Here is a 119,423-nt window from a genome sequence, read left to right on the forward strand (position 1 = left end):
TTGGCTGGGCCTCTGGCCTTCTCCTGAGGTTCTCATGACGTGTGTCCCTTTAATCAAACAAGGAGGCCATTAGACTGGAGGGGCTCTAACACCTTCGCAGCCTAAGTGAGCCAACCCAGCCCTAAGCCTCAAGCTATAGACCGGGAACCCTAAGGACAACTAGTCAGAGCCAGCTTCTCCAAATAAGGTGAACACCCAGCTGCAGCCCACCAGGTAATTTCCTTGCATTGCTTCCCGGTCTTCTCTGCAAAAGTCCTTCCCTGCCTCCTGTCCCTGGAGCGGGTGCCTAACCCCTTCTGGCGGGGTACTCCCCAGTGGCATTGGTTTTTGCTCAGACAAAACTTTAAACTGTTTAATATGCTTTCGTTTGTCTTTTAACACATGGCAGCTGGATTCATCCAGAGCCCCTGATGAGGGAGAGGATGAGAACCCAAGGTGGAAAGCGAAATCTTTTTATAACCCAATCTCAAAAGTGATGTTCTTTTAGTTCTGGTATATTCTGGTCCTTGCAGGGGACTTCCTGAGTCCAGCCTACACTCAGAACTGCCCCTCTTTGCTTTTCATAAGGAGCCCCTCTTGGGGCGCCTGGGTAGCTCAGGGGGTTAAAGCTTCTGCCTTCGGCTCGGGTCCTGATCTCAGGGTCCTGGGATCAAGCCCCGCATCGGACTCTCTGCTCAGTGGGGAGCCTGCTTCCTCCTCTCTCTCTGCCAGCCTCTCTGCCTACTTGTGATCTGTCTGTCAAATAAATAAATAAAATCTTAAAAAAAAAAAAAGTAGCCCCTCTTGATCACCCCTGAGTTTGTGCTAATGGAGTGACTTAGTGTGGGGTCCCTACATAGCCTTGGGATAGAGCTGGTCACCAGAAAGAGTGACCCCCCCCCCATCTCCAGGGAGTGTGTCTGTGAGCATGAGTGTGAGTGTGTGTTGGGGGAAAACTGCTGGAGACAAAAGCTCTTTAAGAACCATTATTTTCTTTCCCCAGTTTACTTTCCCATCTTCTTTTTCTTGTTTGAAAGATTTTATTTTTAAGAAATCTCTACACCCCACGTGGGGCTCAAACTCACGACCCTGAGATCAAGAGTTGCACTCTCCAAGGACTGAGCCAGCCAGGCGCCCCATTTCCTATTTTAACTTAAACGAATTTTACATCAGCTAGTTTTCCCTTTTAATTTTTTATTATTATTATTTTTCAAGTAGGCTCCATGCCCAGTATGAGGCTTGAACTCATGACTCTGAGATGAAGAGTCGCGTGCTCTTGCTGACTGAGCCGGCCAGGCGCTCCAATTTTCCCTTTTTATATTTTAATTTTTTAAAGAGATTTTATTCATTTATTTGACAGAGAGATAGAGATTACAAGTAAGCAGACAGAGGGAGAGGGAGAAGCAGGCTTCCTGCTGAGCAAGGAGCCCGGATGCGGGACTCGATCCCAGGACCCGGAGACCGTGACCTGAGGCGCTTAACGACTGAGCCACCCAGGCGCCCCATCCAGTTTTCCCTTTTTTTTTTTTTTTAAGATTTTATTTATTTATTTGACAGAGAGAGAGATCACAAGTAGGCAGAGAGGCAGGCAGAGAGAGGAGGAAGCAGGCTCCCTGCGGAGCAGAGAGCCCGATGCGGGACGCGGGGCTTGATCCCAGGACCCTGGGATCATGACCTGAGCCGAAGGCAGAGGCTTTAACCCACTGAGCCACCCAGGTGCCCCCAGTTTTCCCTTTTTAATCACAATGAACATACTTGAAAATTTTATACTGAGGATTTGGAAAAAGAAAGCCGACAGTAATCTCATGACTGAAATTATGAATTCATTTTCATTATCTGGGAGAAATGGGTAATTTCAATATTAGTAGAGCACTGTATGGAGTTTAAAATAGTAACAAAATTGGAGCGCCTGGCTGGCTCAGTCAGTCAGAGCACCTGACTCTTGAACTCGAGGTTGTGAGTTGGAGCCCCACCTTGGATGAAGGGATTATTTAGAAAATAAAAACTCTTAAAAAAAAGTAATGACATTTTCCTGTGGTTTTGGTTATTTTTAGCTGAAAGTTTAATTGTTCCTTTTCTATGGATCCGTAGGCGTATCTTCTGAAAGATTTCTATTTTGTTTGAAATATGGCCTGAGGCTGCCCTTGAAGCTTAACTTAAGTTTTGGAGGCTTCTCTTTCCCAAGGGGCAAGATGGTTTTGCCAAGCACTTTATTTCCCAGTGATGACGTGGGGCTCAATCCAGGGACCCTGGGATCGTGACCTGAGCTGAAGGCAGACGCTTAATGCACCGAGCCACTCAGGCACCCCTCTATTAAAACAAAATTCTTAAATGACAAGCTTTGATAGGCTTCAGGGTTGGTAAACCCATCTACCTTCTTGGACGGTGCCTCATCCCAGTTCGACAGGGGCAGAAGTGTCTGTGCTCAGGATCCTTCCAGAACGTTCTCTAGTACCTCTTAATCTCAGAGTTCATCTGGATCCTTTACAAAGTTTTTTAAAAAATACCCTCCTACCCAGTGTGGGGCTTGAACCCACAACCTTGAGATTAAGAGTCACATGCTCCATGTTGGGTGGAGAGATTACTTAAATAAAGAAAACTCAAAAATAAGTAACTAGGGGTGCCTGGGTGGTTCAGTCGTTAAGTGTCTGCCTTCTGCTCAGGTCATGATCCCAGGGCCCTGGGATCGAGTCCCGCATGGGGTTCCCTGCTCAGTAGGGAGCCTGCCTCTCTCTCTGCCTGTTACTTCCCTTGCTTGTGCTTTCTCTCTCTCTCTCTGACAAATAAATAAATAAGTAAAATATTTTTAAAAATTTAAAATGACTAAATAAGTTTGGTTTAAAAAAAGAATACATAAGAGCATTGTTTTTATAAGAACTGACAGGAATATTATATATAGGAAAACTATATTATAGTAATACACACAAGTATATAGAATATTTGTGAATACTGTATATAGAAAATATAGGAAGACTGGAGTTATAGAAATATACACAGAGGAATACTCCATACATGAAGTAGGAATATATATTTGAATACAGATATACGTACATAAAGTTTAGCAGTTAAGAGCATAACATGGCTTTTGGAGCCGCATGGCCTAGGTTCCAATCCCAGCTCTGCTCCTTAATATCCTGTGGCTTTGGGCAGGTGCCTGAACTGCTCTGTGACTCAGTTTTCCCATCTGTAAAATGGGGATAATTACAGACCCACATCATTGAGTTGTTATGGGGATAACACGCTTCCAAGAGGGCCTGGCATGTAGCTTAATAAACCAATACAGTGACACCTGACTGGTTTCTTGGGAGGAATGGGTGACTCTTGATTTCGGGCTTGCAGGTTCCAGCCCCACATTGGGTGTGGATATTACTAAAAATAAAATCTCTCTCTCTTTTTTAAGATTTTATTTATTTATTTGACAGACAGAGATCACAATTAAGCAGAGAGGCAGGCAGAGAGAGAGGAAGGGAAGGAAGGGAAGCAAGCTTCCTGCCAAGCAGAGAGCTCCAGGCAGGGCTCGATCCTAGGACCTGGAGATCATGACCTGAGCCGAAGGCAGAGGCTTTAATCCATTGAGCCACCCAGGCGCCCCTAAACATAAAATCTTCAGAAATAAATAAACCAATACACAACGGACTGTTTTTCCTTGGGGCTCACTCTACTCACAGCTCAGCATCTCCCTTCTCTGCTTTATGCGGTGGGAAATCCCTCTAAGACAGTGGTTTCATTCTGGCTGGCCCTTGGCTTTCCTTACGGGAGCTTTACAAAATACTGATCCCTTGGTTCCGGACGGGGGGGGTCTCTGGTTTGGCTGCTCTAGGGTGTGGCCTGAAGTTTGGAATTTTTAAACACTCCCTGGAGATACTCCTATGGAGCTAAAGTCCAGGAGCCCTGGAGGAAGCCCTCTAGAATGGATCCTGGCTTGCCTTTTGGGATGGCTGTCTGAAGCATTTATAAAGTGGAGGCGCCCGGGTGGCTCAGTCATTTAAGCCTCTGACACTTGGTTACAGCTCAGGTCGGGATCTTCGGGTCATGGTCTCCGGGTGGTGAGATCGAGCCCCGCAGTGGACTCCGTGCTCAGTGTGGAGTCTGCTAGAGGTTCTGTCTCCCTCTCCCTTCCTTCTGCCCCCACCCCTGCCCTTGGGGGCACACGCATGCGCCCCCCCCCAAATAAATGCACAAATAAAATCTTTTTTTTTTAAATTTATTTATTTGACAGAGAGAGATCACAAATAAGCAGAGAGGCAGGCAGATAGAGAAAGGAGGAAGCAGGCTCTCTGCAGAGAGCCCGATGTGGGGTTCGATCCCAGGACCCCGGGATTATGACCCGAGCCAAAGGCAGAGGCTTTAACCCACTGAGCCACCCAGGCGCCCCACAAATAAAATCTTAAAAAAGAAAAGAGTTCACGGGGCGCCTGGGTGGCTCAGTGGGTTAAAGCCTCTGCCTTCAGGTCGGGTCATGGTCCCAGGATCCTGGGATTGAGCCCCACATCGGGCTCTCTGCTCAGTGGGGAGCCTGCTTCCTCCTCTCTCTCTGCCTGCTTCTCTGCTTGCTTGTACTCTCTCTCTCTCTGTCTGTCAAATAAATAAATAAAATCTTAAAAAAGAAAAAAAAGAAAAAGAAAAGAGTTCACAAAGTAGATGAGTCACCACTTTTTCAACCCAAAGAAAGTTTTTCATCTCTGATTTCCAGCTTCTTGCTACTCCAGTCCCGCAGTGAGAACCTACCCATCCATGCCTTTAGTTCACCCTGGAGACTATTTCTAGGGGATGCAATAGGGTTGTGGAGTCAAGAGCAAAGATGCATTTCTTTCAATGGACATAGATTATAGATTGTGATAGATGCTGCCAGATTCCCTTTCAAAAAGGTTGTCGCAATTCTCATTGCCTTCAGTGATAGAGGAACGTGCCCTTTCCCATAGACCACACCCAGCAGCACGTGTACACCCCTCTGAAATTCGTACCATTTAGGGGGTGTAAAGGAAGGAGACTTCTCATATCTTTTCATATATGTTATTAGCCTGTTCGTTTTACCGCTCTGCAAATTATCTATTCAAACCCTTTGTCCATGTTTCTTCTGGAGTGTTTGTCTTATTGGTTTGCAAATACTTATTACTTATGTTAAACCTTTATACGTTGTCGGCATTGCAAGTAATCGCTCCCCATTTGTCATCTGCCTGTAGGCCTTGTTTATGTTTTGTTGTTTCCTTGCCACACAAATGTTTTTTGGTTTTAATGTCAAATATGTCTGTCTTTTCTATTAATGTCTGAGTTTCCCATCTTAAAATGTACTCCTCCTGCCCCCCCCCATAGTTGTAACCTGTATTTTCTTGTATGGTTTTACTGTTGCATTTTTAAAAATTTATTTATTAATTTTTAAAGATTTTATTTATTTGATATAGAGAGAGATCACAAGTAGGCAGAGAGGCAGGCAGAGAGAGGGGAGGAAGCAGACTCCCTACCACCGAGCAGAGAGCTTGCTGCGGGGCTCAATCCCAGGACCCTGAGATCATGACCTGAGCCAAAGGCAGAGGCTTTAATCCAGTGAGCCACCCAGGCGCCCCCCTACTGTTGCTTTTTTTTAAAAGATTTTATTTATTTATTTGTCAGAGAGATAGAGAGTGGGCACAAACAGGGGGAGGGGCAAAGGGAGAAGCAGGCTTCCCACCAAGGAAGTAGCCCAATACGTGACTTGATCCCAGGACACTGGGACCATGACCTGAGAGGAAGGCACATGCCCTACCAACTGAACCACCCAGGCGTCCCAACTCTTGGCAATTTTTATATTTACATCTTTGATTTTTCTGGAACCAAACGCTTTCTTTTTTAAGATTTATTTATTTATTTATTTATTTATTTATTTAAATATTTTATTTATTTATTTGACAGAGATCACAAGTAGGCAGAGAGGCGGGTAGGTGGGGGCGGGGGGAAGCAGTCTCCCCGCCAAGCAGAGAACCCGATGCAGGGCTCGATCCCAGGACCCTGAGACGATGACCTGAGCCAAAGGCAGAGGCTTAACCCACTGAGTCACTCAGACACTCCTGGATCCAATCTTTTTTTTTTTTTTTAATTTTTAAGAAATGTATTTATTTGACACAGAGAGAGATCACAAATAGGCAGAGAGGCAGGCAAAGGGAGAGGGGGAAGCAGGCTCCCTGCCGAGCAGAGAGTCCGATGTGGGGCTCGATCCCAGGACCCTGAGATCATGACCTGAGCTGAAGGCAGAGGCTTAAGCCCCTGAGCCACTCAGGTGTCCCTGGATCCAATCTTTTAAGGTCATGTGCAATAGGGGCATCTGGACAGCTCAGGTGGTGAGTGTCCGACTCTTGATTTCGACTCAGGTTTCGATCTCAGGGTTGTGAGATGGAGCCCTGAGTCAGGCTCTGCACCCAGTGCATGGTCTGCCTGTCCCTCTTCTTCTTCTCTTCCTACTCCTGCCTCACACTCTCTATCTCAAATAAATAAATAAAATCTTAAAAAGAAAAATGCCATGTGCAACAGAGGTACAATTCCCTTCACCTGTGTGTCAAAACCACTTGTTAAACTCTTGTTATCTCACTGCACAGATTTCCCACCTTTGCCATTGATTAAATTCCTGTGCAGCTGGGATTCACTCGTGGCCACTCAATTCTCTTTCCCCATCTTGTCCATTCCTTTGCTGGAACCCCACTGCTTTGATTATTATAGCTCTGCAGCTGGCTTTCCTATCTGGTAAATCCAGTCAGCCCTCATTCCTCTCTTTAGTAATGACCATTCTCAGACACCTGTCCATCTCCAGGAACTCCAGAATCGTCTGGTCCAATTCCAACATGAAATCCCACTAGAAGTAGATCGAACCATAATGAATAAACTTGGCTAAGCAGCTTTATTTTTTTGAGCCTTGGTTTGACCATCTGTAAAACAGGGTCTATGGGGGCACCTGGGTGGCTCCGTGGGCTAAGCTTCTGCCTTCAGCTTGGGTTATGATCCTAGGATCTGGGGATGGAGGCCCACATCAGGCTCTCTGCTCAAAGCGAGCCTACCTCACCCTTTCCTTGCTGCTCCCTGTTTGTACTCTCTCTCTCTCTGTGTCAAATAAATAAAATCTTAAAAAAAAAGAAAAAAGGAAATGTCAAATCCAACTTTAGATGTGCTGTAGGTACCGGATACACATTGGACTGTGATGACATGATATGAAAAAGAAAAAGAAGGCCAAATATCACCATAATTTCTATGTTGAATACATGTTGAATGATAACATTTTGGCTTAATGAGTACCTTAGTTCCTTACTGCTGCTGTAACAAATCCCGCCCAGCTCGGTGGTTCAACAGAAGACAAATTTGTTATCTTACAATTCCGGAGGTCTGAAATGAGTCTTATAGGGCTAGAATCCTATAAATCCTTATAGGGCTAAAATCAAGCCGTGTTCCTTCTGAATACTCTTGGGATAAATCTGTTGCCTTGCTTTTTCCAGCCTCCAGAAGCTGCTCACGTTCCTTGGTTCTTGACCCCCTTTGCCTCACGCCAACCTCTGCTGATGTCATCAGATCTCCCCCTCTCTCTGTTTTTCCTGCCTTCCCTTTCCCTTATTAGGACCCGTGATTACAGTAGACCCCTCCCCACCCCCAGGATGATCCAGGATAATCTTCCCATCTTGAGCTCACTGTAGCTGCATCTGTAGACTCCCTTGGTGTGTAAGTTAACATAGTCATGGGTCCAGAGAACTAAGATGTGGGCATCTTTGGGAGCCATTATTCTACCTACCTGGATTACCTTAGTAATATTATGAACGTTCATTTTGCCTATTTTTTTTTTTAAATGTGGCTACTAGAAAAGTAATGACCTATGGGGCTCCCGCTCTGTTTCTGTTGGACAGCACTGTTCTCTGTGTTCTGCTGGTCTATTCGTTATCTGCTCCCTCCTACGATGAGAATGCCTGCCCCAAGAAGACTGGGATTCCATTTCATTTACCACTATGCCCCTGGTGCTAGCACAGTCCCTGGCACTGAGTGGGCCCTCCGTAAATATTTGTTGAGAGAGCAAATATTGCAAATGTTTTTCCTGATGACTACAGACACCCCTACTTCCACTGCACACCCCCACCCCCATGGCTTCCTCCTCCTCTCCCCAGATCAGGGATCCAATGCTTAATGACTGAGCCCCCCAGGTGCCCCTTGGACGTTTCAAAATGCAGAGATGGCTGTTCCAGTGGGCTGGCTCCTCAGTGCCTTGACCTCTCCCCCTCCAGACCTTGCCTTCCAGCTGCCCTTCGTCCCTCCCTCTGTCCTGTGGCCAGAGCAGACACCTGTCACTACAGACAACCACATGCTTCCTCCACTGTTTCGAACTTCTAGCAGCCCACGCCAGCACCCCATTTGGACTTTTCCCTCTCATTGCGCCTGGTGTCCCAGCTCCTTCAGTCCCACCAGGACCTCCATTCCATTAGTCCAACTGCGTGATGCTGTCTTGGGCCCCTCATGACCACTCAGCCGTCACCCAGCTGAGAGCCTGTGTCCCCTGCCTTCGCCTCCCTTGCTCCCTCTCATTCACTGGTCTCCTAGGAAGACACCGAGCTGTTTGCCTCATCTGGGCTGCAACCGCTCTGCTGAGTGGCTGGAGAAAAATCTGGAACCACGAAGCCAGGTCTCATGTTAACTTCAGCACCTTGGACCTCAAGGTGGCACTAACGTTGTCTAGAAATTGGCTGGCTGAGCCCTAGCCCCTTTGCTCTTTCAAAACCCCAATTTTTTTTTTTTTTGGATCTTATTTATTTATTTGACAGAGATCACAAGTAGGCAGAGAGGCAGGCAGAGAGAGAGGAGGAAGCAGGCTCCCTGACGAGCAGAGAGCCCAATGTGGGGCTCGATCCCAGGATTCTGGGATCATGAGCCCCAAAAGCAGGGGCTTAACCCACTGAGCCACCCAGGTGCCCAGAGCATGCAACTTTTAATCTCCAGATCGTGAGTTCAAGCCCCATGTTGGGGACAGAACTTAAAAAAAAAAAAAAAAAGCATAACAAAATTATCATTTTAACCATTGAAAAGTGTTAAATTCAGTCTTTTTTTTTTTTTTTAAGATTTTATTTATTTACTTGACAGAGATCACAAGAAGTCAGAGAGAGGAGGTAGTAGGCTCCTCGCTGAGCAGAGAGCCCAATGCAGGGCTTGATCCCAGGACCCTGAGATCATGACCTGAGCCAAAGGCAGAGGCCCAACCCACTGAACCACCCAGGCGCCCCCAATTCAGTCTTTAAGCACGTTCAGCATGTTATGCAACTATCCCCACTATCTTTTGGTCTCTACTGATTTGTCTGTTCTGGATAGCTCATAGACATGGGACCCTACAATATTTATCCTCTGTGTCTCACTTCTTTCACTTAGCATAATGTTTTCCAGGTTCCTCCATGTCATAGTGTGGGTCAGAATTTCATTTCATTTTTTCCCCCATTGAGGTATTTTATTTGTATGTAAGTATTCCATGTCTAGGAAAAAGCTGCCAGAATCTTCCTTCCTGCGTGTTTTTGTTCTACTTCCTTTGGGTCCGCGATGCCAGCTGCGGTTATCAGTGCGATGAAACCAAACTAATGAGATGGGTCTGTAAGTTTTGCAGCAATTTCCGCAGCTCCATGATCACCAGTGATTTCCGTGTAATCAAGCTTCATCATCGCAATTAGAAACTGGAAAATGACTCTGGAGCATGGCCTAATAAGAACTTGGCAGGTGCCTCTCCTGATGACACTCTTCATGCTCCTGGACTCTGAGAGCATCCCCTGGGACATTCACACCAGCTTTATGGAGGCATGGAAGGATGAAGCCCGAAGAATGTTCCATTGTGTGGATATACCACAATTGGTTTATGCGTTCATTCGTGGATGGACTTGAGCTGTTTCCTAGACAATGCAAACTCCTACCTCTCCTCCCTTCTTGCCTACTCTCAGCGGGGACTCTTCTTCCTATGTCACTGAGAGAAGAGAACCCACTAGAAGAAAACTTCTGCAGACTCCTACTACCATCTACCTCTTTCCTCCTATTCCTTGGTATACCAGTTATCCACCACTGCTGCGTAACCAACAACCCCCAAGCTTAGCACCGTTCAACACCCCTGTATTCCATGGATTCTGTAGGGCAGACATTTGAATAAAGCACAGCAAGGACAGCTTGTCTCTGCTCCCTGATGTCTGGGGCCTCCACTGGTGAGAGTTGCAGAATGGGAGCCTCTGTGGGGGAGCGGGGAGGGGTGCGACTCCCATCTAGTAGCTGGAATCAGCTGGAGGAGTTGTCACTCCTGTTTAGCAGCTGGTGGTGGCAGTTGCTGGCTGGGACCTCAGCCAGAGTACCTTCATGGGACCTCTCTGGGTGGGCTACTTGGCCTGCCTCAGACCATGGTGGCTGGGTTCCAAGAGCGAATGCCCTAAAAGCAGGTGGGAAGTGCCTGGCACTTGACCATGAGCCTTGGCAGCCTCCCCTCCTCTGGGCTTCATGGGTTCACACAGCCGCAAGGTTTCGCCCAGGTTCAAGGGGGAGGGAACACACCCTCGCACAGAACACACTCGGGGGGGGGAACGTCAAGGTCACACTGTGAGAGCATACAGGATGGGAGAGATTGTTGTGGCTGCATGGGAAAACACACCTTTCTTGCTGGCGACGGGCTACACTCTTAAGCCTGGAGACCTTCCGGTCTTGCCTCAGGATGGACAACATTCCAGCCATTCTCATCTCTCTTCTCTGTTTCTCCTCTGACACCTAGGACTCTTGTGTGTACCAGCACACAAGACAGCTGTTTGATCTTCTTTGACCTTCCTATAAAACATACTGAGTCTCTCCAGCCCCCTCCATCACTCACCCTTATAGCCTTAGTCCTTACAACCGTGCCTGGCACATAGTAGGTGCCTAGTGAATATTTTTTTTAAACAAGTATCTCAAGTGAGCAGCACCTGGGTGGCTCAGTGGGTTAAAGCCTCTGCCTTCGGCTCAGGTCATGGTCCCAGGGTCCTGGGATGGAGCCCCGCATCGGGCTTCTGCTCAGCAAGGAGCCTGCTTCCCCCCCAACCCTCTGCCTGCCTCTCTGCCTGCTTGTGATCTCTGTCTGTCAAATAAATAAATAAAATCTTTAAAAAACAAATATCTCAAATGAAACTGGTAATAAGAGCTGCCTTCAGGAGGAGGAACTGGGTGGGTAGCAGAAACACATTGTTTAAAAATGGGAGCTACCCACACCCAACATGACAGGTGCTGTCTTCAACCCTTTGAAAATTGTAAAATAGAGGGGCATCTGGGTGGCTCAGTTGGTTAAGAGTCCGACACTTGATTGCAGCTCAGGTTATGATCTCAGGGTCATGAGATCGAGTCCCCCACTGGGCTCCGCACTCAGCCGGGAATCTGCTTGAGATTCTCTCTCCCTCCCTCTGCCTTTCCCCCACTCTCAAATAAATAAATCTGTAAAAACAAAACTGCAAAATAGAAATACTTATTTTCCCTACAGGCCTTTTGAGTCTTCTGATTCATGCATTCTGACTACATCTTACCCACTTAAATTAATACATTGTATTATTATTATTATTATTAGTTTTAAGATTTTATTTATTTGACAGACAGAGATCACAAATAGGCAGAGAGGCAGGCAGAGAGAGAGGAGGAAGCAGGCTCCCCGCCGAGCAGAGAGCCCAGTTCGGGGCTGGATCCCAGGACCCTGGGATCATGACCTGAGCCTAAGGCGGAGGCTTTAACCCACTGAGCCACCCAGGTGCCCCAATACATTACATTATTTTTAAAGATTAGCCTGGGGCGCCTGGGTGGCTCAATTGTTAAGTGTCTGTCTTTAGCTCCGGTCATGATCCCAGGGTCCTGGGATGGAGCCCCATGTTGGGCTCCCCGCTCTGCAGGAAGCCTGCTTCTCCCTCTCCCCCTCCCTCTGCTTGTGTTCCCTCTCTTGCTGTCTATCTGTCAAATAAATTAAAAAATAAAAAATAAAAAAAGATTAGCCCAGCATCTGGCACAAAATGAATGAGCAACTGACAGTCATGTCATGATGATGGAGGCGTGCCCTGCCCATCCCCCCTTCCTTCTCCTCCCTCGGAACACCCACGCCTGGGAACCTCCCTCTCCTCTGAGCCTCCCCACGCTGGCCCGGCCCAAGCCCAGCCCTGGAAGTGTTTGATCTGACCACTTCAGAGCCTTCACCTCTGGGCCTGCAGCATGAGAGGGACTGGAGCTGGGAATCCTCCCCAGCGGAGCTTTTGAGGATGGGATGAAAGAAAGTAGCCATATGGAGAGCTCAGGAATGCAGGGCAGAGTCAGGAAGGGGTGAGGCTGAGGGGAGTCAGGGAGGCAGAGAAGAAGAGCTTTCTAAGGCATGTACCAAGTATCTGCTGTGTACCCGGCCATGTGCTGGGCAGTGTTGGGGACACAGTGGTGACCGGCCGGCCCTGTCCTCACAGGGCATTGCGGGAGTTGGGCCAGTGACTAGAGAGTGACAACCCTAGAGTGAACAGGGTTAGGAGGGGAGGCACTTGAGGCAGTCAAAGAGGGCTTCCTGGAGGAGGGGGTACCAAGCTCCTTACAGTCTACAACACACAGACACTTATCTTTTCGGCAGCATCTGATGACACCTTCCCTCATCCCCTTAAATCCTGCTGTGCTGGCCTTCTTTCTGATTCTCGAATTCTTGGAGCTCATTTCCAAGCCTCTGAGCCATTGTACTTGCTGTTCCTTCTGCCTGATTTTCTCTTCTCCCTTCCTCACCTGGAGGGCTCCTTCTCAGTCAGACCATAGGCCAGTTATTCTTGCAGCATTGAACTTAAAAAAAAAAAAAAAAAAAAAGTCCCATTTGTACTTTCTGTTGTCTCCTTTATTTTCTGCCTGGTCACCTAGGATGCCCCCTGTCCTCAGTTCTGGCTCCCTAATCCCTGGCAGGCACCCTCGTCAGCCCCTCAAAATTGATGGATGTCAAACCTTTGTCATGTGAAGGAAGGAGCCAATATCTCCGGAATAAATCTCAGTCTGGTGAAGAGGTGGGAGAAGGGAGAGGGAACAGCATGAGCAGAGAGGAAGCTGGTGTTTCAGAGGCCCCCGGGGGGGTGGGGGTTGTTTGTGGCTGGAAGAAAGAGCAGAGGACTGAGGAGGGAGGGAAGTTAGAGAGGGAGCTATACAGGGGAGGGGGGAGGGAGGTGAGTCTGCTCCTAACCTTCTAGACTGGGTAGGAAGCATCCAGAGCTTTGGTTCGCTGCACAGCCCGAGGTGGCCAGACCATATAATGACCCTTTTGTGTAGGGCTGGAGGTGGCCAAAGGTGCCTTTTTGGGAGACCCCGTGGGTGGCTGGGTGAGACCAGGCCAGAGGGCTGGGTCTGAGGGACAGGCCTCGCCTCCCAGAGCCTCTAAGGGCTTCGTGCAGAACATTCCATGGCGGGACCTTCTGGAACCGGCTACGATGGCTTGGCAGCCCTGGCCAGTCCTTGCTCTCGGGTCACTGCCTCAGCCTCCTCCAGCCCTGCTCCCCACAGCAGCCCTGGGCAGTCCTTTTTATAGAACACTTGAAAAATGTTAATAGGTAATTAAGGGCACATGGCAGAGATTTCTAAAAGTACAGGAGAGGACTCAGTGAGAGCCTTCCCTTCTCCCGTCCCCCTGTCCTCCCCAGGGCCCCACCAGTTTCTTGGGTTTTCTCCAGAGATAGTCTGTCACATGTAAGCGCAGATGGCAAAGTGCTTTTCAGGTTTGTACCTTTTTCTTCTTTCTTTCTTTCTTTTTTTTTTTCCAATTTAAGTACAGTTAGGGACGCCTGGTCGACTCAGCCCGTGGAGCGTGCAACTCTTGATCTCAGGATTGTGAGTTCAAGCCCCACATTGGGTGTAAAGCCTACTTAAAAAAAAAAAAAAGAGTACATTCATTTATTCAACACATGTTTATTGAGCACTTACTGTGGTTGGGCACTGTTCTGGGCACTGGGGGATACAGCAGCAAAGAAAATAGACAAAATTCTCAGCCTTCTTGGAGATGACATTCTAGTGGGGGGAGACAGTAGATAAATGAACTAAGTACATTTTGACCTTATACAGTAGGTGAGATGGCACAGTAAGTGCTTTTGATAAGACATAAAGCAGGTGGGATGTCTGGGTGGCTTAGTTGGTTAAGCGTCTGCCTTTGGCTTGGGTCATGATCCCAGGGTCCTGGGATCAAGTCCCACATCGGACTCCTTGCTCAGTGGGAAGCCTGCTTCTCTCTCTGCCTGCTGCTCTCCCTGCTTGTGCTCTCTATCTCTCTGATAATAAATTTTAAGAAATCGTAAAAACAATAACAAAAAATAAGGCAGGCAAAGAAGGCAGAATATTGGGGAAGCAGGTTTCTATTTTTTTTTTTTACAAAACAGTCAGAGAAGGCTCCAGTAAAGGGGAATGTTTGAGCAAAGGCCCAAAGAAGGTAAGGAAGTGAGTCACATGGCTGTCTGGGAACATGGGTGCAAACAGCAGGCGGAATAGCAAGTGCAAAGGCCCTGAGGTCAGAGTGAGTCTGAAGTGTTCTAGATCCAGGAAGGAGCTGCAAAGCGGAAGAGGAATGCAAGAGACAAGCGGGGCCAAGATTTGCTCTCAGAGGACGTGTCCTCAAGTTGACTTTTGCTTTCTCCTCTGGGAAATGTCTCTGAGATGTCTCAGTGGTGTGCTGGGACCGGCGTGTAGTGATTCGGGAGAGCCGATGGCTAAACTTTCGGGAATTTTGCAAGCCAGTTGTCACACACAGCTATTACCAAAAATTAAATTATATACATTTACAGAGAAATAAATGGTATGAAACACAAAGATAATAAGTAGTCAATATTTACCACTTCCTAATGATTGTACTACATTTTAACTGCTGTCTCTGCTCCAGGGGCTCCCTACACCTACCTACTGTGTCTACCTGGTAGAAACACAACCTACCAGTGGGCTGTTTCTTTTCTTTTCTTTTCTTTTTTTTTCTGAATTCTGCATTCAACGATGTCACAATTCAGCAATGTCAACCAGTGGCTTGAAATGTGCAATGGTGGGAGTAGGTAACCCATCGACCCTGACAACTCAGGGCTGTTTCTTCCCACAAAGAGCTGGTGGTGAAGCATTCACCAACATGGTTGTAATGCATAGAGATTTGGCTCCCCTCCCCCCTAAAGCTGGGTAGGGTTCCCTTGCGTGGATGGGATGGTAGGTATTCTACTGTCCTCCTCCTAATGGAGAAAAGCAGGTTTCCCGTATTTTGCTGGCACAAACAACATCAGTGATTTCCAGCATGTGACCACAGCCGTGTAATAAAACCCCAAAGAACTTCTGTGTTCTTTGAACAAAGCAAAAGGTGTGGGAGTCATAACCTTAATGATTGTTGCCTAAGTTCTCTCCACGAAGGCTGTGCCCATTTCCACACCCACTGGCAAATGGGTCAGAGTGCAAAGACTTCCTGTAAGGACCATAACCTTGGGGTCGCCTGGGCGGCTCAGGTGGTTGAGTGTCTGTCTTCAGCTGGGGTCATGGTAGGAGAGAGGGGGCCCTGGGATCAAGGCCCACGTGGGGCTCCCTGCTCCCCCTGCTTGTGCTCCCTCTCTGTGTCAAATAAATAAATAAATTCTTTAAAATAAATAAATAAAAACCGTGAACTTGGCTGTGTCATTCTGCCACTTAAACTCTTTGATGCCCCCCATCATCCCCCCCCACCTCCCGCTGATTCTCCAGAGGTCCAGGTCCTTCAAAGTCAGGTCATCCCTTTGTCTGGAGACTGGGAGGTTGAGTCATGGCCCTAACCTGACCCCTTGATAATCTGCTGTCTGTCCCCTGAAATGGGCCTTGTCCCTGCCCACTCTTGCTTCCTCCTACTTTTCCCTTCTTGGGGAAATTACTCCCAGAGCCTGACCGCCAGACTAACTCCCACTGGATCACTTTGGCTCCTTTTCTTTCTTTCTTTCTTTTTTTTTTTTTTTTTAAGATTTTATTTATTTATTTATTTATTTATTTGATAGACAGAGATCACAAGTAGGCTGAGAGGCAGGCAGAGAGAAAGAGAGAAAGGAAGAAGCAGGCTGCCCGCTGAGCAGAGATCCCGATGTGGGGCTCGATCCTAGAACCCCGGGATCATGACCTGAGCCAAAGGCAGGGGCTTTAACCCACTAAGCCACCCAGGCACCCCAGTTCGGCTCCGAAATCCTTCCTTTAGCCGTCTCCAGCAACATTGGAATTGATGAGTTCATCAGAGTGAAAAACCATCCAGTTGGCTGCCTTCAGGCAGAGCTGGGTCTAGGAGTTTGAACAATGCCACGAGGCCCATCAGCTCCATTCTCTTTCATGCAGGCACCCTCTGGCAGACTTGGCCTTTAGAGACTCTCTCTGCATCCTCCCCTGGTCACGGGAGGCAATAAGCTGGAGGGGGAGGTAAGGTTCCAGGTGGAGAAAGAGCCTGCCGCAGTGCGGGTGGGAACCTGAGCTAGAACCCAGATCCTGGAGGGGCCTGGTAAACAGCCCAGTAGTTACGTAACACTCTGCAGGCCAAACTGTGAAGAAAGGGACAAGTCCTTGCCACTTGCTGAATTCCTCTGTTGAGAGGCAGAGTGGGAAAAGCTGCTTCGGCTCCAGAGGTAGAAAATCTGTGTTCAAATCCTGCCTCTGGGCTTTGGCACGATGAAAACATGTTTGAAACTAGGTAGTGCTGATAGTCAGTGTGAATGTCTTCAATGTCCCTGGATCGCACTCTTTAGAATGATTAAAATAGGGGTGCCTGGGTGACTCAGTTGATATAAGCATCTGCCTTGAACTCAGGTCAGGATCCCAGGATCCTGGGATTGAGCCCCGTACTGGTCTCCCTGATTGGTGGGAAGCCTGCTTCTCCCTCTGCTTCTCTCCCTGCTTGTGCTCTCTTTGGCTCTCTCTCTCAAATAAGTAAATTAACCTAAAAAGGATGATTAAAATAAGGGAGCCTGGGTGGTGCAGTCGGTCAAGCATCTGACTCTTGGTTTCAGCTCAGGTAGTGATCTCAGGGTCCTAGGCTGGAGCCCTGCCTCTGGCTCTGAGCTCAGCATAGGGCAACTGCTTGAGATTTTCCCTCTTCATTTGCCCCTCCCCCACTACGCTCTCTAAAATAAATAAATAAAATCTTTAAAAATTTTTTAAAAATATGGGGCGCCTAAGTGTCTCAGTTGGTTGGGGGACTGCCTTCCCCTCAGGTCATGATCCTGGAGTCTCAGGATTGAGTTCAGCATCTGGTTCCCTGCGCAGTAGGGAGTCTGCTTCTCTCTGACCTTTCCCCTCTCGTGCTTTCTCTCTCAAATGAAAAAATAGAATCTTTTAAAAAAATTAAATGAAAAAAAATTTTAAATTCAAAAAATAAATAAAATGATTAAAATGGCCAACATCTTGGGGTGCCTGGGTGGCTCAGTGGATTAAGCCTCTGCCTTCGGCTCAGGTCATGATCTCAGGGTCCTGGGATCAAGCCCCACAACGGGCTCTCTGCTCAGCAAGAAGTCTGCTTCCCCCTCCCTCTCTGCCTACCTGTGATCTCTCTCTCTGTGTGTCAAATAAATAAAATCTTAAAAAAAAAAAAAATGGTCAACATCCTGAGATGTATATTTTAACCACAGCATGAAGTAGTGAAGCTGAAGATGCTAAAAATACAATAAAATCAAATCTAAATTAAGAGAGGCGCCTGGGTGGCTCAGGTCATGAGCCCTGAGTTGGGCTCTCTGCTTGGCAGGGCGCCTGCTTCCCCCTCCTCTCTCTCTCTGCCTGCCTCTCGGCCTACTTGTGATCTCTGTCTGTCAAATAAATGAGTAAAATCTTAAAAAAAAAAAAAAAAATACACACACACACACACACACACACACACACACACAAATTAAGGAAGAAAGAAAAAGAAATCCTGGCTCTTCTGGTTGCTTACCAGCTGTGTGACCTGGGTCTGGCTACCTCTCTGAACCTCTGTTCCCCGGACTGAGAAATGATGGTGGTAACAGGAGAGTCGCAGGCTTGTGGAGAACCTCAAACGAGTCCAGACTTGTGTATCGAGCTGGAAGCAGCAATCAGGATTTGGTAAGTGTTCAATATTTGGCCTAATTACATCAAAATACGAGGTGATTGCTAATGGAAAGAAATCAAATGCAAGAGGTCATCGTCCTGGTCTCTTGGATTGCCAAATCCGTATTCCTTGCAGTGCTGGGGGCTGGACGTGGGAGATCAGGGGGTCAGCCCCGCAGGACTTGTACCCTGGCAAGGTGGGAGGAGTGAGGGCGCTCTCTGGAGCCTTTTACAAGGGCACTGATACCAATCCCGAGGGCTCCACCCTGTGATTGACTCTCCTCCCAAAGGCCCCACCTCCTAATAGCACTACCTGGTAGGGGGTAGATTTCAACATATAAATTTTGGGGAGGGGAGACACAAGCACTCAAACCACGGCAATCCCGTACGTAATGTGGGATTCCATTGACACGAACTGTGTCTAGTAGAGACAAATCCATAGACTGAAAGCTCATTTGTGGTGGCCGGCCCCTGGGGGAGGGGATGGGAGTCCCAGCTTTAATGCGCACGGGGTTTCTTTCCTTGGGATGGGGGGTGGTGATAAAAATGTTTTGGAACTAGACAGACGTGGTGGTCACATGGCATTGTACAAAAGGCCACTGATTTAAGATGTTTTAAAAGGATTCATTTTCATGTTATGTCAATTTCATCTCAAACATGATTTTTTAAAATGCAATTTCGGGGGCTCCTGGGGGGCTCAAGTTGGTTGAGCGGCTACCTTCAGCTCAGGTCGTGATCCCAGGGTCCTGGTGTTGGGGTTTTGGAATATAGGGGAGGTTTTGGGGGGGCGGTGAGGTCCAAAGCTGATGACCAAGAAAGAATTCTTGAGACGTTTTTGGTGCAAAATGGTGGTTTTTATTAAAGGGCAGGGGACAGGATCCCTGGGCAGAGGAGCTGCTGCACCGGGGACAGGAGGAGGGGCCCATTATAGGCTTGGGGGTTGGGGGAAGTAAGGACATGGAAGGTTTCAAAAGAATTTTCATATGTTAAAGAGGACCTACAAGATACCTAGAGGCCCGGCCTTGGCCATTGTCAAGTTAGGGTTGTTTTCCTCTTTAGCAAGGCATTACCATTAAGACAGCTGGGGGCTTCCTGGAAGAATGTCACACACAGCCCACCCAGGAGTGGGGAGGGGGAAGGGGAGGGGAGGTTGCAGGGGGTCAACTTCTGCTTTGTCCTCGCTTGCCTTCTGCTCCCTCATCTCTTGGGCTCAAGTCCCAAGCTCTCCCCCCAACCCCAATCAGGCACCCTGCTCAGCAGGAAGCCTGCTTCTCCTGTCTCTGTTGCCCGTCACTCCCCCTGCTTGTGCCTGCCCTCTCTCTCTCTCTCTGTCAAATAAATAAATAAAATCTTTTTTTTTTTAAAGTTAAAAAATGTACTTTGGGGGAAAAATGGATGGAATGTGTCTTTTTTTTCTTTTTAAGATTTTATTTATTTATTTGACAGAGAGAAATCACAAGTAGATGGAGAGGTAGGCAGAGAGAGAGAGAGAGGGAAGCAGGCTCCCTGCTGAACAGAGAGCCCAATGCGGGACTCGATCCCAGGACCCTGAGATCATGACCTGAGCCGAAAGCAGCAGCTTAACCCACTGAGCCACACAGGCGCCCCTGGAATGTGTCTTGACGTCCTTCTCTGGCTTCTCTTTTTCTGAGTGCTCTCCCCTCTTCCTGGCCTCATACCCCATCCCCATCCCCACTCACAGCTTCTCCTCTGGTTCCTTCAGTGAGTTGCTGTGGAAACTCGTGCCTCGGTTTCCTCATCTGTAACAAGAGTGGGTCGGACCCAAGGGTCTCTGACGCACCCTCCAGTGTGTTCCCAAGTATTACTTGAGCCCCAGGTGGCAACTTCCCCCGTGCTCTTCCAGCTGCACCCCCACAGCAGCTGCCCCCTCTCCGCAGTCTCCCCAGAGGGACTTTGCCCAGGGTCTGTTAATCAGCACTCAGATTAACTCAGATGCCCGGTCATCTCAGGCTCAAATGCACATCCTCACCCCCCTCCAAGCCAGGTCGCTGGCCTCACACTCCCCTCAGAAGCAAAGGGTGGCTCTTGGGACATTTCTCCTGGGATCCAGCGGGCTCCACAGGTGTGGGTGGTGTGGGGGAGGGGATGACTTGACACTCAAGGGCTTCCCTAGCCTCAGATGGCCTGGGGGCTGCAGTTTCTCCAGATTCACAGTGCTCGGGTCCTTCAGGTTGGTGGCCTTCAGAGGCGATGCCCACACAGTCACCCTAAGCAGCCCGTGTGATCATTTACCCTCTGAACGGGCTCCTAACAAGGCCGGGTGCCTTTGGAGCCCCACCCCCCTACCCCTACACACACACCCCTGGTATGACCGGGAAAGTTAATACTCATGGTAATACTCACCCCCCATATACTCATCTTTTTTTTTTTTTTAATTTTTTAAAAAAAATTTATTTATTTATTTGAGAGAGAGAGAGCACAAGCTGGGGGAGAGGCAGAGGGAAAAAGAAGCAGGCTTCCTGCTGAGCTGGGACCCCCCCCATCCCAGGACCCCGAGATCATAACCTGAGCCAAAGGCAGATTGCTTAACCGACTGATCCACCCAGGCGTCCCAACTTGTCTCTTGTGACATTGCCAAGATCCCTGCCTTGCAGGGCCTTCTGTCCCAGGTTTTATTGAATTCTCCTGCCATCTGGGGGTGGGTAAAAGGTCAACTAAGAAAAGGGAGGGCGCATCTCTCTGCTCCTACTCCCCAGCACCCTTGACCATTACTCTATCCTGACTCCCTAGACGCATCAAATGTCCTTTACCCAGGTCCCCCAGGCCCTGAGGCAGCTGTGGGGTCTGCAGAGCAGGGCCTGGAGTGGTGGCTGCGCAGGGCAGGGGTGGGGGGTGGAAAGGGCTCCCAGGATCTTGAAGGCATCTGGGGAGAGTGGGGGAGGACAGCGCCTGACACCCCTGCTCTGGGCCTCAAGGCCCAGAAACCCGAGTTACTCCTGTACCACAAGCCTTAGGGACCTGATGTCCTACAGCTGAGGGAGGTGAAGCTGAGCAGCCCAGACAAGCCAGCCCTTAAATAAATAATTAGAAAGATTGGAAGGGAAGGTCTGGGCCCTTCTCCAAGGCCCCAGGTGGCAGCTTCCCAGCAGATCTCAATGCCTGAAGCCCCCCCCCCCCCCCCCCCGGGGGCTTTTGGCTCTGACATACCCAAGTGTCCTGTGTCCTCCTCTCCTTCCTGCTTTGGAAGGAATCAATGTGCATTCCCAGAGTCCCTACTGGGCCAGGTACAGGGCAACACTGGGGACTCAGCGGGGGTCAAGACGACCCCCCCCAACCCCCAGCCCAATGGAGGGGAACAGACCCATCCCCAGACAGTGACCAGCCAGGGTGGGCGGGAGCTGGAGGAGCCTTAGAGGGACACCTGACCCAGCCTGGATAGTTCTAGAAGACTCAGGGGATCCCTGAGTCAGAATCTGAAAATGGGTTAAGCAAAGAGAGGGTTATATGAGAAAAAGATGGGGGGAGGGACCAGCTGCAAAGGTCAGGGAGCAGCAGACCGGGTAGGGCTCCACAGACCAGTGTTTTCCAAAGGGTATCAAATTTAAGACGCTCGATGGGTAACAGAAGGCGGGTTTGATTTGCAACACAGCGTGTGTCTGTACAGGTGTGCACACACAGATAAAGCAAAAAGCCACGAAACAATAATCACAAGACCTGAGCCAAGATTAAACGCTGGGTGCTTACCTTGCTGAGCCACCTAGATGCCCCTGAAGATTTTTATTTTTATGTAATCGCTACACCCAACATGGGGCTCGAACTCGACCCCAAGATCAAGAGTCGTGTGCTCTTCCCATGTATCGCTCCAGCTTCCTTCCTTTCTTTCTTTTCTTTTCTTTTTTTTTTTTTTTTTTAAGATTTTATTTATTTATTTGGCAGAGAGAGTGATCACAAGTAGGCGAAGGGGCAGGCAGAGGGCGGGGGGAGCAGGCTCCCTGCTGAAAAGAGAGCCCAATGCAGGGCTCAATCCCAGGACCCTGAGATCATGACCTAAGACAAGGCAGAGGCTTAACCCACTGAGACACCCAGGCACCCCCAGCTTCATTTCCTGGTACTTTCCAGTTTGAACTTCTTCCTCTCACCAACGGAGCCACTCTTGGTTTCACAAATTCCGTATGTCCAGATTTTTGCCCTTACTGCATCCTCCGTCCATGTCCAGGTCCTTTTTCGCTTCGCTGGTTAGCTCTGACAACCTTCAAAACTCAGCTCAGATGTCCCCTTTCCCAGGAAACCTTCCTCAGCTCCCCTTCCCAGGCTAGGCTTCTCCCCTGGGCTCCTCTTTTCCTAGCACTTGGGGGTTGTCACAGTCTGTCTCCCCCACTGGACTATGAGCTCAGGAGGACAGGAGCTACGCCTGTCTCTGTCACTGCCGGGACCCCCGTGCCCCTCAGTAAAGGCCAGGGACCCCGTAGGTGCTCAGAAAAAGTTTGTGGAACACATGAAGGCAAATCTGAGGGAGGAGCAGAGGCTGCGTCCTCTGGGAGCTCCTGATCACAGGTCTGATGGAGAAGGCTTGATGCCCTGAAGTTAACTCAGTTCCTCCTGCTCTCCAATACCCGGTCCTCTCATGGAGGATACCATTCCAAACAATACCCATTTCACAGATGGCAAAGTGATGTCAAGAGGGTTCTCTGTGCTCTGTGCAGTCCAGATTCCACACTGCTCAGCCCAACCACCTCCTGGCCCCTCTCACCTCCTTCCAAGAGCCCCAGGCCTTTTCTTTTCCAACGATGAAATTCGAATCTGGGTAGGAGGTTTGGCTGAGCAGGAGGAATGACAGCTGAGACTAGTTGGTATACTTTGCTCTCAAAGCCAAAGCTGGAGGAGGGAAGGGGGTGGGACGCTACTGGCCAATCCTGGACCGGACCCTCAAACCTTCCCGTCTTGGCCCAGACCCACCCCACACTTCCCGAAAGTTCTGGGCTCCCCTAAGTCTCAGAGACTCCTCCCTCCAACTTGTCTTCCCATCTGGCACACTTGCACTTGAAATGTGAGAGCGGCAGCCATGTGAAGGCTGCCCTAGGCCGGTGTTGCCCAACAAGCCTGGGCCACTTCTCCATACCCAAGGCCCTGATTATGGGGAGGGGGGGGGGCTGCTGCTAGAAACTTCCCTGCCCCCAGCCTCTCCACCTGCTGGCAGGGCACCTGAAACCCAGCTGTCCGGTCCCACCTGCTGCCTCTCAAGGCTCCCTTCTCCCAGAGGCCCCAAAGCATGAACACTTCTGGGGGGAGGGGCGAGGGGAATAGAGAGAGGGAAGGAGCACCAGCCTGTGGGTCTGCATCTTTGTCTTTTTAACTTACACCTTAGATAAAATGTTGATCTCAAGAAGCCTTCACGGCTTCAAATACCATGAGGCTGCAGTTCGCTAGCTACCAACCAAAGCACTTCATACCCGTGAACTTGGTTCATCCCCCCGCCCGCCCCACAAGAGGAACTCTGAGTCCAGACACTATCATCTCTGCCTCACAGCTGAGCAAACCACGGGGCTCTCGTTGAACCTCAAAGCCACGCTTTTCTTTCTGAAAGCCACCACTTCGAGCACCTCCTATAGATTTTTTTTTTTTTAAAGATTTTATTTATTTATTTGACAGAGAGAAATCACAAGTAGATGGAGAGGCAGGCAGAGAGAGAGAGAGGGAAGCAGGCTCCCTACTGAGCAGAGAGCCCAATGCGGGACTCGATCCCAGGACCCTGAGATCATGACCCGAGCCGAAGGCAGCGGCTTAACCCACTGAGCCACCCAGGCGCCCTAGATTTTTTTTTTTAATTTAAGATTTTTATTTATTTATTTGAGAGAGACAGAGAGAGAGAGCTCTTCTGTGGATTCTTACAGAGAGAGTCTGATAGAGAGGCTGGTCCGTATCTGTTTCCCCGCAGATTACAGGGTGTGCTGTGCTGCTTCTCGCCTCCTGTACCTTGTGTGTTCCCCTTTAACAATATTTCTTGACACCTGCTTTGTTACTGAAACCTGCCCTCCACCCAGTTCCACATCCGTCTCATTCTATTGGACGTGTCTCTGTGTTGTCTTCCGTGGACATGGTTTGTTGACTGATTGAAGGAAGGAGTTACTGGATAGACAGATGCCCAGCTGAAGAATTTGGACTTTATCCCCAAGGAAGCCATTTAGAGGGCGGGGTGACCAAGTTAGATCCATGCTTGGGCACGTTCTGGGCTCTTCTCAGCTCTGGGGCTTTGCATGTACAGGTCCCTTTGCCTGAAATACTCCCTCCCTGGGCTTGGTGCAACCTTTTGCTATCCCAGTTGAGATGTCCCCTCCTCCAGGAAGCCCTCCCTGACCTCCAGGTCTCTGCTCCTGACCTCCCTGCTCTGCTCACTCTGTGTCATCCCCTTCTGGGGATGGGTAGTCTCCCTCATTGTACCCTGAGTCCTGAGTCCGCAGAGGAAAGGGCCAGGAATGTATCCGTCCCCCGGTACCGCCCATCACAGGGTCAAACACTGAGTTCAGAAGAGATGCTGGTCCCTTGAAAGAAATGCCTCTGTTTGGGAAGGAGCCAACTGCAGGGGTAGCCGTGGCTTCCAATAGGGGTGGAGGGCACAGGCTGGGGTCCGAGACACCTGAGTTTGAATTCCTTGCCCAGGTAGAGGGTTGGGGCCACAACACATCTTGTGTCCCCAGCTGCTTCCAAATCGGGGAAAGCAGAGTGTGAAGTCTCAAGGATTAGTGGAGATAAGATAACGTCTTGACAGCATTTCAGACAAGGTGGAAGCCTCTTCTCCGGCCGCCTCAGGGCTTTGCACCTGCCCTTTCTTTACCCTAGAATGTTCTTTCCATAGTGAAGACTCCTTCTTGTCTTACAGGTCCTGCTGCAAATGTCACTGCCTCAGAGTGGCCCATCCTGACCACTCCATCTCTCTGCCATACAGTGTTTCATCTTTTTCCAGAACTTACCCTCTGGTAGATGAAGTTTATTTCCCTGTCTTCTCTCGATAGAATGCTGACAAGGAGTTTGCCTTCCTTCCTTCCTTCCTTTTTCCTTTTCTTTTTTTCCTCACTGCTGAATCCCTACACAATGAACAGCCCTTGGCCCTGAGGAAAGATCTCAAGGAATATTGGTAGAGCAAATCAAGTGCTCAGGAACTGGCCCCTCAGGTTTTGTATCGACCGTCACTGTGTGCACGCTCGAATTTATGCTTAACGTTGGCTTCGGGACAAATGAGAAAACCGATACTCAGCTGGTAAGTGGTGGAGTCAGGATTCGAACCTGTGTCCATGTAGCTTTAGTGCCCACACTCTCTAGCCCACAACCAAGCACAGGAGAGCTGGGTGGGAGTTTGGTAAATGAATAAGACTCAGCTTACAAGGGCGAGATGAGGGCGGGGGCTTCCTGAAGTAAGTAGTTGAGGAGGGAGGACTTGGGAGGGGAGAGTGTGGGAGAGACACCCGGAGGAGGACCACACCACATTCCGGTGTGTATGGGTGACTCGTCTTCAGAGCTTGGGCAAACTCAGGTTGCCTGGTGTCAATGCCTGAGATCCTCCAGGATGTCACCAAAAGTTCTCCAGGCTCCTTTCCATGTGCCTCTGGGGCTGGGGCTGGCAGTGACCAGGACAGAGAGCTCACTACCAGGACCCAGCAGTCCCCAGAGCTGGTCCGAGCCCAAACCATGTTCTCCAATAATAATAATAACAGTGATTACAGGAATAGTACTGGGTAAATTTTTACTTATTTTTTAAAAAATATTTTATTTATTTATATGAGAGAGAGAGAAAGAGCACGTAGGAGTCGGGGGAGATAGGGAGAAACAGGTTTCCGACTGAGCAGAGAGCCCAATGTGGGGCTCGATCCCAGGACCCGGAGATCATGACCTGAGCCGAAGGCAGAGGCTTAACCAATTAAGCCACCTGGGTGCCCCCTGGGTAACCTTTTAAAGGGCTGACCTGCACTGTCTAAATGCTCTAAACATATGATCTCTGATCCTCACAACACCCTGGAAGTTGGGATCTGCTCTTCTTCTTCCCATTTTACAGGGGTAGAGACAGAGGCTCACAGAGGTTGTGACTTGCCTGAGGCCCCAGCAGCTGCTGTAGGAGGAAGCTTCTGAGGTTATCAGTATCTACCAACTTTGAGCAAATGCTGATGTCTGAAATGTCTTCCGAGAACAGAGCAGCTGGGGGAGGATTTGGGATTTCTTTTTTTCTCTTTTTTAAGATTTATTTACTTATTTTAAAGAGAGGGAGATGGAGCATGAGTGGGAGGACCAGAGGGAGAGAGAATCTTGAGCAGACTCCGCACAGAGTGTAGAGCCGGAGGTGCGGCTCAATCTCACGACCCCGAGATCATGACCCGAGTGGAAACCAAGAGTCAGATGCTCAGCCGGCTGTGCCACCCAGTCCCCGCAAAGAATAAGGATTTCAATCCCTCCGGGAGGAGGAGTAGGGAATGGTGACTGATTCACTGGAAAGGACTCAATGACAAAGAAGGAATTTAGGGAGGCAACCCAGTAGGGTGGGTTAGGAACTTGGGAGGCAAGCATGCAACTTCCAGCCTCCTCAAGTGTGGCCTCAAGGCACGTGACTTCCTCAGACTCTGATCCCCAGTTTTACTCATTGGAAGAATGGGTATAATAGTGGGACCCACCTCACCAAGGAGTTATGAAGATTCCCGTATGTGCATTTTACCTTAAGAGGAAAATAAAAACCGGGGCGCTTGGGTGGCTGAGCCCGTTAAGCGACAGACTCTTGATCTCAGCTCAGGTCTGGATCTCAGAGTCCTGAGTTCAAGTCTTGCATTGGACTCCATGCTGGGTGCGGCACCCACTTTAAAACATCCCTATGGGGAAATACTTGGGGAAAGCATTTGTAAAATCATTAGAACAGTTCTTACACCGAATTCTAATTTTTAACTTGGTGAATTGTGAATGACATACCAACTGGTAAGTGGATTACAATCCCCATCCAAGAACTGCTGTTATTGATGTGTCGGGTTCTGAACTGAAACATTTATTTTTTTAAAATTGTTTTTATTATTTATTTATTTCATTTTATTTTAACTTTTTAAGATTTTATTTACTTATTTGACAGATCACAGGTAAGCAGAGAGGCAGGCAGGGGGGTGGGTAGCAGGCTCCCTGCTGAGCAGAGAGCCTGATGACAGGCTCCATCCCAGAACCCTGGGATCACCGGATCTGAAGGCAGAGGCTTTAACCCATTGAGCCACCCAGACGCCCCTATTTACTTATTTTAAAAATATTTTATTTGTTTATTTGAGGAAGAGAGCGAGTGAGCAAGGAATAGCTAGGCAAGGGGCAGAAGGAGAAGTAGGCTCTCCACTGAGCAGGGAGCCCCGTGCAGGCGGGATCCTGGAACTCCGGCATCATGACCTGAGTGAGCTAAAGGCAAGTGTTTAGCCGACTGAGCCACCCAGGCACCCCTAGATTTTATCTTTAAGTAATTTCTACAACCAACATGGGCTTCAACCTACAACTCCGAGATCAAGAGTCACACTCTCCACAGACTGAGCCAGCCAGACGCCCCTGGAACATTTTTTTTTAAGTTATTAACATTATTAAAATAAATAATTCCATGTAACTTAAACCTTACATCAATTATGTGTGGGGTGAGCTTTAATAATCTGCATTTTACATTAGAAGAATCTGAGTTCCGAGAGAGACAGAGGCGACAAAAGACAGAATTCAGGCTAGAGGCGTTGCAGGCTGGGTTTTGAACCACCTGCGGCTCACTTGCACTTTCCTAGAGATCTTCAGGCCCGAGAACCATTGCAGGTTAACGGCCCCCAGCCACGTCCGGATTCCTTTGGCGGGAAAAAAGTTTCCCTTCAACGCCCCGCCCCCCCCGGGCCCCCCCCCCCCCCCCCCCGTTACCCCCCCCCTAGGTATAGTCAGACTCTCTTAGTCTGCCTTCTAAGGGTGACTTGGCCTGACTCTGGCCTCAGCCCCACCTCTCGCCCGCAGGAGGGCTCCGAGCGCGACTCAGCCAATCGGCGCCCGCCTTTCGCTCCCCGCCTTCTCAAGCCTCGCCCCTGCCCTTAATCCTGGAAGCTTCCGCCGGTGGGCTCAGAGCCACGCGGCGCGCCCGAGAGTTTTCATCGGTATCCGTCGCCGTTACTTCCCGAGGACCCGGACCGCCGCCTTCCGCACCCAGGCGTCTGGATTTACTCTCCCGGACTCAAAAACCTGGCTCCCCTCTTCCCGGAGCTCTGTCTTCCGCCCCCCAGATTCAGCTCCCCAGCCTCCGTTTCCAGGACCCCTGCACCCCGGATCCCTGCCTCCCGGATATGCGCTACCAGGACAAGGCCTCTTGAGGACCTCTGCCTCTTGGACGCCTTCAGCCTTCCAGAGCCAAGGACCCCGGGTCCCAGCCTGATATTCCCATCCCTAGGGCCGAAGGAGCCCAGCGCTCCCAGATTTCGGGCTCCAGACACAATCTGGGAGAGCAGAAGAGCCTCCGCACCCAGCTTGGGGATCTCGTGTACTCTAAGAACCAAGGCGCGTGAATTCCCAACTCCGGGGAACTTTCCAAAGTTCCAGCCTCCAGGCTGTGTTATAAAACTTCTCGGTTCTAAGGAACGTCCGCGTCCCAGGAAGGAGTCCCAAGCGCGCCCAGCTTCCAGCGCTAAGGAACTCCGGGGCGTTCATCATGGTGGCCGATCCGCCTCGGGGAGACGCCAAGGGTTTCGCGGCGGCTGAGCCCACCGCGAACGGTGCCCCGACGTTGGTCCCCATAGAGGACCCGGGCGCGACGGGAGGCGGATGCTGCCGTTCCCGGGACCGGGTGCGCCGCTGCCTTCGCGCCAACCTGCTGGTGCTGCTGACCGTGGTGGCCGTGGTGGCTGGAGTGGCGCTGGGTCTGGGGGTTTCGGGGGCCGGCGGCGCTCAAGCTCTGGGCCCCGAGCGCCTGGCGGCCTTCGCCTTCCCGGGCGAGCTGCTGCTGCGCCTGCTGAAGATGATCATCCTGCCGTTGGTGGTGTGCAGCCTGATCGGCGGCGCCGCCAGCCTGGACTCGAGCGCGCTCGGCCGCCTGGGCGCCTGGGCCCTGCTCTTTTTCCTGGTCACCACGCTGCTGGCGTCCGCGCTCGGCGTGGGCTTGGCGCTGGCCCTGCGGCCGGGCGCCGCCTTCGCCGCCATCAACGCTTCGGTCGGGACCGAGGGCGCTGTAGAAGAGGCCCCCAGCAAGGAAGTCCTCGATTCGTTCCTGGATCTCGTGAGGTCAGACCCCGCCCGCCCGGTGGAGTAGGGGTTGGGCGGGAGGGGGAGGAAGGGGGGTGCCCGGCTATGTGGGGAGGGAACGCATGTTAGGGATGGCGGGATTGGCCACGTGAACAGGAGAGGGCATCCCGGGGGGGCCTGGGGGAAGACAGGACCGGATGGTGTGGGGTGGTGATGGTGGGTGGCCTCTGGAGGGTCAGGGTACAGCGGGAGAGGACAGACCCCCGGGAAGGAGGCTTCTGATGTGGGTGCCTGGAGACGTAAGCGGGGACCCTACAAGAAGGTTGATAGGCAAGGACGTCTTAGAGAGGGAAAAAACGAGTAATGCTTGGGGACTGTGTGGGGAGGGAGGGGACCTAAGAGGGTCTGGCGGAGGGACTTGGAAGGGGGTTTGGGGCTGCTAAGGGCCTCAGGATGGGGCTTCTGGATCAGGATTTGAGTCCAGAGTCAGAGGGCTTGTAACCCCTGGGTAAGGAGTCCATGGGAGACCCTGAGGAGATGTGAATGACCTCCAGCCCCAGGGCTCCCCACACTACGTGTCACCCGGACATAACCAGGCTCTTTTCTCAGCCTCCCTTCCCCGCCTAGTTCAACTGGGCCCTGGCAGCTTCTCTTTTATATGTTCCTGCTAAACCCTGCCACCTCCGAGGACTTTCCATTCCATTTCCTCCTGTCTGGGGAGCCCGTCTGGGCTCTCTCTCCACCTGTCCCGCCCCCAAACCTCCACGGGGTTGCTCAGAAAGGGGCCAGTTAGAAAGCCAGCCGACTCTTTCTCCCCATTTTGAGGAGGGCAGACTCCTGGGTTGCCTTTGGGACCTGCTGATTCAGGGTCTCCAGGCTGGTTGGGGGACTTCCTGGAAGTGACAGGAGGAAATGATGAGTCACGGAACTGGGTTCTCCCAGCCGCTTGGGAGATCCGTGTCGGCTGGGGTGAGAGATGTGGGGGCAGGCTTGATGTCTAGAAGTTGTAGTGGGCGGGTGCCTCCTGGCTGGGGGAGATTAGCGGGGTCCTGACCCAGCCCTGCCTGGCCTGGGTGGGTACAGGCCTTCTGGCCAATGGGCACGCCCACTCGGAGGCTATTGATGTGTCCACGCTGCTGCCCCAGTGTGTCAAAATAGAAGGAACTGGCAGTCGGCCAGCTCCGGAGGCTGCTAGAACATCTCGGAGCCACACGGCTTTATAGACAATTGGCACACAGCTGGACACAGGCGCTCAGCCACAGCTGCGGCCTCTCACACTGACACATGGCCTTATAGCAGTTGTCACACGTGTCCTCACGCACACAGAGGAACTAGCCTCCCTCGACACAGCCGCTCACGGATGCCACTGATCTCTCCAATACATTGAGTGTTGCCAGACATCCGTGCTCAAGAGCCCATACGCACCAACACCGTCCCACAGATCTGACCACTAACCTGCACCCCCCCAACCCGATCCCAACACTTGAGAAACATCATTGGTGAGGGAGGACGCCAGAATGGGGGGGTGGCGTGGCTAGAACTACACAGCCAGCTGCCTGGGTTCCTAGCCAAGGCAGGTTTCTTTCCCTTTCTGTGCCTTGGTTCCCTCCTCTATAAAATGGGGGTCAGAAGGCTGTTGTGAGGATCCAATGAGTGGATTTAGGCGCGCCTGGGCGGCTCAGTCGGTAGTGTCTGACTCTTGATCTCAGCTCAGGTGTTGATCCCAGGGTCGTGAGTTCAAGCCCTGAGCTGGGCTCCATGGTGGGTGGGGAACCTACTTATTTATTTTTTTAAAAAAAATTTTAATTATTTATTTATTTGAGAAGGAGACAGAGTGAGAGAGAGAGAGAGAGCGCACAGGCAGGGTGAGGGGCAGAGGGAGAAGCGGACTACCTGCTGAGCAGGGAGCCCCATGGGGGACTCGATCCTGCAACTCTAGGATCATGACCATTCCAGAATCATGACCAGAGCTGAGCTGAAGACAGATGTACTTAACCGACTGAGCCACCCAGGTGGCCCACAGAGAGCCTACTTTAAAAAATAAAATAAATAAGTGAGTGAGAGGATTTATGTCAAGCACTGTAGGGACTACAGTAGACACATTTGCTGGAATTTTTGTCCCACTCTGAGACACAAGAGGCCTTGTCTCACCCCCTGACATGCTCTAAACCCTAGTGCAAGCTGCTGCCCAGACAGACATTCATGACACACACAGCCATCCCTTGTCACTCTCTCTCACTAACCTCCTTCCCACACACCCAGATCTTCCCCATACCCTGTCACCCACTCAGCCCGGGCACCAAAGCCTGAGCCTTGAGGGAGGAAGTGGCTGATGCAAGATGCCCTGGGTATTAAGTTTGCTGCTTGGGGTGGAGCTGAGGCACAGGGTGACCCTGCCCCAGCCTGCTCTGGGAAGCCAGCATTCCTCACCTCCAGTCCACAATCCCTCGGGGCTGGTCGAGGCTAGCAGGCCAGGCTTCGGGGGCCCTCGGAGGCCAGCTCAGACTTCCCACCCCCTGGACAAGCAAGCGGGCCAGGGCCCAGCTCTGCCTGACCACACCCAGCCTGAGGCATGGGTGGGGACCACAGCTGGGTGCCCCTGGGGCCTCCAAGTTTCTTTGCTCCCAAGAGGCCAAGGCAGCCCCCCCAGACCCCCGCCCCCCCCCATGCTCCTCCTGGGGTATTTAATAACCTACCGCCCTCCGTGTCTGTTTCTGCAGAAATATCTTCCCCTCCAACCTGGTGTCCGCAGCCTTCCGCTCAGTGAGTCCTTGGGGCTATGTCCCGAGGGGTGGGGGGCAGGCGGGGAGGGACACAGCCAGCGGTAGCCCCTGGGCACCTGCTTTCGGGTGGTTTCTTGGAAAAGCACGCGCATTCACGAATTGTTGAATGCTCTTGGAGAGTTCATGGGTGGCCTGTGAAACCCATCCATGCCCCTCATCGAAGAAGGAGAATATGGGTTCTGAGCCCCTTTGGGGTTCTAATTCTAGGTGTGTAATCCTGGGCAAGTGCCTTTTCCTCTCCTTGCCTCGGTTTCCACCTCTGGAAAATGGGCACATGGTAGGAAAATGCCACCTCGGTGGGGTTGCATTGAGGGGGTGGTTAGGGCCGGCTTGGAGCACTGTTAGTGCCAGGATGGGGTGGGGTGGGGCCTCCTTGGCATTGATACTGACCTTGCCCACCCCTACCTGCAGTACAGTACCTCCTATGACACACGAAGCATCAACGGGACCAAGGTGAAGGTGAGAGAAGGGGACCCATCCCTCCGCCCATTCATGGGGTTTTTCTCTTTTGTTCCAACCCAGCTTTTGCTTGCCCACCTCTGGCATCTTCCGACATTTGGTGGTATTTGCTTTATGCTCTGCCGCCGCTGCCCAATTTCTGTTTTTTCTGGTCTCTCCATTTTTGCTCCTTTCTTCTCCCTCCCTGGTGCAGGCTTCTCTCTGTCCCCAACCCACCCTGGCCCCCTCTCTGGTCTGCCCCCTGGTTCCCCCCTTCCCCCTCCCCTCAGCCTGGCACAAAGTAGTCTTTCCCCAAAGCACAAACCTGACCTGTTTCCCTCTTACCCAGAGCTCCTTTCTGCTCCCTAGTGCCCTCAGAAGAAAGCCCAGCCTCCTCGCCACAGTCCATGAGATGCTGCGAGCTCAGGCTTCTACCTAGCCACCCACCCAGCCTTGTGTTTGGACTCTGGCCAGCCTATTCCAGCCCCAGTGGCTTTCCTTCCGTTCTTTGAATGCCCATGGGGCTCTCATTTCCAGACTATTGCACATTGTTTCCCCTCTCCAGAATCTTCTACTATGTCTCTTTACCTGGTTAATCCTCCTGTTCTCCAGAGCTCAGCCTCTTCCTCCATGAAGCCCTCCTTGATTCCCCTGCCACGCCACCTACCAAGCTGACATCCCCACTCAGTTCTGACACTCTCCTGGGTTTCCCCTCTTCCAGTCACTCTGGGTGGTCCCCGGTGACCTGGGAGGTCTCCTGGACCTGGACTGTGAGCCTTGGGAGGAAGGGACAAATGAGCTCCAAGAGCTGTTTCATCCACGTTGGGTCCCAGCAGGGCCATTAGTGACTGTGCAAGTTAACTGAGCATCCTCCTGTCCCAATTTGTTCCTTACCCCAAGGTGCCTGTTGGCACAGAGGTGGAGAGTATGAACATCCTGGGCCTGGTGGTCTTTGCCATTGTCTTTGGTGTGGCCCTGCGGAAGCTGGGACCCGAGGGGGAGCTCCTCATCCGCTTCTTCAACTCCTTTAATGACGCCACCATGGTGCTGGTCTCCTGGATCATGTGGTAGGTGATGGCAGGGGGGTGGGGGACGTGGGACGGGGCAGCCCTCGCATTTCTCTGCTCAGTGGAGCCAGACGGCCTGGATTCACATCCCAGTGTTGCCCATCCCCTGGTTGTGACTTTGGGTGAGTGACCTACCCTGCCTGTGCTTCAGTGTCTTCATTCTAAGATGAGGACAGTCCTGTATTCCCTGGGAGCTGAGACTGACACCAGCCAGGCTGTGGCCATAGCTTAGTGAATGCATCTCTGCTGCAGAGATTTGAACGGGATCCAATGTCCGCGTTACCATGAAGAGGGAATGAGTAATAGGAGGTCTAGGTCAAGCACTTATGAAGTGTTTTAAATGCCCAGTATCTCCTGAGCTACTCTTAGCAATGATCATTATCATTATGCCTTCCTATCTGTGCGCCCTATCACAAGTGACTTACCACATTCTGCCTCAGTTTCCCCATCTGGAAAATGGGACTGACAGTATCAGACACAAATGAGTGTAAACTTCTTGGGACAAAGCCTGACCTATAGCATGGCCACAATAAAGAATATCAGCTAATATTTATCAAGCATGTCCTTGTTTAACTTCTGGGCACCTCCCACTGGCCGGAGCTTGGGCATTTGGCCAAACCTAGCTGAGCCAGATTTGGACTTAACCCGTGGCCCCACTGGGCAATGGGGCCTTTCTTCTGTTAACCAAAGAGGGGAAAGGCTTTGGGCAACAACTAGCCACAGGGATCAAACTGGGAAGGCAGTCTTGGGGGAGGCCTCCTGGCTGGGAGGCACGAGCCCCTCTGGGACTGTCACTCCAGGAGAGGGTGATAATAGCTCCAGCAGAAGTTTATGGATCACTTACTCTATACAAAGAGCTTTCAAGGCACTTCCCGTGGCACCCCATTTCCCCAACATACCTATGAGGCCAGTAGCCTTAATGTACCTGTTTACAAACCTATTAAATTCTTTTTTTAAGATTTTAATTATTTGACAGAGAGAGACAGCCGGAGAGGGAACACAAGCAGACGGAGTGGGAGAGAGAGAAGCTGGCTTCCCACTGAGCAGGGAGCCTGACTCAGGGCTCGATCCCAGGACCCCAGGATCATGATCTGAGCCAAAGGCAAATGCTTAACTGACTGAGCCGCCTAGGTGCCCCTACCAACCTGTTAGATTTTAATTCAACTATGGCCATGGAGGACTAAAATAGGAGCTTGTGTGGCATTGTGGTAGATTCCATTGTGTTCCAGGGCTCAACCCAAGATAAATGCTTCGTGTCTGGGTGTTGTTACTAAGACACGAGCTACAGACTTTTTAATTTTCATGATGCGGTGAGAGATTGTATTGGTTTAAATCACCAAAGGTACTGTAACCTACAAACACAGAACATGTAAATTATTCACTTGGGGGGCCACGGGTCAAGTCCGAATCTGGTTAGTGATTCAACTCCAAGTGGCTTTAGAAACCCCCAGGCTTCTTTATCTCCCTGCTGTCCTATCTGCAAGGGGAAAGAGCTTCGAGGATGGCCGGCAAGGTGCCCAAACTTTGGCACACGCTGCTCTAGGTGTTTCCTGCCCACAAGGGAGGCTGCGGTCAGGCTATGTACTGAGCCCAAAGCCTGGTGCTTCCGTGGACACATGGTCAGAGGCCGCAATCTGTCTCCTGGGTGCTTAGGTATGCCCCTGTGGGCATCTTGTTCCTGGTGGCTGGCAAGATCGTGGAGATGGAGGATGTGGGGATGCTGTTCGCCAGTCTCGGCAAATACATCCTGTGCTGTCTGCTGGGCCATGCCATCCACGGGCTCCTGGTGCTGCCCCTCATCTACTTCTTCTTCACCCGCAAAAATCCCTACTGCTTCCTGTGGGGCATCGTGACAGCGCTGGCCACTGCCTTCGGGACCTCTTCTAGGTATGGCCTCAGGGGAGACTCATGCAGGATTTCTAAGCTTAAGGGGCCTGCGGTAGGCATCAGCTGTCTGGAGACCCTTGAAAAAAAATTTGTTTTAAAGATTTTATTTATTTATTTGACAGAGAGAGAGAGATCACAAGTAGGCAGAGAGGAGGCAGGCAGAGAGAGGGGGAAGCAGGCTCCCTGCTGAGCAGAGACCCCGATATGGGGCTCCATCCCAGGACCCTGAGATCATGACCTGAGCCGAAGGCATAGACTCAACCCACTGAGCCACCCAGGTGCCCCACCCTTGAAATTTTGTATTTGGAGACACTGGACCTGGGTGTAGGGGACATACTTTGTGAGTTGCTTGTAAGGTTCTGGGATACCCCCCACCTTCCCTGTTAGTAAACCCCTGTCTTAGAGATTTCTTCTTTTTTCCTTCCTGAGAACCACTCCTCCTCCACAAGACCTGGCCCTGGGGGGTGATGCGCTCCACCCTGGATCTAATCCCTTAGGAGCCCTTTCCACTCCCTTCTAGGTGTTTTGTCCACCTGTACCCTCAGAACCCGGCCTTCTCTCCCCAGCAGCGTTGCTGACAGAAAAGCAATTCTTAGACAGGATCTGTTATTGGTGGAGCGGGGAGGGAGTGGGGGTCAGTGAGCTCCGAGGCATTTAGGTTTGAATTTTTGTGTGTATTTTGAAGGATAGCAGTCTGTACTCTCCCAGGGGATCCAGGACTCCTATGCTTTGGAATCCTGGCACTCTGCAGGATCCCAGGCTCCTCTGGCTCTGGAAGAGTAGAGCATGGAGGGCTGGTGAGGATAGGGTAGGGGTGGGTGGTCTAGGCTGGTGGGCGGAGCCTGCAGTGCGCTGATTGGCCCATGGGACGGTAGACTGGGTGGGGCTTCGGCAGGGGGTGGGGCACGCGCTGACCGCAGCTCCTCCCCTCAGCTCCGCCACGCTGCCACTGATGATGAAGTGTGTGGAGGAGAGGAACGGCGTGGCCAAGCACATCAGTCGCTTCATCCTCCCTATCGGTGCCACGGTCAACATGGATGGTGCGGCGCTCTTCCAGTGTGTGGCCGCGGTGTTCATTGCACAGCTGAACCAGCGATCCCTGGACTTTGTGAAGATCATCACTATCCTGTGAGTGTGGGGTGGCTGCGGCCGGGACTTCCGGCCCATCTGACCCTTCCCCCGAGAACCGACATGGGCTGGAGGAAGCCAGCTCCTCAGGCTTCCCGGGCCCCCGTCCCTGACCTCCGCTTTCTTCCCCCAGAGTCACCGCCACGGCGTCCAGCGTGGGTGCTGCGGGCATTCCTGCCGGGGGTGTCCTCACTCTGGCCATCATCCTGGAGGCGGTCAACCTGCCCGTCCAGGACATCTCCTTGATCCTGGCTGTGGACTGGCTAGTGTAAGTGTGGGTTTGGGGCTTCAGGTTACCTAAAATGTCCTATATCTGTAAGAATGGAATTTCATTCAGCAGTGAAACTGAATGAAGCATCCACAAATTTGTACAGGCTAGCATGTGGGACCCTTGAAAATCTCACGCTAAGTAAAAGAAGGGAGAATACAAAGGACCACATAGTGAATAACTTTTTAAAAAAAGATTTTATTTCTTTTAGATTTTTATTTTTAAAGGTTTTATTTAAAGATTTTATTTATTGGGGCACCTGGGTGGCTCAGTGGATTAAGCTGCTGCCTTTGGCTCAGGTCATGATCTCGGTCCTGGAATCAAGACCTGCATGGGGCTCTCTCTGCTCATCAGGGAGCCTGCTCCCCCCACCCTCTGCCTGACTCTCTGCCTACTTGTGATCTCTCTCTCTGTCAAATAAATAAAATCTTAAAAAAAAAGAGAGAGATTTTATTTATTTATTTGTCAGAGAGGGAGAGAGAGCATGTGAGAGCACAGGCAGGCAGAGTGGCAGGCAGAGGCAGAGACAAAAGCAGGCTCCCCGCTGAGCAGGGAGCATGATGTGGGACTCGATTCCAGGACCTCGGGATCATGACCTGAGCAGAAGGCAGAGGCTTAACCAACAGAGCCACCTAGGCGTCTGTGATTCCATTTCAATGCAATGGCCAGAATAAGCACTTTTATAGACCATAGATTAGCAGTTGCGGGGGGCTGGGGGATAAGTGCTTGGTGGGTGTGGGGGTGTCCTTTTAGAGCAATGAAAATGTCCTGGAATTAAATAGCAGCAAAGGTTGTACAATATACTGAATATACTGAAAAGTACTGGGTTGTGTACTTTTATTTTATTTTATTTTTAAGATTTTATTTATTTGTCAGAGAGAGAGAGGGAGAGAGAGAGAGCACAGGCAGACAGAATGGCAGACAGAGGCAGAGGGATAAGCAGGCTCCCTGCCGAGCAAGGAGCCTGATGTGGGACTCGATCCCAGGACGCTGGGATCATGACCTGAGCCGAAGGCAGCTGCTTAACCAACTGAGCCACCCAGGCACCCCTACTTTTATTTTTTTAAGAGAGAGAGAGAGCATGTGCATGGGTGAGGGAGGGGGCAAAGAGGGGCAGAGGGAGAGAAAGAATCCTAAGTAGGCTCCATGCCAGGTGTGGAGCCTGATGCAGGGCTCGATCTCATAATCCTAAGATCATGACCCGAGCCAAAATCAGGAGTCAGACTCTTGACCATCCAGGTTCCCCTGAATTGTATACTTTTGAAAGGTGAGTTTGGGGACGCTTGGGTGGCTCGGTCAGTTAAGTGCCTGCCTTCACCTCCGGTCATGATCTTGGGGTCCTGGGATTAAGTCCCTGCTTGGTGGGAGGTCTGATTCTCCCTTTCCCTCTACCCCTCCCCCACCGCTGCTTCTCTCTCAAATTATTTTTTAAAAAGGGTGAGTTTTATGGTATATGAATTATAGCTCAATTTTCTAAAATGGGATGTACACACACACACAAAGTATAAAGAGGAAGTGAAAAGAGATATCTAAGATTATAAGTAGAAAAGCCTCAGTGAGAAAGTAGTCTATCAGGGGGAAGAGGAGAGGTAGATGGGTCTTCTGAGGCCCCAAGAGAAGGAAGGGGATGGGGTACCTGGGTGGCTCAGTGGGTTAAGCTTCTGCCTTTGGCTCAGGTCATGATCTCAGGGTCCTGGGATCGAGCCCCACATCGGGCTCTCTGCTCAGCAGGGAGCCTGCTCCCCTCCACCCCGCCCCTGTCTGCCTCTCTGCCTGATTATGATCTCTGTCTGTCAAATAAATAAATAAAATCTTAAAAAAAAAAAGAGAGAGAGAGAGAGAAGGAAGAGGTGACTTTTTGAAGTTCCAGGAGGAGCAAATTGTGTGATTTTTTTTTTTTTTAAAGATTTTATTTATTTGACAGAGGTTATAAGTAGGCAGAGAGGCAGGCAGAGAGAGAGGAAGGGAAGCAGGCTCCCCGCTGAGCAGAGAGCCCGATATGGGGCTCAATCCCAGGACTCTGGGATCATGACCTGAGCTGAAGGCAGAGGCTTTAACCTACTGATCCATGCAGGTGCCCCCGTGTGTTTTTTTGGAAGAAGAATCATCTGGGCTCCTGGGAGGATGGAGGGAGGAGATCTTTGGGGTTCTGAGGCAGAGAAAGTGTGGGAATACCTTGGGATTCCATGGGAAAGAAGAGAGGTAGGGGGCTGCTTGGACTCTGGATGAAAAGGTCTTTGAGGTTCTAGGAGGAAGGGATAATTTGGGTCCTGAGAAGATGGAGGGATGACCTGGGTCTAGGAGGAGAGCAGGGTTCCACAAAGGAGGGTGCTATGGGGACTCTAGGCTTTGGAGGGAAAAGCCGGGTGGTTGGGCCCTACCCTTGGCTCTCCCACTCACTTCCCTGTCACTCCTGCCCCTTCAGAGACCGGTCCTGTACTGTCCTCAACGTGGAAGGCGATGCCTTTGGGGCGGGACTCCTCCAAAATTACGTGGATCGCTCGGAGTTACGGAGCTCGGTGCCAGAGTTGATCCAAGTGAAGAGCGAGATGCCCCTGTCTCCGCTGCCCGCCCCCACCGAGGAGGGGGACCCTCTCCTCAAACGCCGCTCTGGACCTGCTGGGGACACGGACCCCTGCGAGAAAGAATCAGTTATGTAAGCCCCATAGGGGCATTCCCTGCCCTGATGGGCGCGGCTCTGGACATCGGGATTATGAACTGGGGCTTTGGAGGCTCTGTCTGCACGTTGGGGGATCCAGGGGCCCTAGGCGCTCCTCCCGCCCCCCGACCCGGCATCAGATCTGGGAGGCCTCAGTGCTGGGATATATGGGTATGTGTGTGTTTCTTCCCAAAGCTTCCCCAGTCCTCGATTTGTGTTCCCACCCATGGCTGGGAAACAAGTTGGAGAAATAGTGTAAATGTCTTCTGGGCTCCCCATCTCCAGGCACCGGTTGTCACGTGGACTTCTGCCCTCTTCAAGAGGATGAATGTTCAGTGGGTTACTGGCTATTTTGGTAGCTCTGTGTGTGTGTGTGTGTGTGTGTTGTGTTGTGACTCTATGGTACATCCCACCCTGTCCCCAGGCCCTCTGTTCCCTCCACAGTAACAGAAACACTCCATGGGACCCCGCCGGGGAGGGGAGACCAAGGACAATGACTGCTGTCACTCCAAAGGGCCTTTTTGAGCAATAAAGTTGTCAAGCATTTCTTATCAGATGTTTGTTATCAAGTCAACATATGTGCATTTACCAACAGCTCAGGAGTTCCACTTAAACCAAAGAGAAAAAAACTGTCCCCCCAAAGTCCAGGACACAAATGTCTTCAGCTGCTCTCCCTGTAAGTGCCCAAAATTTGAAATGTACAAGTTGATAGATCAGTACAATTGTTCTGTGATGGACAGCCACTCTTGGATGCATTCCACAGATAACATTTGGAGTGAAAGAAGCTGGAAACCATTCATGCAACCTGGTTCCATTTCTGTGAGGGTCTGGAACAGGCTAAACCGGTCTATAGTGAGAGAAATCCAAACAGTGATGACCTATGAGTGTGACTTTGTGACTGGAAAGGGACCCAGGGAAACTTCACGATCTGGTAACCGTTCCGTATCTTGAGACTGGCGTTGCTTACACAGACCTATACATTGGAAAAATTCCCCTGTGAACTTAAGATGTGTGCATTTTATTTTGTTTTAAAGATTTTATTTATTTATTTGAGAGAGAGACAGTGAGAGAGAGCATGAGGGAGGAGAAAGTCAGAGGGAGAAGCCGACTCCCCAGGGAGCTGGGAGCCCCATGCAGGACTCTTATCCTGGGACTCCGGGATCATGACCTGAGCCGAAGGCAGTCGTCTAACCAACTGAGCCACCCGGGCGTCCCAAGATGTGTGCATTTTAGCCTGTGTAGACCCATCTTCCAGCTGAGAAACTTCGGGCGACTCCTGGGAAGAAATTGATTTTCCAGTGTAACCAACAAAGGAATGCGGGTGTTCCTTGATACTTGGAACTCTCACTATCCAAACAGTGCCAGTAGGGATATATCCCCTCCCTTCTTTTAAACCCCGAATTTGCCGTTCGAATAAAATTGCTGCCGCACAACTCTTTTTAAGTCCTATTTGAGTCCAGGATGTGGATGGTACCATTGGAGCCTTACAGGCTCTAACGATCCTTGTACCTCTGACCCGCTTTGTACCTTGCTGAGACATGTTACATGTTACTGATCATTATCTTCCCCTTCCCAGGGCCCTACTAGGCTCCTGCCCAGGTGCCTGGAGGCACCACCAATCTGAGTCCAATTACAGATGGTATCTTGAGTATCTTTAGCATTTTTTTGGTTGTTGTTTATTTAGTTACATCTCATGATCGTTGCAGGGTGAAAGAAAAATATAATTCATATTTGATTTGGTGCAAAATCGTTGTGCATTGCATACAAACATAACCACTAATGAGTTCATTAAGTGTTGAATAATGAAGTAATTAGCATTTTCCATGCTTTCCATTATGCCAAAATCCTTGGGTGGTTATAAGAGTGTTTTAAGAGTTTTAATGGTATTTGGGGAAATTGGTTGGGGTTGTTGGAAGGAGCTGGGAGTGCATTATTGTCCCCACTTAAAATAGTTATCTTCAGATTTTCACTTTAATGCTTTTGGGGGAATGGATCAGATTTAGATTATGAAGGATGCCTGTTTAAAGAGATTCATGCACATGTGTGTAATATAGTGCATTTCTTATATTTACGATATATGTACATACAAGGAATCCATAACTAGCCTAAGTTCCAATTTCCCCATTTTTCTATTCCATTTTCAAGATTTGCTCGGTACATGCCACTAACTTGCCTAAGATGCTGATCTGGGTCATTTAAAAAGTCTGGAACCCTGGGTGGCTCAGTGGGTTAAAGCCTCTACCTTCAGCTCAGGTCGTGATCCCAGGAGCCTGGGGTCGAGCCCCACATCGGGCTCTGTGCTCAGTGGGGAGCCTGCTTCCTCCTCTTTCTCTGCCTGCCTCTCTGCCTACTTGTGATCTCTGTCAAAAAAACCAAAAAAGTCTGGAACCATTTCAAGCCTCCTGAGTGTGGACAGGGGCTCCCACACCTGGACCCCACTAGGATGGGCACTCCACGAGGCAGCCACCTTTGTCCTATCCACCACGGTCTGCCCAGAGTGCAGCATGGTGCTTGGTACATAGACACTCAATAAATATTTGCAGAGGGAGCCTGGGTGGCTCAGTGTCTGGCTCTGGTCATGGTCCCGGAATCCTGGGATTGAGTCCTGTGTCTGGCTCCCTGCATGGCGGGGAGTCTGCTTCTCCCTATGCCTCTGCTCCTTTCCCTGCTCATTCTCTCTCTCTCTCAAATAAATAAGATCTTTAAAAAATAAATATTTGCAGAATGGATGGATCAGGCTGCAGCTACAGAGCCGCCTGGCTAGAAGAGGCTGTCACCTGGTCGAGATCCTGTTTCTGCTGCCTGCCAGCTCTGTCACCTAGTGTAAGCATGGCGGAGTCTCCCCCTCTGGTGACAGTGGCTCTGTTATGCCTTACTCCAAGGTTACTGGCAAAGGTTACATAGAACAGAAGGAAAAGCACCTGGACGGACATCCTCTGGGGCCCTGCTCCCACCTACCTCTCCCTCTCTCTGTGGCTCCACCCACCCCTGTCTTGGGGACACCCCTTTTGCTCCTTCGAAGGAGCCTGGCTTGGGACGGAGTCCTCACGCTAGCCCTGCATTGGGTCTGGACTTTTCATTCTAGACTCAAAAGTAACAGGAAGGGGGGCTCTCAAGCTCAGAGTAAGGACCGCTTTGTCTTTCGAAACCTTGCAACAATGTTTCTTGGCCTGTTGGATTCCTTCTCCCAATCCGCTTTTTTTTGGGTGGGGGCTCAACCTTATTAAGATATACTTCGCATACAATAAACCACATCCATTAAAGTAAGTATTTGGATAAAATTGACAGATGCATAGTTAGTGAAAACCACCGCGATCAAGATACACGATACTGCTACCACCCCAGATAGCCTGGTGCTCCTTCGCATTTTGTTCCTCCCTCCGTCCCCAGCCCAGGCAACCACTGATCAGCCCCCAGGCCCAGGCAACCTCTGAGCAGCTTTGGGATCGCCAAGGATTAGTTTGTCTCGCCTAGAATTTCCCATTAGTGGAATCCTATAGCAGATTGCTTTTTTGTGTCCTGATTCTCTAGCATAATACCTTTGAGATTTTGCTACATTTGTGCACTTATCAGTTTATTCCTTTTTGTTTTTAATCATGGACGAGTACGCCACTCTCTGGGCGCAGCAGTTTGTGGCTCCATTCCCGTGGAATGGATACCAGACGGGTTCTGGTTTGGGGCTCTTGTATAGACGGTGTGTCTGTACACGGGTGGGTTGTCTACCATCGATCTCCCATTGCTATGGAAATCTTTTTGTAATGCCCAGGGAGGACACACAAATATTTACTGCTTGGTTAAAGGGAGCAGTTCCTCCCAACAGCAGTGGAGACATGTAACTTCCTTCTTCCCTGATGGGGAGTTGGGGCAGGGGGAGAAGTTCAGGGAGACCCCACAGAGGCATTCATGGTGATGACTGTTTACCAACAGACCAGTAATCTACAACGTAATATTGTCATGTTTTAACCACCATCATGGCCACACCAGCGCCTGTGTTGGCTTGAGTGTCAGCTCTGGGAAAATCCTCTTGGCTCTGCTGACGTGAAGGTCATGGATACTATGACCTACCTGCACGTGATTTGATGTTATTCATTTTTTAAAGTTTATTTATTTAGTTAGTTTTTAGTAACCTCCACCTCCAAAGCAGGGCTTAAACTCCCGACCCTGAGATCAAGAGTCGCATGTTCTTTCTGACTAAGCCAGCCGGGTGCCCCTGGGGCTTGGATAATTCTTAAGCAGGTTTTTCCAAGTGAGGCTAAAATTCAGTTAACGTGCACTAATCTGAAGTGCTGGTTTTTACAATACTGAAAAGCTTCCATTCTGGCTGGTTAATCATACAAGAGTCAATGAGTGAGCGCTGAAATTCAGTGATATGTATCCTAATATAAACTTGTTAATTCAAGTTAATTGCTACAATAGGTTTCCCCTCATATTATTTACCTAGTTGAGAATAAAAATACTGAATACACAAAGCTGTCAGGCAGGATTATAAAGGCTACAAAACTAGGGTTTTTTGGGAAGATTTTATTTATTTATTTGCAAGAAAGCGAGAGTGCATGAGAGGGGCTAAGTTCAGAAGGAGAAGCAGACTTCCTGCCAAGCAGGGAGCCCGATGCTGGACTCAATCCCCAGACTCCAGGATTGTGACCTGGGCCAAAGGCAGACGCTTAACCAACTGAGCCTCCCAGGTGCCCCAAGGTTACAAAAGTTTTTAGTGTACATTGTTGTTCATTCAGGAACAAGGAATAGAGGAGAAAACACCAAAACACTATGGATGGTGCTAAGAGAAATTCTTTTTTCTTTTTAAAGATTTTTATTTATTTATTTTACAGACAGAGATCACAAGAGAAGCAGGCAGAGAGAGAGATGAGGAAGCAGGCTCCCTGGTAAGCAGACAGCCTGATGTGGGGCTCTATCCCAGGACCCCGAGATCACGACCTGAGCTGAAGGCAGAGACTTTAACCCACCAAGCCACCCAGGCGCCCCAAGAGCAATTCTTGATCTGTTGAGACCTCAAGTCACCTAATGGTACTCAGTTTAATGGGAAGTTGCCAGAAGCACTTGATGTGGTTCTCTTATCAAATCACAGCTAGCCAGTGTTATTTTATATATATTTTTATCTAATAAATAAAGTAATTAAATAAATGAATATATATATATATATATATATCATATCAATCAAGAAACTGCACCAACAATTTCTAAGTGTTTCTAAATAAAACAAAATCATTGCATGATTTAACAATGATCTGAGTTTCAGCTCATGTTCTTGGCAAACAATTCAAAGAAATATGTATATACAAATCGTTTCCATCCTTCAGAGAAGAAAAAAGAAATATTTACACATTGTGATGCATATATTGACATATATATTAATTTGTATCACCGTACCAGTTGCATAAGATTTTGAACATCGCACTCCCTTCAGGAATGTCCAAAGGGGCTTTCAAAACTGTATGTGACAAGGGCCAGTGCTTTACCCTGTGGAGAGGTCCTGTCTATTATGACCTCTCCACCCCTGGGCTACGCTTCCCGAGTCAAAAGCATCACCTGATCACGCTGATAACCTAAATCATCCCCTTATGTTTCCAGAATGTTCCGTGGAAACCCAACAGTCTCTGGGAACTCTTTGCAGGTTCAGTGGCTAAAAACAGAGGCTGTGATCTAAGAAGTCAGACTTTGGATGTCTGAGCCACATTTGAGATGGGACCAGATTTGCATTGATCATCTTCTTCCTCCCCCTCCCCCTCCCCCTCCGGCTTCCGGCTTGGGCAATCTTCCCCCACAGGCAAGTCCCTGCCTCCCTGGACTTGGGGGAGTGGCAAGTCAAGGGACTTGCCTAAGATCACAAGTAAAGTTGGCCAGGAGCCACACACAGCCTTGATTCCTGAGCCTTTACCACTCAAGTGGCTCACAGCACCCCCGTGGGGGGAACATTCACCACCTGCATTTCCCAGGCACAGAGCAGAGGTTCGGAGAGGCAGAGTCATGGTGGCCTAAACTCCCAGTGGGAGAAAGAGGCAGAGCTGGGTTTTGACCCCAGGCCTCTCCTGCCTCAGAGCCTGTGGTTCCAAATGGGACAAGTCACTAAGATGAGCCACGTAAACAAAACCCTCTTTGCTTTTTTAAAAATGGAATAATTTAAGCCTTATTACTAAAATACAGAACGATAGAAGTACCTGTATATAATTTATAAATAAGTATATTCGGGATACTTGCTCAAATGGCATTTAATCTTGGGTGCATGAGCATAGGAGGAAGGCCACCATGGCTTCACCAGCTAAGGGATGCAGACTCCCGGGGACCCCCCTCTTATGTAGCATAACTAGAGAGGGGGCACAGCAGCCAAATTCAGTGTGCGCTCCAGCCTGACCGCTGGGGTTCAAGTCCCTGGTCTGTTGCTTTCTAAGCTGTCTGACCTTGGGCGACTCTGCCATTCTGGTCTCAGTGTGGCCTCAGAGGGTTGAGGTGAGAGATGGAGCAGTCTCTCCGCATCCAGCACTGAGAAGGATGCCGCGCACACCATATGAGCTGAGTAACTCGAGCTCTGATTGCTGTTCATCCCGCCGCGCAAGTGGGCTACCAGGTGCGGAGCGCTGAAACGGGAGGTAACGCAGTTAATGTGGAGTGGCTCTGGCATCCAGAGCTTGGTTACCCACTGCGGCAGGTCAAGGCTGAACCGGTTTCCTCCTCTGCAAGATGTGGTTAAGAGCAGCATGCAATTCACAGGGCGCTCGCAGGAGGCCAGGAGGTCACATTCTGGAAGAAGGGAGACAGTCATCCTGTCCCGCCAGGTACAGGGGATTGGAGAGACCAAAAGGTTCAAGTTAGGGAAGCTCCGGGAAGGGTAGTTGTTAGGTGCTTGACTGGGCCTTGGACCCCAGACTAGGACAGAGGCGCCCTCTCGTGGCGGAATCAGCTCCAGCAACCAAGCGTCCTGTGGGCTTTTGGGACGCTGCGAGGACACTCCCTGAATCCTGGAGAAACTGGACACTCACCCGGCCCGCCTAATTAGGAAGTGGCAGAGCTGGGGTTATAATCGCGGCAGTCCGGGCGCAGAACGTACACATTTTCCTCTTTACAAAACTGTCTGTGCTCCAAATAAACCCAAGCTCTCGGAAATCTTGGTCGGGGCATGTCTTCCAAGTGTAGGACGGTGCTGGGCCTTGCCCCGCAGCTCCGCATCCCCGACCCGCCCACCAAATGCCAGCAGCACCATAGCCAAGGCCAGGTCCCCCCCCCCCCCCCCCCCCCCCCCCCCCGCCGGGGCTACCCCCCCCCCCCCCCCCCCCCCGGGGCGGACGTAGGAACTTCAGCCACTTCCTGCCAAACGCAGGAGGGACGGGTTGGGGTACTCTGGGTTCTCGATGACCCCGGGGCCGAACTTGAGCTCCAGGAAGCGACGGTAGTTGTTAGGTGCTTGCGCCACGAAGCCAGCAAAGGACAGGGGCACGAGAGGCTGCAGGAAGTGTTCAGGGAACTCGACATCTTGCCGGTGATCCAGCCATGTGTCCTTGGTCATGACTCCATTGCGGGGGTAGAAGGGCCAAAGGTCCACGTGCAGATGGTTGCTCTCACTGTACTGCACACGGAAGAAGTCGCCCTCTACGGCCTTCTCCCACACGAAGCCACGCTCGTCCACCACGGAGCCCGCCTCAGCCCCCCGCAGCTGCTCGCAGTTGCCCACGTCCTCCAGGTAGATGCCCAGGTCCACATCGTAGTCCCACGGGATGATGTCCCCGTGGCGGGCGGCCCCGAGCAGCGAGCCGCCCTCCAGCCAGTACCGCACACCGGCCGCCTCCAGCACGCCCACCACATAGCGGGCGGTCTCCCGCAGAGCGCGCAGGCAGCACGGGGGCGTCCAGCGCTCCTCATAGAGGTAGGCCGGTGTGTCACCCACCACCGTCCCGAAGCAGCGCGGGGTTTCCTTGCTGCAACCGAACCACTCGAGGCGCCCGCCCTCCCCGCTTACCAGGCGGATGCCCAGCGAGCGCAGCAGTGCTGCCCGCCGCGCGCGCCCCTCGCGCTCTGCCTTCCAGCGCGCGTGGGCCGTGGCCAGGGGTGGCTGGCGCGCCACGCCGAACGGCAGGTCAAGTAGCTGCACCGCCCAGCCCCGCAAGGCCGTCTGCAGGAAGAGGCCGGTGCCCAGCGGCCGGGCCAGAGGAGCCGACAGGTTGAAGAGGTCGCGGGCGCGCAGGAGCACCACCGCGTCTCCGTCCAGGGCGTCACAGCGGGGCGCGGAGGGCGCGGGGCCGTAGCGGGCAGTCCACTCCCGCAGGCTGACGTTCAGGGCCAGGCACCGGGCAGGGTTTGCTGAGGCGACAGGGGCGGCCACCAGGCGTGCCCCTCCTGTCCGGAGCACCTCCACCATGCGCTCCAGTTGGCCCGGAGCCTCAGCCCTCGCCCCGTCAGGCACGAGGGCCACGAACTCGGTGGTCACGTAGGTCTCGGGGCGCGAGGCCGCGGCGGGCCGGTCCAGGGCCGGCTGGAGCAGCGCCAGGCGAACGTTGGGAACCCGGGGAAGGGCCAGGGGCGGGTAGGGGAGTGTGTCCGCGGCCACCACCACGGGCTGGGCGGCGTCTTGTTGCAAGAAGGAGTCCACCAGCTCAGGCACCGCGTTGTCAAAGGCCTCGAACTCCCGCACCAGGATGGTGACACGGGGGCCGGCAGCCACTCCACGGCGGGGACTCCGGGCCCGGGAGTTCCTGGGCTGGTGCTGCAGCCATGAGACATAGAAGAGGACCAGGAAGTTGAGGGTGATGGCGGCTGCCAGGGCAGCCTGGCAGCGGGTGAGACGCATGGGGCCAAAGTCGGGCCCTAGCTGGGCTTCCGGGGCATCCTGGGGAGGGGGGAACGAAAGGGGAGGCTGGAGGCGGTTGCCAGAAGCCTCCTACCCCTCAACACCCCCATCGCTAGTGCTGCCCTTCTATCCCAGCTCTTTCTCTATTTGGTTTCAGCTCTGACTTCCCCTCCTCCAGGAAGCGCTCTCCGACCTTCCATCCAACCCCTCTGGGGTCCCTCAGCTCCTTGGCTTCTCCCACCCCAGCCCACCACTCTGTGCTATTACTGCGTGGGAACAGGTCTGTATCCTCCCACTGGGCAGGTTCTGAGCTTGTTTCAGTCACTGCTGGGTCCCTAGTTCCCCCCCAGCACAGAGCCTGGTGCTTAGCAAGGTTTTTACCAAATGATTCGCCCTCCCTCCTTCCTTGTTCAACTGCATCTAATCTTTATCCTTTTCTTTGGCAACTTCTCATTCAGGTTTGGATTCAGTTACAAATGTCCCACTCCATTTCCAGGCCCCGCACCTTCTGCTCCACCATTCCCTCCTCCAGGAAGCCCCCCCCTCCCCCATCTGTCTCTCCTGTCCTCTCACACTCTGGCTGGGGTGGGGGTGGGTGGGTGGGGGGAGGGGAGGAACGAAGCTGCTGGCCTCAGCATTGGCCCACCAAGCCCCTCCCCCACTGTCCTCTTTTCACTTCCTCAAACACTGGACCATCTGGCTGTCTCCTTCCCACTGGTCAGCCAGGTCGTTTTGGTTTTGCAAGAGAAGCTAGAAGTGTTTTCTTAAATCACAACTATCCCAATTTTTAATCTTGACCACTAATTAAAAAAACAAAAAACAAGGCAATTTTATCATATGTGTTAACTAACTAGAATTGAACTAAAAACCTGAAATTAAAAAATATAAATACTTTGAATGCCACATCCTATCAAATAAGAAATTAAAAGATAAAAATAAAATAATGATTTTTTTTTTAAGCCTCTTCTGATAAGCGACTGTGGACCGGAGGACACACCCCGGCCCTGAATTCACCTGCTGCACTCCTAAGCAACCTCCAGAGGGCGCTGTCTCCCAGTTCCCCAACGCAACGCCAAGCTCCCGCTGGTCTCCAGCACAGGAGGTGTTGGGCTCTGAGCAAATACTCAAAAGTTTCTTCATGAAGGATTTCCGGAGGGTTCTACTCCTCCAATAAAGGGGGACATCAGAGACCCAGCCAATCTCGCCTTCAATCCTGGTCCACCCAGATCCCTGCTCAGCCTCCCCTGGTCTCCCGACCAAGTCGGCTGCTCATGGTAGCCAGAGGGATCTTCATAAAGCACAAACCTGACCTCTCCTTCCCTGCTCAGCACCTGCCATGGCTACCCAGTACCCTGAGGAAAAAGTTTCAGTTTCTTATAACATCCCACCAGGCCTGGGAGGACCCTGGGTCTCTTGCTGGTGCACCAGTCCAGTTCCACCTCCTGCCATGTGCCAAACTCGGCCTAAGCCACCTTGGACTTTTCCTCCCACAGATGCCTTTGTATATTCTGTTCTTTCTGCTTAGAAGATGCTCTTCTCGAACACCCCTTCTCCCCATGCCTCTTTTCCCCTGCAGAACTCCTGCCTCCGCTTTTAGGCCTCAGCTCTGATGCCTCCTCCTGCAGGAAGCCCTCCCTGAACCCCAAGCTGGGCGATAAGTTGTCTGTGGGCTCTTGAAGGCTCTGGGCTCCCCATCCCAGCCCTGCGCATTCTGCTGGGAACCATCCAGTGATGGGTGTGTCTGCTCCACGAGACTGAGACCTGGGAGGGTAAAGCCAGGGCTTCTTCAGTCATCTCTGTGTTCCCGGCACACAGGTGGGCACTGAAAGTGCACTTGATGGAAAACTGATCCCCCAGGTCAGGGTTCTCAGAGTCTATAAGGCCTCAGGCTCCTGAAGCCAAATTGTACTGTGGCTCAAGGCCCCGGGTCTTCCTGCCTCCTCTCTCCCCTCTCTTTCCTACCAGGAATGCCCTCCTCCCCCTCTTCACCCATCCCAGGCCTGCCTGCCCTCCTGTGACCCAGCTCGGTTGGCATTTAAGAATCTGAGTTGCACTTTAAGAGCAACTTCTTAATCTTTAAAACCTTGGAATCACCATCTGGACCTTAGATTGATTCTTCCTTCCTTCAGTTTTTCCCTCTCTGTGGAACTCCTACAATACTCCTGGCACTGTTCTAGGCATTGGGGACCCAGCAGCAGACACACAGCACACAGCAACAGACAACAACCCTGACCTCACATTACTGTGCAGGCAGGCGGGCATGGCGGGGGTGATGGGGGGAACCTTTGGAATCATAGAATCTTCAAGGTCTTAAAAACCTTAGACTCTTAGAGCTTATGTACGCAGAAGCCCCGGAGAGACCACTGATGGTTCTAGAATCTTCTAAAGACTCTGTAGAGACCCTTTTCCTTCTCTGCCCTCATTCCCCTATCTCCCCACGGCTGTTCCCCACTTGGCACCCAGAGGGATCGTGTGAAAACTCAAATTAGATTCTGTCCTGCACCTGCTCGAACCTTCTGTGGCTTACAACTCAAAGGAAAAGCCAAAGTCTTCACCCGGGCCCATAAGGCCCCATGTGGTCCCAGTCTCTCCCACTGTCAGCTCCAGCCATGCTGGCCAAACACTAGTCTTCATATTCTCCCAGGGCACAGCAGCCAAAGCACTGGCGATGCCCTCTGTCTGGACGCTGTCCCCAAGGCATCTGCATGGATCCTCCCTCGTGACCCTTGCATCTCTGCTCTGATGTTACCTGTCCAGGAAGCCCTTTCTTTGGCTACTCTCTTTCAAAACCTATCTCCCTATCATCCACGTATTTCCTGTGCCTCATCCCTGCGTTTTTCTCCCCTAGTTGTTAGCTCGTAGATTTGACTTACTCTTTTGTTGCCTGCTGTGCGCTCAGGGCACAGCTCAGTGCCCGGCACGCACTAGGTGCTTAATAAATGTGTGTGGCACAAACGACTGACTCTGGGTGTTCAGATGGGGAAACTGTAGCTCAGGGACAGAAAGGATGGAGGGAAAACCCCGGTCTCTACCTCCCAGGCCCTGGTGCTCGGCATGTTCCATCTGACTGCCTCTGGGCCACGAGGAGCCCGGCAGGACAGAGGACAGAAATCAGGGCCTCGGAGACCAGTGGGTGTGGCAGCCAGACCAGCAGGGCAGGGGACCAGAGAAGAAAGAGCAAGGAATCACCTAGTACCCTGACGCGGTTGGTCTTGGCTTCCCCAACTATAAGGGCTCAAAACTCCTTTATCGAGGCAAAGGGTTTTAAACGATGGTTCTGAAGGTCTGAATGTCTGTGTTTCTCTGAATCGCAGTATGATGATAGTATCAACAATTCTAGCTGCTCACCATAGGGCCAGATCCTTTTCTAAGCACTTAAATTACCTTGTTTCGTTTTTATGTTCTGATTACATTTAAAAAATGAGGACAAAGCAGCACAGAGAAGTGAAGGCACTCATTCAAGGTCACACAGCTGGGAAATGGTGGACTCAGGATTTGACCCACAACCCTGGCTCCAGAGTCATGTTTTCAACCAGGAAGCTCTGCTCTCTCTTAGGTCCACTCAAGACTGCCTAGCTTACTGTCCACCTTCACTGAGCATTCTGCAGCCCCAACCTGACAGGTGTTTTTCAAAGCTGAATATGGCAAATTACTGAATTAATTCACCCATTAACTCAACAGACAAGATACCTAGTGAGGACTCTCTGCGCCAGACCGTGTTCTGGGAACAGGGAAAGATCGAAGCAGTCACTTGGCAGGCCCTCCAGAGATGGGAAGACAAAAACCACACAGAGAACTTACAGATGGGTCAGGAAACTGGCAGGGGGTATGAGAGAGAAAAGGTGGTCCAGGGAGGAGAGGACAGTCAAGCTGAGACTTTGTCTCTCCATTCCCCAGAAAACAATGTAAGTAGACTCAGGTTCCCTTTTGGCCTAGGTTCACCTGGCCTGAGCTCTGCTCTGGACTGAGCCTCGGCTGCCCCATCTGTGGAATGGGAATGTGACAGGCAAAGAAAATGAGTGATACGGGGGGAAGGGCAGTTTCCACAGCAGCATTGGTGACACTCAGGAACTTCTTACCTCCTAGGTTGCTGCGGGAGCTCGGGGTGGGCGGCTCCAGCCCAGTTCAGCTGCACTGCTGAGGGAACGAGAACCAGAAAACCCCAAATCAGCCAATTTTGCATAGCAGAGTACGATTTCACCTTGTCTGCAAAAGTGGCAATGAGAAGGTCAGAGAATCCTTTCTCTTTGAAGTTCCATGAGCTCGGGCCCCACCTGGGGTATCTCAGGAATGGGTGGGAAGGATGTCAGTTATCCCAGCAGCCTAAAACCATCCCTTCTTATATATGTGCCCAGAAAGGTGGGGTTAGAAGTGACCAAAGCCATTACTGTAAAAACCCCTTCCCTAGACCCACTCCATCCTGAGACACAATCTTAAAATTGTCCCCTATCTTCGTGGGCCTGGTTTTTAGGGACCCGGGAAAGGGCACTATCCTTGTATGTCCCTGGTTACCATAGCAACCAGGGGTTGCCTTGCCTGTTTCTACCTCCTGGTCCAGGCCCTGTAACCATAGCAACGGCTCCTCAGCAGAGCATCTTCTCTAAATAAAAACACCTGGTTGGCTTGGTCCATGGACCTCCCACGATGAGAAAGGTGGGGGAATGGTTACCATGGTAATGCCAGCTGGGTGGCTAGGAGGAGGGGTTGGGAAAGAGATGTTCTCTCAGCAATCAGTGTCCTTGGGGCTGGGGTCCTTTCTACCTGAGTGCTAGGTGAGGTTGCCATAGTAACCAGATGAAGGTTGGGGCAGAAGGACCACGAGGGACTTAAGTTACCTTAGCAACCTCCTCCTGGTGCAGGGACAGGAGAGGTTTGGGGCTCCATAACCACAAAGAGGGAGGGTTCCAGGCTGGGGAAGGGTTACCCTGACTACCGACCTGGGCCAGGAAACGGGAGAGGATGGGGCCGTTGCTGAGACCACCCCTGGTGGTCGCCCTTTCTCTCGGAGGAACAGTGTCAAGGAGAGTGACATTTGGGTCTGGAGGGAGTTAGTATTTTTCTTTGGGGCGAAGCAGGAAGAGGGGCAGAAAGCGGCTCCTCCCAAAGTCCCGCTCTTCCCAGGCGCGACCCCAGCGCTCCGCCTGGGTCTCGGTTAGCCCTCCTCGGGGCGCGCGTCTCCGCCCCGCCCCTTCCCGCCCACCCGCAGGCGCGCGCGCGCTTTTGGGGTCGACCCGGGTGGGCGAGGCGCGCGCACGGCCTCGTTCCCATCATCGGCCCCCCCCCGGCCCCCGCCGAGCGCGCGCGCGGGCGGTGCGGGGCGGTGTGTGTGGGGGGGTGCCGTTGGTACGGCCGCGCAGGCGCGCGAGGCACAGCGGGCGCGCGGGCCGGCCCCGGGGCCTCCATGATGGAGGAGCGAGCGGCAGCCGCGGTCGCCGCCGCCGCCTCCTCCTGCCGCCCGCTGGGCTCCGGCGCGGGCCCCGGCCCGACGGGGGCGGCCCCGCCCGCTGCCCCTGCCCCGGGGCCCGGCCCGGCTGGTAAGGGAGGTGGCGGCGGAGGCAGCCCCGGGCCTACGGCGGGGCCTGAGCCCCTGAGCCTGCCCGGGATCCTGCACTTTATCCAGCACGAGTGGGCGCGCTTCGAAGCGGAGAAGGCCCGCTGGGAGGCCGAGCGCGCCGAGTTGCAGGTGAGCGCCGCCCCGGGACCCCCGACCCCCCGCCCGGCCCGGCCCGGCCTCACCCGCCGCCGCCGCCGCCGCCATCTTGGAGCAATGGCCGCCGGGACGGCCGGGGGGGCGGGAGGGGACCGCGACCGGCCCGGAGACGGAGTGAGGGGCCGTCCGAGGGGGGTCCTGAGGGCACCCGGCGGCTGGAGGTGGGAGGGAGACCCCGGGGCTGGAGAGTCCGACCGGGGCCGGCCGAGAGGAGGGGCGCAGGGGAGCGGAACCGGCTAGGAGCTGGAGTGGGAGTGAGCGGACCGGCAGACGGGTTCCCTGGAGAGGACCTCGGGCCCTGAAGGGAGCCCAGGAGAACTCAGCAGAGAGTGGTGGGAGGACTCGGGGTGGGGGGGGCTCTTGTTGGGAGTGAGCAAAAGCCTGAAAGGTACCGCTGGCCTCCCAACCCCGTCCCAGACCAGGTGAGGGTTGGAGGTGGAACCTGATGGGCTTCGGGTGGGAGAGGGGGGGCGTCGGGGAAACTTGGGAGCCGCCGAGAGCGAGAGTGAGTCGAGCGGGGAACTGGCCTGAGTGGAGAGAGGAAGTCAGGGAGCCTGGGACCGGGTGTGTTTCGGAGCGTTTGGACGGGGTAAGGAGGTGGGGGGGATTGAAAGATGGCTGTTATATGAGGACTCGGGATGAGAAGAGGGCGGGGGCGGGTTCCCAGGAGGAAGATGTATGCCCTCTCCTCTAAGAGGAAACTTTGGGGAGGCCGGCATGTGTGGCTATCGGGTGTAGGGTGGGGTGTCCCGGGGGTGGAAGCGTGGACAGGGCCAGGACTTGCTCTAAGAGCCTGTATGGAAGAGCTGCAGAGCCGAAACTGCAGTTTGGGGGGTGTGGAGGAGTGGTGCGGAGGGGGTGGGGGGGCAGGCTATGGTCTTGAGATGGGAGGTGTTTAGAGGATGTCAGGTGGAGAACCCTGTAGTGCTGTGGCGTCCAACATGGAGATAAAGGGACCTGGGACAGGAGGACTTGGAGGGATGTTCCTGGAGGGTGGCAGGGAGAGGGTTTTGCGGAGCAGGCAAACAGCATTGAAGAAGCATTTCAGAAGGACTCTGGGAGGAGAATGTGTTTGTGGAAGTTTCTGGGAAAGGACCCCATGGTTTGTGGAGTAGCGTGGGAGAGGAGTGTGCCCTGGGATGATGTTTATTAGAGCCTGAGGAGTTGGGCTTGGTTTGGGCTTGGTTTCGTGACCTTGAGAAGTGTGGGTCTGTTTGCCGAGTGTCTGGAGGATGGGGCATCAGAGCTGGGAGGATTTGAGGGGATCCATGGATGGGCCATCAGGACTGAGGGTTCCTGAGCTGGGATATAATTAGCAGAAGCCAGTATCTACTTTTAGCAGCCCAGTTTTCCCCTTCTGGTTCATGGTTTCCTGTCCAGTTGATATGGGGACCCCATATAAAGAACTGATTAGAGTTTTGTCCACAGGATGAATGAAGAGAGCATTCTACATTTCTCCCCCCTCCAAAAATAGGGATCTTAGCTGTGTAGTAGATGAGAGTTGGCTTTGAGGTGGGAGAGGAATCCTTACATAAGCACCCCTCACTTTTGTGTTCAACTCTGTTTCTGGCGCTCTTTCCCAGCATCCATCTCGCTTGATCCCAGGACCCCATTATGGAGACCGGGCAGGTGTCCTTGCCCTCACTCAGCAGTAACGCTGGCAGCTGCTGTTCGTTTGGACACAAAGGAGGTGCCAGGCACTGTGTGTAGCACTTTAGATACATGGTATCATTTCATCCTTGCAACATTCTGGGAGCGAGGTGGTCCTCTTCCTTGTCCCTGTCCCTTGTTTTTTTTTTTTTTTTTTTTTTTTTTTAAGATTTTATTTATTTGACAGAGAATGATACAAGTAGGCAGAGAGGCAGGCAGAGAGAGAGGGGGGAAGCAGGTTCCCTGCTGAGCAGAGAGCCCGATGCAGGGCTTGATCCCAGGACCCTGAGACCATGACCTGAGCCGAAGGCAGAACTCAAAGAGTCCGAGAGGAAAGGGAGGCTCTGAGGGAGAGTCAGGCTGGGACTGAGCTAGGATCCCAGCCTGTGAGCGGCAGGGCTGGTCTGTGGGCTTTTAGAAGCCCATTCTCTGTACCTCCTTACTGCCCAGTGCAGACGAGGAACATGTAGCCTGGTGGCCTCCTCAGGATCATGTAAGCAGTCGTCAGCAAAACTGGGATGGAATCCTGGTCTCTGGGATTTCACACCAGTGCCCCCTACAGCACTCACCGTACCACCTTGTTGTCCTTGAGATTGAAAAGAGAAGAGCTGTGTGTTTTTGCCCTCACCCAGTGGCTCTTCTTGGAGTTAAAGAGGAGCTTGCGGAGAGTGCCTGCTTAGGCTCTCCCGGTCTCGGCTGCAGCATCACTTACTGTGTACTGCTGTTTCCTTTTGTCCTGTCACATTAGTAAGAACACAGAGGTCTCACAGGTGTGTGTGTGTGTGTGTGTCTGTGTGTCTGTGTGTTTATGTATATATGAGTGAAAAGAGAAAGCCACCCCTCCGTCCTTTTTCTGCTCATCTCTGCAACCGTTCCTGCTAGAAAAGGGGTTCAGCTCTGTGTGTGTAAAACATGAGGTCACATACAAATCATGTTGCAACTTCTTTCACATACCTGTGTCTTGGCGTTCCTTTCCTGTCGGCACCGAGAGCTTTCGTACTATTTTTTTTTTTTAAGATTTTATTTATTTATCAGAGAGAGAGGGAGAACAAGCGAGCACAGGCAGACAGAGTGGCAGCAGAGGCAGAGGGAGAAGCAGGCTCCCTGCCGAGCAAGGAGCCCGATGTGGGACTCGATCCCAGGACGCTGGGATCATGACCTGAGCCGAAGGCAGCTGCTTAACCAACTGAGCCACCCAGGTGTCCTGCTTTCGTACTATTTTGATAACTATACTCCCCTGGATGTTTATACCGCAGCTCCCTTGGTTGACCCTTGGTGACAGACTTTAAGCTTCTTTCCAGACTCCCCTCCCTGCCCCCCTCCACCCCTGTCAGAAATGGCTGCAGTGAACGTCTGTATATTCCCCTGTGAGTGTAAAGCGGCCTGGGGGGGCGGGAGGGTAGAACAGCTGTGCTCATGAAACGGAGGTCGGTGCAGGGTGCCCCCACGGTTCCACACACCCCCTTCCGGGGCACCTCATTTGACACACCTCTGTTTGAACACTCACCGCTTAACAGAGGTGTAACTCCTCTTGTGAGATCCTTGCAGGCTTGGCCCGTGTCAGACCTTTGCGAGGAACCCTGAATGTGTCTTCTCCAGATGGCTGAGTCCGGCTGCTCCTGGCACAGGACATGTTGCGCCGGTGGTGCGCTGGGTGAGGGCGTGGCGTGGCGTGGCAGGGAAGGCAGCCCCTCATGAGGTCCTGCCAGGAGGTACCCAGATATCAGAGCAAGGAGGTGGCTCAGATGCCATCGACAATAAGCAGGACTTTGTGGGGTGGGAGATTCTGAGAAGCAGGCAGAGAGGTTTCTGCCCTTCAGAAGCTTTGAGGCTAACAGAGGCGGCTGGTCTGCACGAGAGCCTGCAGAGAACTGGGCACACTCGCACCCTAGGGGAGTAATTCGATTGTGTGGCTCTGCTTGAAGCCCCGTGATTATTTGGATGTAAGCATAAGATATTTTAATGAAAACGTAAATTAAGGTCATATATATTTCTGATTTCAAAGATATGCACGCTATACGTTTAAGGTAAAACAACACAGGATAAACATGAAAGGTCACGCGCAAACCCTATATAGTTTATAGATTGGAGGCCCTTTTGGGGAGGGGAGCTCCCCAAGGATGGGGGACCCTCTCAGGGGAATCTCAACTGGACATTCCTGGAGAAGCAGTGATGGGGGATGTAGGGAGCGAGGTGGGGGCAGAGCAGGTGTGGGGCCGGTCCCTCCCTTACTGCCAGCCTCCCCAGGGGCTCTGAGGGATTTGGGGGGCAGGAATCCCTGCCAGGAGCCGCTGGAGAAGGAGCGTAGGAGATACAGGGCTGGGTGGTCCCGAAGAGAAACACACAGGACTGGCGGCCAGGACGGAAGGGTCCACAGTAAGATAGGGAGAGGCATCCGTCTGCTCCTGGGAGGACTGAGACCCTTTGGGTCCTCGGGAAGCCTTTCCAGTGCTTCCTGGCTGTAGAGAGGGAGCAGCCGCAGGGAGGCCGCAGCTGCGTCTGGGCACAGTCCCCCCGGGGTGTGTGTGTTCTAACATTCTGGCCGGGGGGAGTGGTGGTGGGTGGATATGGTGGGTGGAGAACTTCCAGATCCTGGGCTTACCTGCCAGCCCACCATTGCACTCAGAGATGAGGCAGCGCCGGCTGCTGGCATTTTCGGAGGTAGGAGGAACTGGCCGCCAACACTTCCCCTCTCTGTGGGATTCCTCCCAGTTGGTTCACTTGAGCCACATGTTTCTGATTTTCATTTCTCCCTTTGCCAGGGGAGCTGGAAAGGGGACAACAGAGCAGAGCCGGCTGAGTCAGGTTCCCGCACCATAATTAGAAGGGAGATCGGGGCTTGCTGTGGTGATAGCAGGGAGATTAAGGGGCCAGGCCCAGCAAGTCTGAGGGCCTGGTGTGTTCCTGCCTTCTCTTTCTTCTCCCCACAGATTGAGTCACCTGTCTTATCAGTCCTGCCTCCTTATTACTGCAAATCCACTAACCCAGCCCCCCTTCCTGGTCTGGGCCACTGTCAGTTCTCCCTGGGATTTCCGGGACTGCCTCCTGGACTGGACTTTAGCAACCCCCCAGCCATCAGTTCTCGGCAGTATAGCTGCAATTGTCCCTGGAACATGCACTGACTACATCTCTCCTTTGCTTAAAACCTTTCCCCGGCTTCCCCTATGCTCTGAGGACAACTTTCAAACTCCTACTTGGTCTGTGGTCCTTTCTCGGTCCTTCTCGCCATACCTGGTGACGTATAGTGATCTGTTCATTATTTGTCCTACACCCCGAGAAGCCTCTCTGCCTTTCCTCGCTAACCCTGTTACACATTCTCATGTGGCTGTACTGGCCTTCTTAGCGTTCCGTAAGTCTGCCATGTAGCTCTTGTCTCTGTCCTCTGCCTGCAGCACATGCTACTCCCCTGGCCAACTTCTTCTTCTTCTTTTTTTTTTTTAAGATTTTATTTATTTATTTATTTGGCAGAGAAGAGATCACAAGCAGGCAGGGGGGCCGGGGAAGCAGACTCCCTGCTGAGCAGAGAGCTTGATGCGGGGCTCGATCCTAGGACCCTGAGATCATGACCTGATCATGACCCGAAAATTCCAGCAACCTGAGCCAAAGGCAGAGGCTTAACCCACTGAGCCAGGCAGGTGCCCCTCCCTGGCCAACTTCTAACAGCCTTCAGGTCTTGGCTGAGCTGTGCTTCTTACCTCCAGGAGCAGGTTGCGTGTTCTCCTCCCATAACACCCTTTGTTCCCTCGCAGTGCCCAGTCACATGGTTTGTTGGTTGTGGATGCTCCTGCCTGTTTCCACACTGCACTGAGAGCTCTGAGGCCAGGAACCAGTCGTCTTCTCCGGGACTCTCCAGTGGCTCATGCGGGATCGGGCTGTCTAGGCAGTCACCAGTGCGGGATGTTGAATGAACGTGGGTGTTCAGCAGGCTGTTCCGGTGCTTGGGAAGTACAGGGCTCACTATGGAAGCCCCAGAGGGTAGCGAGGACAGTGAGGAGGTAGAAACTTGGGGCTTCTGTTTGGTGATTGACCTTTTCTTCTCCACCTCTACCCCCACCTTCTAAAGGGACTGGACAGGGTGGCTTTGGGTGAGTGAGATGATACACAAGGGACAGAAAATCAGACTGCTAAGGTGGTGACCACATGTGAGTCTGCCTGTCTGGCCTTAGGTATTTATGCGTGTATGTGTTGATTTAAAGTGTAGAGAGAAAACGGTGTTCAGAAGGGGGAAAAAGTCCATTCCCACAAAGGACAGATTGGGCCCCCCCCCACCCCAACACCATACCTGGTGACATATAATGATCTGTTCATTATTTGTCCTACACCCCTCTCTGGAAAATGCAGTCTGTCTTGAGTGCTGTATCCTCTGTCTGCACCTGTACCTGATACAGAGCTGGGGCTTAGTAAATATTGGTGTTGTAAGTGAATGGGTGCATGATACTTTTGTCTTACATTGAGGCAGGGATGCTCCTTTTTATTTTCTGGAAGGAAGCTCACGTTGCACTTATGCCTGTAGGCTACGTCCCTGGAAGTGGACCTGTCAGGGCAAAGGGAGTGTGTGTTTAATATTTCTATAGATGTGACGGAACTGCCCTCCAGGAAGGGTGCATCGATGTATGACCCCCACCAGAGGTATGTGAGAGCCCGTTTCCCGAGTTCCCGGCCAGAGGCAGGCATTAATTAGCACGTGCTCAGTTCTCAGCCAACCGAGGGAGAGATCTGGTCCCTAGAGCAGGGCCGAGGCCATAGGAGGCTTGTAGGCACAGAGCTGTGCCACGCTCCCAAGTCTACAGGGGAGGTAGGTCCTCTGGGCCCTTCGAGCCTCAAGGAGAGGGAGAGAGTGCAGGTGTGCATCTGAGAGGCTGCGGAAAACTTGCAGTCCTGGAGCCGGGCTCTGAAAATGGGCACGGCCTGGAAAAGGGGTCTGTGGCCAGACCCGGGGCTTCTGGTAGAGTTACCGAAGTTCGCCAGTGAGCATGTGGTATTTGGGGATTGGCTCCAGGAAGATGCAGCTGCCTGTGGGGGCAGGAGGCCTGCCTGCCACGGACATCTCTGCTGGATGGGGCTTGGGTCTTAAAAGAACTGGGCCTGTTTCAGTGTTGTGGAAGAACAGACAGGGAGAAGAAACATGCGGAGAGGTAGGAGCTGGCATTTATTAGCCCTTCTTCTGTGCTAGGCCTCGGACTGAGAAGAACTTAACACATGAGGGGCAGGCACTCTCGTGAGCCCCATTTTCTAGAAGGGGAAATGGAGGCTCAGAGAAGGCCGATGACCTGCCTCAGATCATGCAGCAAGTAAGTGGCCGAGCCCGGCCTGGAGCTCAGGCTGTCCCAGCCTGTAACAGTGGAGCACTTGGGGAGAAGCCAGGGTTGAGCCCTGCTCTCAGGGCTTTGGCACAGGACTTTGGAACATGGTCAGGGGCCAGGATCCTGCCTCGAAGGCCGTTGGCCCAGTGTCTCCAAAAGACCTGTTGATGGACCAGAGCAGACTGGGGTAGCCCATGCCAGCAGACGGTGTGAAGTGGTTGGCAGGGGCCCTGGGTCATGTCTGTGGCATGTCTTGCTCACCCTGGGCAGACTCCAGTGGGACGCTTGGTCCCCGCGGTGGGGGTTGGGTGGTAAAGCTTTTGCATTGGAGCGGGAGCTGAGCTGAGCCACCCACTCTTGTCCCTAAGCTCCCGAAGTAGCTTCCTACGCCTCCCAGAGACAGATGCTCTGGTAGAAATAGTGAGACACCACCTCCACCAGCAACCTAGGGGACAGCACCTGCCTCGGGGTGGGGGAGAAGGAGCCTGGAGCTCTTCGTGCCTCCATCCCCCACTTTCATCCCCTATCTGACTTCTCCCCAAAAGGCAGGGTCCAAGTTACCCATTTTAATGTCAAGGGTTAAGGACTCCTCCTCAGCTCTTTCATGGTGGGTCACATGGCAGGGGACTCTGGAAACAGATCCAGCATGCCCTGTCGCTGCTCCATTGAACCCTGGCTCAGGGTGTTCACACCTGAAGAAGTGGCCGCTGCATGTCATTGTGGGGGTGGGGGCTGGAGCTGATTGTCCTTGCGTGAGCGAGGGACACGCGTCAGTGAGCTTGAGCCCTGCTGTCTTCCTGTTCCCTTCTGTCCCCCCCAGGCTCAGGTGGCTTTCCTCCAGGGAGAACGGAAAGGGCAAGAGAATCTCAAGACGGACCTGGTGCGGCGGATCAAGATGTTGGAATACGCGCTGAAGCAGGAAAGGTGAGCCCTGCCACCCCAGGTCAGTCCCAGGCTGGAGGCTCCAGAGGCCGCCTGCAGTGCCTTCCAGCCTGGGGAGGTTTGGAAACCGGCGTTCCGTTCCCCGTCACCCAGTACTCTGTGGTTCTAGCACAGGGGAACAGAACAAGACACGGTAGATGGAGTTCAGGATCGGCACTAGTAACAACATTCATAGCGTTGATGGCCCCACGGAAGACTCATTGCCTCACTGACCCCTCCCAGTCCCCTCATGGGGACAGGGGAAGCTTCCAGAGGGGGAGGACTTCTTCTGGGACTTATGGAGCTGGGGTCGCACCCCAGACTGCCAGACTTCGAAGAGTGGGTTCTGCATAATGCTGTGTGTGGTGTCTCTACCACCACGGTGGCTTCCTAAAGGTGGGGGTTGGGGGGTGGGGGTCGGCTCATCTTTAGCGGTCAGGGAGCGGACTGTGGGAGGCCCTGGGATCTGGGACCCCTGATTTGAGGGCTGGCCCTGTCTATTCCTCTGCGTCTGTCATCATTAATCATCTGCTCTTCTAGGGCCAAATACCATAAATTGAAGTTTGGGACGGACCTGAACCCAGGGGAGAAGAAATCAGAACCGGCAGAACAAGGTGCCCACCCCCAGACCTGCCCATCTGGCCCACCCCACCAGACCAAGCTCAGTGTGGTGGCGCCGTGCCAAGTTGGGCCACCTCTTTGTACTGTGCTCCACAGAACGCAGTCTTGACCTGGGAGCTGGGGAGGGCGTGAACTTCACTCTCAGTGCCCCCTGCATGGGCTGCTCTGCAGGGCCCCTGAGTGGGGAGGGGGCTAGATAGTGATGAAGAAGGCCAGTCCTGTCTGCTGTCCCTCTGACACAGATGGACACTGTCCCTAACATTCTAAGCTCCTTGTTCATCAACAAGTGGGTAGGGCAGGTGTTCCAGGTAGAGGGACATGTGTACAGAAGCGTGGCAACAGGAAAGAGGGTGGTGTGTTAGGGGATGGGGAGTTACTGGGTGTGGCTGGAACACGGTGCAGGACAGTGGAGGTGAGGGACTGGCGACCCATCAAGGCCTTCAGGGCTGGGTTAACAGGGATGTTGTTCTTCATATCAGACCCGTCCCACCAGGATGGGAGTCCTGCGAGGGCAGGGCTCTTTGTAGCTCAGGCACCCAGCCAGGTGCCTGGTAAATGCCCAGTAAGTAGCTCATGACTAAAATGAACAGATGATCTCATTTAATCCTCGCAAGAATCCTAAATGCTAGGTGCTGCTGTTATTAACTGTTCTTCTCGGAAGGGGAAGCTGAGGCTCAGAGAGGTAAACCACCTTGCTCAAGGTCACACAGCTGGTGAGCGGCAGAGCCTGTCTCGAAGCATAGAGTCCGCTCTGCCTGCGCTCTCAGAACGGGGCCAGCTCCCCGTGTGGCAGAGTAACATAAGCTGGTGGGATCTGAAGGAAGGCTGGGGGGTGGTTTGGGGAATGACTTCAGGAGAGTAGAGGGCGTGGAGGGGTGAGGGTAGGTTTCACATGCCCTCAGGAAGGGACTCGGCAGGACGTGTGACAGTGACTGAGGAGGGTTTGAAGGGGAGGAAGGTGAAGGAGGTGATGGGTACCCAGCGCTCCCCGAAGACAGCTTGCCTCCTTTGTCTCCACTCTGCAGTCTCCAATGGCCCTGTGGAGTCGGTCACCCTGGAGAACAGCCCGCTGGTGTGGAAGGAGGGGCGGCAGCTTCTCCGACAGTGAGTGCGCAGGACAGGGGTGGTGGGGTGGGGCAGGGAGAGGGACGTGTTTGGCTGGAGATAAGCCTGAAGACTCTGCAGCCCTTCCTGTCCCCCCTCGGGGTGGGACTGTGGACTGTCAGGACCCCTGTTGGTCACACTGTGGGTGGAGCCCAGCCTGGGAGGGAGGGCACACTTGCTACAGGAGGCAGGGTGGGGGGTGGGGGGGCTCTCTACTCTTGGGAAGTGACCCCAGATATCGCTCACTTTAAAAAAAAAAAAAAGGTGTTACGTTTTACTATTAAAGAGATCCATGTGTTTTAGAGAATGCAAGAGTTATTGGGAAACACAAAGAAAATCACTCATAATTCCACCACCCAAGGAATCTCATGCCCCTGTAAACATTTTGGCGACTCTGGGGGGGCTGTGTGTGTGTTTTATAAAAGCAGGTGCGTGTTTCTCTGTGTCTTCTACTGCCTTGTTTTCTCAAAGTGCTGTGGACGTCTTTCCACATAATTTAGTTAGGTTGCATCATCGTAAGAGCTATGGGGTCGTCTGTCCCATGGATGACCGTCACCTTCCATAGCCAGTCACTGCTCAGACATCATCCCATTGAAGATGCTTCCATAGCATGACAAGCACCAGGAAGGTTGTTTGTCCCTATCCCCGCTTTCCCTAAGCCAAGTGTCCGGAAGCTTGCCTTAACGATGGAACGGTTCTATAGGCAGCACTTGCCGGGGTGCCTGTTACTGCTGCGTACGTGCATTGATGCCTGGTGGAAATTCCCACGCGGCAGTATTCCCCCCAACACAGAAAGGCAGGGAGGGCGTGTGCTGGCAGGAGATGACACAGCTGGTAAGTGAGGGGGTCTGAGATGTGACCTCGGGCACTTGGCCCTCAGAGCCCAAGCTCTTCACCACCGTGTTCCCCTGCCTCTCCTCGGCCCCAGGCAGGCACACGGGGTGACACAGCAGGTGAGGGCAGGTGTGCTCCAGCCTGTGAGAGGTGGGTTCAGGGGTCCCAAAGGGACCAGGTCATGGTAAATGTAAAAGGCTTCTGAAGGGCCGGATATCCATAATTAATTTTTTTTCCCTGTTTGTAACTTTTAGACCTGTCCCAGCTAGCTTTCATTGTTTGAAATTGTGAAAGTAATAAATGCTCATTTGTAGAAGCGAGTAGAGTGAACTGTAAAGGTCGCTCTTACGTCTCTAATCCCTTATTCCAAAGGTCCAAGGTCACTGCTGGTGCACCGAGTATGTATCTTTCCAGGCCTCATGGGGGGCACGTTTCAAATATGTGTTTGCGTGTGGCCTGTACTTGTACACACGTTAACTCGTTTTTTGTTTTTTTTTTTTAGTTTTTTAAACAAACATGAATTGTGTGGCTCTCATAACTTAGGATTTTTGTTAAGCTGCTTATTGTGGCCATCTTGGCCCTGTGCCTCTGTTATTTTCTGCTTCGTGTCCCCATCAGTCATTTGCGGCCACAGTCGTCCGCAGTGGGCATGTAGCGTGGCTCCTGTGTCTTGGCTTTTCCGTACGGCATCCCCACTAGCATCTGTGTGACCGCATTGTGCCTGTATGTAAAGGTTTACCCTGGAAATAGACTTGAAAGTGACGCATTGGGGCCTGGGGTGCTTATTTAAAACACAGGCATGTAGTCTTAAATTGCTTCTCCAAAAAGCCTGTCCCCGTTTGCCTCAGCCCCTATCTGATATAAAGAAACCAGGAGACACCCGAGCTGCCCTGGTTCTGTCTCCCTGCAGGTACCTGGAAGAGGTGGGCTACACGGACACCATCCTGGACATGCGCTCCAAACGCGTGCGCTCCCTTCTGGGCCGCTCGTTGGAGCTCAACGGGGCCGTGGAGCCCAGCGAAGGGGGGCCCAGGGCCACGCCAGGTCCTGGGGGGCTCAGCGGTGGGGAGTCACTGCTGGTGAAACAGATAGAAGAGCAGATCAAGAGGTGAGCGCTTGGTGCGTCCTGACAGGCCCGGTCCTCTGTTGCCCCTCCTCCTGGTGATGGTCAGTGTCATAAAGTCAGCAGTGCTCCCGGGTGCTGCGGTGGCCACTTCCTTCCTGAAGCGTACTGTGGGCTGGTTTGTTCCAGAGCCCTCAGTCCCTTCGCTGTGGGATCCTTGGATCCTGTTCTGGGTCCCCCTGCGTGTCCTCTCCCATGGCATCGTGTTCATGCCCATATCATGCCGCAGCTCATGCCCAGCCCAGCCCCCCTCCGGAGGCTTAGGCCTTACACTGCTTAGCACATGGAGTGTCTCAGCACATGGAGGTTGGCCCTGGGTAGTGCGCTGGGGTCCAGTGGGGAGCCAAAATGCATGGCCGCCGGCCCAGGGACTTTTCCTTGTTCCTTCTCTTTTCCGTAGTTGTTACTCGTCAAAACAAGTCATTTAACGATTGCTGATGTTCAGTGCTGCAGGGAAAGGTGGAAAGGAGGAAGGACAGGGACATGGGCAATGGTGAGGGGCATTCTTCACGGAGGTGACAGTGGGCCGAGAACCACAGGAAAGGGGAGAGGAGGCCACACAAGTATTAGAAGGAGAATATTCTAGGCAGAAGGAGTGATGATTGTTAGGGTTCTACTTGGCACGTTTAGGAGCCCACAGCGAGTGAGCACATGGGGCTTGTGGTCTGTGGTGAGGTTGAAATCTCGGGAGTCAGATCAGATTGGGGCTGGAGCGGCCGCGATAGGCAGTTTGGAGTCTACGAGTTGTGGGAAGCCCGTGGTTTTGAGCAGGGGTGTGACACAGTCCGATGTGCTGGTTGGCTTGGAGAAGGAGGGTCCCTGGGGCCAGAGCGGGAGCCTCCTGTGTCTGCAAGACGTGGTGGATGTGAGTGGCGGAGGGCCTCTCCGCAGGTCTGCTTTTTAAAGAAATGGATGTGGGGGAAAGGAAGGAAGCGAGGGGGTGGCTCTGGGGTTTGGTCCAAGCAACAGGAGTGGCGTTGATTACAGTGGGGAGGGTGAGGGGTGGAAGGAATAGCAAGGGGCCTGTCGGGGGCAGGTGGTTTGTGGTGCTGGGTCACCCCCAGAACAAGTGATGAGCCGCCAGCCTGGAGCTCGACCGGGGGGCGTGGGGGGAGCGCTGCAGTCCGAACTCCCCTCCAGTTCACCAGTGTGCAGGTGGGATCTGAAAGCTGGAGGCATAGCACAGGAGGCTGAGTGGGAGTGGGGGGCCAGGATTGGGGAGTGGGGGGCACCTGAGCATACGTGCTCCGCCAGGAGGCTGTGCGCACGGTGGCTGGGGAGGGAACACCGGAGAGATCTGTCCTCCGAGCAGTGACCGTGAGCAGTTGGCAAGAACCGTCTAGAGGACCGACCTAGTGGCAAGAAAGAGATGTTTCATTTATCTGAACTTCGAATTGCACCTGCGTTTCTACCCTGGACTCAGGTTTGTCAGATATGTCCTTTGCTAAGATTTGTCATACGGTTGGAGGCATTGGACAGTCGGCCAGAAGTGAAAACGGGAGGCCATCTGTCAGTTAGGAGGGGACAGGCTCATTGACGGCGAGGCTGGCAGTAGGGGCACAAGCATTTGCGAAGTGACCAGTTCCTCTTTCCCGCCGGGCGTGTCTGCCACTTGTCTGACCTGCGCCGGGGTTTGCCCGGGCCGTGGGAAAGTGGGCTGTCGAGTCAGTGGTGCTTTCTCGGCTGCTCTCCTGACTCAGCACTGGCTCAGCACGTGCCCACGGATGCATGGTCAGGCCGGGGCTCGTGCTCCGGGCCTCAGAGCCCAGGAAGGAGGGGCCCGGTGTGGGGTCCGAGCGAGGGTGTTCTTGTTGGGGTGAGTGTGTGTCAGGAGGAGGCTGGGACCTGTGCCCCCTGTGTGATTGGGGTCCAGGCTCCTGTGGGGTCACAGTGGACTCAGCCCTCTTAAGAGTGGAGTCCAGGCTCTGGCCATGGCCCCTCGGCACCCTCCCATCTGAACTTTGTCACCTAGTGGGACTAATGCCCCCCTCTGCCCCCATGTCGTGGGCAGGAATGCGGCCAGCAAAGATGGCAAAGAGCGCATGAGTGGCTCGGTGCTGGAGCAGATCCCCTTCCTGCAGAACTGCGAGGACGAGGACAGCGACGAGGACGATGAGCTGGACGGCACACAGCACAGGAAGCCGCGCGTGAAGGTGCGCCCCCTCCCCTCTGCCCTCCGCGGGCACAGAGTTGCCCCTGAGGGTGCTCTCTGGGCTCCCTTCATGGCCCGGTCTGTGTGGCCTGACTCTGTACCTTCCCAGGGTCCCTGGCCCCTCTCGGCCAAGCCCCTGCCTCAATGCTGTGTCAGGGCCGGCCTGTCCCTCCCCACCCATCTTCTCCCGTCCTCCCTTCAGCTCACACGTTCCCCAGAGGCCTGGACCTTCCGGCCTGGGCTGGCCATGCGCTGCCCTCTCACAGCGTGCTCCCTTGGCCTAGCCTCATCACTGTTGGCGTTGAGATATTGTTGGGGTGGCTGTAGCTCTCTGTCTTCTCCCTCAGTAGACCGCGAGCTCTGCCAGGCAGCGACTGGGGGGTTTCCTTGCTCTTCTCTCCCCAGCACCCAGAATGCATGTGGTGGGGCCCTGGGTTCAGTCTGGGGCCAGGATGGGGGTCCCATGGGGACTTTGTAGGCGCGAGTGTCCTGTCTGTTCTTGTGTCAGGACCTAAGCCCAGGGCCACCCTGCAGGGTAGAGTGCAGATCTAAGCGTGGCTTCACGGTAATGGCTTCCACTGTGCTTCACCCCTGCTTCTCAGCTTCCCGAGCCACCGTGCTGCTGCTGCTGTTCAGTGCCACTAGCCTGAGGCATGGCCTAGGCTGCTCTGGCCAATAAGTGTCAGTTTGGGCCTTGTGGGTCTAGCCCTGAGCCAGCAGCAGCAACGTGGAGACAGAGGTCCAGTCCCTGGCTTGGCGGAGCTTGTGGCCAGCGGCATGCCCATGCAGGGACCCTGTGTGTGGCCTTCCCATCAGAACCCCTCCCTGCCTCCTTCCGCCTCACCATAGCACCCCTCCTCCAGGCAGCCCTCTCTGACCTCTCACCCAGACCACTCTGGGTCTACCCTGCCTGGTGCCCCATGGCTGTGTGGGACCAGCCTTGTCTCCAGTGTCCCCAGTATGGCTAAGCACAGGGTCCCGCCTGGTATGGGTGCTCAGGGAACACACAGAGCCAGCGTGCTAGAGCTGGGTTATGGGAAAGTCGGGATGGTGCTGAGTCTGGGCCTCTACCCCTGTTCCTGCTCCTTCCCACCCCTGTTGGGATTTTCACTCCTTTCTCAGTCCTTACCTCATCCTCATCTGGGAAGCCTGCCCGCTCCTCTCTGCTCCTCCCAGTGGAGATGATCGCTGGCTTTCCGTGCTCCCTTAGGCCTTTGACTGTCACCGTTCTTGTCCCGCCGGCCCAGTGGGGTGGCTTATTGTGCAGGGGTCCCAAGGCCCCCCAGGCCCCCTCTCACCCGCAGACCTGCAGTGATCAGGCAGATTCAAAAGGCCTGCGAGAGTGGCCGTTGGTCTGGCACTTTGGGCATGTGATTCTGTCTGAGCTGCAGTTTCGGAACCCTTGCCTCTGGGTTGTTAAAGATTTAATTAACATGAACTCATGCCCAGAAAGCCCTTTGCTATGCTGGGTCTGGCTGCACCGAGTGCTCAGGGATGGCAGCGTGAGCCGAGCCGGGCACAGCGGGCAGAACAGGGGTACTCAGGAACCCTGTCTTGTGGACCCGGGAGGACGCCTGTTACGCTGCCGTGCTCCTCTTGAGCCCGAAGCCCCCATTGCCTCTCCGGGCATGCTGGCTGAACCTGGACCCCGGCTCTTCCACGGGGAAGGAAGGGCAGGTCACTGTGTCCTGTCCCTCTCCCTCCTGTCCTCCCACAGAGGCTGGCCTCTGGATGCCTGAGCGGTTTTGACTGCAGTCCTGGCTTGGACTGCTGAGCCTGTGGGAGGGTGAGCCGCGCCCTCGAGGAGCTTGTGGTCTGAGTGTGGCTGGTCCTGGGGGTGCCCGGGCCTCGGTCCAGTTAGGGAACGCTGAGGAGAGACAAGCTTCCCCTGAAGAGGCAGCGTTTGAGGCGGGGGTGGACAGAGCCCCAGTGTAGGGAGGGGGTATGTTCATAAGCCAACACTTGAAGCAGAAGTCAGCATTCGAAACTGTTAGTGAGAATTCTGGGGTTCCCTTAAGCCATTTTCTGGCTTAAGAAACACAGCTTCTGGGCGCCTGGGTGGCTCAGTGGGTTAAGCCGCTGCCTTCGGCTCAGGTCATGATCTCAGGGTCCTGGGATCGAGTCCCGCATCGGGCTCTCTGCTCAGCAGGGAGCCTGCTTCCCCTCTCTCTCTCTGCCTGCCTCTCCGTCTACTTGTGATTTCTCTCTGTCAAATAAATAAATAAATAAAATCTTTAAAAAAAAAAAAAAAAAAGAAACACAGCTTCTGGGTGGCCCTTTGTGTACGATGTGGTGACATCAGGCAGAACATGTCACTGTGGAAGGCTGTGCGTGAAAGGCATCCATGTGGGGAAGTGCGGGTGCCATGATGCCCCAAAACCCCAAGTCTGAGCGGGGGTCCCAGTGCACACATCGAGGCACACGGGAGGATGGGTTCCTAGCGCTGGGGCTGGCAAGGAGCTGCCTCTGAAGGCGCCCAGCAGGGGGAGCACGGCAGCCCTGAGTGTACTGAGGGGGGCCCTGCGGGGGGGTGGGGGGGCGCTCTGGGAGAAGGGAAGCAGGGCCGCCCCTGGTGCAGGACGGTTCTGAGCAGGGCAAAGCCAACGCCGGGAGCCCTGGCTTCTCTGCCCTGGAAACCCGTTGGGCTCAGGCTCCCAGCCAGAGCCTCCTGACCTGTCTGGCTTTTTCCATGCGCAGCTGCCCTCCAAGGCCCTGGTGCCTGAGATGGAGGACGAGGATGAGGAGGATGACTCTGAAGACGCCATCAATGAGTTTGATTTCTTGGGCTCAGGAGAGGAGGGGGAGGGCTCCCCGGACCCTCGACGGTGCACTGGAGAGGGGACCCACCACGAGCTGGGTAAGTGGCGGGTTTCCTGGCCAGCCTTCCTCACCGGGCGAGGCAGCTGCTTCCTGCTCCGGAGTCTCCACCGGACGGATACGCTTCCTGAGAGGAGGCTGGCCCAGGAGAGCAGGAGGCCCATACCGTGGTGGCCAGGCCCTCACCCCTTCCCTGGAAAATCCCTGCAGGGGTGCAGCAGCCCAGCTTTTCCTGGAGTGGGGCCTCCAGCCCTCCCTGAGAGTGGCTAGTCCTTGGTGGCCTGCAGGGAGGAAGAGGATGAGGACCCTGTGGGGAGAGGCAGACAGGGCAGGGCCGCACCTTCCTCCTGCCCCGTGACTCTGAGCTGTGAGGCCCTCAGTGGTCACGTAGGATGGCTAGGGACTTGAGGCTCCTGCCATGCTGGGACTGACAGTAGCCCCAGCTCAGTCTGTCGTCTCCGCCCATCCCCCACTCCCACCTTGAGCCCTCTGTGGGATTAGCCCTTCCTGGCTGCCCCACATTTGCAGGAGGGGAGGCTGGTGGCTGGGTGGGTTAGTGGGCAACTCCAGCCCTTTGCTTTTGTTCCCCCAGAAAGCCGGCGGGTCAAACTCCAGGGCATTTTGGCCGACCTTCGGGATGTAGATGGGCTGCCCCCTAAAGTGACTGGTCCCCCTCCTGGCACACCCCAGCCCCGGCCACACGAAGGTAAGAGGCCCCTCCCCAAAGCCCGGTCCCCTGGGGCCCACGGCAGAGGGGGAGCTGCAGAGCTAAGCCCAGAGCTTCTGTGGCCTCAGGGTCAGAGCCTGGCCTCTAGTCTGCAGCCTCCCTGTCGCAAAAGTTCGTCTGTCTGTCTGTCTCCCTTTTCTCGTCTGTCCTGCCCTGTCTGTCCGTCTGTCTCTCCCTGTCTCTTTCTTTCCAGCTGTGATTCTTGATCTTGTGCTCTCCCTGTCTCTCTGACTTCTTGCTTATCTCCCTTTCTGCCTCTTTCTGTCTTTCTCTCTCTCTCCCTGCCCCTCTCTGCCCCCGCCCTCCCCTACCCCTACCAGGTTCCTTTGGCTTCTCCTCAGACGTTTTCATCATGGACACTATCGGGGGCGGGGAGGTGAGCCTGGGGGACTTGGCAGATCTCACCGTTACCAACGACAACGACCTCAGCTGTGATGTAAGTTCTTGGGTCCCCCCCCCCCGCGGGTCCTCACTGGGCGTCCCGCATCATGCCTGCTCTCGCTGAGCTCTGACTGGGTGCCCTGCCTGCGCTTGGCCCCCTTGTGGGAGGGTGCTGTGAGGTCATTCGGCAGCTCACCCTGGTTTACCAGGAGTTGTGGACATGGCCGGGGGGTGCAGGGCTTGAGGGGGTTCCTGAGGTACGGGACCTGGTGCCCGGCTCCTGCAGGTGCTGCACCCTTCCACCCCGGCTTATGTGCGTCCGGCGTCCAGGCCCCCCACGGGCTCAGTGCAGGGCGAGGGGGCAGCATCTGAGGAAGGGGACCGTGGGGCGGCACAGCGCAGGGAAGATGGTCTGTTGGGGGGGGGGGGGGGGGGCACTGAGCTGACTTGTGCAGCCAGAAACCGCAAGAGCAGGTGCGAGCGGGGCTGGTGGGCAGAAGGGCCAGGAAGGAGGTGTCAGGGCCAAGTGTTCGGAGCCCAGCACTCGCAGCGGGCCCTCTGGCCATCTGGGATTCTGTGCGTCAGGTGCGCGTGTGTGTTTCCCCGTGGCAGAACAGCTGCCACAGCCCTTAGCCAGATCTTGAATACTTGGTGACCCCAGCAAGGTTGGGGCACGGCTGTGGGATGCCCGGAAGGCAGGCTTCCAGGGTGCAGGCTTTGGGCAGGGGTGTGCCCGTGAGGGCATACCCGCACAGCGGCGGAGGCTCAGGGGTGACGGCACAAGTGGGGACCGTGGGGGGTGGAGTCCACGTGAAGGGGTTGGTCAGGTGTGAATAGGACACCGAGTCTCTCCTGACATTCTGCTCGTCCTCTTTGCCAGCTGGTTGCCCCTGGGTTCCCCCCCAGAGAGTCCACCACTGTCCACCAGGGCCTGGGCAGTGTCTCTGGCACACACACGCACCCCTCCCCCGCAGGTCACTGGTTCTGCTCCCCATTCTCCTCCCACTGTGTGGACCTGTCCCCATTTCCACTCCCCAGCATGTGCTCTGCATGCCCTTCTCTTTCCCTGAGAGGCTTTTCTCCACCCCTTAGCCTTCCTCAGCCACCCACATCTTCCCCGGTCCGCGTCTTTTCCCTGCTCTAAACCCTCCTAGGCTCCCTGTTTCCCTCGGGGTGAGATGCAGGTTCCCGGACGCAGCTCTGGCCTCAGCTCTGGCACACGCGGTGTCCTTCCTCAGTCAACTCGCCTGATCTGGTTAAGGCCTGCTCCTTTGGTGTCTTCTCAGGAAAGCCTCACTCATGGCCACAGAGCCAGCCAGGCTGCTTGGGCACCTCTTCCCGGTCCGTTTTTAATTCCTAGCGCTGCTCAGAGTTTATAGTCCCGGGCACTGGGGGGCGATCTGACAGTCTTCCCCGAGCCCCCTCTGAGCTGACTGCCCCGAAAGCAGCTTGTGCCTGCACTCTGTAGGACTCAGTGAGCGAGGGGGGCTGCAGGCGGGGAGCCCGGGGCTGGAGGCTATTTGGGGGTGCTCCACGGGGCTCTGGCTGATTTGACATCCTGGATGCCAGTCTGTGTCTGCGGGAATGCGGGGGCACTGAGGTAGCTCCCCCCCTTGGCCCAGCTCTCTGACAGCAAAGATGCCTTTAAGAAGACGTGGAACCCCAAATTCACTCTCCGCTCACACTACGATGGCGTGCGCTCCCTGGCTTTCCACCACAGCCAGTCTGCCTTGCTCACTGCCTCTGAGGACGGCACGCTCAAGCTGTGGAACCTGCAAAAGGCTGTCACAGCCAAGAAGTGAGGGTGCAACCGAGGGCTGGGAGGGGGATCTGGGTTCAGGGTGAGGAGGGGCTCTTGGTGACGCTGGGCTTCCTCCCGCAGGAACGCTGCACTCGATGTGGAACCTATCCATGCCTTCCGGGCTCATAGGTAGGGCAGTGCCCCTGAAGGGAGTTTGGCCCCTGGCCTGCCCACTGCTACCTCAAGGGGGCCCTCTGCACACGCACCCCATTGCTCCTGGTGCTCTGCAGACTGAGGTGCCCCATAGCTGGTTCTCAGCCTAGCCTTTGGAGTTGGAAACGGGCCTGAGGAGATGGGGGAAGGCAGGCCTGGGGGGAGGACAACCAAAGCCCCAGATGCTGAATTCCTTTTGGCCATCCTTGAAAAATCTGGCATAAGGCTTGAAGGTCCCATGCAGGGGGCCTGGGGAGGGGTGAGATTGAGTGTTTCATCGCCCCTCCACCACCTGTGCGTCCTGCAGGGGCCCTGTGTTGGCAGTGGCCATGGGCAGCAACAGTGAGTGCTGCTACAGTGGGGGGGCGGACGCCCGCATCCACAGCTGGAAGATTCCAGACCTCAACATGGACCCCTACGATGGTTACGGTGAGGACAGCTCCCTCCACCCACCTGCTCACTGTGTCCATGGGAGCCCCTGCATTCCCCCTGCATCCCCCTGTGCCTGACCGTGTGCCCCAACCCAGGGTAGCATGGAGCAGAGTGTTTATTTCGTGATGGGGGTCGGACAGGCTGAGGCAGGAAAGAGATGGCCTGGGGGGACTGCCTTCCAGGGGACCTGGGGGGTGAGCTACCCAGCCCATGCACGGCGGGCTCTGGCGGTGCCTTCTGGGGGCTGAGCGCAGGGAGGTGGCAGCGAGAAGTCGAGCAGGGAGAGGGGAAGTTAGTTGGGTGGGGCTGTAGGGAGTCTGCACGATCCTTGGTATACCTTTAACAGCTAAGTGCAGAAGTGACCACACTCGTTTCTGTTCAGTGTCTGTCCCGTCCCTGGTGATGGTTCTTTCGATAACTCTCTTAATGACACACACGGCTGTGTGGCATTTTGTCAGGTGGAGTTTAAAGGTCTGTATCTCCCCTTGAGGATCTTACGCTGTTTTCCTCAAAAACAGTCCCCACCCTGTGAAAGGTCAGGGGGTCAGTCCCAGGGAGTATGCGCTCTGGGCCAGGCAAGCTGCCCCACACTGGGGGTCGGTGGGGCCTGAACAGAGCGGCCCGTGCGGACTTGAGTGACCAGGGAGGCAGGGCTTGTGCCTGGGGCCGGGCCAGGGGGGTGGTTAGGGGGGTTGGGGAGGGCTGCAAGGAGCATGGCCAGTCCAACTCAGAGGGTCCAAACTGCAAAGGGTCTGGGGACCCCAGAGCTACCATTGTCCCTTCTCCCCTTAACTGAGAATCACGTACCAAGCGCCTGTTTCGTGGGTCCTGTGGGGTTGGCAATAAACAGGGGGCATCCCTGCCCTCTGAGCTTCCATTCTGGGTTGCTTTTGGAGCCCTCAGATTTTTTCAGAACCACCAGTGGTCAGAGTATGAGCAGCTGGCTGGGCAGGTTCCTGTGGAGACGGCTCAAGGCCATGAGGAAGCTGGGGACGAAGCTGGGCGAATGGGGGGTCCCCAGCCCAGTCACCTGGTTCTCAGTAGAGTTGTGCTAGAGCTGGTTAGGTAGGGGCTGGCGGCCCTGACATGGCTTGTTTCCTCCCTTCGGTGTGCCTAGACCCAAGCGTGCTGAGCCATGTCCTGGAGGGCCATGGGGATGCTGTATGGGGCCTAGCCTTCAGTCCTGCCTCCCAGCGCCTGGCCTCCTGCTCTGCCGACGGCACCATCCGTATCTGGGATCCCAGCAGCAGCCCAGCCTGTCTCTGTACCTTCCTCACAGCCAGCGGTGAGTGGTGGGAACAGGCCTGGAGGGACGCCAACACCTCATGGAGGAGCCTTGTAGAGTTGGAGGCCCCAACAGGAGCATGAGGGCACAGGCTTCCCAAGTCCTGTCCTGTAGCCCCAGGGCAGGACCGGGTCTGTTAAGCAGCCTTCCCTTCCCTCTGTCCTCAGATCATGGGATCCCCACCTCAGTGGCCTTCACCAGCACCGAGCCTGCCCACATTGTGGCATCCTTCCGCTCTGGCGACACCGTCTTGTATGACCTGGAGGCTGGCAGTGCCCTCCTCTCGCTGGAATCCCGGGGGAGCAGCGGTAAGAGGGGCCCAAGTGCCCAGGGCTGGTGTCTGAGTGCCCGCAGGGCCTCAGTCCCTCCTGTGGCTTTGGTGACCCGACATCCAGTGAGCAGAGGATGGTTTCCATACCTGCTTCAGGGGATCTGGGTGGGAAGGAGAAAAGCCCCAGCTGCCACCACTGTGGCCAGCACGGGGCTCTCAGGAAGGCCAAGGGAAGAGAGATCATCAGGGACTTACCTGTCAGGCGTCTTGGAGGAGTGGGTGGCCTGTGTGGGTGGCTGTTCCCTATCCTGTGCCACCCCTGGGAGGGCGTGGTGCGCGTCTTGCAGATGAAGCACTGTGGTCCCAAGCAGGAGAGCGCCGGGCGGGGGGCAGGGCTGTGGACCGTGGTTCTCCTCTTGTCTTTGTCCTGGTCTCCCTAATTTCTCCCATGTTCTTCCCTTCTTGCCTTCTAGGCCCAACCCAGATCAACCAGGTGGTGAGTCACCCGAACCAGCCCCTCACCATCACCGCCCATGATGACAGAGGCATCCGCTTCCTGGACAGCCGGACAGGTGAGGCCCCGCCTTCCTGACCCCCGCTCCCTCATGCCCCTGGGGGGACTGCCCACGTGGCAGGCTCTCGGCATCCAAACTGGGCCTCTGCCTTCCCAGGCAAGGTGGCAAGGGACAGTAACCTGCCACCCACCCTTCCTCCCCAGGGAAATCTGTGCACTCCATGGTTGCCCACCTGGACGCAGTCACCTGCCTGGCCGTGGACCCCAATGGTGTGTTCCTGATGTCGGGAAGTAAGTCGGGACCCTCGGGGCTCCTAAGGAGAGGGTGTGTGGGAGCGGAAGAGGAGGAGACTTGGGCAATGGTCACGGAGGGTTGCTCCAGGGCTCCCTGAGGTGGGGGAGCGGGGGCAGGGGGCCTCTCAGCAAAGCATCCTGCACGCAGAGCCTCCTGGAGGCGTTTGCCTGCATCTCGGTTCACGCAGGTAACCCTCTTGGGTGGGGGTGTCGTGCCTGCCGTGTGGACGTGTCACAAAAGGGACAGACTTTGGTTACAGCGTAGTGACTTGGGTGCAGGAGTGAAGTTGGGGTCTGGGTCTTGGTCCTCATGGGGTCCTTAGCATTTGGCAGCATGTGCTGTGTGTGGATGCGGGCGCAGAAGCCCAACTCCTGTGCAGCCAGGCCCCAGAAGGATGGGGTGGCACGTGGGCAGATGGAGAAGGGGCTGTAGCTGCCCAGGGAGCTGAAGCTTGTGCACGGCTCATCAGGGAAGCCATGGGCAAGGGGCCTCCTGCCACTCGCCTCTGGTCCCCGCCGACAGAGCCTGTGGGAGGTGACGAGTGAGCCTGTTCTCCATCTGTCCTGTGATAGTAGCAGCTGATGGTAGAAGAGGTGGTCAGTGAGATCGAGTCCAGGAAGGAGAAGCTTTGGGACAAGGCCCAGGGCCCCTCTGTGAGGGACAAACAGAGCCAGCCTCTACCACAGCCGGCCCAGTCTTTCTAACACCTGAGTCAGGCCGTGTCCGTAGATAGCTCATGCATCAAGGCCCAGTCCTGTCTGCTCCCCAGTCTCGGACCACCCCCCTCCCCCACCGGCCCAGTGCTCCTACTTGGGCTCTGCCAGCCGTACCCACCTCTCGCCAGTCCTCAGAACCTTCCCTTGGCCCACCCCGCTGTCTCCCAGGCTCTTCCTCCCGATACCCCCTTGGCCATTCTGTCATCACACTGACCAGGGCCCACAGCACTGCTGAGCCCCTGCAGGATTCGTTCTGCTGTCTCGTTTCCTCCCTGCCACACTGGCATGTCAGCAGCCCCAGGGCAGGGAGCTTGGCCTGGTTGGCCTGGTACATTCACTGTGCCCCCCAGGGCTGAGTACACAGATGCCCAGTGAATGCTCGGCCACCGGATGGGTGGATGGCGGGGTGGGCATCCAAAGATGGCTGGAGAAGAGGCTGGTCCGTCCAGAGGCTGAGGGTCAGAGGAGCCAGGGTACGTGTCGGGGGACAGCCCTTTCTGCTCCCGCACCTGCGCAGGCCACGACTGTTCCCTGCGCCTGTGGAGCCTGGACAACAAAACATGCGTGCAAGAGATCACAGCCCACCGCAAGAAGCACGAGGAGGCCATCCACGCTGTTGCCTGCCACCCCAGCAAGGCCCTCATCGCCAGCGCCGGCGCCGACGCCCTGGCCAAGGTCTTCGTGTGATGCCCGCCTGGCCCCGCCCTGGCCGCCGCACTGGCTGGGGAAGGGGCCGGGCAGGTGGCGTTGAGGTGAGGGGTGGGACAGGAGGGAGGCTCGGCCTGGGTGGGTAGAAACCCCCCGCCTCCTCACCCCAAGTGGGACCTCACGTGTCCCTTCGCTTGGCCCTTCTAAAGGGTTCTGTGTCCCAGGGTGGTGGCTGAGGCACCTTGTGCGAATCATCGAGGTAGCAGCCCCTGGGCATCGTGGGGGGTAGCCAAGGCGGCCTGAGCTCTGGTACCTGGGGCATCACGCTCCAGCCTGCCTTCCTTCTCTCTACCTCAGGAGACTCCCAGCCTCCCTGGAGGCCCGGCCTCTTCCCGCCTGCCTGGGAACCTGGTGGTGCTAACGGCCCTTTCCCCAGGAGGCCATCCCCCACGGCCTGTCCTTCCCCAAGCATCCAGCCTGGGGAGCAGCCTCCTTCAGGAATCCCCCTCCAGGATGGCCTCAGGGAGTTTCCTCTCTGTTGCCCTGACGCCCAGTCCTGGTATCAGAGCTGCCGTCTCGGGTGTAGCACAGCCAAGGCTGGGTGTCCTGGGGGATCAACTTTTCCAAGATGCCAGAAGGTGCCAGGTTCTCTCTTTGAACCCCCGACTCCCCTTCTCCATCTTCCCAGACCTGAGTGGGAGCTGTGCTTGAAGGAGCCCCAGGTGCCACTACTCTGGGTACCCTGGGAAGCCATGGAAGCTGGCTGGACCCTGGGCTGTCCTCAGGGGGAGTGCCCAGCCTGGCCCACCCCAGAAGCACTCCCAGTCTCCCACCCTCCCCTCCAGTTCCCTCAACACAGCTTTCCAGACACTACCCAGCGCCTCCAGGGCCAGTAACTGCCTGGGGAATAGGTGATGCCCTCAGGGGAGGCGCCTACCCCTACCTCCCCCACCGCTCCCAGCACTCTTCCAGAGGCAGCCCCCTAGCCCCCATGGGGTCACCCATGGGGACAGATGGCCTTCTCTTGCCCCTTCTTGGGGCATGGAGGCTGGAGGGGGCCCCCGGGTCCCCCACAACTCCCTGTATATCTGTATAAATAAATGGGATGTTAATGGAGCCCTGTCCCCCACCCCCATGTCGTTATCACTGTGTGATAGTCTGTCTCCTCTCCTGGCCCTCCACTTTCTTCCTCTATTTATTTCACTCTTTTTTGGGTTCCACCCTGGGCCCTCGCGCCCCCTTCCAGGTTCCTGTTTATAAGCCCCCATCCCCCGTGCCCTGGACTTGGATGTGAGAGTTGTCTCAATAAACCCTTTGGAGTAAGATGGGTGGTGGCGCTGACTGTCAGGGGACTGAGGGGGCCAGGACTTTGGGAGATGAGTCTGGAGCTCTGCCTGGGCTGGGTGGAGCTCACGGAGGGGATATGGTGGGCTGGGGTTTTGTGGTAGGGTGGGGGGCGGGAAGAGAGGGGCCCAGAGTTTGGGCAGGGTGTGGGTGGAGGCCCGGAAATGGGGCACAGGACCGAATCTCCCGTGCCCCTCCTTTCTGTTCCTAAGTACTCCCTCCCCAGGGGCCTCAGAAGCAGCCTGGGGACAGAGCCCTGACAAGCAGATGATGTGAGGTGACAGATCAAGGCCTTCCCCTTCCCCCCACCCGCCCCCCCCATATGATGGGTGGTAGGAGGCCCAAGGGCTAGCTAGCCCCAAGCACTTCACCCCCCACCTTCCCTTCTCTCCCCATGTGGGCCTGGGCTTCCGTGGAGCCTCATCTCATATGGAGTGGGGACTGGAGACCCCGAGACCCGCACCCCAGCATGCCTCTACCCTTTGGGGAGTGGCTGCAAAGGCACCGGCTATGGAGGTGCCCAGTCCCTAGCTGCTGGTGCCTTGATGAGCCCCTACCCTCCACCAGGTCAGTTCCGCACTAACAGGAGCCAGAGCCTGTGCTCAGTTCCTCACATGCTGCTTCACTGGATCCTCACAACAACCTCAGGAAGTGAGGATCAGGAACACAAGTTACAGAAGACGAGATGGGGAGGCGCCACTCAGGGCCCCCAGCGGGTCATCAGAATCCGTAGCCAGTCCCGTGGGGCTCCCTCTGCATATTTTGGGGCTTCAGCATCCTCTACAACGGGCCTGATGCCAATGCCCACCCTCTCAGGGCCCTGGGAACATTTGAAGAAGGACGCAGGTGGCCAGATGGCCATCAGGTGAACACTGATAGGAGCCTAGCTACAAGCTCCACGTGGCCCCACTCCCCCCTCATCCTTCTGAGCTCTGAGCATCTTCCCCAGGTGGTGGTTTGGGTTTTCACTCCAGCCTCAGACTTCCTTCCCCAGCCCCCGCCAGCCCCCGGATGTGGTGGCAGAGTCACTACTGTACCGACCTCAGCTGCCCCCAGCAGCCCTTTAGCGGGAAGGGGGGGCTCCTCTCTAGGTCCCTATCCCCCACTAGCAGGGAACCCAGGAGGGCATGTGGCCTGTCTCTGCCAGAATGCCTTTGAAGCTCAAAGCCAGGCCTTGATCTCTCAGTGAAGGGGGTGGGCCTGGCAGCAGCTCTCATGGTGATCTTGGACAAGTCATTTTGTCCCTAGGGGGTTCAGTTTCCTGAATGTAAACTAAACGGCAGCCGCTCTCTCATTATTAGGTGGGAGGAGAAATCCAGCCTGAGGGGCTCCTGAACGTGCTGAAGAGCTGTTTTAGCCCAAGCCTAGCACCTCACATAGTAGTAGGTCAGCATTCAGTACTGGCTGGCTGGATGACTGAACGAACGGCCTCCTAAACACCTGAGAGCTTGAGGTGCCCACCCCTTTATGTCTAAAGGGTTCTGTGGTGGCCACCGCCTACTGAACTTAAGCCCTGTGCCACCATCTCATTAATCCCAAAAGACCGTCTGGGCACAGTCCTGTCACTGTCCTATCTAAGAAACCGGACCAGAGAGGGGAAACCACCTACCTAAAGCCACAGTCAGACGCGTGCACACTGCCCCCCGCCAACAACCAATTATCTAGAAGGTGGGATGGGTGTGCTGTCCTCCCTGGGGACCCTTTCAGCTAACCCCCCCAACCCCCCAGGTCTGTGGCTCTTCACTCTTCTGAGGCCTGGGGCAGAGTGGGGAGCTCACTGAAGGAAACGGCACCCCTGCCCCACCGGCCCTGTGTCTGAGCGGCCCTGCGCAGATAACCCAGCCCCGGCCCCTCCAGTTGCCTTCGAGCACCTCGTCAAGGCTGCCAGAGACGGGAGGCAAGGTCCTTCCCGCCCATCAGGAGGTGGCTGTCTTCCCACCCGTGTAATGGGCTACATCACAGCACCTACAGTACTGCCTCCCCTGCGCAGGGTAGGGGAGTGGGGAGGACGACGCTCTGCGAAGAGACAGGCTGAACCCAGAGGTCGCAAAGCGGGCTGGACCTGACACTGGTTTCCCACCTTTTCCCCTGCGGTGGGCGCCGGATGCAGACCAGGCTAGCCTAGACGGTCCCCTACCTTAAAGGGCCAGGCCCCTCCTCAGCCCCAGCCCCGCGACCGGTGGCTCGCCCCTCCTCTCCAGCTCAGGGAATAGTTAACTTTCCAGACCTGGGTGTGTTGGGGGAAGGAATCAGTCCCGGATCCCTACCGGGTATCTCGCACCCCAGACACCCGGACCCGGGCGGGGCTGGTGACGCCCCCGACTCGGAGGTGACGGGCCCGCCCTCCCCTTCCGCCCCCGGCCCCCACCAGGCTCCGCCCCTCTCCAACGTCACCGAGGCCCGCGCGGATTGGCCGACTGCGCCATAGCTCCAGACACTTCCTTCTGGGCCGCAGCCGCAGAGTTAAACTTTGGAGGGGGGAAAAAGAGCCACCGGCGCCCAGCGCCGGGCGACCCTCCCTCTCCCCGCCCCCGCTCCGCCGCCGGCAATGCCCCCTTCTCTGCGGCCCCCGACCGAATTTTTCTCCAACTTCTGAGACCCGTGAGATTCCCTGCTTAGCAGCCCGGCCCTCGGGATATCTGCCTATCCCCGGGCCCGTCGGATCCTTGGGATCTACTCGATCACCGACTCAGAGACTCCTGTCCTCCACCCCCAAGGTCTGATGAATCCCTCGGGTCCCCTTCTTAATTGGATTCTCGTCTTAGAGCCACTGGATTGTGGGATTCCCCCTGCTGCCTTCTCAAGGCTTTCTCTCCCCAAGGGGCTTTTGGATCCTGGGCTCTCCTGATCCCTGAGATCCCGACCTACTGGATTTTCTTGATTTCTTGGAATCTCTCAAGCGCTGGGTCCCTCAAACCATTAGATTTCTCCTTTATGATTCCCGGGCGTTTGACCCACAGGATTGCCTTTCTTTAATTTCCCAGGGTCTCGCCATCCTCGAGCGCCCTCAACCTGCTAGGTTTCTTTTCTCGTATCCCCGGAATCCCCGTGCTTCCACCACCAGATTACGGGCTCCCTCGGATCCAGTGACCCGGCTTCCCCGGGCTCCTTCAGCCGCATCCCGGGTGGGCGCCGGGAAACCAGTCCCGGGACCTCTCCCCGACCCACCCATGGCCGCCTCCCCTTCCCATCTCGCCGGGCTCCCAGGCTCTCCCGGGCCGGGGTCTCCTCCGCCCCCCGGCGGCTTGGAGTTGCAGTCGCCGCCACCGCAACTGGCCCAGGTCCCAGCTCCGAGCTCCGGGGTCTCCTTCCACATCCAGATCGGCCTGACCCGCGAGTTTGTGCTGCTCCCCACCGCCTCTGAGCTGGCCCATGTGAAGCAGCTGGCTTGCTCCATCGTGGACCAGAAGGTGAGAGCGCAGGGTTCCTCCCAACTGGCTTGGGGAGAGGTCCGGAGAGGGTGGGGGTGCCGGCAGAGGTGGCCAGGAGCTTGGCATAGAGGAAGGGGAGAAAAGGAGGATTAAGCCTTGGGCGACTGGGGGGATGGGGATGGGGCGTTTAGCCTCCAGTTGGCTCCTGACCCCACTACCCGTTGGAGGGAGGCCTGGGCAGGGGCGGGGTGCTCCAAAGGCCTCCCCAAATTGCGTGTCCCTGCGTGTTATTGTTTTCTGCAGCCAGCAGGGAGGAAGGGAGGGGCCAGCTAGGTGTGGAAGTGAGCAGGAAGGGACAGGTCGGGGAGGGGGGCAGATGGGGGACCTCTCCATTCAAGCCCACCCCGACTTCCCATTTGGTGGAAACAGTAGAAATTGAAGCCGCCCTGGCCATGGCTATCGGGTGACATGTGTGGGTGTGGGTGCCTGCCACAGCTGCCAGGGGCAAGTGAGGTCTCCGAGTCCAATCTCTACCCTCCCCCAGGCCAGAGATGTGTGTCAAGAGGCAGGCACCTCTTTGGAACCCCCAGAGACTCTGGGGACTCTGTCCCCTCTCCTAATCACAGTGTCCCCACCCCTCAGATCTGATGCTGGCCTATTAAAACCCACCTTTCCCAACCCCACCCTACTCTTAGTTTTGGACACGAGGGTGGGAAACTGGGGATCATGGCAAGGAGAAACCAGGTGGAACTCAGTGCCTGCATTCTAGAATGTTGAAAGTTAGGAGAGTGGGCTTTCCTATTGTTGGAATTCTACACTTTGAAAATGTTGAATATTACAATTCTAGATTATTCGACTATGCCACTGCTAGGTAATCGAACTCCTCTGATATCAAAGTGTCCGGGGGCACCTGGCTGCCTCAGTCAGTGGAACATGGGACTCTTGATCTCAGGGTCATGAATTCCACCCCCATGTTAGGCATAAAGCTTGCTTAAAAAAAAAAAAAAAAGACAAAGACAAACAAATTGTCCAAACATTAGGATCCTAGGTTGTTGGAATACTAAAACAATCAAATGTTAGACTAATAGAATTAGAATTCTAGATTGTTCGGATAGGCCACTGCTAGGTAATCGAACTCCTCTGAGTGTTCCAACATTAGATTCTAGGTTGTTGGAATCCTCAAACATTAAAATGATAGAATATTAGATTCCTGGATTGTTGGAATCCTAGAATGTTAAAGTGTTAGAATTTTGGAATGGTGGGTTGTTGAAATCCTTTAATAGTAAGACATTCAAATGAACCCCAGTTTATTAGAGTCCTAGGACATGAAAATACCAGATTGCTCCTGATCTAGGTTGTTGAAATCCTGAAACGTCATGATAATGCACTGGAACCTAAGATATCCGTATCCTATAGCATGTGAGCATGTTAGAATCCCAAAATGTTCAAATTCCAGCATCTTCTCAGAACCCTAGAAATGAATTCTTTGGGCTTCAGAGAAACATGGGGGAACTGTGCCAACTCCCCCAATTTTATAGACAGGGAAACTGAAGCTTAGATACAGATCCCACCACCACCACCACCAAGGCAGTCAAGACCCAGGCAGTCCCTGTGAGCTGTGGACCCTCTCCCGGCAGACAAGAACAATATGGGGCTTCCTTGGTCCTCCACCAAGCCCCCAAGCCCAGAGGTCCACTTGTCACACCCAACTCAGCCTGCTCTTTGGAAAGACAGATGGGGGTGGGATAGAGGCCTGACTGCCCCCTGGGTGTAATTTGTCCGGTGCCCAAACTTGGGCCTCCTTCCTCAGGCCTCACCCCAGTTTTGTTTTCTGTCTTCTGTCCAGGTGTGGCGGGGCCCCTTTCCGTCCTTCCCGCGGCTCCACCTGGGCAGTTTCACTTTCTGTTCTACAGGGTTTCACTTCCTGCCCCCCCCAGCCCCAACTAGGGACACCTGGGTCCTTTGGACATTGGGTGGGGGGCACCCTCCTTACCTCCATCTCCCTTGAGTCCTAGCCTTCAATGCCTCCCTGCCCCCCCCCCCAGGAGTCCTAAATCCCCTTCTTCCAACTGGCCCCACCCCAGTGCTGGGCCTGGAACCAGGTTACAAGGACTATAGATCCAGGAAGGAAGCTGGGGTGGGGGCTTAAAGGAGGGGGTGTTCACTTAACCCCCCACCCCCACGGAAAATTCTAGGTGCTCACGCTCCCAGAGCCACTCTCCCTGCCACTCTAGTTTCCCGGTCCAGCCACCAAACTCCATGGGCGCTCGCTCCCAGCACACCTGGGGCCCTGGCACCATGCCCTCCCGCTCACTCACTCGCTCTCTCGAGCTGCCCTTGGGAGGGAGCAGGCAGGAAACGCAGGGCTGCGGGGTCTCTGTTTCCGGGGGAAACTGTGGGCCCTGCCCTGGGAGTGTTCCAGACCGCTGCCGCTGAGCAGCTCTGAGCCTTCCCGTCACCACCTCTCTCTCCCGCCCCTCAGTTCCCCGAGTGTGGCTTCTATGGCCTTTACGACAAGATCCTTCTCTTCAAACATGACCCCACGTCGGCCAACCTCTTGCAGCTGGTGCGCTCGGTTGGAGACATCCAGGAGGGCGACCTGGTGGAGGTGGTGCTGTCGGGTGAGCCAGGGGCCGCCTGAGGGCGCCGCCTCTAGTGGGGGGCGGGACTAATGGTGCCGGGAGAGGAGACGTGGGTCCAGAAACATGCTTCTTAAAGTCAGGGCTAGTGGGTTCCAAGCCCTGGTCGCAAATTAGAGTCACGCATGGAGCTTTGACAAGCTACCGCCCGGGAATGGGTAAATATGTTGCGTGTGCGCACCATGAATATGGCGTGTACGCACCGTGAAATTCGCACAGCACTGAACGCAGGCCATGTCCAGCCACGTGGGTGAATCTCACAAAAACTAACGCGGAAAGGCATTTCCTACACATCAGACTACATATTGTCTAATTCCTTTTATGAAGTCCAGAGAGGGATACAGTTAGGAGCGAGGAAGGCGGAGCCTTCGCAGCAGGGGTCGGGAAGGGTACCACCATCACCTGGGGGGCACAAGGGAGATTGCTGGGGACTGATTTAAACTGCCACTTATCAGGGTGTTGGTGACACAGTGTGTACAGTGTGACCGGTCACTGAACCAGGCACTGGGGATACGTCTTTTTCTAGATGTATGTTGTACTTTGATACAGAGTTTGAAATGTTCTGATGCCCGTTGGTCCTTCCCGCTGAAATGCTAAAGGAAATGAGACTCTGCAAGGTCAGAGAAAGCCCGGGAACGTGTGTTTTCAGCCAGAATCTAGTCACCCACTGGCCAGGCTCATTTTAGAGATGAGAAGCTCTTGGCACTGCAGAGGAGTAGAGAGCCTAGGGTGCTTCTAGAAGGGTGAGGGGTGGGAACTACCTGCCTTATTCTTGGCTGTGTCTCCTCCCCCAGTCCTTGCATGCGCAATGCTCAGTAAAATGGGTTGAATGGATGGATGACAATTTGAAGTTTGCGTTTATAGCCCTCGTGACCTTAACTTAGGTTTTAAATCCTCTCCCATAGGCTGGCTACTCTTGGATTTTCATTCATCTTGGTCTCCCCCTCTGCTACATCCAAATCTTGGTCCTATAGCTTGTCCCCGACACTTTTCCTTGGCAGCTCTAGGCAGTTCAGAGATGGTTTGTCCAAGGTAGAAATCTTGATTTTGTCCTCCTTTCTTCCATCAGCATTCACTCAGGTGCTCTTGCCACATGTCCTGGGGACATCCTGGTGACTCCTCCTTTTCTCTCACCCTTTCCCTTGATCTGCATCAAACCAATTAGTCTCACCTTTAAGATACCTCCTGAATCTGTTTCTTACTGCCTCCTCTGGTCCCGGCAGCGGTCACCTCCTGCCTAGACTGTTACCTATTACCGTAGCTCACAAGTCAGATCACGACACTTCACTGCTCAGAATCCTCCCATGGCTCCCCATTACCCTGGGGATAAAATGCAAACTCCTCAATATGGCCTTAAATGGCTGCCCATGATCTGGCCCCTGCCAGTTCCCTGAATTCACCTGTTACACTGTCCCCCTAACTTTCTTTGTTCCTGCCATGGTTGTCTGTTCTCTGTCCCTTGAACAAACTGAGCTTCCTCCCATCTCCAGGTGTGTGGACTAGTTCTCAGTGCCTCCCTCCCCGCCTCTTCTCGTAGCTAGTTCCTTCTTGCTAGTTGGATCTGAGCTTCAATGCCATTTCCTCCAGTGTCTGAAATTTCCTTCTGTGTGTGTGTATGTGTTTCCTGTCTGTCTCCCCAAAAGAATGTCAGCCCACTGAGAGCGGAGTGTTCATAGCTTTACCCTGTGTAAGCAGTGCTTGGCACATAGAAGGGCACAACCCCTTTCTTGTGCACGATAACAAAGACAATAGCTCAATATTAGACTGAGATTTGGGGGTGGGGTGGGGAGGGTAGGAAAGAGGATGAGGCTTAGTGCAAAAATGAAACTTGAAAAATAAAAGCCAATATTTATTGAGGACTTTCTATGTGCTCTATGGGCTTGGAACCCACTAGCCCTGCTTTATTTATTTATTTGACAGACAGAGATCACAAGCAGGCAGAGAGGCAGGCGGGGGAGGGGGTGGGCGGGATGCAGGTTCCTCGCGGAGCAGAGAGCCCAATGTGGGACTCGATCCCAGGACTCTGGGATCATGACCTGAGCTGAAGGCAGAGGCTTTAACCCACTGAGCCACCCTGGCACCCCTATGTGCTCTGTTTAAAGAGCATTGTTTAAAATTAAAAAAAAAAATTATGGAGTCCTGGGTGACTCATTTGGTTACGTATCTGCCTTTGGCTGGGGTCGTGATCCCAGGGTTCTGGGATCGAGTCCTACATTGGACTCCCTGCTCAGCGGGTAGCTAGCTTCTCCCTCTGCCTCTGCTGGCCACTCCCCCTGCTTGTACCCTATCTCTCTTTCTGACAAATAAATAGATAAAACCGTTACTAAATTAAATAAAATAAAAATAAATTTTAAAAATTAAAAAAAAAAATATGGGGCACCTCACTGGCTTAGTCAGTAGAGCATGGAACTCTGGATGTCAAGGCTTGTGGGTTTCGGCCCCACGCTGGGTGTAGAGATGACTTAAAAATAATATCTTAAAAAAATAATAAGATAAGAAATAAAGAGCACTGTCTTCTTCTTCTTCTTCTTCTTTTTAAGATTTTATTTATTTGACAGACAGAGATCTCAAGTAGGCAGAGAGGCAGGCAGAGAGAGGAGAGGAAATGGGCCCCCCACTGAGCAGAGAGCCAGATGCTTGGCTCAATCCCAGGACCCTGAGATCATGACCTGAGCTGAAGACAGAGGCTTAACCCACTGAGCCACCCAGGCGCCCCAAGAACTCTGTCTTAAAAGCTTTCCATATAATAATGCATTTAGCCCTGAAGAAAGAATCTGTAGAGACTACTATTATGATACTGGGCATGTTCTTTCCTGGAAACCTACATGGCTCATACCCTCGCCTCCTTCAGGCTTTTGCCCTAACAACAACTGAAGGGGGCCCTCCTCAGCCACCTTCTAAAATTGTACATCTTGTACCTTCCCACTTTCCCTTCTCTGCTTAATTTTTCTCCTAAGCACTTATTGACTTCTAGTCTGCTGTATGTATTTTTTTTTTGGAGTTGTACTTTATTTCTGGAATATATATATTGCATATACTTATATATATAATGGGCAAATATTTATATCATTTACATCATATGTTTTAATATTATATATTTATATAATGTAAATATATAATAAATATAATATATAAATAAATAATAAAATTATATGTATTTGCATTAAATAAATATATAATACATATATACTGTATAATATAATGACATGTAATATATAGTATGATATATAATGATACATAACATATATTACATAATATATATAATATGTTATAGTATATTAATATATAATAGATAATATAGTATATAATACTAATATATAATTTACATTATATACAAATATACAAATTGTGCAAATATGTATACTTATATGCATAGTATATGCATAATGTGCAAATATATATAAATATATAATTTTACCCTAGGGAAACATGTAAAATGACACGTATAGAAACTAAGAACATCAGATAAGACCATGCAAGTGTTTCAGCCGGGCTTTGTCTTCCAGAGTACCCAGTTTATGTTGGTTCTCTGTAAATATTCGTCCCGTTATTGAGATAAGAAACAGCTGCTTGACAGTTTTTTTTTATTTGATTATAGTAGACATATGCTGTATATTTTATTACTTAAACATTTCCAAGAGGCAGTAAATGCAGTACTGAAAGCATGAACTTTGGAGCCACACTGGCTCAGATTCGATTTCAAGTTCCACAGCTTGCTAGCTGTGTGACCTTGGGCAAGTTGCTTCACCTTTCTGTGCTATAATCTTCTCATCTGGAAAATGGGGGTAATAACAATGTACTTCCAGGGCTCTTGAGAGAACTGAATTCACTAGTATCTTATAGTACTTGGAGCAGTGCCTGGCACTAGGTAACTGCTAGGTTGGGCGATTTTTTAAAAAGAGAGATATATATACATATATATACACACACACACACACACACACACACACATAGACATATACATATATATCTATATTTTTAAAATATTTATTTATTTACTTGACAGAGAGATGGAGAGAGCAAGCAAGAGAGCACAGCAGGGGGAGGGGACAGAGGGGGAGGGAGAAGCAGACTCCCTGCCCAGCAGGGAACCCAGTGTAGAGTTGGATCCCAGGGATCATGACCTGAGCTAAAACCAGACTAACCAACTAAGCCACCCAGGCACCCCTGGGTGATTGTTAAATAAGAATATTTATTTTCTTTATTTTGGTTGGCTGCCTCCCTTACTAGAGGCCAGGCAGGGAATTTGTTCTGTGCGGTGTCCCTGACACCTAGGGCAATGCTCTGTGTTTGTTGTATTTCCATTTTAAAGATGAGAAAACTGAGATACATAGGGATTTGGTATTTTTCTCTTGACGCTCAAGCTCCATCCTAGACCAAGCAGATCAGCAGCTGTGAGGGTGGGACCCAGGCATCTGTATTTTTAAATTTTATTTTAAAATGTTTCATTGTGAAATGTACACAACATAAAATGTACCATCTTAGCCATTTTTTTTAAAGATTTTATTTATTAATTTGACAAGAGAGAAATCACAAGTAGACAGAGAGGCAGCCAGAGAGAGAGAGAGGGAAGCAGGCTCTCTGCCGAGCAGAGAGCCCGATGCGGGACTCGATCCCAGGACTCTGAGATCATGACCTGAGCCGAAGGCAGCGGCTTAACCCACTGAGCCACCCAGGCGCCCCCATCTTAGCCATTTTTAAGGCTCCTGTTCAGTAGTGTTAATTACCTTCACGTTGTCCTGCAACAGTCTCCACGAATGTTTTCATCTTCCGGAACTGAAACTCTGTACCCACTAAATAACTCCCCAGTCCACGGCACAGGTGTCTTGCCCAGCGGTGACGCTGGGATTTAAACTCGGGTACCATGTAATATGCGCATAAATGAAGGCAGGCAAGATCAAACCTCCCGGCGGGGAGGACTGTGAGAAACCCAGGAACAGCTCTCACCGCTCCGGCTCAACCATCCGCCCCTCCCTGCTGCCTGCAGCTTCGGCCACCTTCGAGGACTTCCAGATTCGCCCGCACGCCCTCACGGTGCACTCCTACCGAGCGCCGGCCTTCTGCGATCACTGCGGGGAGATGCTCTTCGGTCTTGTGCGCCAAGGCCTCAAGTGTGATGGTGAGGGGAGAGGGGCTGGAGGCGGGGCCGGGGGGGTGGGGAAGGCGGGAAATGTCAGGAGGGCGGGGCGGGGTGGGGTGGAGCTCAGGGATAGGGGGCGTGGCTCGGAGAGAGCGGTAAGTGCCCAGAGACACAGCTTTGGGGAGGAGTTGGGGGCGGGGATTGAGTGATGGGTGGGGGATTGGGCGGGGCTCAGCTGCGGGAGGTGGAGCCTGATGCAGAGCTCCCAGGGAGAGGTAAGGGGGCAGAGAGCTTGGGGGAGGAGAAGGGGACGGTGCCTAGGGAAGAAGGTGGAGTCTGTAACAGGAATCACCAGAGAAACAGCCAGTAGGAGGTAAATATTAAGGGATATTTGGAAGGAATTCGCTTACAGGAGTGTGGGGGCTGGCCCAGCAACTCTGAAATCCATAGGGCAACACGTCAGGAAGGGCAGGCTGGACAGGGAAGAGTTTCTTCATCTGGGAAATCTCAGCTCTGCTTTCTAACCTTTCAGTTGATTGAACCAGGCCCACCCGGATTAACTAGAATACTCTCCCTCACTTCAGGTCATCTGATTGTGCACTTGAATCACACGTACAAAATACCTTCACAGCAACCCCTACATTAGCATCTGAATTACTGGGGCTGACACAGAAAGCTGACCAGCAGAGTCCCCTCCTCAATGACTGGGCCCCTCAGTGTGCAAGGACCTGTCATAACAAAATACCACAGGCTGAGTGGTTTAAACAGCACATATTTAGAACTCACGGTTCCAGAGCTTGGAAAGTTTAAGATCACGAGTCGGACAGGGCGTGGTTTCCTGGTTAGAACCCTCTTTCTGGCTTGCACACGGCTGCCATCTCACTGTGTCGCTCCCGTGGTGTGAGGAGAGACAATAGTTTCTCAAGTGTCTCCCTTATATAAAGGCCCTGATCACGTTGGATCAGCGCCCCACCTTTAAGGCCTCATTTAACCTTATTTACCTCCTTAAAGTCTAATACGGTCACATTGGCAGTTAGGGCATTGACTTATGAATTTGGGGGATGGACACATGTTCAGCTACAACAAGCACCCACATGCATGTCCTTCGATCATACTTAAAATATAAAGGAACACACCAGTGTGTCTCAAGGTGAAGCCCAAAGGTCAGGTTCTGCAGGTCCACTCTTCCCTGATGAAGACCATCCATTCTGCGAAGACCACACCTCCATCAGAAGTGTATTCTTGAATGTTCCACCATCCAAGGATCTCCAGCTTCACGGCAATGGCAGTCATACGGACCCTGTGTTCCAGAAGACCTGCAGCATTGACCAGGATTGTTACCCCGCAGCCCTAAAGAGACCTGTGGCATTTAAGGGCTCGAGGGATGATAGCCACATTGGGTCTGTGGAAAACCAATTCAGCACGTTCAAGGCTGTTGTCAGTACTGCCATCATGCGCAAACCACATCCAACTCTTGGTGTCTTGACATTTGTAACCTTCATCCTGACGTGTAGTCCTGGTGTCATAAAAGGGAGGTGTTTTGTGTTTTTTTGTTTTGAGAGAATGCCCGTGCACAAGCAGTGGTAAGGGGGGAGTAGCCGAGGGAGAGGGGGAGAGAGAATCTTTTTTTAAGACTTTATTTATTTATTTGTCAGAGAAATCACAAGTAGGCAGAGAGGCAGGCAGAGAGAGAAGGGGAAGTAGGCTCGCCACTGAGCAGAGAGCCGGATGCGGGGCTCGATCCCAGGACCCTGGGATCATGGTCTGAGCTGAAGGCACAGACTTTAACCCCCTGAGCCACCCAGGCGCTTCGGGAGAGAGAATCTTAAGCAGGCTCCATGCTCAGCAAGGAGCCTCACTCTGGGCTCAATCTCACAACCCTGAGATGACCCGAGCTGAAACCAAGAGCCAGATACTCAACCAACAGAGCCACCCAGAAGCCCCTGGCATTGTCGATTTTAACGGGCACCCTTAGCACGGATTTCACTGGTTCAGCCACACAGATGATGGCCCTCGTTCATGTGGTTCCAAAGGAGTCCCAAGTGACTTTTTTTTTTTTTTTTAAGATTTTATTTATTTGAGAGAGAGGGGATGAGAAGGGGGAGGGTCAGAGGGAGAAGCAGACTCCCCGCTGAGCAGGGCGCCTGATATGGGACTCCATCCCGGAACTCCAGGATCATGACCTGAGCTGAAGGCAGTTGCCCAACCCACTGAGCCACCCAGGCACCCCCAAATGACTGTTCTTAATGCCTTCATAACATCTTCCGATGCGAGTTTGACTCTGCCTTGATACTCAGAGAGTCACAGATGAGATTTTGAAGTCCTGTGAAGCACACGAGGGAGCAAAGGCCAGTGCTGGGAAGTGTTTCCTGTTCGCAAAGGTTGTGGACCATCCCAAAGCTCTTCTCATACCACCACCTTTGGGAAAGCCTATGACAGCCAGGCTGCCAGAAGATAGGCTCCATGAAGCAGTCCCAAAGAAGCTTCCAAAGCCTGGAGGAACATTCTTCACTCCAGAAGAGGGAGCCTTCCTGGAATCATTTGGAATCTCTGGAGATGTATGGGAGCAAGTGTTCAGGAAGCCTGCTAGGAAGACAACAAGCTGAGCCTGATTCTTTCATGGAAGAGGATTTTGGATTTTTTTTTTTAATGATAAATTAAGGAAGAAATGACAATAGAGTCATATTTCCATCTGATTCAATAGAATTGTCCTGAGTACAACTGAAAACATGCTAACCCTTTTCCCCAGGAGATGATGCTTGTTCACTCTTTTCCTTCGATGTCCTGTAATTTTTTTATTTCTATTTTTATAATGTCATGTAACTTAAATACGAATACAGTGCTCCGTTCGGCAGCACATGTACTGAAATGGGGCCAATACAGAGAATAATAGCATGGCCCCTGGGCACAGATAACACATGTATTCCTAAAGCGTTACATATTAAAAAAAAAAATGTTATGTCAGATGATGGGAGATAGAAGGAAGAAAGCACAAATAGTTGGTGTACACACAGATAAGGAAGAACTAGTTATTGCCAAGTATGTGCCTCCTTTGTGCAGCTGGTTCCGTGGTCCCTCCGTTCTGCTACTGCCCCCCAATCCACATTCCCTGGGACCTCAGCAAGGGCCTCACCTGCTCGTGGTTCTTTGCCTGGTGGACTGGCCCAGAACCTTCTAGTCCGGTAGTGGTTCTACCCGATTTGGGTTTTTGTAGTTTTTCGTTGGCTTTAGTGGCGCTCGCAGGGGGCTCTCCTGAGAGGGCTGCTGTATTCCTAATCTACAGAAAGGGAAGCGGGCGGGGCGGAGTTTTAGAGCCCAGGACTGGTGCAAGGATGTCTCTGATCGTCTGGCGCCCCCCGCAGGCTGCGGACTGAACTACCACAAGCGCTGTGCCTTCAGCATCCCTAACAACTGCAGTGGCGCACGCAAGAGGCGCCTGTCGTCCACGTCTCTGGCCAGTGGCCATTCTGTGCGCCTCAGCACCTCTGAGTCCCTGCCCTGCATGGCTGATGAGCTGGTGAGGGGCTGGGGAGCAGGCGGGCTAGTGGCGGGGAGTTGGGGGGGTTGGGGTCGGACGACAGGGCCCAGGCATGGGGCCGCGCACTAATATGTTCCCTCCATTCCTGCTGACCATAGAGCCGCAGTACCACCGAACTCCTGCCTCGCCGCCCCCCATCCTCTTCCTCCTCCTCTTCTGCCTCCTCCTACACGGGCCGCCCCATCGAGCTGGACAAGATGCTGCTCTCCAAGGTGAAGGTCCCGCACACGTTCCTCATCCACAGCTACACGCGGCCCACCGTCTGCCAGGCTTGCAAGAAACTCCTCAAGGGTCTCTTTCGCCAGGGCCTGCAGTGCAAAGGTCAGCGGGACCCCCCTGGGGGAGACAGATGGGGTCAGAAGGCCCGCACAGACACATACTCAGAGGACCTGGGGCCTCTCTCACCTGGGCTTGTGGCAGGAACTAAAACTCCCAGTACTCTGGGGATGCCTGGCTGGCTCAGTCGGTGGGGCCTGAGACTCTCAATCTTGGGTTTGTGATTTCTCCATACCCATGCTGGGTATGGAGAGGACTTTAAAATAAAATCTTAAAAAAAAAAAAAAAAAGAAAAGAAAAGAAAGAAAGAAAGAAAAAGAATCCCAGTATTTTGATCCTTAGGAGCCCAGAGCCTCAGGAGAAGAGTGCCCTGAATCCTGGTGTTCTAGAACCTTTGGAATTTTGGAATCCTAGAACCTTAGAGATTTAGATCTATGAGCCACTTCATATGGGATTCTTAAACCGTAGAACTTGAGAATTCTGGAACCACAGAACTAGAACCATAGGCTTCAGGAATTCTGGATTATCGGGGTCCATGAAAAGAACCACAGAACCTTAGACTTGGAGATTCTAGAACTCCCAGATTATAGATTCTCAGAATACTGGAACTTTAGAACCATCAGATTTGAGAATGGTAGAAGCCTAGAAGCATCAAATGTAAACCTTAGAAATCTAGAATCATATACCCTTAGGGCCATGGGATCCTACAGTCCTAGACACACAGAACATAGAGCTCTGGATTATCAAATTCTAGAACACCAGACATTGACATCCATAAAATTTAGAGCTGTCCAATTCTAGAATTCATTGGAAGAGTCAAATTCTAGAATCTTGGGTGTGTGGAATCCTAGAACCTTGGAATCATCAGATTCTGGATGGTTTGAAGTCCAGAATTGTAGAACTATAGAGTCACTGATATCTAGAGTTTAAGTTACCGATAATCCTAAAACCTTGGACATAAAGGAATCTTAGCAGTCTAGACTCTTAGAACTGTAGAATCATAGATGTGTCAAGTTCTAGACAGTCGGACATTGAAATTTGGAATCTTAGAACTCTAGAATTAGAAAAAAAAATAGAATCTTACAGGGATGTGCTAGTGGCATCTAGTGGGTAGAGGTCAAGGATGACCACTAAACATATATGACGCACAGACCGGCCCCCAACAGCAAGAGATTCCCCAGCCCCGAATGTTCTAGACTCAAAGAGAGACAACCGACCCCAAAACAGCAAAAGCAGAATCTTCTGGGCCTGGGGGTTAGGAGTCAAGGTTCAACCCTTACAGGTGACGTCTCTCTCCCCTCCTACATGTCTGCTTGCTCCCTGTCGTCATACCAGACTGCAAGTTTAACTGTCACAAGCGCTGTGCCACCCGTGTCCCTAACGACTGCTTAGGGGAAGCACTCATCAATGGAGGTGAGAGGCTGTGGGGTGAGCGGGGAAGTGGAGGGGGGTGGTGGCGGTACTGGGTAGAGGCTCCTCTGATGCCCTCATCCTGCTAGATGTGCCGATGGAGGAGGCCACCGATTTCAGCGAGGCTGACAAGAGCTCCCTCATGGACGAGTCTGACGACTCGGGAATCATCCCGGGCTCCCACTCAGAAAATGCCCTCCATGCCAGTGAGGAGGAGGAAGGCGAGGGAGGCAAGGCTGAGAGGTACCTGGGGCACCCTCCGGGAAAGGCCTGTCCTATCTCTACAATAGCTTGATGTCCCCTGTAAATTTTCCAGGCACTCACACTTTGTTTTTAAATTATACCTTTTTCCTAAAAAATGTACATTTAAAAAATATTTTATTTATTTATTTGACACACAGAAAGAGATCACAAGTAGACAGAGGCAGGCAGAGAGAGGGGGGAAAGCAGGTTCCCCATCTAGCAGAGAGCCCAATGTGGGGCTCCAGCCCAGGACCCTGTGATCATGACCCGAGCTGAAGGCAGACACTTAACTATCTGAGCCAGCCAGGCGCTCCCAAAATGTACATTTTTTGAAAAGCTTTCATAGAAGCGGATTTTTAATTTAGAGTATATTTCTCTTTTGGAACTGCTAATCCAGTCATTCAAACAGTAGTCAAACCCTCTGCTTCCCTGCTTTCCCGTCTCCCAGCTGCTTAGCTCCTCCCCCACGAGGATGTCTCTGGGATCACCTGCTGGCAGGCCCTTCCAGAAACAGTCTTGTTGCAAAGTGACAGAGCAAAGAGTAAGAACGTGGGAATCTGTTGTATGACATTAGGCAGGAGATTAACCTCTCTGGGCCCTCAGTTTCTTCGTCAGTAAGATGGGGATAAAGTAGGACCTACCTTTGCGGATTGTCCTAAGGGTGAAGTGAATGACGTTCTCTGGGCCGATGACGCCACCTGTCTTGTAGGGCGATTTTCTAATTCCTTTAGATCACGCAGGTCAAGTGCTTGCCGGGTTGTAAACTCTGAGCAGATGGAAAGAGAATCCTCCCCAGTACTCTGTTCTTGAGTCCCCAAAGCGCGGAGGGTGGGAGGTGATCCATTCTGGAGTATGGGGACAAATATTTGCCTTCCCATTTCTCTTTACTTTTAATCTCATCTTTTAGATGTTTTCGCTCTTTTGGCATGTTTTAGAATAATATTAACACACTATTATTGGTATATTGTACTAATACAGTAAGACATTTGTAAATGAGGGTAACCTGTGGATTGAAGCTGTCATCGATTCCTTGAATGAAATCCTTTTCAGAAGGACTGTAAGGAACACCACCCCTACTCCTAGGTTAGAAGATTGAAGTTTACTGGCTTCAGCCAGTCATTACTAAGAGAAAGGAGCTGAGACTTCACCCCATGAGGCCAAGGGGGCATTGATGTGAGGAGGGTGAGCCATTTCCATGGTGCATCAATAGACACTTATTGAGCACCGGCTGGGTTCTAGGACTTCCAAGCACCCAGCTGTGAACCAAACCAGGAAAACTCTCTGGCCTCATAGAGCCAACACTTTAACTGGAGAGACAGGCAGTAAACAAATGCATCCATAGCATCAGGTACCGATGACTGCTTTCAAAAAATAAATAAAAATAAAGATACATTTAAAAAAATAAAGCAAGGGGGGGGAACAGAGAATGAAGATACATTGTTTTAGGGCCATTAAAGGGGGCCTCTCTGAGAAGTTGACATTTGAAGAGATCTAAAGGAGGGCCGGGAGAAAGGAGAGGAAAGGAGACATGTGGAAGATAGTTGGTGGAAGAGCTTGCCAAGCAAAGAGAGCAGCAAGTGCAAAGGCCCTGTGGTAGGGCCAAGCATGTTCCAGAAACAACACTGAGTTTGGTGTGGCTGGAGCAGAGAGGGCCAGAGGAAGGGGATGGGAGACCACCCTGAAGGAAAGATGGATATGCAAGTCACAATAATTACAGAGAGTTTCTTACTGATTCTACCTGACTCGAGCTGCCTGGAAGTTCAAGTTCCCTTTCTGCCAGGTCTTTCCTGAAGTGTTTAGTAACAGAGTAAGAGGCTGTAAGAGTTGGATCTTGATGGACTTGGGTGGGGTGGGGGTGTTGGGAGAGGCAGCCTATTTCACAGATGAGGAAACCAAGTCTCAGAGAGGCAAAGGGAAGTGCCACCTGAGTCCTGGTTTAGTGCAGGGATCAAGAGGTGGTTGAGCAAGTCTGTGAATCTCTCTAAGTGTTTATTTCCTCTCTGTAATAATAGCATGTGCACCGATAAGGGCAATGAGGTACAGAGAGGTTGAGTCACTTGCCTAGTGTCACACAGCTGGCTCCACAGTCACTGGGCTCAGTACTGATTAGCACTTATGGGAGGACCACTGGGTGCCAAGCATTGTGCTAAACTCCTAAGAAAGGTTTTCACCCCTTACAGCAACCCCTTTGGATGGAGAAACAGAGGTACCTTAGAGGTTAGGTGATTTGCCAGGCCACGTGACTTCGGACCCCAGCCTTGTAATGTGACCCTATCTAGCGTCCCCTTCCTCATGGGAAATGTGGAAATCACAAAAGTGTGGCCAAAAACAACCCCACTCCTGGCTGCCCAGAAATGCGCTCTGAGGCCCCTAGTGCTAATGGGTATTTTCCACTTGTAACCTCTTGCCTCTTCCTCTCCCCCTCTCTCCCAGCTCCTTGGGGTACATCCCCCTAATGAGGGTGGTGCAGTCGGTGCGACACACGACGCGGAAATCTAGCACCACCCTACGCGAGGGTTGGGTGGTCCATTACAGTAACAAGGACACGCTGGTGAGTGGGCGGGATGGGGCTAGGTGGGGCGGAGCTAAGGTTAGGGGCGGGGAAAACTCCGCTTTAGGAGGTGGGGCTGGGTGGGGTTGGGGGGTAGGCGGTGCCCATCTGGAAGCGGAGCTAGAATTAGAGGGATGGGTTCTAAGGGAGAGTGGACGGGTAGGGCAGAAGTCGGGCAAGACGCGGGGCTAAGGGCAGTGTCAGGGGAAGCGTGAGACCAAGAACGGGGAAGCTGGAGTTAGGAGTAGGGCCGAGAAGGGCTCAGGTTCTAGAGGATGGACTCAGGAAGTGCTGGCCCGGGCTAGAGGCCTAACTAGAGGTGATTAAGTGGGGTTGTGAAGTAAGGGCCAGGTGGGGCGAAGTTGGGATGAAAGGTGGGGAGGGCTTATAGTGGAGGGGTCTGGGCAGATAGGAGATAGGGGTGGGGCAGGTTTGCTGGAGGCAGACCTAAAGTTGGAGAGGGGTTATGGGGCGGGGCAAGGTGGGGTGAGCTAAGGCGGGAGGGGCGGGATTAATTTGAGAAAGGGACGAGGCGGGGTGGGGCTGCAGTTAGAGATGGGCGGGGCCTTACTGGGGACGGAGCTAGAATTAGAAGGGCGGGCGATGAGAGACGGAAGGGGTGGGGCATTCTGGGGCGGGGCTAGACTTGGGGGCGGGGCTTGGCTCCGGGAAGAGCTGGAGCCCCGACTGCGCCAAGGACGGACCACCTCACCTTCTGGAGCACCTCTCCCAACAGAGGAAGCGGCACTATTGGCGCCTGGACTGCAAGTGCATCACACTCTTCCAGAACAACACGACCAACAGATACTACAAGGTGGGCCTTCCGGCCACCAGCTCCCCCAGACCTCCTCCTCCCACTCCTCTCCCCGTTGCTTGCCTGCTTGCATGTCATCGGCAAATGGGCCCACTTGGGCCCACCACTTTCTGGCTGGGGAACCCGGGGCGGCTTACCTGACCTCTCTGCCCTCCCGTCTGGCACCTGTAAAAGGCCTCAGTGACTAGTACTCACCGCAGGGCCGCTGCCCTAATTCAGCGATCACCTCCGCGAAGCAGTTAGCTTAGGGCCGGCTTGTGTGGAGCTCGCTGTTATCATTATTGCTTTATAATGAAATACTGGATCATTTATCCTATTCCTCACCACCCGTCATGGCCGCCGGGCGCTCTGGGCCGTCTCCTTCTGGGGCCTAGCTTCTGCGCTTCCCCCCACAACCTTGTCCCACATAGCAGCCAGAGAGGCTGAGAAAACCATCAGAATACTCCCTTTGCCCTTAAAATAAAACTCGGATGCCTCGGGGTTCCCTGCTTCGCAGCGGCTTCCCACGGGGTGGAGGAGAGGGTGACTTCTCAGCCTGCCCCTATTCTCGGCCACCCTTAGATGCTACCCCCACCACGTCTCTGTCCCCTGCCTTTATAAGGTGTGTCAGTCTGTCCCTGTTTCGTTCTTTCCTTACTTTAATTTTTTTCTCTCCCTTCTGCAAATGTGTCCTGCTCCCTCACCCCCGAGTTTCTCTTCCAGCACTTTTCAAAGCATGCTCTTTTCCTTCTGCACAGACCCTGCCCTTTCTCTCCCTGTCTCTTCCCCTCCACCTGGCCCTCTCAGCCTCCTTTCTGGTCTCCTGTCTCAGTCCCATCCTTTCCTGTCCACCCTCCACGCACAGCCAGACATCTACCCGTGCCTTGCTCTAAACCCTTCCATGGCTCCCCAGGGCCCTGGAGACAAAGCCCAGGCTCCTCTCTGTGGCCCATGAGGCCCTTCATGGCCTAACTTCATTTGTTCACACTTTGTGTGCTAGGTACCACCCATGTAATGGGAATAGAGCATATTCTTTGAACACAAGCCTTTCCCACCTCAGGGCCTTTGCACATGCTGTTTTCACCATCCTCCACCAGCTGGCCTCTTCTTACCTTTCTGATCTCTTGCTTCATTTAACATCTGCCAGGAGGCCTTTTCTGACTACTCTATGCAAATATGCAAATCAGGCCCTTTCCCATTGCCACTGGATTGTGTGCGCTGTTCTGAGTAAGTGGGGAGCCCCAGGGTCTGCCTGGCATCCTCACTGATGCTGGTTTTGTATCCTGCCAGGAAATTCCACTGTCAGAAATCCTCACTGTGGAGCCCGCCCAGAACTTTAGCCTTGTGCCACCAGGCACCAACCCTCACTGCTTTGAGATCGTCACTGCCAATGTCACCTACTTTGTGGGCGAGACACCTGGTGGAGCCCCAGGGGGGCCCAGCGGGCAGGGGGCCGAGGCTGCCAGGGGCTGGGAAACAGCCATCCGCCAGGCCCTGATGCCAGTCATCCTCCAGGATGCACCCAGTGCCCCAGGCCACACACCCCACAGTAAGTCCTCCCCCCACCCTGCCCCGGATCCTGAGAGCATGGGTCTGGAATGTCCTGTGTGGGCTCCCAGGGAAGGGAAGAGCCAGGGAGAAGGCCGGGAATGGCACAGTGGGGAATGTGGCTTCTGGATTCAACTGGCATGAGTCCAAATCTCCATTAAGCCCTAGACCTGATGTGTGGACTTGGGCATGTCACTTCTCTTTTCTGAGTCTTGTCCCAGGTGGCGACAACTCCTCCAGGTTGTTAGTTCAGGCTGTTTCATTCAGGCATTTACTGAGTGTCTTCTCTGTGCCCACCCTATGCTGGGCAGTGCTGGGGACATAGTCGTCACCAAGACAGCCCAGGACCTGTCCTCACGGGGCTCACAGTCCAGTAAGGGAGACCGACCTGTCCCCAAGCAGTGACAACCCGGAGTGATGGGGCTGGGACAGGGGACCAGAAAGCTGTGGGGGCTCAGAAGGGATAGCTGATCCAGCCTGGGTATCCAGGAGGGCTTCCTGGATGCGGCAACATCTGAGCTGAGACCAGAAAGCTGAGGAGGGCTGAGAGAGGGGATTACAGAAGGGAAGAATTTCAAGCAGAGGTAGAAGATAATCAGAAAGTCTCAGGCTCCTGCCTTCTGGAGCTCATAGTCCAGTGTGATAGATCACCCTGCATGAATGACAGATGTAATGTAGAACACGATGTGGCCCCAGGAGGAAAGTTGGAGCTGAGACTGAATGGGGAGGGTTTAATTAAGTCCAGCGGAAGGGACGCACGTTACTGGCAGAGGGAACAGCAAGCACAAAGGCAGGAGATAGGAGGGGCCTTGGCTGTATCTGAGGCCCGGCAAGGAGGCCAGCTGTCGGGAGGGCACACAGCAGGTGGTGGTTGAAGTCAAAGAGGCAAATGAGGGACCAGTACCTGGGAGGCCATGGGAGGGGGTTGGGCTTCCTCCTGGAGGCACTGGGGAGCAGGGGAAGGACAGACCCAGGTTTGTGCAGTGAATAGGAGAGAACAGAACAGGGGCAGAGAGACCAGGGAGGAGGACAAGGGGCCAGGCCTGCAATGGGAAGGGGGCAGATGTTCAAGCGGCGGAAGGCTCAGAACCTTGGAAATGTGTGGCTCCGGTTGGGTAGTGGGTTGGCAAGTTCAAGGGGGAAGATGTTGGAACCCATTTGGACTTTCCTCCTGAGAGAGCCTCAGTGTCCTCCTCTGTAAAATGGGATCAGTGTGCATCCCTTGGCCCTGAGATCTTGGGGTGCGGTGCTCAGTGAAATCGTTCATGACACTTCTCCAGTCCCGTCAGCCCATCACGTTTACTTCTCCCACTGGCCTATGAGGAAGCACCTGTCATTATTCCCATTCTTGAACCCGGGTGGTGTGGCTCCAGAGGCTGCCTCTGGAGTCATGGGTGAAGACAGTCCTGAGCCCAGGCTCCCCTCACCTCCCCCTCTCTCCTCTTCCCAGGACAGGCTTCTCTGAGCATCTCCGTGTCTAACAGCCAGATCCAAGAGAACGTGGTGAGACACTGCCCACACCCCATGGTCCCATGGATGGCCTATGCCTCCCATGCAGCCTGCTGCCCTCCCTAGTCTCCTCAGCGCCAGAGCTCCATCTGCCCCCTTGACCCTTCCCATCCCTACCATGCAGGACATTGCCACCGTCTACCAGATCTTCCCGGATGAGGTACTGGGCTCCGGGCAGTTTGGAGTGGTCTATGGAGGTACGGATGCTTCCGAGCTGATCCAGAGGGGGTCCTGGTGGTTCCTGGGCTCCAGACCTTCTGTGTGCTCACTTCCTGTTCTGGTTGACTTGGAAAGCTAGGTCCTCCAGGCAGGTGGTTGCAAGCCTCTCCAATTCTCACTGGGAAAAGCCAATGGGCTTTCTCCCATTCGTAATAGGGAGAGAGCAGGAGTGCCTGGGCAGCTCAGTGGGTTACACCTCTGCCTTCCTCTCAGTCATGATCTCAGGGTCCTGGGATCGAGCCCCGCATTGGGCTCTCTGCTCGGTGGGGAGCCTGCTTCCCCCTCTCTCTCAGCCTGCTTCTCTACCTACTTGTGATCTCTGCCGGTCAAATAAATAAACAAATAAAATCTTCAAAAAAATAATAAATAAAGGAGAGAGCATTCTGCACTCTGGCCACAGAGCTAGTTCCTAGATTCTGATGGGTCATAAATCTAGTTTCCCATGTGTTAGATTTCCCTCGAAGCTCTTGTCTTTTACCTTCTTCATTCCACCTTTATTCCCAAGGCCTCTCACCCCAAAGAGCCATCTTGATGCTTTCTGCTTACCTTTGTTCAACTATGTGTCTCTGTCATTGGCGGGGGATGGGGCGAGGTTCTCTCTTACCAGGACTGGAAGGTCTTGCTCCCTTCATCCCCAGTCTCCCCTATGTCCTGCCCAGGAAAGCACCGGAAGACAGGCCGGGATGTGGCAGTAAAGGTCATTGACAAACTGCGTTTCCCCACGAAGCAGGAGAGCCAGCTCCGGAACGAAGTGGCCATTCTGCAGGTGACCGGACTCTGGGGCCCAGCTCAGGCCCCACCTAGGAAGGACCTTCCTTTCCCACCTCCTCCTTTCAGAGGCCAACTGACCCAGGCTGGAGGTGGTCAGGGAAGGCTTCCTGGAGGAGAGAACATGCATGTTGAGACTTAGGGGGTAGAAAGGTGTTCTGAGCAAAGGGACCAGCCTGTGCAAAGAAAGGTCTGGAGGTAAGAGGGAACATGAACCCTTCTAGGAATTTGAAGTTTGAGGTTACTAGATGGTTTATGTGTTGGGAGGTGGTGTGAGGTGAGGCCAGGGAGGAGGCCTATGGATTTTCTCCTGAGGGTACTGGGGAGCCCGGGAAAGATTTTTAGCAAAGAAAGGACAGGGCTGGGTGTGTACTTCAGGAAGATCTCTGAGGCTGCCACCAGAGGGTGGGTGGAAAGTGGTAGGACCATAGCCTAGAACCCAGGGAGGAGGTTGGGTGGAGACCTGGAGGGTAGAAATGGGGTTAGGCCAGGCAGGGTGTGCCGGGGAGAGGGAGGAGAATTTACAACATAGAGATGCACAAAAGATCCCGTTGTTCCATACTTCTGCTCCCTCCCTCTCCCCCCCCCCCCCCCCCAAATCCTGGACCTTCAACAGAGCTTTATGACATGAAGATCCTTCTAGATACCTGGTGGTGTGGGGATGTGGTTCTGTCTGAAGCTCCTTTCCCCTCCCCCAGAGCCAGCCTTGGGGAAGGAGCTGCTGACCCTCCGGGGACATCCTCCTCATTTGTTGTCTGTCTGCTCCTGTGGCTTATCTCTGGGATCCCAAGTTCACAGGCGACCTGGACCCTGACTGCCACCCTCTCCTCCTCACTCCTACCCCAGAGTCTGAGGCACCCCGGGATCGTGAACCTGGACTGCATGTTTGAGACACCTGAGAAGGTGTTTGTGGTGATGGAGAAGCTGCACGGGGACATGCTGGAGATGATCCTCTCCAGTGAGAAGGGCCGGCTCCCCGAGCGCCTCACCAAGTTCCTCATCACCCAGGTGCGCCTGCCCCCCACCCCCCTGCCTGCCTCCACTCGCCTCCCCACCTGCCTTGAACCCAGCTCCCGCAGACACTGGCAGGAGTCCTCCTAGCGGATAATCAAAAATAGTGATAATAACAATAGAAAAAATAATAGAATGATAATTTCGAAATAATTGAGTAATAATAGAACAGATTGTAGAGTAATAAGAGTAATAACAATAGAAAATAAGAAAACAGTAAGGAGAGAGCAGTAGTGATAATTATATTAGTAATATAGAAAAATCAGAAATGATGATTGTATAATTTTTATTCCTTTATAGAATGAGGTTCCCTAAGGCCTGACTATATTCGTGTAGGAAAAGGGAAGGGGAGGGAGGCTTTTCTGTGGGGACCTCATTCATCCATTCCTTAGGTGGTTCGCCAAGTTCTCGGTCTTCCCCTGCTCTATTCCCAGCAGTGCTGGGGACACAGCTGTGACCGAGATAGCCCCAGGACTGGACAGTGATCTCCCAGAGTTGGTGGGGTGGGGGAGGGGGATGCTAACCATGTTTTAACTCATTGTGTCTGCATCGCAACTCATGTGGTAGTGGCTGTGATCAATTCCATTTTTTTTTTAAAGATTTTATTTATTTATTTGACAGAGAAATCACAAGTCACAAGTAGATGGGGAGGCAGGCAGAGAGAGAGAGAGAGGGAAGCAGGCTCCCTGCTGAGCAGAGAGCCCGATGTGGGACTCGATCCCAGGACCCTGAGATCATGACCTGAGCCGAAGGCAGCGGCTTAACCCACTGAGCCACCCAGGCGCCCCTCAATTCCATTTTTGAGTGGGAAAACACCGAGGCTCAGAGACTTGTCCAGGGTCACACAGCTGGTGGGAGCAGACCCTAGGATCTGAGCTTTTAACTAGTAAGGTCAAAATCACTGGTTTCACCTGTGTGTCATTCTGCCTCTTACTTTCTTAACTTTATTTATTTATTTTTTATATTTTTATTTTTTTTAGTACTTCTGGAAGGCTATTCTATTTCCATATGTAGTGAGCAGAGCTGCCTCTTTTTCTTAGTTGGATCCCATGGTGGATATCACCAAATCCTGTAATTGCTGAGTACAGAGGTTGTTACCACTTTTCCACCATTACAGACAACATCTGGTGAATATCTGTCCACACACATTGCTGGGCTCTGGTGGGAGAATTTCCAAAGAACACGTTTCAGACAATAGACTCCTAAGTCCAGGGAAATGTGCTCTAGGAGTTTTTTAAACACGCTGCCCAGCTGTTCTCTAAAATCCCTTCGGTCTGCTCTTAACAGCAGCTAACTCTGGGTGAAACAATAAGCAGTCTTACAGGTGGAGATGTGGCTTCGTTTAGCAGTTTAAAAATTATGGGTGAAAAAAATAAAATAGAAATCATGGGTGAGGTTGAGTGTATTTCCCTATGTTTATTGGCCTGTGCTTTTTTTCCCATTGCCCATTTTTCAGTTGGATTATTCTTGTTGAATTGTGAAAGCTCTTTGTATATGAGGGACACTGGATCCTTGTCACTTGTGTTGTTCAATTTTTTTTTTTTTTTAATTCCAGCATTTGTTTTCCTTTTCATTTCATTCCTGGCTTTTATTTGCCATCAAGAGTTTAACTTTTACATTGTTAAATGTTGCCTTTTGTAGCTTCTGGGTTTTACAGCCTTCCTAGAAAGGCCTTCCCATCTAGCTTGTCCCTCACCTGATTCTGGGACTTGTTCTCTTGGATGCAGAGTCCCTTGTGCTGTGCTTCCTTTATGGAGGTCCTGCCCCCTCACTGTCCCCAGCACTGCGCCTTCATCAGGTTGACTTGTGGGGGGAGGAGAGAAGCCCACTGAGGCAAGCTCATCCAGACTTAAGGTGGGGAGAGGGAACTGCCTGCCTTCCAGCAACTGGTTGATTTCTCTTTCTGGTCTTCCATCACTCCCTCCCTTTTTGCCTCTGCTCCTCTCTCTCTCTCTCTCTGCAGATTTCTGCCTTCCGCCTCTTGTCTGCCCCACCCCAAGTCCTGTTTATGGGCTTGTTTATGCTTCACAATTGCCCTCCGAGGTAGGTATTACCAGCACCCCCATTTTAAAGGTGAGGAGACTGAGGTAGAGGAAGGGTCCATGTCCTGCCCAAGGTCACACAGCTAGGTGGCAGTCTAGCTGAGATTTGAACCCGGATCTGTCTAGCTTCCAACCAGCCCTCCTTGTTCTCCTCCTGTCCTAGTGGGGGAGGGAGGTGGTCAACAAACAGGAAGTGGAGAAAAGGGGTACCTACACACTGGATCTCAGTGTCCCTGGCCGAAGTCCGAGGATTACACAGAATCAAGGAAGATCATGGTGTCCCCAGAGAAAGTAGCTTGAAATTGTATCCAGATTTTTTGCTTTTTGATTCATAAATCAGCTCACCTTGCCACCCTAGAACACTCTTGAATTAACAGAGCAGGAAAAGCTCTATCTGAAACATGCACAGGAATATGTTTATCCACAGGCCATCCCGAGGAGAGTAACAGGTACCAACAACAGTAATAGCTAATGTCCTATTTGCTCTGTGCTGGACACTGTCCTAAACACTTTCTATGCCCCAACACATTTAAACTTCACAGCGACCCCTGAGGATGGGTACTTTTATTACCCACACCCCCATTTTACAGGTGAGAACACTGAGACCCAGAGAGTTGAAGTGGCTTGCCTGAGGCCACGAGCTAGTGAGTGTAGAGCTGCGTTTTCCACCTGGGCAGGCCTGCTCTAGAATCCCACCCCCCACCCCCAACCAGTACTGCATTTGATATATAATGTAGATCATGTTGGTATTTGTAGTGTTTCATCTTAGAGATTTTAATGGATGAAACGTACTTTTTAAAAAATGGAGTCACACAATAGTACCTTCTTAAAGGCTGCTACTTTACCAATAGCCCACCCCTGCCCCCAGCTTTTAGGGTTAACTCCAGGCCCAAGGTTGGGCTCAAACTCATGATCCAGGAGGTCACAAGTTGCTAGCTCTGTGGACTGAGCCAGCCAGAAACCTCACTCCTAGCTCTTTTTGGTCACCACAGCTTACCACATGCCTGAGGGTCTCCGTCTCTTCCCAAACCCACTGCTCCAGTCTAGTCTTTCTGGAATTATCCAACTCCTATCTCAGGTGTCATGGTTTTGGGGCTCCAATGCATCCCCTGGCCCTGGGGGATATCTTTAGGGGTACAGAGAAGGGCATGGATGGAGTTTGGAGGGCTGGCGGCAGAATCTGGGGCAGGTAGCTTCCTACCTTTCTTACCAGCCCCATCTCCTCCCCTCAGATCCTGGTGGCTCTGAGACACCTTCACTTCAAGAACATTGTCCACTGTGACTTGAAACCGGAAAACGTGCTGCTGGCATCAGCCGACCCCTTTCCTCAGGTCAGTCATGTTCCGCAGCTTGATTTGGGGAAGTGCAGCTAATCCTGGGAGGCGGGTGGGGATTGTATGAATCAGGAAAATTGGACACAGAGACTCAAGATAACAATGACTTAAATAAAACAGACGCTGGTTTCACACTCATGTAGGGTCCAGCATGAGCATTTCGAGGCTGAAAAAGCGGTTTCTTAGAGTCAGGTACTCGGCTCTGAATGGCTTGTTCTGGCCTTTCTATGATGTTCTAGACCGTCATGGTTCTTGATAGTCCCCATCAGGTGATAAGATAGTAGAGGGGAGGAGGAAAGAAACAGGTGGAGGAAATGGACACACCCCCTTCCTTCTCTGAACCTATGGAAGTTTACAAGGCATGTCTCCTAGTATCCTATTGGTCAGGACAAGGTCATGTGGTTGTGGCTGGCTGCAAGGGAGGGCGGGAGATGTAGTTTTTATTCTGCGTGGCCATGTGGTCCATTCCATTCAAGATTTTTATTATTATGGGTGAGAGCAGAGAACAGATATTAGGGGACAAGTGGTAATTTCTTCTGTAGGTCTGTTAGGAAAACAGTTCTGATGAGCCTTGGATTGGGCGGTGGGAATGCTTCCCCCCACCCCCAGGGGCAGAAGCAGAGTAAGTAGGGGTGACAATTGTAACAGATACAATTTATTGAGTGCCTACTGTGTTTAAGGACCTATAGCTACAGGTTCTCATGTAGCCCTTCCATGTCCTGGAAAGTTCTTGCTTTATGATCTGTGTTTTGCAAACACTGAGTTCCTTTCATTTCAAAAGCCAGGGGTTCATTTTAGTCAACTAAGAATTGCTGTGGAAACAACTTATATCAACCTCATGGTTTCTTTCTGCTGGAAGTCGCTCAGTTGTTAGTGGCAGCCTGGGATGGAACATAGGATCAGTTTTTAAATGTAAATTAATGAAAATTAAATAAAATAAAAACTAATTTGTCTTGCCACATTTGAGTGCTCAGTAGCCACAGGGAACCAGTGGCCACCATATTGGTCAGCACAGATCACAGATCAAGAGCAAATGTTGATCATGCTGTCACAAAAATAGAATTATATCTGTACTGTGTTCTGTGACATGGGTCTCTGAGCTCACATAACTCTAAAGCCCATTTGGACGGTCAGAGAAAAAAAAACCCACTCTGAAGAAAGAGTAGGAGTCCATTTTTTGGATGGGCAAGTATTCCAGGCAGTGGGAACAGCCCTGGCAAAGACCCTTTGTAGCGAGGTGATCTGTACTTTTTTGGGAACAACTTTATTAAGATATAATTCACACACCATATAATTCACTGATTCAAAGTATACAGTTCAGGGGCACCTGGGTGACTCAGTTCGTTAAGCATCTGACTCTTGACCTCAACTCAGGTCTTGATCTCAAGAGTTGTGAGTTCGAGTCCCACATTGGGCTCCACACTAAAAAGTAAAGTGTACAATTCAGCGGCTTTTAGTATTCACAGCGTTGTGCAACTGTCGCCACAATCAGTTTTAGAACATCTCATCACCCCAAAAACAAACCCTTGTACTCTTTAGACATCATCCTCCAAACTTAACACCCCTCATCCCGACCATGAATCGACGTCCTGTAGATTTGCCTATTCTGGGTGTTTCGTATAAGCAGGACATTCAGTAATAGCATATGTGGCCCTTTGTGACTGGCTTCTTTCATCTAAGTTCATGTTTTCAGAGTTCACTTATGTTGTAGCATTGATCAGTCCTTCCATTTCTTTTAACAGCCAAGTAATATTCCATTATAACATCTGGAGAAAAGGGTGGATCTTTGAAAAGGATTTTAGGACAGGATATGGTATGGCTGTCACATTGAGTCAGTGGTTGGGTGTGGCTGTTTTTGAGGGTAGGGGCTTCAAGGGTTTGGAGAGCCAAAGTGAGCCACAGAACAGTTTTGAGCCAGGGAGGAACCATATATGAACAGAGATGGCGGCACAGAGGTGGTGCTGCCTATGGACTTGGTAGGAAGGTGAGCAGGACCTTGAACCCCGGTGTGGCTGGCTCCAAAGCCTGTCTGTGACCCTAGACTGCCTCCACCATCAAGGGAAAAGTGGCCGACCACCTGTTACTGACTGCTGGCCATCACGGTCACAGTTTGCACTCAGGATCTCATTTAATCCCCAGGGAAGCCCCAGAGGAAGTTGCTATTAACATCCGAGATACAGATGAGGCCGCTGTGGTGGGAGAAGTTAGCTCCCGGCCCTGAGACCAGTGAGGCTCATTCTGAGCTCCCAGCACTTTCCCTGTATTTATTCATTCAATCCATACAACCACCCTTTAAGGTAGGGATTTTTCGGATCTCCGTTGTGCAAAAGAGGAAATAGAGGCACAAGATGGTTAAGAGACCTGTTCAGTGTGGCGGAAATACAGGAACAGGTGGCATATATTAAGCGCTCATGACTTATGAGGCATTTCTGGTCCCCTGAGCCTTAGATGGAGAAACTCATGTAATCCTCATGACGACCGTTTGAGGTAGGTGCTGTTTTGATCCTCCTCCTCATACAGATGAGGAAACTGAGGCACAGAGAGTAAGTCACTGCCCAGGTTCCTCAACTAGTGAGAGTCGAAGCTCGGTTTTCTCTGAAACGCTGTAGAGGGCGTGGGGGTGCGTGGCTGGGCAGGTGCACCCTCAATGCTCCTTCGGCCCCTCCACCCCACGCCCCCTGCAGGTGAAGCTGTGTGACTTCGGGTTTGCGCGCATCATCGGTGAGAAGTCGTTCCGGCGCTCGGTGGTGGGCACCCCTGCCTACCTGGCGCCCGAGGTGCTGCTCAACCAGGGCTACAACCGCTCGCTGGACATGTGGTCGGTGGGCGTGATCATGTACGTCAGCCTCAGTGGCACGTTCCCCTTCAACGAGGACGAGGACATCAAAGACCAGATCCAGAACGCCGCCTTCATGTACCCAGCCTGCCCCTGGAGCCGCATCTCCTCGGGAGGTGGGTCGGGGGCGGGAGAAGGGGGGAGTGGGCGGGGCCATAGAGAGGTGGGCCCTGGAAAGTCTAGGCTGTGGGGGTGGAGCCTAATGGTGGGTGGGGCCGCAGGGAGGGCGGTCCTTTAAACGGTGAGGTACCTTGAACCTAGAACCTTGGGGCAGGGACTCAGGGATGTGTATGAAGCTGGTCAGGCCTGGTTCCTAGTTCACAGAAAACGAATTACTCCAGAAAGACTGAGACAGGCACCTGGTGCTTTGGGGGCTGAGCGAGGTTTGGTCTGTCTAAGGTGGGACCAGGAGAGGGACTACTGGACCTGTGGAAGCCATACAGCTGGGGGTGGCCAGGGGAGGGGGCGGAGCCTTCCTCCCAAGGCATGGGCTGGGGCCTGGAATCTTTGGGGTTCGACCCTGAAACGGTTAGCCTTGCAAAAGCAGTGGCAGCGGAGGGCAGGGTTGGGGAACAGTTGGAAAGAAGAGGTCATGTGGGGAGAAGGTTATAGAGCAGGGAAAGGCCCTGTAGGGATATGGCTTCGTGGAGCAGGTGGAGAGGGGATTGACATGAGGGTTAGTGCAGGAAAAGGTGACAGCAGTGGGCGGGAGAGAGGTAAGCACTAAGTGGTAAGAATGGATTCATTCGTACTGGAGTAATACTGGAGGTCCTCAGCGTTGTCTTTTGGGACCTGCTCAGAAGTGTCAGTAAAAGTGTGTCAGGTGTAGGAGAGTGAATTTGGTGCAGACCGACGTGTGTGAGGGTGGCCGTGTGGACAAGGCCTATACTTAGAGGGGTTCACACAGTGAGGCCTTGTCCTTCAAGGCTTCTGATCAAGGAGACAGTCTCTCCTGAGTGTCGGCTTGTCTCCAATGCCTGATACTTGCTAATTTTCCTCTTCCTAAAGAACAGGTCTATCTCTGAGACTCTGTAGGAAACCACTGACTACATTCTTCTTTTTAAAAATTAAGATATAATGTATTATTTGTTTCAGGGGTACAGGTCTGTGATTCATCAGGCTTACACAATTCACAGCACTCACCATAACACATACCCTCCCCAATGTCCATCACCCGGCCACTCCATCCCTCCCAGCCCCCTCCATTCCAGGAACCCTCGGTTTTTTTCCTGAGATTAAGAGTCTCCTGTGGTTTATCTCCCTCTCTGGTTTTGTCTTGTTTTATTTTTCCCTCCCTCTGACTGACTGCCTTCTAATAATGCTTATTTTCATCTTATTTTTGTGGACATAGCAAGTGATCTTTGGATTTTCATTGACTGGGGTGATATGATATTTCCATTATAAATAAATTCATGTTCCCCTTAAGGTTTTCAATGGTAAAATGAATTTTTATTTTTTTAATATTTTTTTATTTAAAGATTTTATTTGTTTATTTGACAGACAGATCACAAGTAGGCAGAGGGTCAGGCAGAGAAAGAGGGGGAAGCAGGCTCCCTGCCAAGCAGAGAGAGCTCGATGCAGGGCTCAATCACAGGACCCTGATATCATGACCTGAGCCGAAGGCAGAGGCTTAACCCACTGAGCCACCCAGGTGCCCCGGAAAATGAATTTTTAAAAAATGAAGTGATCTATAGCCAAATGTTATCGATTTTTGCTTTGATCAAATAGTGACATGGCTCGTACTCGCTTTGGCAGCACATATACAAATAGTGACATGGCTCAAATTCCGAAATATACAGAAGGGTCTGCAGTGAAAATCCTCTCTCACTCCTTTGTCTGCCATTCTTCCCAAAGGCATTGGCTATTCAAAGTCTTTTAAATACGTGCATTTGACATATATTCTTTTATTTCCTCCTTTGATACAGGTGGTAGTGTCCTATACATGGTGCTTTTTAACTTGCCTTGTCCTCTTCACAGCTTATCTTGGACAAATGGTTTGGCTTAAAGAAAAAAATAATATTTTAAAGATTTTATTTATTTATTTGTTTTAGAGAGAGAGAGCATGTGCGAGCAGGGAGAGGGGCAGAGGGAGAGGGGGAGAGAGAATCTCAAGCTGACTCCACGCTGAGCTCAGAGCCCCATGCAGGACTCGATCCCACAACCCTGAAATTATGACCTGAGCTGAAATCAAGAGTCAGTGGCCCAACCAACTGAGCCACCAAGGCATCCCTGGCTTTAAGAAAAACACTAAGTGAAGAATAAGACAGGTGTACCTGTGTATACCTCTGTATGACAAAACTTACAGAGGTGACATAGGAATGGGGAAACTGAGGGAGAGGCTTGGTGAAGACACTTAGGAGCTAGTTTGTGTGTGCAGTGTCGGAGGATAGGTGGACAAAATGGTAATTTGATGAGGAAATGGGTGAGTGAGCAATTGGTGCAGGTGAGGCTTCCAAGCTACCTGGGCCAGTGCGGAAGGCAGGCCGGGATGGTAGCAGGTCGCCTGGAGTGGCCTGTTGCAGGAGGGGCAGCCTCTACCGCGCCGGGCTTGAACTGTCCGTCTCCTCCCCGCGCAGCCATTGACCTCATCAACAACCTGCTGCAGGTGAAGATGCGCAAGCGCTACAGCGTGGACAAGTCTCTCAGCCACCCCTGGTTACAGGTGATGCAGGGGGCGGGGCTTGAGAGAGGATGGGGAGGGAGGTCTCATTGGCTGGGTTGGAGGAAGGGGTGGAACCCGATGGCTTATTGGCTCTATAGCTAGTGAAGGCTGCAGGTGCATTTTCCGTGGCTCCGAGCATGGCTGAGCCTCCTACTGGCTGGGCTGTGGAAGGAGGCGGAGCTGAATATCTATTGGCTGGGCAGGTTGCAGAGGGTGTGGCTTCACCTTCATTGATCCCGGGCCTGTCAGCTTCAGGGAGGATATAGCATGGGGCGCAACTCAGCCTCTGTGGGCCCTGCTCTGCAAGCTAACCCCTGTTCTCCCGGGCCCAGGAGTACCAGACATGGCTGGACCTCCGAGAGCTGGAGGGGAAGATGGGTGAGCGGTACATCACGCACGAGAGTGACGACGCACGCTGGGAGCAGTTCGTGGCAGAGCACCCGCTGCCCGGGCCTGGACTGCCCGCTGATGGGGACTTCGAAGGGACCCTCCTGCCGCAGGACCATGAGATGCAGGGGCTGGCCGAGCGCATCAGTGTCCTCTGAGGCCCCATGCTCCCGTCTTGGCTGTCCCGTGCTGCTGTCCTCCGGTCCCTGGAGAGCAGCCCTCTGCACCATTTCAGCAAGGAACTGTTGTAAACAGAAGCAGCTTTCTGCCCCAAACGGATGGGACGCACCCTGGGAGAAGTGGGGGTCCTTGGCGGGTCAGGGGTAGTTATTTCCAACCTGAATTCCCCAGCAATTAAAACGAACTCATCTCTGGCCCCATGGCCTCGGTGTCTGGCCACACTGCACTCTCTTATCATGAGTCTGTTGTTCCCCAAGACGGAGTTCCCCTGGAAGGAGGACTGTCTGAGAAGAAGGCAGGAGGGAGGGGGCATGGCAGAGGGTTGGCGGTCGGGGAGAGGAGGCTGAAGGCCGAGGAGTTTCGGAAGGAGGACTGACTGGGGTGGGAAATCTGGAGGGAGGACTAGAAGGGGGAAGACACAAAGGGTAGCCTAAGGACAGGGAAGAGGAAAGAAGAGTTCGGAGATGGAAGAAGGATGCCAGGCTGGGAAGATGGATGGAGGATCATGACTGGAGGGAAGGAGATTTAGAGCAAAGTAATCCCGTGGCTTGTTTGATCCACTGTTTCACTCAGTAGCGTCACCTCTAACATAACTACTGATAACGACATGCCATTAGCGCAGGTCTGGTACACAGCAGAAACTCGATCCACAATATTTAATGTTTTCTTTTCAATTGATGGGATGACTTCCCTATGCACCAAATGTGCGCATTGACCGGTTCACCCATTTGTTATGGTGGGGCCTGGGTGATGCTGGGGACACCCAGAGTAGGAGGGGCTGGGGTGGGCAAGTCCAGGAAGGGAGGCATCCTCCAGTGAGCCAGAGGGTCAGGAAGGCGGGTCTTCTGAGCTGACTTCTCAAGCCTCATCCTGGCCTGGAGGTTGTAGGCAGAACGAATATCTCTCCACCTTTGCTCCCTGCCCTCCTGTTCCCCAGCTCCTCAGTGTCACCCAGACTTGTGACCCTGCAGCTGAGGGCAAGTGATTGGAGGGTGCACCTAAACAAGGTCTCTGGAAACACTCAGACTTAGACACCATGAAGGCTTTCCTGAAGCCTGGAAAAACAGGCCAGTGTAGGGAGCTTACTCTCTGAGGCTTGCTGCTGTATGTCACCTAGTCCATCTGTGGGTTGGCTCCAGATCTACAGCTCTGAATAAAGAAGCTCAAAGGTGTCTGGGTGGCTCAGTCGGCTAAGCATCTGCCTTCAGCTCAGGTCATGATCCCAGGGTCCTGGGATCAAACCCTGCATCAGGCTCCCCGCTGAGCAGGGAGCCTGCTTCTCCCCCTGCCTCAGTGCTTTCTCTCTCTCTCTTTCTCTTACACTTGCTCTCTCTCAAGTAAGCAAATAAAATATTTTTTTTTTTAAGAAAGCTAAGAAGAACCTCAGTCAGTGAAGATCTCCAAATGAACAAGAATGCCTTGAAGGCATAATTCGAGCTAATAATATTGGGAAATACTGGAGTCTCTCGGACTGCATCCTGAATGCCTCTCCCGCTGATGCTGATTAGTCTGAGATCCAAGAGGATAAGCAACAGAGGGACAACTCCATCTCCGGTGACAAAAGCAAGCTAGGGAATGTATGGACCGACTATCCGGGCACGATCCTGAATAATCACTCGGCTTCCATCTTGGCCAACAGTTTTGTTAACACCCTGAGACGGGAAGTCAGAGATATGATCATAAACATAATGGTAGGGGTTCCTGGCTGGCTCAGTCGGGAGAGCAGGAGACTGGATCTCCGGATCGTAAGTTCTAGCTCCACGTTAGGTGTAGCGATGACTTAAATGAATAATTGATAACTTAAACCAAAACGCCATAGGTGCCCTGGGTGACTCAGTGGGTTAAGCGTCTGCCTTTGGCTCAGGTCATGATCCCAGGGTCTTGGGATCGAGCCCCGCAGCGGGCTCCCCACCCAGTGGGCAGTCTGCTTCTCCCTCTGCCCCTCCCTCCATCATGCTGATGCGCGCATGTGCAAAAATAAATAAACTCTTTCAAAAAAAAAATAATCTTTAAAAACCTCATGACGTCAGCTGGGGAATGCCTTGACTGCAGAATCCCATGAGGCAGTGCAACACCGTTAGGATGCCATGGCAGAGGAAGTCAGAGCCAAGAATGTCACTTAAGGTCCCGCAACTTAAACACTCAGGGATGGAAAAAGCCCATCCTATCAGGGCCATCAGATACTGCCAACCCTGATCTTGACAGAGGCATTTGTAGGGACTGTAAAGAAAAGGGACACTAAATTCGAGGGGTAAGATTTCGTCTCCCCAAGGATTCTCTCCTGGCACGCTTTCTCCTCTGTGCCTATAAATACCCCTCAAGCCACAGGGGGAAATGATTATCCCCATTACTGGGTATCCTGCCCCATTTTAGACATGGGCCACACCCTCCCCATAAATATCCACCCCCTCCCCTTTCCCCCTGCCCCAGTACACAGCAATGATTATGATGAATCCCACAGTTCACCATGTGCTTACGCTTGTCTAAGTCACTCTGTGACTCACAGGCCCCCTTACTACCCAGCATGGTTTATCCTCCATGAAATCTTTCAGGAAGGGTTATTCTTTCAATCCAGAATGTCAAGATTTCATGTTCACAAGAGAGCCTATGTCTGGAAGTCCCAGACTGCTCTGATCCATCTAACACCTTACCCTTCCTACTCCCCTGCTCCCTCCCTCTCCCCCCAAAACCCCATCAACCTTTCCCTCAGCCCACATATTCTAGACACAGCTGCCCCGCATTTGGATTCTCTTTGGGCCCCAACCACATAGGGCGCATCTTGGAGGCTGACCCTCTCTCAAAGTGGAAATGGAAACTTCTTGCTCTTCCTGAAACTGACTTCAGGTGCCTCCATCCATCACCTGGGGTCTCCTAATCCCAGCTCCTGGCCCTTACAGCACTCCTGCCTTGCCCATCTAGAACTCCAGACTACCATGGGGATATGGTTAGTCCAAGACCCGAAGGCCATAAATAAAATAGTCAAACCTAGGTTCCCGAGAGTTCCCACTCCACACACTGTCCTGGCCTTTCTCTACCTTCCAGCACCCCCCACTTTAACACCTCCTCTACACATTCATATCCCTCTACGTCTGGTTCATCTTTTTGTTTTCACCTGGGAAAGTCAACAATACACGGGGACAGGTGGGCTCAAGGGTTTACTGAAGCCCCTGCTTAATTTTCCCGGACGCTGAAGGCTAATTTGCAGGACGTGCTTTTCCCTTGCAATATCCCTTGAATCCAAAATGTGGATGATCCCTTGCTGAACTCACTCTCTGGCAATACCTATCCCAAGCCCTTGCTCACAGGGACACAGTATCTAGGGAAGGATTATAATCACGTAGGTCACAAGGACGCCATCTAGGACATGACTTCGCACCTGAAGGCTAACTTTATCCATGGAATGAATTTATCCGATCGTTAATTTCACTTTCGCCCAAGACTAAAACGTGACTCCAGTGGTTTCTGGGCCTGTTATGGGTTCAATTCTGTCTCCCCCCACAAAAAAAAAAAAAAAAAAAAAAAAAGTTTGCTGAAATCTTATCCCCCAGTTCCTCGGAATGTGACCTGATTTGGAAACAGGATGGTTGCAGATAGACTGAGCATCGTCCCCTCAAAGACCTCTCCCAAATCACCACTTGATCGTCACAACAAAACTCTCCCTATCCCTACCATTAGTGAATCAGGATTTATGTGTTCCTTTCACAACTTCCCTAACGGCCCCTGCAGGGGACTCAGTCTCCGGAAACTTTCATGTGGTAAATGACACAGTAACAGCCCTAATGGCAGGAACCACCTCCTCACTGAACTCACCCAGATTTTCCAGCTATCAAAATATTGCCAATCCCAAGTCAACCGGTGCTGCTCACAATTTCTCTTGGTATCAGTGGCATCACCCGTCTTGTGACTCATTTCATGGTCCCAGCCCCATCCCCGCATCTTCTCCTTGGTTCCCATCCCACCCTTTTAAAATTTTATTTATTTATTTTTATATTTTTAAAAGATTTTATTTATTTGACAGATCATAAATAGGCAGAGAAGCAGGGAGAGAGAGGAGGAAGCAGATTCCCCGCTGAGCAGAGAGCCAGATACGGGGGTGGATCCCAGGACCCTGGGTATCATGACCTGAGCCGAAGGCAGAGGCTTTAACCCACTGAGCCATCCAGGTGCCACCCCCTTTTTAAAAAAAAGATTTTATTTATTTGAGAGGGAGAGAAGCAGATACTACCCCCTGAGCAGGGAGCATGACACAGGACTCTATCCCAGGACCCCAGGATCACAACCTGAGCTGAAGGCAGAAGTTTAACGGACTGAGCCTCTCAGGCACACCTGGTTTTCCGCCTTTAATCAACGTTTTAAAAAACAACCAAAAGTAAATAAATAACAACCAAAAAACCAGGAACCGGAATCAAAAAAACGAAAACAAAACCCACAACATTTATTTTCTGACCCCTCAAATAAATTAGACAATTATTTTCATGAGTCTTGGGATTGCCCCAATGATGTGTATTTTATGGGTAAAGATTTGCAGACTGGCATCTACTTACCAGAAGCTGACTGGCTTCTGTTATCTTGCCAATCCTGTAAGTCCTTTTCAGGGTCTTGATTCCCCTTCATTCTATCAATGTCTAAACTTCACTATTTCTTGACTCAAACCCCCATCAAATTCCCCTCCCCAAACATGAGAGACCTGTACATCCTGTGAAGACTGGAAGTCACCACCCAGACACAGGAACCAGGATGACCCTGAGTCCCCCTTTCATTAGCATTCAAAGGAGGCTTGGAACAAGGAGCCAAATGTTCAGCAGTAAGCTCCGAGGATTCCACACCACCTCCAACCGTGTTTGGGCAACTCTTGTATCAGGTTAGGGACATCGAAGGGAAGGACTTGTAGCCTGTGGTTGGAAACACCTGCTGCATGTTCATTTCCGGGGACTGCTCAGACATCATGATCATCAGTAAGAACATCAAGAGGCCACCAAGGAAACCTGCAGAATTAGAACCACTGTTCTGAGTCCACCAACCAACCATCTCTCTGTACCTCCTTCTGGGAGCCCTGGCAACTGGCTGCCCTCAGGCCTCTGATCCTGTTGTTACTCTCTTATTCACCCAGTAATAATTCTCTTTTTATTTATCTTCCTAGGAATACCCATCCACGAATGCCCAGTGACCAAAACCTAAATCCGTTCTAGATCCAACATTTTATGCAAGAGATGGTTCAGGCAGCTCTGCACGAACAGCAGAGATGGAAAAAAAAACAACAAAAAAACAAAAAAAAAAACCAACCCTGACATCACCCCAGACATGAACTACTAAGAAAATCTTGTTGGAGAGCAAGCTCCCCAGATCCACCTATCAGAAATCCCAACCATCTCCCCACTGTCGGAAAATTAAGACTGTTTAAGGACAATCTAGTCTGTCTTAAACAAGAGGAGAAGTGAATAATTTGTCTCTACTTAAAGTCCAGGCTCATTTTTCTCCTCGGGATTATTTTGGACTTATTTAACAGACCCTTCTGTGGTTCTTTATACGTGGAAAGCACTGAGCAAATATCTCACTCAGTTCTCAGAATGACGGGATAAGTTAGACAGTATTATGACCCCCATTATACAGATAGGGACACTGAGGTACAGAGATTAAGCAAGTTTCCCAAGGTCACACAGCTAGAAAGTTGCAGGGGCTGAGGATCCCTTCAAAACCGGCCCCACCCCCACCCCCCAGCAGTCTGGTTCCAGAGTCGATGATAATCACTGCCTCTCCAGCTTACGACCAGATGTCTCCTGGTGCCATAAAAGAGGGGATCATAAAAGAGGAAAGTTCTCACGTGATCATCTGGGACCTGGCTATTAGTGAGTCAAGGTCTGTCTGAGAAATGGGTATGACTATTGGAGCTAGATCTCTAAGGTTGTAGGGACACACACTCGGCGTAGTGACACACGTTGGCCGCCTGAGGGGGCGCCAGCCCGGCTCGCGGAGCCTGGGGAGCCAGAAAGGAACCTTGGAAACCAAAGTCAGGCTCAGACTCTTAGGACCACAGAACGTTGAGAACAGA

The 119,423-nt window shown here is 52.8% G+C and overlaps 4 protein-coding genes, 1 long non-coding RNA gene and 1 other non-coding gene across 11 annotated transcripts; 4 read left to right on the forward strand and 2 right to left on the reverse strand.

The window, feature by feature from the left end:
* Positions 1-11,533: 11,533 nt before the first annotated feature.
* LOC132005503 (uncharacterized) lies at positions 11,534-22,810 on the reverse strand. 3 transcript variants are annotated; one of them, XR_009400817.1, is made up of 4 exons: positions 22,694-22,810; positions 17,849-17,974; positions 13,682-13,819; positions 11,534-12,756 (listed from the first exon to the last, which is right to left on the reverse strand). It is a non-coding gene; the product is annotated as an uncharacterized LOC132005503 (long non-coding RNA). The 3 variants fall into 3 exon arrangements; XR_009400816.1 differs by lacking the exon at positions 22,694-22,810 and adding an exon at positions 19,683-19,958 and having other exon boundaries at positions 13,682-13,816; XR_009400818.1 differs by lacking the exon at positions 22,694-22,810 and adding an exon at positions 19,683-19,958.
* Positions 22,811-28,533: 5,723 nt separating this feature from the next.
* SLC1A5 (solute carrier family 1 member 5) lies at positions 28,534-39,934 on the forward strand. The gene is made up of 8 exons (XM_059381457.1): positions 28,534-29,187; positions 31,869-31,911; positions 32,343-32,390; positions 33,270-33,436; positions 35,090-35,323; positions 36,257-36,451; positions 36,585-36,719; positions 39,145-39,934. The coding sequence occupies exons 1-8, from the start codon at positions 28,619-28,621 to the stop codon at positions 39,377-39,379; spliced, it is 1,626 nt and encodes a 541-aa protein (XP_059237440.1). The 5' UTR covers positions 28,534-28,618; the 3' UTR covers positions 39,380-39,934.
* A 6,727-nt stretch (positions 39,935-46,661) lies between these two features.
* Positions 46,662-53,967, reverse strand: FKRP (fukutin related protein). Of its 2 annotated transcripts, none has more exons than XM_059383746.1 (3): positions 53,912-53,967; positions 52,255-52,312; positions 46,662-48,214 (listed from the first exon to the last, which is right to left on the reverse strand). In XM_059383746.1, the coding sequence occupies exon 3, from the start codon at positions 48,173-48,175 to the stop codon at positions 46,688-46,690; it is 1,488 nt and encodes a 495-aa protein (XP_059239729.1). In that variant the 5' UTR covers positions 48,176-48,214; positions 52,255-52,312; positions 53,912-53,967; the 3' UTR covers positions 46,662-46,687. The 2 variants fall into 2 exon arrangements, with proteins under 2 accessions (XP_059239729.1, XP_059239730.1); XM_059383747.1 differs by having other exon boundaries at positions 52,255-52,309; positions 53,912-53,930.
* STRN4 (striatin 4) lies at positions 53,562-78,958 on the forward strand. 2 transcript variants are annotated; one of them, XM_059383744.1, is made up of 18 exons: positions 53,562-53,858; positions 61,659-61,762; positions 62,300-62,373; positions 63,406-63,484; positions 65,229-65,426; positions 67,453-67,594; positions 70,291-70,450; positions 71,003-71,116; positions 71,458-71,573; positions 73,141-73,316; positions 73,401-73,448; positions 73,780-73,901; positions 75,022-75,189; positions 75,357-75,497; positions 75,934-76,032; positions 76,179-76,265; positions 77,503-77,737; positions 77,991-78,958. In XM_059383744.1, the coding sequence occupies exons 1-17, from the start codon at positions 53,577-53,579 to the stop codon at positions 77,670-77,672; spliced, it is 2,280 nt and encodes a 759-aa protein (XP_059239727.1). In that variant the 5' UTR covers positions 53,562-53,576; the 3' UTR covers positions 77,673-77,737; positions 77,991-78,958. The 2 variants fall into 2 exon arrangements, with proteins under 2 accessions (XP_059239727.1, XP_059239728.1); XM_059383745.1 differs by having other exon boundaries at positions 71,479-71,573.
* A 2,452-nt stretch (positions 78,959-81,410) lies between these two features.
* On the forward strand, positions 81,411-113,600 carry PRKD2 (protein kinase D2). 2 transcript variants are annotated; one of them, XM_059383741.1, is made up of 19 exons: positions 81,411-81,694; positions 81,962-82,387; positions 84,831-84,969; positions 89,975-90,106; positions 93,430-93,584; positions 93,704-93,926; positions 95,217-95,294; positions 95,381-95,534; positions 97,968-98,085; positions 98,822-98,899; positions 100,169-100,427; positions 101,877-101,929; positions 102,060-102,132; positions 102,814-102,920; positions 103,769-103,930; positions 107,208-107,306; positions 109,994-110,261; positions 112,722-112,807; positions 113,140-113,600. In XM_059383741.1, the coding sequence occupies exons 2-19, from the start codon at positions 82,148-82,150 to the stop codon at positions 113,350-113,352; spliced, it is 2,637 nt and encodes an 878-aa protein (XP_059239724.1). In that variant the 5' UTR covers positions 81,411-81,694; positions 81,962-82,147; the 3' UTR covers positions 113,353-113,600. The 2 variants fall into 2 exon arrangements, with proteins under 2 accessions (XP_059239724.1, XP_059239725.1); XM_059383742.1 differs by having other exon boundaries at positions 81,412-81,694; positions 82,298-82,387.
* On the forward strand, positions 92,907-93,013 carry LOC132006222 (U6 spliceosomal RNA). Its single transcript, XR_009401007.1, has one exon. It is a non-coding gene; the product is annotated as a U6 spliceosomal RNA (small nuclear RNA).
* Positions 113,601-119,423: the final 5,823 nt, after the last annotated feature.

The sequence above is a fragment of the Mustela nigripes genome, chromosome 17 (assembly GCF_022355385.1).
Source record: "Mustela nigripes isolate SB6536 chromosome 17, MUSNIG.SB6536, whole genome shotgun sequence".
Taxonomy (NCBI): domain Eukaryota; kingdom Metazoa; phylum Chordata; class Mammalia; order Carnivora; family Mustelidae; genus Mustela; species Mustela nigripes.

Bases quoted from the DNA above. Each gene is read 5' to 3' on its own strand.
- SLC1A5 (XM_059381457.1), top strand. From the start codon at position 28,619: ATGGTGGCCGATCCGCCTCGGGGAGACGCCAAGGGTTTCGCGGCGGCT. The intron at 32,391-33,269 runs GTGAGAGAAGGG...CCTTACCCCAAG, and splicing joins TCAACGGGACCAAGGTGAAG to GTGCCTGTTGGCACAGAGGT. The intron at 33,437-35,089 runs GTAGGTGATGGC...CTGGGTGCTTAG, and splicing joins CTGGTCTCCTGGATCATGTG to GTATGCCCCTGTGGGCATCT.
- FKRP (XM_059383746.1), bottom strand. From the start codon at position 48,175: ATGCGTCTCACCCGCTGCCAGGCTGCCCTGGCAGCCGCCATCACCCTC.
- STRN4 (XM_059383744.1), top strand. From the start codon at position 53,577: ATGATGGAGGAGCGAGCGGCAGCCGCGGTCGCCGCCGCCGCCTCCTCC. The intron at 67,595-70,290 runs GTGCGCCCCCTC...TTCCATGCGCAG, and splicing joins ACAGGAAGCCGCGCGTGAAG to CTGCCCTCCAAGGCCCTGGT. The intron at 76,266-77,502 runs GTAAGTCGGGAC...GCACCTGCGCAG, and splicing joins TGTGTTCCTGATGTCGGGAA to GCCACGACTGTTCCCTGCGC.
- PRKD2 (XM_059383741.1), top strand. From the start codon at position 82,148: ATGGCCGCCTCCCCTTCCCATCTCGCCGGGCTCCCAGGCTCTCCCGGG. The intron at 95,535-97,967 runs GTACCTGGGGCA...CCTCTCTCCCAG, and splicing joins GAGGGAGGCAAGGCTGAGAG to CTCCTTGGGGTACATCCCCC. The intron at 101,930-102,059 runs GTGAGACACTGC...CCTACCATGCAG, and splicing joins GCCAGATCCAAGAGAACGTG to GACATTGCCACCGTCTACCA.